The following is a 144179-nucleotide window of genomic DNA, read 5'->3' as shown; positions in this document are numbered from 1 at the left end:
CAATTTGAGAAGAGAAAAGAACCTGGAAGAAGCAAAGAAGATTACCATTGAAAACGATCCAAGTCTTCCAGAGCCGAAATGTGTAAGTGTGACCTGTATTGTCACAAACACGGCAAACTTATTTCTGTGTCTGAAGGCCCTGCCGCGAGGTTTGTTCCTTTGCATTGTCAGTCTTTCCTTTCCTTTATTTAGAAGAAGGAATAGAGAAAAATAATGTTTTAGAGTTTTGCGACTGGTGGTTCTTTTGGGGTTCGTTTTCTCTTTATTTTTAAATATTTTTATTAATTTCAGAGATGAAAGGAGAGGGAGAGAGATAGAAACTTCAATGATGAGAGGGAATTATTGATCGGCTGACTCCTGCAAGCCCCGCATTGGGAATCAAGCCCACAACCTGGGCATGTGCCCTGACCAGGAATCGGAACTGTGACCTCCTGGGTCATAGGTTGCTGCTCAACGATTGAGCCATGCCAGTCAGAGAGGATTTTTTAAATAACTAAGTTTTGTGATTTTATGAAATTGGATTTCTTCTCTATTCTTTCTAGAACAGAATGCTGGCCTATGAGTTGGGCATAGGCCAGCATAGTTCTGATCGCTGATGAACTGCCATATTTTCTCTGTTTTTTTAGTGAGGAAGCTGTTTTCTTGGTTGTATTCACCATCCCTCTTACTCATTGTCTCTATTCTCCTTCATCCCCCAAACAAAAAGCTAGCTAGCCTTTGTTAACTTCTACCTCCCAGAATGTCTGGAGGGACTGTGAGGTCAGAGAAAGGGCTCAGTGTAGATTTGGGTTTTTGCTATTGTGAGTTCATTTACTCGCCAATTTTCTGTAGCCATAGCTAAAATTCTGGGTATTTCTCACAGTTGGCTTTGCACTAAGAGAAAGAAGACTCAGGTGTTTTTTTAACTACTAAGTATAGTGAAATTTTCTGGTTCTAGCCTGCAGTAGAATTACTAATCTGTAGTTTTGCACCATTTTTGAAATTTTAACACTTTACTGTCATCTATCTAATATTTGTGAAAAATTGATATGTGATAAATGACAGTTAGTGAAATGTTTATTTTAATTTGACAGGTGAAGATTCATGCATTAGAAGAATATAGAGGCCAAAGAGTTAAAGTGTTTGGCTGGGTCCACAGGCTGCGGAGGCAAGGTAAATGGCATAGCTTTCTTTTTCTCTCTTTTCTTTTAAATATACCTGGTCTTAGATGAAGAGTAATATAAAACATTTACTTGGAAATATTTTGATTTTTGGATGCTAGCTTTTTAAAGGAGATAATGACATATCCTAAATTTGTTCTTATTCAATATGACTATTAAAAGTTAAAAAAAAATTTAAATGCTATTTAACTGTAAGCAGTCACAGTGATCAGAAGGTGTCCAATAAATATTTGTGTAGTTGAACTTAGTTTTTTAATGAAAAGCAGGAAGTAGAGAGCCAAATCTGAAACTGATGGTAGTACTCATGACACTTATGATTAGTATATTTGCATTCTATCAATACTTCTCCTTGATACTTTGCTTTTGCTTTCTCTTTTTATTACTTTATTACTTGTGTTTTATTATAAGTGGTTATCAAATCCTTCCTAAAAAGAAATGGGACAATTGAGCCGGGTGGCTCAATTGGCTGAGCGTCATCCTGAAACCAGGTTTCGGGTCGATTTCTGATCAGCACATTCCTAGTCCGAGCGCATAGAAGAGGCAACCGATCAATGTTCTCACATCGATGCTTTTCTCTCTTTTTCTCTTCTAACAACATATCCTTAGGTGAAGATTCATTTAAAAAGGGAGAGACGTAAATAAGGAAAAAATGATTCTCTACCACATTCTTTCTGCACCTCGCACAGAGTGCAGGGTCAGTTGGGCATTATTGGGGCATCGGTGGCTAATAGGACTAATCCCTCATCTCATGTTGCTTACTGTCTGCCTTCCCATGGTCCCGTGGGTCATGAGGATCACATCTGATTTGAAAGTACAATTAAGAAGATAACATGCTTTACAAACACTGAGTAGTGATAGAACCAGTGACACTTCAGAGAAGGGCAGCCCCTGGGAGGTCTGGACTTTCAATACATTTCTCTTTCTCACTTTCAGGAAAGAACTTAATGTTTCTGGTGTTGCGGGATGGTACAGGGTATCTTCAGTGTGTCTTGTCAGATGATTTGGTAAATATTTTCTCTTGTGGCTAAAATTTTAATTTTTTCAGTAGCTTCCTTTATTGTTAGTTTTTGGAATTTTAACTATTATTATGGAAAACATTTATTTGTTGTGGAAAAACTGGTTGTTTGTCTTGTTGTCCTGTGGAATTCCTCTGAATTTGGTCAATTATATAAGCTAGATGTTAAGTCTACTCATATATCCACATGTATAATTTATATATGTATTGTATATGTAGATATATAGATATTTGGCACCACTATTTCATGGGCAGAGCTCTTCCAATCGCATATTGTGAAACACATAATGTCTGGTTGGTGTTGTGTGTGTGTGTGTGTGTGTTTGAATTATGGACTCAGGTGTTGATAGCCTAGTCCCTCCTTCCATTATAAAGTTCCCCATCACTTTTCTCCTAATGATTTTAACAAGTATTGGTTATATTGTTAACCAATAGCTCATATTGACTCTGTATTATTTTAACAGTCTGAATTCCAATAAAAATGAATTTTTCAAATATTTTTAAGAGATGTGGGCTAGTGTCATTTATGCCTATGAATGTATGTAAAGTATCTATTTACATAAATGTGTATATTTATATAGAGATAAGTCTTTTATAAAAATAGCTATCCTTTACTAATATTAAAAATTGATGTCCATCTTATTTTACTAGTTTGGACCAGATAATTTGTTTATAAATAATTACCTTTGCTTTCTATACATTAGGATATTTTAATGTAAATGTGAATAACTAAGTTTGAACTTGGTCTTTTTATAGTGCCAGTGTTACAATGGAGTAGTCTTGTCCACTGAGAGTAGTGTTGCAGTGTACGGAATGCTGAATCTTACTCCAAAGGGCAAGCAGGTGAGTGGCTCGACTTTCTCACTGGGTGAATTAGCTGTTTGTTTTCCAATTTGTACTTTTGGTATTTGACATATAAATACACAAATATGATGCAGTTGCTAAATTTAGTATGCCTTTTCCTTTTCCAGTAAAATCCTACTATACAGCTCGTAAGATGTGGCAAACTCAGGGATTTCCAACCTTATAGGATTCCTGAATAATCCTCATAGGTCAAAATGTAGCCACTTTGCTGTGAGTGTGTGAATAACTTTTCAGCGAGGCGGAAATAAAAACTTCATCCAAGAAATTTCAGGGAAGAACAGTAATCTAAATCTGAAAATTTCTGGATTGAATTTGAGAGCATCTTAAAAAAGTTAAATATAATTGATATGCAAAAAGATGTTTGTTTCCTAGCCAACAGGCACAGTTATATTTATTTGTTAGTAATTATTGTTCAAATAACTACTGCAGTTATATTCCTTGGCTGGTAAAGAAAACAAAGGTGACATACTAACCACCAGAGGGAGCCCTTAGAGTCTACCTAATAGACTAGAAATACTGATAAAAGAGAGTCAGAGCTCTTGTAAAAGAAGAACCTGTATTTAGAGTGAATATCTTACCCACGTTCCTTGGATTTTCCCTGGAATTAATTGGAAATGGAATGATTGTTGTGATGTTACTTGCTGTGTTTGGCATGGAGAAAATTATGTATTCCTTAATTGGTGGCTTCTAAAATGAATTGTTTTTAATGGAATTATCAGGGAGAATTTGAACTTTTACTAAATATATGTTCCAGGGAGAAAGAGCTTGTAGTAAAATTTTTACATCTAAAGAGTTTTTCAGCCGAAACCGGTTTGGCTGAGTGGATAGAGCGTTGGCTTGCAGATTGAAAGGTCCCAGGTTCGATTCCGGTCAAGGGCATGTACCTTGGTTGCGGGCACCTCCCCGAGGTGGGGTGTGCAGGAGGCAGCTGATCGATGTTTCTCTCTCATCGATGTTTCTAACTCTTTATCCCTTTCCCTTTCTCTCTGTAAAAAAATCAATAAAATATATTTTAAAAATATATATATTTTTAAAAAGTTTTTCAAAGTGCGTATTGTGTTACTTTCAATTATTGGTAAAGGCTAAAAAGATATACCAAAATGTTAATAGTTAGTAGTTACTCCAAGTTGTGGAATTGTAGTTTTATTTTTTACTTTGTGCTTTCTAATTTTTAAGAAATTTGTATGTGAATTAACTCTGAAAGGAATATTAAATATATCAGTATAAAATTGAATTATTGGGTCAGTTAGAAGGGTAGACTAATAATGATGAGATTTTTAGAAATATCAGCTTACCAAAAAATTTTGTAACCAAGTAAAAACTCAAAGTTTTTGTTGTACAACAGCCAGTAAGTTGAGTGAGAAGGAATTGGGGTAAGGAAAGCAACTTTATTCAGAAGCCAGCAAGCAGAGGAGAAAGCAGACTAGCAGTTAGATGCTCTATCAACTAGGGCTCCTATAAATTTTTTTTATAAACTTTTTTTTTTTTTTTTACATACTTTCCTTATCCGGGGAAGTCGTGGCAGCAGGGAGGTTGTTTCAGTAATGCCTAGGCTACCAGTTGGATCCTTGAATGATGAGCATATCTGTGTGCAGGACTAAGCAGGAGACTAACCCATATGTCATGGGACTTGGCATGTTCGAGCAATGTGGAGTCAGAAAGATTATTTGAATCTATTACATTTTGACATAAGTTAAAATCTTTACTACTACTGTAAATTTTTTGTTTCATTCTCCTTCCCTTTCATCCCTCCCCTCTTTTTTTAAAAATGTAGGCTCCTGGGGGCCATGAGCTGAGTTGTGACTTCTGGGAACTGATCGGCTTGGCCCCTGCTGGAGGAGCTGATAACTTGATCAACGAAGAGTCTGACGTTGATGTCCAGCTCAACAACAGACACATGATGATCCGAGGAGAAAACATGTCCAAAATCCTGAAAGCACGCTCCATGGTCACCAGGTGCTTTAGAGATCACTTCTTTGATAGGGGGTACTGTGAAGTAAGTGTGCACTCATCTTTTGCAAATAATACCTTTGGCCATTCTTCAGCTTGAATAGAGGTGCTCACAGTAGGCTTTCTTTACTCTATTTGAACAGGTTACTCCTCCAACATTAGTGCAAACTCAAGTAGAAGGTGGTGCTACACTCTTCAAGCTTGACTATTTTGGAGAAGAGGCATTTCTGACTCAGTCCTCTCAGTTGTACCTGGAGACCTGCATTCCAGCTCTGGGAGATGTTTTTTGTATTGCACAGTCATACAGGGCAGAACAATCCAGAACAAGAAGGCACCTGGCTGAGTATGAATTGACTTTTTATTTTTATTTTTAAAAATGTAAAACTAATTGTTTAGAAAAGCAACTTTTATGTAGTCAAACGATGCCTATGTAAATGTGTTGGTTTATTAAGAATATATATGAAGAGCAGTTGAATAAATTAATTGAAACCATGTAAGAAGTTTTGCCTCTTAGACCATAGCTAGCTAAGGCCTTCCTTTTACTTAGCCTTGATCCTTTATGTGTTAAGGAATAAACAAAAATTCATTATTTAAAGGAGAAAGGTAGATGTGTGCTAAAGCTAATTTGCAGAGTTAGCAAGGTTGGAATTTTACTTTTCTGGACAATTTCCCAATGTTAAAATCCTTGTATGAGAAATTTAGTAGAAACGAAGAGCAGCTCTGAGCTAGTGTCTCGTTCTGCAGATACACTCACGTGGAGGCAGAGTGTCCTTTCCTGACCTTTGAGGAGCTCCTGAATCGGTTGGAGGACTTGGTTTGTGACGTGGTAGATAGAGTCTTGAAATCACCCGCAGCAAGCATAGTGTATGACCTCAACCCGGTAGGTCTAGTGTTTTATGGAAATACGAAATTACGATTTCTGAAAGGCAATGTTGTTTTCACCTTCAGTGTTTATATTAAATGGGTTGGCAAGCTTTGAAATAAGTGACTAATAATTGCCATTTTTCCACGCTACTTCAAAAGGCAAGTAACCAAGAATGTGTAATCAGCTTCAAACATAAATGTACATACACAAAGAAGAGATAAGATCATCTGTGCCTTTGTTTTTGTTAGGGACACATTAACTGGCCTATGTAATAAGCAACATAGTTGGTGCTCAGTGACCTGCATTTCAGTAAAAGTGGAATCGCTTTTGGAAATAACAACAAAAAATTATTCCCTGAACCATTGGAATAATGAGTTTGCTGGAGTTAGTTCATACTAACTAGTTCAAACTAAATGAGTTTGCTGGAGTTAGTATTACCACAAAGATCCCAGTTTTACTGAAATGGATATAACCACCAGTAGTCAGTTCCATTCACCTCCCTCTCAATCAGAGCCCTGCAGAATGTTTGAAACCTCTTTTATCTAATGCTTTTTTGACATCCTCTCAGGGGAGTACTTTAAAAGTGGAAGCATTTAAATTTATTTTTATATTCATGCATTAAAAAAATAATTGTCAGTAATTTCGTAACATTTTAACTTAGGAGGAAGTTCATATGTCTTTGTTTTTAGGAATGTCCACATTGATTTTTAGTCTGAAATAATATTTTACAATGGTACTAAGTAGTTTTTCTTAAAATGGAAATTTTAGTGTTAATGGTTTCTTTATGTACACTGTATTTTTCCTTCTGTAGAACTTCAAGCCCCCCAAAAGGCCTTTCAAACGGATGAACTATTCAGATGCTATTGTGTGGCTCAAAGAACACAATATAAAGAAAGAAGATGGAACTTTCTATGAATTTGGAGAGGTATGTATTTCTCTGTAATCGTTTAAAAGGTGGCAGTGTGCTTAATGGATTGCTACTTCTGCTTAATTAACCAGAGGTACAGGAGGCACCTGCTTGCCATCAAATCAATGGTAACTGAACCTTCTAGGATAGCTGAGGGTTCATTGACTTAAGAGATTTAGGGTAAGCCTTAGAACAGTGCCTTACTGTAAAATTCAACAAATATTAGCAAGTTTTTCACCTTCACACCTCATCCGTTGCCTCTTTTCTCTTCTTCCACGGTCAGTCATAAGCTTGGTTGTAATTCTCTAGGCTGGCAGGATGCTTCAGAAAGTTGTAAACTGTAAAATTACGTGCAGAATGTTAGCATGTGTATACATTTGTTTTGTTTGTCTGGAGAAAGTATCTGGCTTTGCAAAAAGGATCCCTCCCCTCAAAACAGTAAATCAAAATTTCTTCGTGTGAAGAGGATTCAAAGAAGAAAATAGCCGCTAGTTAAAATGCAAAACCAAGAGAAGCCTTGATACAGAAGGTGGCCTGGGGCCCCAGGTAAACTGAGTGGATATCTATTTGGGGTGTAGATTATTTGTTAAATTTTTTTATTTATTGATTTGAGAGAGGGAGACATCAATTTGTTGTTCCACTTACTTATCAATTCATTGGTTGAATCTTGTATGTGCCCTGATTGGGGATTGAACCGCAACTTTGGCATATTAGATAGCACTCTAACCAACTAAGCTGCCAGGATGGGGTTATAAATTGTTAACATGATTCTCAGCCCTCTTCCCTGTGCATTTACCCATTCCTTGCATAATATTTGCAAATCCTACTGTTCTACAGACGAAATGTAACTACTGCTAGCTAGAGGTTTGTTTTGTTTTTAGAAGGAATTTACAGAGAGGACAAACAGTAGACTTGACCAAGTAAATTACTCAATTTTTACTGGGACAGGAGTTTTCATTGGAATTTATCTGTGGTTTACTGAAGAATGTTTGAGAGAGAACAGATTCATCATCATCTAACTAATCTCTGCTAACTATTCCAGGTGTGGTTACACTTAAAATTTGACATTGGCTATTAGTCTTATGACAGTGTCTTACTATCATTGAAGGTACACAGATTTATTACTATAGGAAAGAAGTGCAGATACAAGGAGAGTTTAAAGATTATTGTTTTTTGTTTGTTTTTATTGACTTCAGAGAGGAAAGGAGAGGGAGAAAGAGGATAGGAATATCAATGATGAGAGAGAATCATTGATTGGCTGCCTCCTGCACACCCCACACTGGGGATCAAGCCCACAATCTGGGCCGGTTCCCTGACCAGGAATCAAATGTGACTTCCAATTCATGTGTTGACGCTTAACCACTGGGCCACTCCAGCCAGGCAAAAGAATGTTGTTATTACTAACATACACTGTGTGTATATCTGTGATGTTCTGGAGCATTCACTGATTATCATATATCTTATGGTATGAAATAGACCATGTCTGCTTCAGAGCTAAATAAAACTAGCCATTGAGAAAAATGACTGAACAATATCTAGTCACACTGATAATGACTTGGGTGGGCTTGTTTGTTTGTTTGTTTTGGGGGGGTTCATTCCTCAAGTAGCATGGCATGTGAGATATATTGTAGAAGGATGAAGATCATTTAATAGTTAATAACTGGGTTTTTTAAATATATTTATTTGTTTTTTAAAGAAATTGTTCCTTACTTTGTGTGTCTGGGTGATGGTGAGTATGTATTCTTGTGTTGCATTAAGAAGAGGAAGGGTAGCTACTGGGTGAAAGAGCTGCTTCTTGTCTTGTGCATTTAGAGCTGTAAATGTTAATAAAGTCTTGTTCATCCTCAGGATATCCCAGAAGCTCCTGAGAGACTGATGACGGACACCATTAATGAGCCCATCTTGCTGTGTCGATTTCCTGTGGAGATCAAGTCCTTCTATATGCAGCGCTGTCCTGAGGATTCCCGCCTCACCGAATCTGTCAGTTGTGATTCGAATAGTATTAATTTTCCTTTTTAAGGGGGTGGAGACTGTTTTGGGGATAATATACAGCTCATGGCAAATACTTCATTATAAATCTAAAATGAATAAGTTTATTTTTGTTCTCTAATGAATTTACTTGGTTAACTTACAGAATTTGAATATTTGCATTTTGCATGATCATAGTACTCCTTTAGCTATAGGAGCTTAATTGTGATTTTCCTGTTTTTATAAAATAATATATTTTTATTGATTTCAGAGAAGAATGGAGAGGAAAAAAGAGATAGAAACATCAATGATGAGAGAGAATCATTGATCGGCTGCCTCCTGCACACCCTTTACTGGGGATCGAACCCACAACCTGGGCATGTGCCCTTGACCAGAATTGAACACGGGACCCTTCAGTCCACAGGCCAACACTATTCACTGAGCCAAACTGGCAAAGGCTTTATTGTGATTTTCATTTAAAATATAGAGCAATGTCATGACTGATAGCCTGTTGTAACCTCATTTGATTTACTTGTTGTTAAAGGTCGACGTGTTGATGCCCAATGTTGGCGAGATCGTGGGAGGCTCCATGCGTATCTGGGATAGTGAAGAAATGCTGGCAGGTTATAAAAGGGAAGGAATTGACCCAACACCTTATTACTGGTACACAGATCAGGTAGAAACAACTTTTTCAATACTTCTTACATTTTTTTTTATTGTGATAGTTTTGTATAAATTGAAATTTAAAAGGTGACGATTCAGGATGGAACTTTGGTATTTAAAGAGCTGTATTCAGTTTCATGATTATAATTATGTATCATGTGAATAGTGCTAGTTTTGTAAAACTCCCCCCCCCAAATAAAAAACAAAAAAACAAAACACAACATTAGGCTTTGGCTAATAATATGTTAACTTCATTTGAAACCCTATTTAACTGCTGGCCTTGCTCATCGCTGCTGAGTATTTAAACATTTGTCAATGGATCCAACCAAATATCTAGAGCTATCTTTCAGTTTCTTCTTATAACCAAGGACATTGACTTAGTTTTAAAGTTTGAAATCTCTTCTTTCCAAGGTAGCACTTAATCCCTGGTTTATTTTTCATATCAAATTATTTCTCCACATTTGTTCCATGAAAATATTTACATTAAGGGTTGAATTCTTAACCACAATAAGCTAACTCATTTCACAGTAGATAACCATGTTAGGAAAAACTGTAAACTAAGCATATTCTTCTCTCTCTCTTTTTTTTTTTTAAAACAGAGAAAATATGGCACCTGTCCTCATGGAGGCTATGGCTTGGGCTTGGAACGATTCTTGACCTGGATTCTGAACAGGTATCACATCCGAGACGTGTGCTTATACCCTCGCTTTGTCCAGCGCTGCAAGCCATAACCGGTGCCTCCTGCAGCACGAAGGCCAGCACACGGTTCCTGAGAGCAACAGACTGCCTCGTCCAAAAGAACAAAAAGCCAAGATCTTCCCTTTTTTACCCTATGGGGATGTGTCTGGTTCTGTTTTCTCCTTTTGTTTTTTTGTTTTTCTGTGTTCTATTCCTGCTACCACAGAAAGCAATCCAAAACACTGGAACCTAAAATAACATTGATGTTTCCATTTTAAGAAAAAAGATCCATTACAAAATTTGGGAGAAATACGTGGCATGTAACTCTGCTATTATGAATATATTTCAGCATTTTATGTAATTATAGGTTATAATCTTTGCACATAAATACCACATATATTATTAAATAAGTTTTAATTGTGGTCTAAGACATTCCAATTACTTAAACTTTCTGTCCTTTTAATTATAACTGAAATTCTTTAATTTGTATCATTTTATTGTATCAATTGGTTAAACATCTTGGGAAGATTGACACTATCATGTAAAAATTTGCTAGTATTAGAACAGAGTACAATTTAACAGTAGATGCTGGAATCAAATGAATAGCCTCTTGTATCATTAATCTTTTCTAAATCCGTGTAGCTGCTTGTAATTCTGAGGTATGCAGATTGATATGGAAGAACTTGTAAAAATGGAACTGTCTTAATTGGAAGAGCAAAAATTTTTTTTCAATGCTTCAGTGAACAGCATCCTTCCTAGTATTATTAATTTAAATTAAAGGCAGACTGGTCTTCCCTCTTTCCCGGTATTTCCTAAATAACTAAGAATAAGTTCCCAAAGAATTTGCACATAAAATCTTAACTAACAGCTGTTAGCTGACTGAGTCATCCCCAGATCTCATCTGTACTCACTCTCAGCGGGCTTTTGGAATGGCTTTGTTTCAGATTTGGTTAATTTCTCTCCCAAAATGCATGTCATGTATTCTCAGGTTGTATTCTAGCAGTCAATAAATGGACACATGTAAAAACTCTTTGCTGGCTTCATTTTTTTTTAAGCTGAACATTTCTGTCTCACATTAGTTAATATGTTTGCATTTTTTATCTTTTATTTTTCATGTGTGTATAATTTTATTATATCAAGTTACATATTACTAAATTTAGTAGGTATTACTAACATTTGCAGGAATGAAAAGGAATGATTTTTATAAATTAGATGCAGGTCCTAGCTACATCTTTTTGTTATTTTTTTGTGCATTATTTTTGAACACATTAAATATTCTATTCTGCAATAAGTGAAATGACAAGGAAATGGGGCATTTGTAGTGTATTTGGCCTATATTATTAAATAAAAAATACTTGTAAAAATGTGAATGATTGGATTCAAGTAGGCAATTCATTTGATCACAATTTAGGTGGAGGGGTTAGATTCAATTATCCTAAACTTTAATTGTGTAAATTAATTGATAATTGTAAATACTGAGGGAGAGGCCTGGGGTTAGATGGGGTAGGAAGTCAAGGTCATGGTGACATCAGGCCCGGTGAGCAGTAAACCTCACAGTGTGGGCTTTCGTTCCCTTCACTGTGATGGTGGTCCAGGTGTCACAACTCCCACATCCTTGCTGAGTGTCTAGCACACACACCTTGGTTCTGAGCCCCTGCTCTCATGGCACTCTCACTGGGCTTTTATTTCTCAACTAGAGGTCCGGTGCACAAATTCAGGCAGGGGTGAGGCCCTCAGCCTGGGCAGCCCAGCCAGGTTCAGGGCCGACAGAAGGGAGACCACAGGCAGAGGTTGGCTGTGGAGTGCACTGACCACCAGGAGCCAGCTCTTGCATTGAGTATCTGCTCCCTGGTGGTCAGTGGATGACATAGCGACCAGTCTTTCAGTGGCTTAGGCTTTTGTATATACTAGTATAGATTCTGCTCCCTGAAGCCTGATGTGGCCCTTTAAGTTGAGGTCACTCAAAACCCTCTCCACCTTTGGTGCTTATGTAGCAGACTTGCTCCAAGTTTCAGAGACAGACAGGAGGCTGATACTGTAGCAATTCAAGTGACAAGTATTCACTTACCCTCTGCAGTGTCCTGCAGCCATGGGCTACATCCCAGTTTTCTCCATGTTGGTTTTTTCTGTTTGTTTGGGTCTCTGTTCTTCTTGTGAAAGGATTTCTTCTGATGTCAGGAGGTGCTTGGTTATCTGCTGAGAATTCCAAATAGGAGATTGAAGTGCACAAAGTGTGTGGGTAAGAGATGTGTACCTCTTTCCAGCGAGCTGCCTGGGCCATTTAGTCAGGGAGGCCCCACCCGATATCAATGTCCTTAGGTCGTGGCTGTTTGGGTTCCAGACTCACCCCAGTTTCTGTGGGGAAAAGGAGAAAGGGCTGGGTCCCTGCACCTTCTGGAAGTCCAGTTCTTTTCAATGGTTCTCTGCTCTGAACTGTGCCTGGGATCTTCAGCCTAGAGCCCTCTGTTTCCTCTCCAGGAAGCAAACCTCCAGGCTGCTGCTGGGTAGGTGAGGGCAGTTACCCACTGCAGTGGGGAAACCTAGGTAATCTGCTGCTTTAACAGGCTTTCATTCCATCTCATTCTAGCATCTCTCATCCCCACTTCCAGAGGTGCCTGGTGCTGCCAACCATGAACCATGTATTGATTCTGTCATGTAAATCTGGATGGCTCTTGTCTTAGGATGGCCAGCTTAGCATTCAGTTTTCTTGTGTCTGCTAAATCATGAACTATTTGACCACCTCCCAGCTTCCAAAATTATGTTGCTATGGTTCCCTTTTCTCTCCCCCCTGCCCCAATCATTTTAAGTTTGAGGTTGAAAACACCAATGACAACAACAACCCTCTGTTTACATTTATGTCGGGTCTGGGGGAGGGAGTGAAGTTATATCCATGTTTTGGAATCCCTGTATTTGAAGACAAATGGAAAGGGAGTGGACATAAGCAAAAAGGGGGGAAAGTGCAATTATTATCAATTGGGAAGGACAAATTAGTGAGGGGAGTGATGACTTCTCTGGAAACTGTTTTGTAAAAGAATGCATGCATGCTCAGTTTTCTATAGATGACCCCTCAAACTTCCTGTTGAATAGCTTACCTGTTCTTCCTGCAACATAAAACACTCAGGTAAAGCAGTAGCTGGATTTGCTCATTGGATAGAACATTGGTCAGTGGACTGAAGGGTCTCAGGTTCAATTCAGGGGTACATGCCCAGGTTGCAGGCTTGATTCTTGGTTGGGGGCTTGCAGGAGGCAGCTAATCGATTATTCTCTCTCATCAATTCTTTCTCTCTCTCTCTCTCTCTCTCTCTCTCTCTCTCTCTCTCTCTCTCTCTCTCTCTCTTTCTCTCTCTCTGAAATCAATAAAAATATATTTATAAATAAAGAAATAAAAATAAAACAGGTAAAAACAAAACAGTATAAAAACAACAGACTTCAGAGGTGCATGGCCCTGTTGATACCTTGATTTTGGACTTCACAACTGGAAGACAATAATTTCTGTTGTTTTAAGCCTTCTGGTTTGTGGTCCCTAGCAGCCCTAGGAAACGAATTCAAGTCTCAAGTGTGTACCCACACTTGGTTCCTTCACTTGCAGAGCCCTTCCACAGAGAGTTTACCTCACTCCCTACAGGTCCTGCTCAAATCCCACCTTTGCAGAGGCTACATCCTACTATGCCACTGCAACTAGCAGTTCCTGCCTCTCTCCACTCCTTGGCCTCTTTTATTTTTATTTGTGGTTCCTTAGCCATACCTGATATTATGTTGTACTAGATGCCTAGCACACGAAATTGTGCGAGACCTAGTCCTGCTGCGCTGGTGGGACCCCAGACCTGCCCTGTGCAAGCCGTGGGCCCTGCCTCCGCCACACAAGCTGTAAGCCCCACGTGAGCCCCACTGGCCCTGCGCAAGCCCTACCAGCCCTGCCTTACTGCACTAGCCTCAAGTCCCAGCCCGCGAGAGGTGCTCCACGCACCTCTTGGTGACTGGTTGTTTAGTTGTTCTGCCATTTTGGAGTTCTGCCACAGGCCTTAGATGATACAGATAACTTTTGTTTATTGTCTGCCTGGCCTTCTAGAATGTCAGTGTCATGAAAGTCTAATTCAGCCCAGCCGATGTGGCTCAGTGGTTGAATGTCAACCTTTGACTAGGAGGTCACAGATCAATTCCTGGTCAAGGGCACATGCCCGGGTTTCAGGCTGGATCTCCAGTGTAGGGTGTGCAGGAGGCAGCCTATCAATGATTCTCTTGGTATATCATTGATGTTTCTACCTCTTCTCACTCTCTGAAATGAATAAAAATAAAAATAAAGAAAGAAAGTCTAATTCATGGCTGTAGGTTCAGTGCCTGCCAACACAGGTAGGCACATATAGGTAAGCTCTCCACACACACTGTATTTGTTTCGTAAATGAACTAACTACTTGACAGTCTGGTTTACTTTTTGCACTTTATATATATATATATATATATATATATATATATATATATATATATATATATAACCAACATGTATGTCTATTTATTTATTATTTATTTATTATTTATTAATAAATTATTAATATTTATTATTTCTTTCAGAGAAGAAGAAAGAGGGAGAGAGAGATGGAAACATCAATGATGAGAGAGAACCACTGACTGGCTGCCTCCTGCGCCCCCCATTGGGGATCAAGGCCCCAACCTAGGCATGTGCCCCTCACCGGAATCGAACCTGGGACCCTCCAGTTCGCAGGCTGGTACTTTCTCCACTGAGCCAAACCAGCTAGGGCTACTTTTTGCTTTTTTATAGCCTTTACATTGCTTTGCTCATAGTAGACTCTCAGTAAATGTGCGCAGATGCACCAAAAAGCCCATCACCACTAGTGGGCATAAGGTTCTGTAGGGTTAAGGGAGGAGTAAAATGTGTAACACATTGGTCTGGTCAGGTGGCCTCTTTGCTATAAAACAATTGTGGGGACAATCGATCAGAATTCCCCGAGTAATCATTTGTTTGCCGCACACAGCCACTGTTTCTCTTGCATTGAACATCACCCCCACTTGCTCTATTTTTCTGATTAAGGAAACAGAATTGAGTAATCTAAACGTAGTTTGTGTAGCTCCGAGGTGCCAATCATGGCACATAATGAATTAGGTGATTCCTCTCACCCCCCTTCCCTGAAGCATTGAGCTGAATCCAACAAATTCATTTCATTCAGGCCCACGGGCTGAACTGGGAGTGCTGTCTGTGGCAGGACAGTGCTTTCCGCACTAATTAAGTCACCAGCTCAGACAGCCTCCACGGGGTGGGAGTGCCGCTTATCTGAGTTGTTCCAGAGACTGCCTTTGGCCCTCTGTTTGCGAAGGGAAGTGGTGTATAATTTTGTTACAAATAGGTAAGCCAGGAAAAAAAAATGCTCTTATGTAACATAAATATGTAAATAAAATGTACACACACACACATATAAATCTCATATAATTTTGTAAATGTTTTTAGTCTTTCAAGGGCCTTCCTTTCTAGTTTTCTTAGTAAACCCATATTTAGAATTCACAATTTCAGGATAAAGGGCTGTTTTCTAATCAGTTTTGAAAAGAGCCAATATAAAGCACATTTCATGTGCTCTCCTTTCATAGAAACATAAAGAAGTACTCGTTGCAAAGCTGTTATATTTGATATTTGTAAGAAATAAATCATAGGTTAGAAATACCAATTGTTACGGTGCTTTCTCTAGGGGAAAAATAATGAAGTTCTACTTCCACTTATAACTTCTGAGTCCTTATATGCACACCGGGTTTTATTTCCTTATTTAGAATTTCTCAATATGTACTCTGTGTAGGACTTCTCTCTTTGCATAATGATTCATACACATTTTGATTGTATCAGTACTTCCTTATAACATTTATTTCCAATTACAGTTTACATTCAATATTATTTTGTATTGGTTTCAGGTGTACAGCATAGTGGTCAGGTCAGACAATCATATACTTTACAAAGTGTCCTCACCAATCATATACTTTACAAAGTATACCACTACCCACTTGGTATATTTCCTAATATATTTTTATTGATTCAGGAGAGGGAGAGAGAGAGAGATAGAAACATCAATGATGAGAGGGAATCATTGATTGGCTGCCTCATGCATGCCCTACACCGGGGATTGAGCCCACAACCTGGCATGTGCCCTGACCAGAAATCAAACTGTGACCTCCCTGTTCACAGGCCACCTCTCAACCACTGGGCCACACCAGCTGGGTTATTACAATATTATTGATTATATTTCCTATGTTGTACTTTATATGGCCATCAACCAGGAGGTTTTACACATGAGGAATTTTGACTGGGCTTTTTATTTAAGTCAGTAAAAATGAAAATGAAAGTGAATAAAATGTATGAAATGGTGCAAATTTATTTTTTAATGTTATTATGTTGATATATTTAATAAAGTATGTTTCTGAGCTCTCTCCTTTCTGGCAGACAGATACAAAGTTAGCCCCTCCCAACTGTTTATGATGTGAGATGTGACACCTTCATGCCTTGTCACTAATCACCAGCATTTGCCTGGGAGGGGCCAGAAGACCCTGGTTATCAGCTCCTGGCAGGAGGGGCGCAGCACTGGATGGAGGGGCGGCTTATCCAGACTCCCAGAGGTGGTTGAGAAGGGCCCATGTAGCTCAGACATCTGAAACCCGTTGCCTTTTCCAGTTCTCTGGCGTTGTCTACAGTTTTTTTCCAGCACAGCATTTCAAAATGTAGAGTCTTTTTGTGTAGTTTATTTAAAAGAAATAGAATTAGGGTTTAGATAGAGAAGTATATTATCTATAAATATCACCTCTGTAAAGGGCAAATTAAACTAACGTTTGTTATGAGAGTAGAGCTAGCAAAATGTATATATAGGAAAGCAGTTGATACTTGGAAGAATTTTTACTGTCTGCTTTTCAAGAAATATCTCTTGCTTGGATTTGAAGATCATGTAGATAATAGGAAAGGCAATCTTTGGAATGAGATGTTTTACCCTGGGCTAACTTCAATAATAAACTAAGAGAGTGGTCGGCAAACTCTTTAGTCAACAGAGCCAAATATCAACAGTACAATGATTGAAATTTCTTTTGAGAGCCAAATTTTTTAAACTGAAACTTCTTCTAAAGCCACTTCTTCAAAATAGACTTGCCCAGGCTGTGGTATTTTGTGGAAGAGCCACAGTCAAGGGGCCAAAAAGCTGCATGTAGCTCGCAAGCCGCAGTTTGCCGACCATGGAACTAAACCAATCAAGAGCACTTGTTTTAACTACAGGGAATTAGTTTCAACCCACTCTAGACTTTATCTTGTGGAATGTTCCATGTGGCTTGCCCCCTTACCTTGCCCACATGCTATCCAGGACTTGTCTGACCTATTTCAAATTACATTAGCCTTCCCTCCCCCTTCTCCCTATGTCGCTTACTTTTTCTTTCTAATGCTCATCATCACCCAAAATAGTAATTATTATTATTATTATTATTATTTTGCCTCTCCCCTAAATCCCATGTAAATCCCTTGTCTGTTCTGCTCACTGCTGTTTACTCAGTGTACATAGTAAGTGCTCAATAATCGTTCAGTGAATGAATGAATGAATGATTGATGCCTGAGACCTTTCTGTTTTAAGGGTTGTTCTACACGAAGGGCTGAACATCTGGGCACGGTTAGGGGTCGGAGGTGTGGGAATAGAGGAATGAATGGCTGGAAATGAGGGAGGTTCCTGTACTCCCTGCGCAAGCTATTCCTCTAAGAACTGCATTTGCCTTCCTGGCTTTCACTTTTCCTAATGTTTTCATGTTAGCAGCGTAATCTTGAAATTGAATAATTAAATAATTAAACAATTCCTTTTCCTATTCTGAAAACGAAGCAAAACAAAACCACGTCGGCACAGTGGTGCTGTCACTGGGCAAGCAAACTGGAGAAGTGAGACAGAGCATCCTGACACCTGTGTAGCAGTGATGGAAATAACTAGGAAGTCCTTGGCTGTGGCTGTGGCTCCTGCCTTAGTCAGGCTGGCACGTACAACCAGGGCCTTCGTCCAGGACCCCCGGGAATCCAGGGGGACTGCAGTGCACGGACCCGTGGTGGAGGCGGGGCGTGGAGGGGGGCCCCACGAGCGCAGCCCTGAGCCTGGGGGCGGGGCTGGTCATGGAGAGGCGTGGCCATAGAGGGGCGTGGCTTATCTTGCCCCGCCCCCAACGCCGGGCGGCGAAGGTGGCGGCGCGCCTCGGGGACGCGGGGTATACACGAGCGGGACCCGGTGCGGGCGGCGGAGGGGCGCGCTGGGCTCGGTGCGGGGGCCCCGCTGAGCGCGCCGCCGCGGCAGGAATCCAGGGCCCGCAGAGGCCGCCCCGGGCATGCTCTCGCTCCGCCTAAACATGGCTGCGGCCTTGCGAACCGCGGGCGCTCTGCTCCGCGATCGAAGTAAGTGGGGCTGCCTGGGCAGCAGCCGGCGCCGGGGTCCCTGCGGCGGTGGGAACCGCGGGCAGCTCCCGACTCCCGCCCCCCTGCCCGGGGGCTTCCGGGAGCCGCAGGAAGCTGCCCGGGCGGGGCGGGGGGCAGAGAAGGGGCTGGGAGGGACCCTCCCCTGGCAGGGTCCAGAGGGTGCCCGGGTAGGGGACCTGGGAGGCTGTGGGGAGGGAGCATGTGGTCCCACCGGTCAGCTGGGTGACTGTCGGTAACGGCAGACCCTTGTAACTTTCAGCAGTTATTTACTCATTTATTTTCTTTTTAAGAATCCTCACCAATGATCTTAGAGAGAGTGGAGAGAAACATGACATGATCTTAGAGAAAAACTTGACAGATTGCCTCCTGACATGCACCCCCCTGGGATTGAACCTGCAACCAGGGCATGTGCCCTGACCCCAGAATCCAACTGGGTGACCTTTTGGTGTTCGGAGGAATCTCAACCAACTGAGCCACACTGGCCAGGCCCATAGTCTTAGCTCTTATCTGCAGGGTCAGAATGACCACAGTGACAGTATGGTTGTGAGGATTACTGTGGGACGTATGTTAAGGGCCTGCCATAGGGAGGACTGTACTGAAGGCATTGCCCATCCCGCTCAAAAGACTAGGCAGTCTAGAAATAGATGACACAGTTTAACTTGAGGATCTTAGGGTTTGCAAAGAGGAAACACAGGCAATATTCAGAATGTTCCAAAGGAGAAAGAAAAGTTTGAGAATTTTATAGCAGGAAGTACATGTTTGAAAAGCATTCAGCCCTAGCTGGTTTGGCTCATTAAGAGCGTCAGCCTGCTGACTGAAGGGTCCCGGGTTCGATTCTAGTCAAGGCCACATTACCCGGATTGCAGGCTTGATCCCCAGTAGAGGGTGTGCAGGAGGTAGATAATCCATGATCCTCTCTTATCACTGATGTTTCTATCTTGCCCTTTCCCTTCCTCTCTGAAATCAATAAAAAAACATTAAAAAAAAAAAAATCAGTCCTGCGTTCTTAGCCATTAGGTTGGCTCAAGATGGTAATCTTCCAGATGCCCAGTGCTGTGAATAATGGGACATTTTCTTCTTGAGATCGTTAAGATGGTTCACTGAAGGTTTGATTTATGTCCAGACATTGATGTGCATCCAGGTACTGACGAAGGACTGGAAAGGTCAGAAATTTAAGTTCCCAGGCTGGTTAAGGCAAGAATAGAATTGTTTCCTTATGCCTCAGCTTACTTTCTTTCAATAATTTAGCAACTTGACCATAGTGACTCCATTTTATTTCTTCATTCTATTCTTCAACATCATCATCATCATCATGGTGTCTACTCTTGGCTTCTCTCCCTGGTGATGGAAGGAAAATGTGCCCACTGCTTCTCTGCACTAGCCCCTGGCATCACCCGGTGCTCACTGGTCCTTGGCAGCAGGACCCACTAGCCTGGGCTAGTGTTTTCTAGAGATATTTGGAAAACAAATATGACCCATTGACAACGCCACAATTTCTTTCTTTCTTTCTTTCTTTCTTTCTTTCTTTCTTTCTTTCTTTCTTTTAATGATCATTATTATTTCTAAAAATATATTTTATTGATTTTTACAGAGAGGGAGAGGATAGAGAGTTAGAAACATCTATCAGCTGCCTCTTGCACACCCCCTACAGGAAATGTGCCCGCAACCAAGGTACATGCCCTTGACTGGAATCGAACCTGGGACCCTTCAGTCCTCAGGCAGAAGCTCTATCCACTGAGCCAAACCAGTTAGGACAACGCCACACATTTCTGATGCAAACCCTTTGAATATGGGTTGTGTCTACAGGATGAACTGATGGGACTCTGGGTCAGACACACTTGGTTGGGGCACAAGTTCTGCACCATTTTTTTTTTTTTTTAAATTATTGATTTTTTACAAAGAGGAAGAGAGAGGGATAGAGAGTTAGAAACATCGATGAGAGAGAATCATCTATCAGCTGCCTCTTGCACACTTCCTACTGGGGATGTGCCCACAACCAAGGTACATGCCCTTGACCAGAATCCAACCCAGGACCTTTCAGTCCGCAGGCCGACGCTCTATCCACTGAGCCAAACCGGTTTTGGCAGTTCTGCACCATTCTTAACTGTGACCCCATGAGCAAGACACTGAGCCTGGCCTGAACTTTAGTAAGCATGAAATGAGTAAGGTAGTACCTCATGGCTTGCCATGAAGATCAGCTGGATACACACTATCCTAGCACACAATATATACATGGAGATCCTCAAAATGTTCATTATGTCAAAGTCTGCCACATACTAAGATGCTTACTTAATGCATCTGAACCGTGACTGGACTCAGCTGACTTATTTTTCTAAGAAACTTCCTAATTGGTCAGTCTGGTGTCTACTGAGAGGGAATGGAGAGAATCCACCCTGAATCTCCATATCTTATTCCAGGTGCCTTTGTTAGGAAAATAATAAGAACCCAGATGTACAATGAGGATCAGGTCACTAGGGGCACTGGGTGACAAAAGGCATGATCATTGAAGAAGAGGAAGCACAGTGGCAGGAATGGGGCTGAAAGAAGTATCAGGGTGGAAAATTTGACATCTATAATAGTTGTATTACAGACTCTGAGGTTAAGATGTAGTTATAATACTGTCATTAACTTGTTTGATATGAAGGGATTAACATTTTCTGGATTAGAAAAAATTGAGTAGTATTTCTGAAAATGAATTCTGAAAGTAAGAGTGGAAAAGAAAAGTTTTACGTTCTGTTTTTAGCATGTGGCTCTGGTTTCATGGTATGTTGTTTCGCTTAAAGTCCTAGAACCTATTGATGTGGGCAAGTGAGGATTTACTGCATTCTTCCCTCTTGCTTAGCCACATGCAGTGTGCCTGGTACGGTTGTTGGGGCTGGTCAGAGAATGCTTTGTTCCCCTAATCTTATTAACAGCTCTGCACGATTGACCTTATCACCATTTTACAGACAGGGAAAGTGAGATGTGGAGTAACTCTCTGAGTTGCCCAAGCACTGCCCTGCAGCTTGTTGGACCTATCAGGGGTTTCTGCTCAGATCTCTCTGGCTCCCGCACTCATACTCTCTATACACACAGTGCTGCCTGTGCCTTTGGCTTGCTCTTCAGCTGTGGGCTGAGTATATTCAGAGGCCTCAGTTGGCTCTTCGAATGATCACTTTAAACTCCTTTCGCTAGATGAACACTCATCTTTTAGTAGGAGACACTCTTGGTTTCTCTAGAACCTTTAGATCATTAGGGGAGAGGTGTGTTTTAGAGAAGTCTTTGAGAGGTGGGTATATGAACTCTTAAGTCCTGAGCAGACAGGATCCATGATTAGTAACACCCTCCTTCTCTGAGAATTTGTTCTACCATAGAGAAGAGAATTCTGTAAGTAGAGGGCATTGCAATAGCCTGGGAGCTCCAATAGCTCCCAGCTCCTAAGTTGTTCTAGTTGGAGGCTCTTGTCTCACCCTGTCCCTTTTTAAGGTTCACAGGAGAAAGTTTTATTTTATTACCAGCAGGCATATTATGGGATGCCAAAGTTCTGTTCTCATACTCCATGGAATCTGATAAAATCTCGTTCATATGAGGAATTGCAGACATTGTGGCATGATTGAGAATCTGGCTAAATCTCATCATGCAGTTCAGAATTCAGCGTGTCTAAAATAAGGAGATGTGGGTTGATTTGAGACTTCATTTGAGCAGCATTGAACTGCTTTGTGTCAACTGTTGCACTTCCACTTTGAGTTAGTAAGGATTATTGAACACAACTCATGTAATTGGCTCTGCTGGGAACGGTCACAATCCGGATAGCTGGTTCTCTCCGTAGCCTGAAGATACCATTCTCCTGTATTTTATAGACATTCTGGGTGATAAAAATCATCAGGTGTAGTCCCTACGCTCGAGACACTTACAGATGAGACTAACGCCAGCATTCATCATATGTAGCAGACCCCTTGCAGAACGCTTCACTGAGCTTATCTGCTATACTTCTCACAAGGATCCCTGTAGCAATGGCATCATTTTACACCCAGGGAAAGTAAGGCTCGGAAATGTAACCCGGCCCTCGTCACATTACTAAAAAGAGGCAGAACTGGATTCAGAGTCAGATCTGCTGGTCTCCAGCCCAAGTTCCTCACCAGGACACCTATGACTCATAAGTAGGAGGAGGAAGGAGACTGGTCTCAAGCTGGTTTCAAATGTGTTGGTTTAAGAATATGAAAGGGAGGTCACGTGTCCAGTGTGGGACTACAGTTGAGTTTGGCCCAGGGATTCCTCAATTCAGGTAGGTAATCCAAGCCCACCACTAATTCTTGTGGAGCCCAGGGCAGGAGTACAAATGGGGAGTCGGATATGTGGGACAGCAAGCTAACAAATGTGCCAAATATTCTATTTTTCTACACTGATAAATAGACCTTTATAACAACTCCCGAACTCTTCTGAGTTCCTGCAGAAATGCGGAGGCTTTGGGAGACATGCCACTGGCCTGCAGGCCTCCCTGCTCCTCCCACTGCTGGCTCCCGTGTGTACACATGTGTGGACTTTCCAGTTTGTATGTTCAGGCTCCTTTCTTGCCCCTGCAAACAGCCACCCCATGGGTACCTGGCAGCATGCTTACATTGATTGCATGATCAGCTCTCCGGAGGATGGACCTAGGAAAGGGACCTGGGCAGAGCCTGGAAGTGGGTGTGGGGCTTTGGGGGTATGGGATTCCGGGGTTGTGGGAATGTGGTGTTTGGACTCGGGGGGTCAATTAATCATTGGCCATACAAACAACGTACCCCATGAAGTGGGGTACAGCAGGGAGAGTGCCAGAATGGGGCCTCTAAAGCGAGGTCCCCCTTGTCAGGGTCCAAGGGCAATGTGGGGCCCTCGGCACTGGTGCTTTATTGGAGAAGGCTTGTGGGCAGACATGAGATCTGTGCAACGTGTGGAAAACTGGCCCAGCTTCCACTTCTTAAGTCAGTGTCTCTTACCCTCTCCTGCAGGCTCCTCAGCTTTCATAGGAGCAGCGTGCTGCCACCAGTAACTTTTAGGAGGTGCGGTGATTCTCATGAGGGATCCTATCAAATCTGCGGCCAAGGCAGGGAGGGGAGGTGTGTGGTTTCTAAAAAGGCTCCCTACAAGTCCTGATAAGCCATCCTGGGGGGCACCCCCAATCCCCCTGGAGACGCCTTAAGTGCCTTCACCCTCCTGCAGAGGAATAAGAAGGGGGGGGGGGGAGGTCACCCCTGCTATTACATCTCTTTAAATTTTAAATCTAGGAATTGTGCCCCGAGGACCACTTCAAAAGAAATTACTTTCCAGCTGGATTTCATGTTCCACTTTAATTTTGTCACAGTGGCGCCTGGCAGCTCAAGGGCCCGACAGCCATGGAGGTGCCAATCAGATGCAGCAGCTGCAGCAGTAGCCAGCACAGAAACAGCCCGAAGTGCCAGAAGCCCAAAGCCTCAAGTTCAACCGGGGAAGAGGTATGAGTCTAATTTTAGGTACTAATAAGGATTTCTCTTTACTGATGCAAACACCAGGAGATACAAGCAAGCTCCCCAGGAAAAAAGATGCTGGGAGAACCCAGCATATAAGGAGTGGGATGTTATATTCTTGACTTCCTTTCAATAGCTGTCAAGTTATTTAACAGATTTCACACACCCCCTTAGGTCTTTAAAAAAAATGTTTTTTACAAATTTTAAATCATTAATTAATTTATTTTTCAGTTTTGTTGAATGAAAAAAACCCACAGGCCTTTTTTTTTTTAAAGGACACAGAGTTGAGTACAAGCAGTCTGCAAATCATGTAGGAATTTTGTTCTGAAATATGTCACATAACACAAATCATATGTATGCTGGAAATGTATTTATGAACCTAACATAGTTATACCTATGAAATGTATGTCCTGTTCAGGGTAAAGAAAAACTAATCTGCCAAGAATTTCTGTAGTGAGGGCTACCGTTGTTTTTCATCGGTTAACAGAGTGAACATAATTGTAAGTGATGTAATATGGTTTATAATTTATTAAGGAAATAAAGTACATGTTTCATACCTCACCTCTGCCATTTGCGGACGGACGTCAGTAGGCATAGCATTGTTGCTGGGTATCCTCTTTCATAACAGAAACCACAGCTGTTCTCAAGTTTTATTTTGGTGCAGACTATAAAGACAATTATTTAAATGAGTACATAGATAGACTACTGCATTTGAACCCTCAGCACAGTGGAAGCAAGTAGTGTGAACTTTATATTTAAACCCTTGATCTTTCTGGTAGACCTGATATTCGATGAAAATTATACAGCTGTGAAAATATAATAGTCTTTTTTGTGTTTTTATTATTTTTCTTTTTGTTTTAGATTTTTAAAATTGATTTTTTTAAGGAGAGGGAGAGAGCTAAATATCAATAGGCTGCCTCCTGTATGCCCCCTACTGGGGATTGAGAATGCAACCCAGGTATGGACCCTGACCAGGAACTGAACCAGCAACCTTTTGGTGCACAGGATGATGCCCAACCAACTAAACCACGCCAGGCAGGGCGCGTTTGTTATTTTTCTTTGTGTGACCAGGGATACATTGAGTGCTAAGTAAACTGAGATTTGTAGAGGAGAGAGCATTAGGCGTGGGGTCCCAAATCATCTCCTTTCAATTCTCTGGTTTCCTAAAAGTGTGAGTCTGGTGAGGAAGCATAGCTGCTCTCCGTTCTGGTGTGCTGAGCAGGGTCCCATTTTGCCTGGCCACCCATGGTCCCTCTTCTCACCTCAGCCATTTGGTGAGAAATTATTTCATTATTGTGTTATTTCAGTGGCAAAAGTCAACAATATAACTGGCCTTAATATGAATTTATTAACATTTAACAAAAATATAAAAAAATAGAAATTCTATTAAATAACTTTACATCTCATTTATGCAAAAGAAATGGGTTCATTTTAGGAACTACATACAGACAGGTAAAAAAAAAATTAGCAGTAATATCACCATCAGTATTTTGTCTCTATATCTGTGTCTATTAATATTCACTTAGTATATATTTATAAAAATGTGACAATACTGTACATATTATTTTTTATAACTTCCTCCTTTCATTTATTCAATTTAAAAAAAATATATATTTCCCTATTGATCTCAGAGAGGAAGAGAGAAGGAGAGAGAGATAGAAACATCAATAATGAGAGATAACCATTGATCAGCTCCCTCCTGCACGCCCCCTATTGGGGATCAAGCCCATAACCCAGGCATATGCCCTTGGCCAGAATTGAACCTCGGACCCTTCAGACCACAGGCTGACACTTTATCCACTGAGCCAAGCCAGTTAGGGCTCTTCTTTTTATTTAACAATATGTCACCATGTAAATATAAATATTCTACATTATTTTAATAATATAGAGTTTTAAATAACAGTTTATATATCCGGTCCCATATTATGGGGCCTGTAGATTATTTTTAATTTTTAGATATTGGAAATGATGAAGTAATGAGTGTCTTTCTGTGAAGGCATTGTGCTGCTTAGTACTTAGGCTAGACTAGGCTAGACAATCCTAGACTAACACTCTACTAGACCAAGAGTCAGCAACCTTACTTGTAAGGGGCTAGATGGTAAATGTTTTAGGCTTTGTGGGCCATTTGGTTCCTTCTGCTGCTATTCAACTCTGTTGTTGTCATGTGAGAGCAGTCATAGATAATATGTAAATAAATGAACTGCATTCCAATAAAACTTTATTTAAGAAACAAAGGGGCGGGATGGAGAGGTTGCAGATTTGCCACACCCTGTCCTAGAGGCAGCATGGACCTTCAGGCCAGTCACATCTTGTGGGTTGACTACATATAGTAGGGTAGAATTCTGTTTATTAATTGATGGGCTAAGTTTCTGTGATGTACCATTAATAGTTCAAAGGAAAACCCTCATATTTTGAGAGTCTCAGAATATGAAAATGGCAAAATGTTGATACCTTTTCAAGTGAGAAATTTTAAATATATTTTGCTCCATACATTTTTACATTCAAACAAAGGGAACTTGGCTATTCAGTTCTTGGTCTCAAATGTGCTCTGACTGGAGGGGCGAAGAGACAGAGGCCCTTGACTAAAGCTTTGTACATCACATTCTGGAAAAGGGGTGTGGGGCCAGGGCTTACTAATGCACCATTCGTTATGCACAACGCAGTTTTGAATTAAGTGCATGTGTATTAGGTATTTTCAAATCATGTGCATCTCTTTCATGTGTAAGATCAACACACTTTGCAAAACATGGGTTTGCAGGGCAGGGTAACATCCCATTTAAAGCCACTCTCGTTCTGAGCTCAGGTGTAGATGAAAAACAGTTCTAAATCCCATTTGTACATTGATACCCTCCATGGCTTAGGTAAGTCGCTTAGCCTAGGGTTTCTTTAACCACTAATCTGTTAACTGGCAGCAATCCATGGAAAAATGCACTTAATTTATTGTGAGTCACAGATTTTGAAAGTGAAAGACAGAATCCCAGGAGAACACTGGTGGTCTAAGTAGAAAGATTAGGGGAATATTACAGTTTCACAATATAATGAAGCTGGAATTTTCAGGTATTAAGAAATGAAAACTAAGCACGTTTGTTAATTCGTTGAGAGGACTTCTAGTCAGAGGGGGTGGGAAAGTTATAGAATAATGATGTCTTCAGTGTAGTTGTGTGGTTTAATAAGAAGGAAATTAAACTCCCTTGCTCTAATACAGTGGTCCCGTCCAAGGGTTCAGGTATACTTGGTTGTTATAGCCGGGGTGAGAGTTGGGGGAGGGGGTGGGAGGGTAGTGTTGTTGCCATCTACTTAGTAGAGGCCAGGGATGCACAAAACACCCTCCACAACCAAGTGTTATCCAGCCCAAAATGTCAGTAGTGCCAAGGTGAGAGAAGACGAGGAGGTGAAAAGTGAATTTAGAGAATCTTTATAAATGGGTCTAAATAGGAAAATCCCTGTCTCCATTATGATGCATCGTTTTCCTTTTCCCAGGAATTGGTTCTGATTTTGAAAATTCAGGCTGTGAATTTAGATTTCCACCTCATTCACCTAGAGTATGCTTGATCAAGAAAACAGTTTCCATCTGTATACATGTGACACACTCTACTGTCCACCATTGCCAAATGGTGTTAACTGTTGTTTAGCAGATGCAAATGAAATGTCATCATGATATCATTAGCTTCAGAGCACATCAAGGCCAGGCTTCCAAACGAGAGCCCTCTCAGCAGCACTGGCTTAGTCACCGTGGTCGCTAGCAGTGGTCCTGATGTAGGAGATGGAGACGGTGTTTTAGGTAACCTAAGACTTAATTATTTCTCAGCTGCTTTATCAGGAGTGACTGGAGAGTGCGTCTCTACAATGGAATAATAGTCAGCCATGAAAAGGAAAGAGGTACTGGTGAATGCTACAACATAGATGAATCGTGAACATTTTATGCAAAGTGAAAGAAGCCAGACACAAAAGGCCTCATATTATATGATTCTGTTCCTATGAAATATCCTAAATAGACAAACCCATAGACCCGGAGAGTAGATTAGTGGGAGTGGCTCTAATGGGTCCAAGGCTTTTTTGAGGGGTGGTGATGAAATGTTCAGGAATTAGGTACTTGTGATAGTCACATAACTTTGTGAATATATTAAAAGCCACTGAATTGTTCCCGTATAAAATGGTAAATCTTGTAGAATGTAAATTATATCTAAGTTTTTTAAATGAGACAATAGGAATGGGACATACACTCCTGTGTTTCCTTTGTTTACCCACTTGCAGACCCTCTTACTGTCATCACATAGCTCTCCATTCCTGGGGACACACAGGCCTCCAGGTCATGGTCCTGCCTCAGGCCCTGACTCATAGTTTCCAGTCTCTGTCATGGTCTCTGGAGGCTTCCAGAAGCCTCTGGAAGCACGGGGCCCTGTTCGGGCTCCACCCTGCCCCTGCAGGTTTTCAGACTGTGTAGGCTCCAGGCTTGCTCTGGATTTTAGAAGTTTGCATCTTGCATAGGTCTTTTGTGGTTTTGATTTCTCAGTACTGCTTGATTTAAAACTCTTTTTATATATGTTCTTATTGATTTCAGAGAGAGGAAGGGAGAGGGATAGAGAGCTAGAAACATCGATGAGAGAGAAACATCGATCAGCTGCCTCCTGCACATCCCCCACCAGGGATGTGCCCACAACCAACGTACATGCCCTCCGACCGGAATCGAACCTGGGATCCCGCAGACCGACGCTCTATCCACTGAGCCAAACTGATTTCGGCAGGTCTGCAGCTTTTTACCTTGGCATCGAACAGATTAGATGAGAGTTTGTTAGCTGAGCTAAGATTCCTCCGTGGAGGGAAATAAGTGTACACATCATCCACTGCATCTTCTCTTGCACAGGAAACCAAAGACTGGAATACTGATGCTGAACATGGGGGGCCCTGAAACCCTCGCAGATGTTCACGACTTCCTCCTGAGGCTGTTCTTGGACCGAGACCTAATGACGCTTCCTATTCAAAAGTAAGCTCCCCGGGAACACCTTTCCTTAGTCATAGCGTGTCCCGTGCATTTTACTTTACATACATCTCGGCTCTGTAGTCTCAAAAAGTAAACGTTTTTAATGCGTGTCAGGTAGTGGCTAGAGCAGCAGCACGATTTTCTATTAGATTTGAGAAGGATGCGATATTGCAGGAGAGAGACAGCAGGTCAGTGAGTGTTCTTGAGCCTGTCTCGCCCAGAGCTCTAGAGAGCAGGTGTCTGACACAGCTGAGGCCCCGTTAGGGATCTGTAGAGATGGGTTTGTTCTTGGTAGCGAGCAGCTGGTTATTCATTGGTGCTGCGGGTATAAAATGTATACATGTGTACAGTAAAAATGCCAGTGGTATAAGGGTGTTTACAGTAAAAGGCAGGGGTCCCTTTTACCTTGGACTCCGGCCTCCCAGTGGGCCACCCTGGAGGTGAGCACTGTTACATCCTGAAATAGTCCATGCATATCCAAGCAGATGTGTGTATACACATATATACCCCCCTTTTCTTTTCACAGATGGGAATGTAATTATGTATATTATTAGGCACGTGACTGTTTTTTCCCTTCAAATTTAATGTGTCTTGGAGATTGTTCCCTAACAGATTATATAGACCTGGTTCATTTTTTTTTCATGAATGTAAAGAATTGTCTAGGCCCTCATTCATTTAGCCAGTGCCTCACGGAGAGACATTTAGGTTGTTTACACCGTTATGAACAACATTCTTATGCATACACCTTTGCTCACAAATGCAAGTATATCTATAGGATTAATATGCATTGTCTTACATTGAGAGGGATATGTCAGAAAATGCATGTTAATTCTGTCTTACACATCACAGTCCTTGCTAGGGAGTGTTAAGATCGTAGCGAGCACACGTGCAGGGTCTCTGCCCACTTGTTTGGAGCCTGAATCTTCAGGATGCTAGAACAACTGAAGCACCTCAAACTATCTTATGAGGTGGCTGCTCCTATGAGAGCGTCCAGTTCTCTCCGTAATCTAGGCCGAGAGAGCTGGCCCTTGTCAGCGACTTCCAGCTCCCGTTTTCAAAGGCTTGACCTCCTTAGACTCCTTTTAAAATTCTGCTTATCTTTTTCTTGTTGAGTAGAAAATGTTTCTGAGTGGCTAAGGTCTAATGGAATTCACTCGCCTTCACGTTAAATGATTTAGTAGGCTGGCTCCAATCATCGCCAAACGTCGAACCCCCAAAATCCAGGAGCAGTACCGCAGGATTGGCGGTGGGTCCCCCATCAAGATGTGGACCGCCAAACAAGGAGAAGGCATGGTGAAGCTGCTGGACAAGATGTCCCCACACACAGGTAGCGTGTTTCTTTATTGAGCATCTCACTGGCAGTTAGGAAATTCAAAGCACTACTGCATGCCACGTGCAGTCTGCGTCCCCGCACCTCTCGCTTTGTCGGGGCTCCTGTGTGAGGCACGGTCACTTAGTTCTCCAGGTCTTTTCCCTTGTCCTCGGCTGTATGCCCTTTCCTGTTACTTCCTTATGTGGCAAGTTAAAAAGCGAAGGATTTGGGACATTCGTTCCATAAGGTAGTCTGAGGTGCGCATTAAGTTGAGCTAGATTATAAGGAAGAGGCGATACACACTGACTCAGCCAAGGCCCTGTTAAAGGTCTGCAGAGATGGGTTTGAATAAAAGACGCACGTGTCATTGCTCTGGGAAGAAAGCTTGAGGCTGCTGTGACTGCCTTTTCTTCCTGTGTGGATAGCTAATTATTGAGTCAACACGGAGAGCCAAGTTAGCTCGCTGTCGCTGCAGCCAGGAGCCGAAGCAGCTCTCAGCAGCTGGTGTCAGCTCTCGGCAGTACCATCATCGTGAGGCATCTGTGCGCCTCGTCAGACGTGGCTCTGACAAGAGGATCGTGCCTGGCTGGTGGCTCAGTTGGTTGGAGCATCATCCCCATGCACTGAAAGGTGGCAGGGACAATTCCGGGTCAGTGCACATACCTTTCCCTCTCTCTCTCTCTCTCTCTCTCTTCCCTCCCTCCCTCCCTCTCTCTTCCTTCCCTCCCTTTCTCTCCCCCTCCTTCTCTCCCTCCCTCTCTCCCTCCCTTCCTCTCTTCTTCCCTCTTTCCTTCCCTCCCTCTAAAATAAATTAAAAATAAATAAATATAAACAAAAGGAGGACCACGCACCTCTGGCAACTGTCCTCTGAAAACCTCTAACGGAATAATAATGTACAGAATGAAACACTACTCAAATGAACTATAAGTACCATATTTAATCCCACTTAAGACGCCATTGACTGTAGGATATACCATTGTGTTTATGTAATACTGAGACACACAAAACGACTCTGCCAGCTGTCCAGGAGTAGGGAGGGGGAGGAGCCTTATCTGTTCTTCCCAGGATGTTTCACTCTCTCTCACTTCAAAATGCAGCCACCACCCTGCCTTTATCTGTGAGGGCAGCCTCTCCCCCTCTCGAGTCTGCAGTTTTGAACAACTCCACACCCTAAGCATTTAGGCTGCAATGTTTCCCCGGTGGAGAGGACGCGCAGCATCAGGGATCTTTCTATGCCAATCTGATGGTAGTATGTCTCAATATGGGTTAGAAAGCCAGTGCCACTTCCACGGCACCTCAGGTCGCCAGGCGTGCCTTAAACATGGACTTGACGACACTGTGGAGGCTGGCAGTTTTAGGACGAGCCACATAACCTTTGAGCAATCAGTCATCTGGCGTTTGCTTACAGGTTCATGTCCTCGGTGTGTTTTTAGTCCCAGTTCACCGTATTTTATGCAAGAGGACATAAGATGGGTGGCTTAGAAGGACAGACAGCTGAACACAGTTTCGTTTATACATTTATACCCTTTCTCTTCCTGAGGTCCCCAACCAGCGAATATCAAGTCAGACCCTCCTTCCCATGCACAGACTTGCTTCCCTGTTTATTCTGCACCCATCCTTGGTAACATGCTCCATTGATCCAGGGTTTCTTGGGTCACATTATTGAGGAGTATTTATAATGTGTTTATTTTCTCCTTCAAGGTAACCTAAATGTTTCTTATGTGGCAATTTAGTGTCATTATTTTTTTAAATCCTCACCCAGGGATATTTTCCCATTGATTTTTAGAGAGAATGGAAGGGAGAGGGAGAGACACACACAGAGAGAAATATTGATAGCAATGTGAGAGAATACATTGATTGGTTGCCTCCCCTCCTGCCCCCACCAGGGCTTGGAGCTTCCAACTAAGGTAAGTGCTCTTGACCGGAATTGAACTCGGGACCCTTCCATCTGCAAGTCGATCGATGCTCAAACCACTGAGTCAAATGGGTTAGGGCTAGTATCATATTCTTAGTTTTAGCCCCTGCTATTGGTTGAAAAGTAACATTATCTTGGGTTTATTTATTACTACTTAATGTTAATGTTGTGTATTCTCATATTATCCCTGAGCGCAAGCTAGGTGTAATCCTATGAAAAGACAGGGAAATAAATCTGGGTAACTTTAGGAAATTCTGAATTACATGATTTATAAATGCCTAAGAATTGTGTGGTTGTTGATGCTTTTAAAATGTAGGAAAAAAAGGCTTAGGAGGACAAGGGAACATTTAGAAGAGGGAGCTGGTAAAGCTGTGGAGGAAGGAACACAAAGATGTGGCTGATGTGGGCCCTTCGGTGCTTAGGTGCCAAGAACAATGATTTGAAATCCCATTTGGTACTTCCAATGTAAGCATAGTTGTTGGGTGTTTTTCCTGTATTAATACCGAAGGATCATTTCAGTCATTTGTTATCAGTGAACTTGTATTGAGGATCCCAAAGCTTTTATATAATCTGGGTGACCTTGGGCCTGAGGGGTGGGGGCAGAGGAGGACGGAACATGGGCTCTGGGATGGGCAGAGATGGTAAAATTTCAGCTTGAGCATCTGCTGGGTGTGACTTTGGGCAGGTTCATTGACCTTGGAGAGTCTGTTTCCCTATTTGAATGGTGGGGTTCTAACCAGAGGGAAGAAAAAAAGCAAAGTGTCTGGTACTTGAGAGGAGGTTCTTAGTTCTTTTCTCTCTTCTCTCAAGTCTCTCATCTCAGTAAAGAGAATGAGGCACAGGTTTTTCATAGGGAGGGAGGAGAGAGAGAGAGTGAGTGGGAGAGAGAGAGAGAGGAAAAAGGAGGAGGGGGAGGAGGAGAGGGAGAGGGGAGAAAGAGAGAAACATTGACTGATTGCCTTCCCCTGACTGGGAGTCAAAATGGCACCTTTCGATACTCAACCAACTGAGCCACAACAGTGGGCAAGCCTTGAGTTTTAAAAACCTTTGTGCTAAGAAAAGATGTGTGTATATTTGGGGAGAGGTTGGTCCCAGTCAAGAGTGATTAAAAGTCCATGTTCTAGCTGAAGACTGGATAAGATCCAAGGAATATTCTAAACTCTCTCCCCCCTCCCCCCTCCCCCCGCCATTTATCAGCACCACAGGAAATTAGCTCAACTGTTCTTTGTTCTGGACATTGCATTACGTTTGGCGACTCGGAGGAATCTATATAAAGATTAATACTTTCTCCTTTCCACATATGCTTCCTAATAGCCCCTCACAAATACTATATTGGATTCCGGTACGTCCACCCGTTAACAGAAGAAGCAATTGAAGAGATGGAGAGAGATGGACTTGAAAGGGCTATTGCTTTCACACAGTACCCACAGTACAGCTGTTCCACCACAGGTAAGGGCTTCTTACAGTGGGAGGGTGGACAGGGCCCTGGCAGAAAGAGCCAGGAACCTGAGTGTGGAAGGAAAGGATAAATCCTTCGTGATTTGAATGGCAAATCCAGCCTGTCTGCTTTAAACTCGAGAGTTCAGGTCAGTCCATTTGAAATCTCATGGTTCATCTGTCCCTTGAGTTATTGGCCAATCGGCACAGAATTACAAATGGCGGTGGAAGGCGGTGGCTGCTAGTGTTCAATGCTTTAATGCAGCGATTTCAACCAGGGCGCCGCAAGAATTTTTAAAACACGCAGTATCTGACTATTTAGTCAAGGGCACTGACCTCTTTTCCCTGAGATTGTAAAAAAAAAAAGACAACAGCCTACACAACAGTAGCAGCCTGGTATGAATGAATCAAAATTATATCTTTTTCTTGTCAGATTGGCAACATATATATATATATTTTTAGTGTGCTGCAGAATTTTAGTAATTAGTTTATATGTGCCACGAGGTGAAAAAGGTTGAAAATCACTGGTATAATAGATCAGGATTAAGCACTTTCTATTATTTGTATAATAAACTGATAGTTATAGATACCCTAATAGTCTTATGAATATAGCAAAGGTGATCACTGTTTACATTTTAGAAACCCATAGAATATTGGGAACAATGTTATTTTTTGTTGTTATTGTTATGCTTCAGTTATGGGGGTTGGTTACTGGTTAAATCAAAGCCCAATTTGAGGTTTCCTCTGCAAATTTAGGATTCTAGATTCATGTCATTTCCTGTGTTTAACAGGAGCAGGAAAGCAATCTGCCAATGCCTGTCTCCTCAGTTGTGGGTGAAGCTTTTGCTGTCACCGACACATACCTTTGTTTGTATTCTGTTTCAAGGATCGGAGTCAGCACACTTTTACTCCCAAACTGCTTTTGGCTATCAGTGTCTGTTATTTTATTACTCAGGAGAAGCAGAAGGCCGCTGGCAGACCTGCTGTGGTTAGGCGCCTATGAAAACACTTGAGCTCTCAGACATCCTCTGCAGTCGGCACTGTGATTTCCTTTGGAAATCTACCTCTCCAACTCCAGCATGTCCGGTGATATGTTACTGGGGAAGGAATCAGATTTTATAAATACCTAAGCCATACTTTTTGGGGTTTTTTTTTTGGCCTTATTTTAAAAATATATCTCAACATGTAAATGCTCTAAAAATTAGACAACTTAAGAAGATAGTTACTTATATGATGAAGGATCGACTGTGGGTTTCATTACATGACTGGCTCTGTTCGTGTGTTTAAAACACCCAGGGCTGTGCAGTTTTTCTCCAGTCTAGCTCATGTACACACTTCTTCACTTCAGAGATGTGAGAGCCTTCGGGAAGCACATTCATTCTTTGAAATCACTGGAGTGTCTTTTTCTATTGCATCCTGTAGACATACATTGTGGCAGAGCCAGTATATTCTGTATATCCATCACAAGTGATTTTTTTTAGTTATACGTTCCTCCTAATTACTACTTCTGGTAGTTCATGGAATGGTTCTGAGTGACCTAGGGCAACTTATGTGGCTTCCAGAACCTGGAATAGACTCAGCTTGGATTCTCCTGGTTCATTGTATTCTACTCAACAACGTGAACTCATTTTATTTTTTAAAGTTGAGTCTTAGCCTAAGAAAACTAGCATTATAAGTTGGGAACCTAACAGATGAATAGTTCTCATAGTCAGAGAAACCAGTGGATTGGTGTTGGGAAGCATGAAATGTTTTGGAGCTTTTGCTCTACATTCAGATTGAGGAAGAGTCCTTGTGTTAGGATCAGTTTCATAGGATTAAGGCTTGGCCCCAGTTTCAGCTCCCCTAGGCCAGGATAAAATTGTACTGGGGCGGTACCATTTACCTCCTGTTAAATTTTCATAATTTCCCCATCTCTTCCTTAGAAGTATATGTTTTGTTAGATTCACAAGATAAGGTTTTGATACCCATTTAACTTATTCTAGGGGATGATGATAATGTTGTAAAAGCAGATAAAAATATAGAGCGCTCATTGAAACCTCAATAAGCTGCTGTTTTTATCAACAAGCCGTTAAAAAGGATGGTTATAAAGCTTTTATTATAATGTGGGAAATACTCTTCTCATAAAAAATGCCCCAAATACTCAGGACACAAAATTGCATACATATTAAAATTACAACTTTGTAAAACAAGATAGCTAAAAAGAAATATAACTGGAAAGAACTATGCTCGCATAAAACAACGATGTATTAATAAAATGGGAATAATGGCTGGCTTCTTTCCTTCTCTCCCACCCCCTACATTTGCTGTAATGGAGTTGATTACCTTCACGGTGGGAAAATAACCTCGACATGCTTTTAATTGTAAAACTTGGTCGCTGCAAATAATGACCACTAATATTTCATAAATCCATTGCCATCACTAGAAATGACCTCAATAATCTCTGAAAGGCCGTTGAAATGGATTGCTTTTTAGTGATCTTCATTTGCAGGACAGTGAAGTCTGAATGCATTTTAGAGCATTGGGATGATTGTGGTTGGACTGACTCAGTATAGAAGAGGTTGCCAATTTTGAACTTATCATTACTGCCTATATTAGTCTTATTATTTTATCTTCACTGTAGTCAATAGGCACCTACTAAATGGCCCCTGCCTATTTCAGGTAGCAGCTTGAATGCCATTTACAGATACTATAATCAAGTGGGAAAGAAGCCCATGATGAAGTGGAGCACAATCGACAGGTGGCCCACGCATCCCCTCCTCATTCAGGTAAGCCAGAGCCTACCAGCACCCCAGCACCCCAGCTTCTGTGTGGCCAGTTTTTTTTACAGGTGTCTGTCCCTCTGAGCCTCATGGTTCTCTTACTTACATTGTATGCTGGGGATTAAAAAAAGGATTATTGTGACAAGAGAAAATACTTTCAAAGATTAAAGGTTAGACTCTTTTCTTCCTTCAGGTTAATACTGTTAGTCACAAACCATAGCAGAATTACATTTTGAGTTTGGCGTTTCCCAGTGACCAGAAGAACATCAAAGATTACACAAGGTGTTTCTGCTAATGTACATTCATAGACTGAATGGCGGACAAATAAGCCCTCTGTGTTCTGAATCCTTTAAAATATCAAAAATTTTAAAACCTAAAGGTAATATATCTACATGTTCTCAGACATGAAAAGAAATTTAACATTTCAATCAAGAAAGTTTTATATGTTAGAAATTTCAAAATTCTTCTATGCCATTTGTATTTATAATATTTATATTAATAGATGACATTAGGAGAACAGTGAAAAGTACAATTCTAAAGTCAATGGGTTTTTAAAAATTTATTTTATTTTTCAGTTACAATTTACATTCAGTATAATTTTGTTTTAGTTTCAGGTGTGCAGCATAGAGATTAGATAGCCATATCCTTTACACAGTGGTCCCCCAATGTTTCCAGTACCCACCTGGCACCGTACATAATTATTATATTAGCATTGACTGTATTCCCTATACAGCATTGCCAACCTTTTGGACTTCACGGACCACCAGTTGGCTACCGCTGCCCTACACTGCACTTTATATCCCTTAGATTATTTTGTGACTAACAATTTGTACTTCTTAATCCCCTCACCTTTTTCAGCCAGGTCCCCAACCCTCCTCTTCTCTGGCAACCATCAGTCTGTTCTCCTTATCTATGAGTCTGTATCTGTTTTGTTTGTTTATTTTGTTCTTTAGGTTCCACATATAAATGAAATTATACAGTATTTATTTTTCTTTGACTTATTTCACTTAGCATAGTACTAAGTCCACCCATGCTGTCGCAAATGGTAAAATAGCTTTAGCTTTCATTCATTCATTTTAATATCCTTTTTTGCCCTCTGAATACAAGAGCATTGCTATAAATGCCCTATATCACACAGATATAGTTTTGTTCTGCCAGAGGAAGTTTCTGCTTTTCAGATAGTTGAAGTAGGAGAAAAATTAAGTGATTTAGATTTCACCCAGTTTATGTTTCATTCCTTGGACATTCTCTGACTGGCAAAATACCAACTTAACATCTTTTTTAAAAGTCTGAAAACATTTTAAACTCTGTAACCGCTAGATGGTGCTAGACATCATTAAAAGCAGGCCAGCTTGTTTCCTCAGGTTTGTAGAAGTCACGGGTTAACCCTTAGGTTGAAATTAGGTTTCAAGTAAAAAGTGAACAGAAGGCACCTTCCTGGAAATGGGTGTGGTTTGCTTCTGCGCCCCTGTCAGTACCATCGGAGCCCCAGCGAGCTGCAGCTCTTGCTCTCTGAGGCCTGGACTGGAAATGAGGGGTGTTTCAGGTCAGCACTGACATGTGGTAGGGAACTGCGGGGTCTGCACAGCATCTGCCTGCCCTGATCCAGTGAGTAATTAGATTTGCATTAAAATTCAGCCATTTGAAAAGGGGGGAAGCAGAAAGATGGAAAGGTCTCTTAACTGAGGAAGTCCCCGTTCACAAAATGAAAGGGGATCTCAGAGGCATTTATCTGCCCCCTGGATGCTGTGATTGAAGGCTCTGAGAGCCGCCTGCCTCTTTCATTCTGCTGAGGGATTGCGTGGAGAAAATACCGCAGATGGATTCTAGATGATTTAAGTAGCACTTGGACTTGCCCACGGCTCCTCAGTTTTGACGGTGGCTTAGGGCCTGTTGTAAGCCGGAACAAATTGTGTTTGTACTCACAGGTTTGCAAGATGAGAAAAGGAAAAAATATTAAACTTCTTTGGAAACAAAAAAATTGACACGTAGATTTTATTCTTAATATGATGTAATTACATGAGAAACAGAAATAACACACAGACCCAAACCTAGACCCTAACCTAAAACTATAGTTAAAAACTGAAACTAAAAATTTTAAATCAACATTCCCACTTATTACAGGCAGTAATTACATAAAATGGTCATTTTAGTGCCGTTACCCAGCTGTCGGAATAATTGGAGTAAGTGGATGTTCTGGGTTCCTACGTGAACTTCGCAGTGAGCCTCCTCACCTAGGCTTTTGTCCAGAAGTAATCCTTTGTGAGCATCCTTAGTTTCCAAACACTGCAAAGACTACCGGGAAATCCCTTTTTTGTCTGCATCTACTCCTATCACATCCTATAAGTCAATTATACATTTGAAAAGGGAACTAACTCTCTAGGTGCCATTTTGTGCCTTGGAGCATTTATTTACCAATTTTTGAGGGTTCTGTAAAGATGAACAATATCTCAGTGTTTATTGAGGAATAATTTGCTCATCCTAAATTGGTATATATCCACATACCAATGAGTATAAATTTACTTGGTTCTGGTAAATTGTCCTTTATAATGGTTTAAAACCTTTTTATTTGTTGGGCCAGAAGGGGTCAATTGGAGGAAAAAGGGGGCATATGTAATACTTTCAACAATAAAAATTTAAAACAACAATAAAAAAAACACACCTTTTTATTTGGAAATAATTTCAAACATGCAGAAAAGTCTACTGTTTACCTAGATTCACATAGTATTAATATAAACATTTATCTCTGTATATATATATATTTATACATAATTTTTCCCCTGAACCTTTTGAGAATAAGTTTTACACATATTCATATCTAAAATCACTCTATAGATAAATAGCAGGAAGATTTTCTTCTATAACCATGATACAGTATTCAGTTTCAGTAAATTTAACATTGATTAATTTATCTAACCCATGTTTATATTAAAATTTTGTCAATTGGCCCGTTAATGTCCTTTGTAGCATTTGCTTTATAAGTGAAATGACAAAGAATGATTAAAGTGTAAGATGAAAGAAAGCCTCCTCAGATCTGGTATTTCAGCACCTATTGATGTGAGTCGGAAAGTGCCAACTAGACGAAGGGAATTAACTGGTCTGGTCGGCAGAGGTTTGGGGGAGGAGGCGGGCCTGCGTTCTAGCCCAAGTTCCGCAGATGTGACTGAATGGGCCCCCACGCCTGTGCATCTTTCCGCCCTCTGTGGATTTAATGGGAGTTTTACAACCTCTCATCTGTTGTTGTGAAGGTTGTTATGAAGATTGACTCAGTGAGGATATTGGGCTCAGAAGGAAAAGGTCATAAAAATAGATGATATTTTCTTATTCCTCTACTATTTCTGTCTAATGCATTTTAATGCAATATGCCTGAAAGCCAAACTAAGGAGATTCAGAAAGACCCTGTAAGCTGTTTTCCTGCTAACCGAGCAAATGAGAGGTCTTAAAACAACTTCTCCTTCCCATCTGTGTTTCCTTTCCATCTGGAAGTGTGCCCCGCTCCTCCCGGGGGACAGCAGATCCAGAGCGTTCATTTTCAGTGAGCCATTAGCGAGCGTTAGAAGTTTCCCATCAAATTCCCCAAGCCCCTGAACCCGTTAGGAGCCATTTTGATGATGAACCAAAGCAAGAGAGACCGTACTGTTTGCAATTTTTCAAAAAGAGAGTTCCGGGTTTTGAGGGTTGCTCCGACATTTTTGGTGTGGCTCTCATTTTAAAAATACTGTTTTTCCCTTCCACCTCTTTCTTCCCACTTGCTCCTGACCCTCCTTTCCCGGCACTCCCGCAGTGCTTCGCAGACCACATTCGGAAGGAGCTGGACTGTTTTCCACCGGAGAAGAGAAGCGAGGTGGTCATTCTTTTTTCCGCCCACTCACTGCCAATGTCTGTAAGTAAGAACATTTTGTCGGATGACCTCGTGGTAGAGGATTTCTCAGTAACATGGACCCAGTTTCTACAGTGTCCTGAATTCTAAAATCTCAGGCATAATGTGGTGCTCATTTAACTTGATTCACTCCTTGAGACCTAATAATGATTCATTCCGATTATAATATTTATAATTTATAATACTGTGTAAAAATCATAACCACCTGAAGATATAGTCACATATAAGGATTTTTAACAAGTGGCACAATAGACTGCTCTGACCTGCCTGATGTTTTGGCGGCTTGACTATTGGCCCTCTATTCAGATGGGGGCTCTCAATCTCTCTCTTTTGTCCTCAAGGCTTGACAGGGGTTTTCTGAATTCCAGGAAGCGAGTACAGATTGTTGCTGTTTTTTTTTTTTTTTTTTAAATATATATTTTATTGATTTTTTTACAGAGAGGAAGAGAGAGGGATAGAGAATCAGAAACATCGATGAGAGAGAATCACCAATCAGCTGCCTCCTGCACACTCCCCACTGGGGATGCACCACAACCACGGTACATGCTCTTGACCGGAATCGAACTTGGGACCCTTCAGTCAACAGGCGGATGCTCTATCCACTGAGCCAAACTGGTCTCGGCAAGTTGTTGCTGTTTTATAGTCCTCACCTGAGGATATGTTTTTGTTTTTGTTTTTAAAATTGATTTTAGAGATAGAGAAAGTGGAGGGGGGAGAAGGAGAGAGAGAGAGAGAGAGAGAGAGAGAGAGAGAGAGAGAGAGAGACAGACATTGGTTGCCTCCCATATGTGCCCACACTGGGAATTGAAGTGGAAACTTTTTGGTGTAAGGGACGACACTCCAACCAAATGAGCCACCCTGCTGGGCACGATTGCAGTTTAGACTAAGGACCACGCTTGGGCATAGGAACAAGGATGATCCAGCAGGTGTGCCGTCTTAATACACGGAAGTGCTTGGAATAAGCAGCCAGTTTCATCAGCTTAGAACTAGCATCCTGTCCTACAGACATTGCTTCCAAAGCTGGAAAGGTGGATAATTTCATCTTCTTGGGTGTTATCAAGGTTTTAATTCCAGGGCTAATGGCTTTAATGAGAGGCTGGGCCACTCTTCTAATTGGCCTTTACTGCCACCTTGTGGGCACCAGGGTGGAGCCCCGAGCCCTTTGCAGTTTGTTCCTCTCCTACATCTCAGCTAAGCAGTTGCCCTTTCAGCAGTATGTGGCCCTGGAGATCCATTTCTCTCCTCTGGAAGCCTGCCTGTTTCATTCGAACAGGTTCCTAGTCTCCTTTTCTGGCATTATGCAAATCTTCTTCACGTGTCCATCTTCTTTCTCCACCCTCATCCTGTTTGTAACTGTCCTGGTGTGATGAGGCCACGTCTGAAGTGCCAGAAGGAAGGCACTTGAACTGGGGAAGGAAGAAACACATTTTTACACATGAACGTTTCCAGGTGCTGCCTTCTGTTCTCTCACCCTCGGCCCCACTTCTCTTCCCCCGCCAGGTCTGGGCGTGCTGCTCCCAGGTTTTTTTTGTTTTTGTTTTTTTTGTTTTTGTTTTTTTTTTTTGCTTCCCAGGGTCCTGTGTGGGACTGAGGAATGCCATGAAGTTATGAGGATAAGAAAAGGGTGGGGGGAGCGAGGGCTTGCCGAGGAAGAAAATGGATGTAGCAGGCCATTCTTACCCCTACATTCCCTCCCCCCCCTTCATGGCTTTTAAAAATACTTATTATTTGAAAATATTTTTTGCAAAAATAGTGCCATATCCCCTTCACGTGGCTGCACCTGAGGTTGATGCCTCACATAACCGTGAACCATGGGCAGCACTGCTAACCGAAGGCCAGGCTCCCCTTGGGGTTCACCGCTTTTTCACCAGGTCCTTTCTCTGGTCCCGACGGAACCCAGGACCCCTCCTCATATTCAGTTGTCCTGTCTCCTCGTGTCCTCCCATCTGTCTTTGTCTTTCATGACCTTGATAGTTGTGAAGAGTGATTTTGTAGAACGTCAGCTGTTATGTAGCATGCTCTCCTGTTTGGGTGTGTCTGGTCTTTCTTCATGATTACCCTGAGGTTGTGCCTTGGAGGGAAGAATTCCCCAGGGGTGACCTGTCCTCCTCAGAGCATCATCTCGGGGTATGTAATGACACGTGTGCCTTACTGCTGGTGTTATGATGGTTGGTCCTTCGTCACAGGTGGATTGTCCATGGGGTAGTTATTCTTCTCCTTTTTGTAATTAAAAATATCTTAGGGAAGAGTCTTTGAGACTACCCAAGTGTCTTATTTATCATATTTTTGCCCTTTAACTTAACATCCATCACTGGATTTTTTTGCCTGTAGCAATTATTTCTGTGCTTTTCTGATGGTGACTTTGTATTTCCCTCTTTTCTTCTACATTTATCTTTTTAATGGTTTTTAAACTAGTTTATAGTAGATCATAAAATAGTTCATCAGTATTTCATGTCAACAGTATTTTATTGAGAACCTACTATATTTTAGGCACTGTTCTATCCACTGTTACAGAATCTGGGAATGTACAAAATAGACATAATTCTTTGCCCCCAGAGAGTGGAGAAAACAAATAAACATAATACATAAGAAAATATTGTAGTATATTAGAAGGTAATAAGTGTTACACTGAGGAGAAGTACAGCAAGGTAAGCGTGTTAGGGAGTCAGCATGAAACTAAATAATAAATCAGTAAAAATACAATTTTATTAAACACTTTCAAGGTATTAAGCTGTTCTATCAGAAGTGTTTATCAGACATTCGCCGTGCACAAAGCATTTGTCTATATTCCATTGTTGTAGGAAGAGGAATTGGAATAGGTCAAAGAAGAAGAAGAAGAAGATGGAGAAGGAGAAGGAGGGGGAAAGAGAAGGGGAAGGGCAAGAGAAGGAAGAAGAAGGTGCTGGTCATATCCTTCAGGACTTTGGAATCTGAGCCCATGTGCTGCTGCTTTCGTCTCTCTTATTCCACTGGCGTTTACCTCTGTTCTTTCTCTGAACCCCATAAACTCAGTTCTATATGCTGTACACACAGTCTTCTTTTAATTCCTTTCCAAAGTCAGCCACGCCAGTGACTACCAAGATAGAAGTCTCATCCCATATTGACTCCTCCTTCCCAGCTCTGTCATTCATTCCCCTGTTTCAGATGGGGGCACAGATAGACCCATCCTCCATTGTTATACATTGTCAGTTTCCCATGGATAACATGGGACATAGAATTTGACATTTTCTTAGGGTCCTTAGAGATGATTGGCCTTTGGCCAATGAAGAAGTGGATCCAAGGAAATTTGACCATTGAGCTCAGATTGCTTTGTCATTAGTGCAGAAGACAGAGGGGAGGACTCTGGTCCAGGGATTACCTCCTTCAACTGCACAGTCCAGGCTCTTGGAACCCTTCACAAGATTGACTGAACACCCATGTGTCTCTGCTGCAGGTGGTCAACAGAGGGGACCCCTATCCTCAGGAGGTGGGCGCCACTGTCCAGAAAGTCATGGAGAAGCTGGGTTACTCCAACCCCTACCGGCTGGTTTGGCAATCCAAGGTGAGTGGCTTCCACACATTGTGGGCTGTCAGCTCTTTTGAGGACACCTATCTTAGGACTTAGTTATGAAACGGTTAGAGTTGGCTCTTTCATACGCACAGGCTAGGTGTAACCTGATTGCTTGCCGTGGGCAGAAAGAACTCTGCCTGCCAGTCTGATGGGAGGGGAAATGGAATGACTAGCTGAGTTCCATTGACTTACTGTATTATTCCTAGTTGTAGTGACAGAACTGGTATTTATAGCCTGTCATTTCTAGAAGGATTCAAGCTTCAATATGGAAATACCAAAACCCAGTAAAGCAGGTGTAAAGCATGGCCCGTGCTCCCAAGGAAGGTGTGCCCGGAGCAGTGCTGGGCCCGACAGTGGGAGAAGTGGGGCCACTGGGCATGCATCCTCCTTTCTCCTAGGTTGGTCCGATGCCCTGGCTGGGTCCTCAGACAGACGAGACCATCAGAGGGCTTTGCGAGCGGGGCTGGAAGAACATCCTCCTGGTCCCCATCGCGTTTACCAGCGATCACATTGAAACTCTGTATGAACTGGACATCGAGTACTCTCAGGTTCTAGCTAATGAGGTAATGCTGCCGTCTGCCCTATTAATCCCACCACGATGGGCTTTAAAGGGAAACACTCTGTCGGGATCTAATTGTGTAATTCAAAAATATTGCGTGGCATATGTGTTTGCAGGTCCTCGGTCCTCCTTGTTCTGAATAATACTTAATCTGAGTAAGAAATCTGACCACATCAAGTCAGTCCCGCTTCCATGGTGGGGAAGCACTTTTGTGCCATTCTGAATTGGGCCCATTGTGGGCATGGTCACTGTGTTTAATTTGGGTAGTGTGCTACTTGAAAGTAATAAACACTACATTTCCTTAAGAAAAAATAATTGTACTTCTCACCAGTCTGGAGGAAAAAGATTTTATTGTTATATAATTCCTTTTCTTCACTTAATAGTGTCCCTCGGGTTTCTGAGGCATCGAGGAGTCATTGTCATTTAGGAAAAGAGCATGTCATTTTCTCGACCACTTTTTTTTTAATGCACTTAATTAGCTGTTTACTCCTGTGTTGTTATCAATCTGATTATTGAAATTACAAATACCATGCTTCGTGTCTTGTAATGGAAGATGGATGTGAATTGTTGTTCAGAGTGGAGAAAAACTGTGGCTCTCCATCTCACGGCTCCTGAAGGTCGGCCTGAAACCTGAGTCCAATTGATAGCATTGTTTCTGTGGGGATTGTGGAGGCGCTAGGACCAAGAAGCCCTCCCCCGTCTTCTGCTAGAACTCCTGTCCCTGGTCATCCAGAGTGATTGATGGAGGCCTGGCCTCGGAGGATCCTTCTCCCTCTCTGGGACAGGGTGGCAGGTGCAGGGCCGGGTGGAGAGTGGGTTGGAGGCGAGCTTCAGCGAGTACCCAACCCCACAGGTTTTTGTGTGCACGCAGGCCATCAATCAAGCGCTGATGAAGTTAGAGGGTGCCTAAATTACGTGTCAGTAGTTCTGATAAAGAATTTATGGGGAAGTTGTAATTGGCTAAAATGAGGTTTCAGGGCTGTCCATGGATCTCATTTAATGATGCCTTCCGTATCCCACCATGACCTAGGCTAACTGTGGGCTCACTGAGAAGACTTTAAGTGCAGTGTGTACTTTTTTGTTTGCATTGAATGATAATTCACATTCATTCATTTTAGTAAACACATCTTACTAATCCATGGATTATTAGTGACTAATAAATTAGTCCATGTGGAGAATAAAGAAAACCATCTAGCTACAATTTATTATTTTGATGAGAAGATACTCTGTTTAAAGCAATTAACTTTTCTTTAAAAAGTAGTTTGAATGTTTTCCTCAAATAGAAATAACTTCACTGCTTTTTAATAATAAAAATAATAGAGCTCAGACAGTTGAGAGAAGTAAAACATTGAGAATAGAACTCACTCAGAATCCTACCCTTCAGGCATAATATGTTAATGCTTTGGTAAAAATGAGACCCCTTTTTCCTCTATGTGTGTATGTATTTTACACGTTTAACAAAATGGCATTTTATTCCTAATATTTTGTAGCCTTTTTTTTCTTAAAAATATATTATGGACCTTATTAATAAATAATTATATCTAAGTAATAATTTTTAACAAATTCTTAATTAGTATACATTAAAGGTGTTTCTGATTTTTTACTGTCATATACTGCTCTGTGATAAACATTTCCTTTTTTATTTTCCCCATTTTTCTGAGGGTCCATTCCTAGAAATGGAATCTAAATGTTGACATATTTTACTTCATTTCCCTACAGAAATGTGTCCTTCAATGCTCCCATCAGCAGTGTCTAACACTTGGCCACCTCCGGTTACCCTGCTGATGCTGACTTCTCCATGAAGTTTTAGACTGCAGTCTCTTGTTGAGAACTGTGTGTTTACTGAACCTCAGCATTTCCCCAGACCAGTCTTCTGATGTTAATGCTGACTGAAAAGATAAAGCACCTGAAAAGCCATCAGCATTTTGGAAAGGGAAAGAGAAGATCCTAACTACCTGAATAAATAATAATGAGATATTTCTCACTTATTTGGGGGATAATTAACTAGATATTTTTGGAAAGGAGAGCAAGGAAGATACTAAAACAATGCTCAGATTTTTATTTTAGATTTTTAAAATGTCAAGGTATATTTAAAATCCCAACTCTAAATTGGATCCCACCTAGGTTCCATATACATTAAATTAATTTACCTCTTTTGACACTTGGAATCAAAACAGGTATAAAAATGTACTTATATCAACATTCTGCTTACGTAGAGTCTATAAAGATGTGCATTAGAAAGATACAATAAAACAAAAAGAGTGGTAAGCAGACTTAAATTATTTGGGAATTCTATCAAATACACCCTCAAAAATGGTTTGGAAACAAAGCACCTATTGGTAGGTACTGGGTAGGGGGAGAAGTAGAAATTGAAGAGCCATTTTATGATAATGGTTGAAAATCAGCATATGGCTTGGTCCTGTGAATGTTTCATTTCTGAGCAATGTTAGAATTCTTTTGAAGTAAGACTTTGAATTGTGTGTGTGTGTGCACGTGTGTGTGTTCTGTAGCAGTCGGTTTCTTAAAAAAAAAAAAAAAAAAAAAAGCACAAGGAAAATAAAACGTGTATGTGTTTTTCCTCCCTTTTCTCATTTGATTCAGTGTGGAGTTGAAAACATCAGAAGATCCGAGTCTCTTAATGGAAATCCATTGTTCTCTGAGGTATCTCTGGACTTACAACCCTTTTAGTAGAACATATCGGAGAGTAATCCTCTGAGAAACTCGCTCAGAATATTGGTTTTTCTCACATATTAGAACATTTTGAGGTCCAATTAATTACAAAAGTAAAATTGAAATCCTTATCCTCTCACTCCCTTTTCCTTTAGAGAGCCCCCATTTTCTGACTTCTATCCACCTACCACTGTCTGATTTAAAATCTGCCTTTCAGAGACCGACGAGGTTAAGCGGGCGGGGTAAGAGGATTTCACTCTCCAAAGTCTCTTTTTTAAGTTTTCTCCAAGCTGAGGATGCTCGGGAGAGAAAGATATTGTAGGATGTGATTCAAAGGGTTCATCATTCAGATTAAAGGAAACCCCAAGCCACAGTGATTATCAGAACAGATGGGAGAGGAAATGCATGGGTGGGGGAGACAGCAGACTTTTTGTTCTGATGAATCTTTGCCTCTTGTCACCCGCCTTGCAGGCCCTGGCCGATTTGGTGCACTCACACATCCAATCAAACGAGCTGTGCTCCAAGCAGCTGGTTCTGAGCTGCCCGCTCTGCGTAAATCCTGTCTGCAGGGAGACTAAATCCTTCTTCACCAACCAGCAGCTGTGACACCCGCCGGAGGACCCTGTGGGATTAGGCAGATGCCAACCTGCAGATACCTCCCACTCGGAGGAGGCGGCGGAGGACGCATTTAGAGACTGAGGAAGGAAGTCACGTTAGAACACGGACAGCCTTGGGGCACACATGGTGTGATTTCTTGAGGAATGACTCTGAAATCCTTATTGAGGGTTTTCTTCTTTATATGCCAATGCAGTAAACACATATTAGTAAACAAAGTTTCTCATTTGGAACGGCCACTGTGCTACTTAAACCCTGAATTTTAAAAATTTATCTTATGAGATGCACACATATTTTAAATATAGATTTTGGTTTTTATTGCCCCCAAAAACCTGTAAGGGGACGGAGAGTCCTGGCAGTGTGAATGAGGTCTGCTTACAGATCTTCTGCATAGAGTTTTTTTTTTTTTTTTTTTTTTTTTTTTTTTTTTTTTTTTTTAAGTGAACATAGTTGAACAATGCAATATAATTTGGGGAAAAAAAATGTTACCTAATCTTTCCTAGGCCATGGGTTACAGAATGCTGGTGAGGCTGGTGAGGGCTGCTTTTGCCAGTGCTGTGACCTTTCCTGGTCATTTGGTTCTAGTGTATGAACCTCACTTTCTTCACCATCAAACCAAATCAAGGCAGATTCCGCAGGCACACAAGACTAATAAGCGTGTAAAAATCCAGCCTTGGTCATCGGTGCCTGGGGGAGATCTGTGCCACGGGAGAGGGGGCTCCTGCTGCCTCTTGTCTCCGAGGACTCGATGCCGGGAAATGCTGATGATGCCATTCACTGTTCAAGCTCCTCCCAGGACCTGGGGACCTTTCCTTCAATCATCTTTGTCTTGGCTGACTATATTTGAAGAATTATTTTTATAAAGTTAACTGTGTTTTGTAACCTTGAATTTTCTTAATTTACGATTTTAATTACAACATTATATTACATGCAATAGGAAATTTGAAAAGTAGAGAAAAGAAAAATAACCACTCTAATGCAACAGCTAGTACTTCATATTATCTTTCATGTCATTCTTTTCCTGTGGGTGTTTTTAAGGCCACTGTAACCTTGAATTTGAGTGAAAAGTTCTAAAAATGTAGAAATAATATAGGATCAGAGTCTGATCTGTACTTGGGTTTGAATGGATTAAAAAAAAGTCTCTGATAGATCCGTAATGAATTGGTAATGATTACTTTGTCTTTCTTCAGTGTCCTAAAACTTTGTTCTTCAAAAGAGCATTGCTTTGATTTTGTAAAAATTCTGTTCCTGAAGTGGAAGTATTAATGGAGTCATAGATCTTCTATATTCAGGATTTACTATATTAATCAATATTATGACATTATTAAGGTTTTAACCAGTTTGATTCATGCTCTCTGTGAAATCAAAACTAATCCAAATTAGTTAACAATCAAAATTATCGAATCGGGACTTACTTTGTAATGCTTGTACTCTCTTGTTCATAGTTGGCTCACACTGATAGTGGCTCTGAAATTTAGGTAGCATCTATCTATTTTTTCAAGTTGGTTTTGCTATTCATAGATTGTGTTTTCAGATAAAGTACAAAGTAGTTCTTTAGAATTTTCCTCATCTGTTTCCATCAGCTTTTTGGGGAGTAGGTTCAAAGCAGACTTTGAGTGGCTGTCCCACATAAATTGAATTCTCTGGGTTAGTATCCTGGTGCTGAAGGCAGGTTATACTTGTGGCCATTCTCCCCACTTCAGGAAATTTCCTGAGGGCTTACCTCACTTGGACTGCTTTAGAGTCAAATATATTATTATAGGGATGTTATAGAAAATTCCAATTCAAGAGCTCTTGAGAGGGTACCCGAGTCCCCTCATTTGTTAAGGAAGCTTCCAAATTACCCTTTAGCTGTCTGGAGTAATATCACTGATTCTGAGTTGGGTTCTGACTGGCCTTTGTAGGAAGAGGCTAAGAGGGATTTATTGAGATAACTGTCCATGGCATTAGTTTTTCTAAGAAGTGTTACCTCTGACTTATTAACCAAAGATGGGTAAGGGTCATACGTGAGGGTAGCATTTTGAAAGGTCATATGTGAGGGTAGCAATTATTCTTTTTATAAAAATATGTATTTTTATTGATTCCAGAGAGGAAGGAAGGAGAGAGAGAGAGAGATAGAAATAGAAACATCACGATGAGAGAGAATCATTGATTGGCTGCCTCCTGCACACCCCACACTGGGAATTGAGCCCGCTACCCCGGCATGTGCCCTTGACTGCAATCAAACCCAGGGACCCTTCAGTCCGCAGGCCAATGCTCTATCCACTGACCCAAACTGGCTAAGGCGCAATTGTTCTTTTTAGAGCTTATAATAGGCTTTGAGACTTATTATCCTATTTGTCAACTTTGAAATAAAAATGTTTGTCCTGGTAATTAGCCATGCATGGTTGGCAGTTTCTTCAAGCTGCACTTAGGTGCAGACCTGGCTTTAATTGATGAACCAACTTGCACAGAAAACTTGCAGGAGCTGTGATGATGAGGCAGTTTAGTTTGCCAGGGTTACGGAAGGCCCAGCCATGTGTACAGCACAGAAAGAAGCAATCTTCTGAAGAACATGCAGTCTGGAACTACTTACCTTTTTAAAATTGAAAGAAATGTCAACACTCAAAACTTGCTTCATATCAGGAGAAATGAAACTTGTTAAAAAAGCCCTTTAAAGGTTGTATAGTGATATGGTATGCTGACTGAATAGTCAAAATCCAGGACTTTTCCCTGGAATACACATCCTTATATTTCCAAGTAATCCCATGCACAGGGAGCAACTTTCCTTTAGCATTCTGATACATCTTTCCTTATGGCTGAAATTACTCAGACAATGATGGCTACGTAGGTATGCAGAGAATGGACTTTTTGCTCCACGATGCCCAAACTAAGCCTGTCAGAGGTGCATTTTATTAGTAATCCTAAGTTCATGTCATTTACCTGTTTAGCTGCTCTATAAAAATAGGTATTTTTCCCTTGAAAATACACTGACTTGGTGAGATGAGTCTCAGAATGAAGTCATTGCATCCCACCACTCTCAGCTAACCTATTCTCATCAATTGGGTATTTAATTCAAGAAACCCTAACTTAAGGCATGCAAGAGAGTGTTTGCTCAATTTGATGCCACTGTGTTTATCTAAAACATGCTGTTACACCAGGAGGGTGAGCCCACACCACTGAGTAGGGCAGCAGGAAGACCACACCTTCCTGAGCGTAGGTAAGCACATGGGTCCTATTCTTAATACTCTGAAGATCTCCAGGATTCTTTATGCCGATCCCTCCGTATCCGCCCAGGGCCAGGTACCCATTTCCCAGTACACCACTGCTTGTCCATGGGGATGGATGGGGTAGGAGTAAGGGGACAACTTGTGTATCTGTAGCTGGAGGGAAGAGTTTAGAGCTGACTTTAAGGAAAAAACATCTGTGTGTGAGCACGTGTGTGTGTGTCTTTGAGCTCTTTGCCTTGCCTGAAAGACCCCTCTTTTGGAATCCTGATGGTGGCATTAGAAACAGGTTTCCCAACATTAAGTGGAAACTGGAAATCCATTAAGGTGTTACAATCTGGAAAAGAAAATTCTGAGTCGGCCCTAAAATTAGTGCTCTACATTAGTCATTCAGCGTCTCAGTCTAACATGGGCAATCCCCAGAGAAGGGCAAAAGCTAATCATTTCTTTGATGGTTTATAACAATTTTAAATTAAAACATTTTGTCAAGGTCGTGCCCTATAAAGGCTTTGCAAATATTATTCAAAGGAATTCCATTCTTAGTACCCACTAATTGAGATCCCTGTGGTACCAAACTGGCAGTGGGTACCAGTGGGCGCTTGAGAAATGAGTTGATGCTGCCAGTGTTCGCTGAATGGCACTTAGGCAATGAGAGTACCAGGTGGGGCCGACCCTCTGTGGGGTCCCCGCGCCCCTGTGTGAGGTGATTGGCCGTGCTTTGGGAAGTGGGAGCCCGCTGGAGAACACAGCCTTAACGTTGTAGGGCCCAGCAGAGGAAGAACTGCTGTTGTTTTCACTGTGGGAATCGGATTAAGCCTTTCTACAGGGAAAAGGAAGTGGAAAACAAATGCACCCTGTGATAATCAGTTTCTTACAATAAATATGCTTTGATAGTGCTGGCTTAGTTGTTTTTAGCTGAAATCATTAGCTTCTATTTTTAGTATAACAACTACTTGCTAAATTAGTCTACAGTAAGCTATTAAGATGGATGTTGGAATTAAAAACATTTTTGGAAAAAAGCCTGGTTTGGGCCTTTATTAAGAGCCCTTGGGCAGGAACGGGGTCCTGTGTCAGCTGCTTGAATGCTGTCTCTGACCTTCAGGCATTTGGTCTTAGCAGCCTGCCCCTGAAACGGAAGCCCACAGGCAAACTTCTCTCCTTCCAGTCCACCCACTGGGTTGAAGTAATACTTTCCTAACATGTTGAGAATGAATATCCCTACCTGGTTTGGCTTGGAGGCAACCAATTGATGTGTCTCTCTCATATCGATGTTTCTCTCTGTCTATCTCTCCCCCTCCCTTCCACTCTCTCTAAAAATCAATGGAAACATATTCTCGAGTGAGGATTAACAAAACACACACAAAAACAAAACAAAACAAAACAAAACAAAAAAACCACACATACACACACACACACACACCAAAATAAATTAATTTTTAAAAGAAATAATATATTTTACCCTGAGAATTCATAAAGTATTCTGTATTTCTATCTTTTCCTCATTTAAAAAAATATATAAATATGACACAATAGGCTACACAAACCTACAAGCAAGGATGTGCTAGATCATGAGAATCAATTTTTAAAATTCTGGTTGTGAAACAGCATTCATTAAAAATTCTATAACTTGCAATTAAATTGCATTAAAAACAAAGGTAACATAAATTTCACCACTTTGCAATTACTTTACTATACCTTATCATCTTTACTGTAGAGGTTACATATTTCTATTGGACTTACATGATGGAAATATATATATATATGAAAGGCTAATATGCAAAATGTTCCCTCTGGAGTTTGACCAGGAGACTGGGAGTTAGATCACTCCCTATGATGTGCACTGACCACCAGGGGGCAGCATGGAATGACGGAAGGCTCTGATCAGCCCTGATCGCTGGCCAGGCCTAGGGAACCCTACCTGTGCATGAATTTTGTGCATTGGGCCTCTAGTACTATATAATGATCAGATTCTGTGCCTCTTTCCAACTTTAGTGACATCACATTGGTGGCTTGAAATTGGCTGTTATATTGTGGAATTCAGCAAATACTACAAATGAGTACTTGATTGCTTTGTTGATTATCTAGACTTAAGAAAGTGATAGAAAAAATGTTAATAATGCAGATTGAATGTTGTGTCTATAGCCATTACATTGTGAATAGCACTAAAATTAGAACCTTCCATTATTTGAAAACTACTATTATCTGACTTATCCAAACTGAAGTTTCCGCATACAAAGATGTTATTTTACGTTTGCATTATCATTAATGCAAACATTAATATTAAACGTTCATGTCAGTACTACATGGTTGACCAGTTACAACCATAGGTTGGCTACAGATTTGTTGGCCATAAAAGTCAACAAAAGCATTCTTTGAGAATCCAGTGACTACATGGAATTCATAGTAAAGAGCATTGTGCTTTATTATTACTTGTGAATTGCGTTTCTAACCTCTCTTATAGGTAAAATTTATAGCAAACATACGCCCACACATACATGCATGGTGATTTTTTTCAGAGAGCTGGTTGGCGACCATTTCCCAGCACACCACTGCCTTACCGGGACCTTTTCTGGGATGATGGGAAATGATGTATGTGGACCGCACACTGGTATTGTTCTCCAGATTCATAATAGAGAGAGGGGCAGCTCTCTATACATCACTGTCTATTTAGAGTGGAAGCTAACTCACAGTGACTAGATATTATAATCTTCTTAGTAAGATTCCAATCGTCTTCAACAAAATCCCATGGGCCTGCTGCACTGACAGAATCCCTGAGAAGAACCCTCAGATGGCCAAGGTCTGAGGAGCAGGTATCCTCCCACTTCTCATCTCACCGGGCCGTAGATACTGTCAGCAAAGGCCCAGACTCATAGGGACACGAGTCTCTCCCTCTGACCATCGGCTTGGTTCTCTGGTCTCACAGGGGTGGTTTCTTCCATCCGTGCCTCCTGTGGGCCAGACCTTATGACACCCGTGACAGCCAGAGAGACTGAGGTGGAGCACAGCACCCAGAGCAGCCCAGCAGGCTGCGGGGTGTCCTCACTGAACCCCCGGCCTACTCAGGCCAGTGTCAGCATCCTACTCTCCCCACTGCTCTGGCTTCATGGTTCCTATTGTTCCTGAGCAGAGCGATCTTTTCCCTGGGCTGGGCTCTGCAGGCAAGAAGTTTTTTTATTTGTGTCTTTCTCATGTCGAGTTGTGGGCAGAAAGAAAACAACACAACCCCAAACTGCGTCGAACAGTGAATTCCAACCTCTTCCTCTGCCTCAGAACGGGACCAAAACAGAGGAGGCTCCTCTCTGCTGCCACTTCCTGCACCCCCACTTGGCTGCCTCTAGTACTGCTGCGCTGCTTTCTTCCGATTGCAGTCCCAGGTTATCCTTTGCCTCAATCCTTTGATCCTCAGGAGCCAGGGAAATCTTCAGGGCTTTTATGCTGATCCCTCCATATTCCCCCAGGGCCAGGTACCCAGCGGAGCCTGCCTCACCTGCCTAAGAGCTGCGTGTCTCTCCCGCCTCTGGCTGCCGCTGAGTGACTCAAGGTAGCACTTCCAGGGTGTGTGGCAGCGCAGGTAGCGTCACTTCTCAAAATAACTGAGCTGGACTTCCCCAGACCAAGGAGACAGGCTGCACCGTGCTCCTGCCTGTTATTTCCATCCGAGTTAGCACCATCTGGACCCGATTATCTCCTGATCACGTTTCACTCTCAGCTGAGTCATCCTCGAGCCAGTGCAGGTGGAGCAGAGGTGGCCCAGGGAGCCTCTGGAGGTGAGTCAGGGAGCCTCTGGGGTGGCCCACAGGCTGGGAGGCAGAGCAGTAGCAAACCAGCCGCCTCCCCCAGGGGTCAGTCTCAGGGCCAAGGCCCTGGAGTTGTCTGACGCGGACATGGCACCCACTCGGCAGACACGCTTGCTCTAATCCTGGTTTGGGCCCATCAAGTTTGGAAAGCAAAGCACCAGATGGTCTTTCTTTGGCTCTGAGGAAACATTTAAGTGGCCACAAGGAGGGTGAAGAGTAGGCAAATTGTCAAGGTGTGTAAATATTGAAAGTTTTCTGTGTAATAGGTTATCCTTTTCAAACAACATTCACATCCTGCCTTAGTCTATGCAGGCTTAGTCCTGCTTGAAGCAGGGGTCTGGGGAGATGGACCCTCATTTCAATATATGGATTTCTGTACCTGAGAGGATGCAGTGGTGTGCTGGTAGCTATGTAACAACTGGCTCTCTGAGGGGGAAAGGACCCTGATTTATAGCGTCTGCCGATTTCCATGGTATAAACTATAAAGACTCTCATCACGGCAGATCCCAAGCTACCATGGTGTGTCACTGATGGCAGAGCTGGAAAGAGACGCCAAGAGTTGGCTTTCTGGAACCAGTACAAGCAGCTCCATCACACGCCTGGCTCTTATGCCAGAGACTTTGCTTGCCATGTATCCTTGAATGTTCCCTCCCCCAGTTCCTGTCCTGAGCAGAATCCTGGAGAACCTAAGCACTCATGGGGGTGGGGAAAGCCAAAGAAAGAGCGAGGCCGATTGCTTTCAGAACCTCCAGTGCAGCAACGGGAGCTGCAATCAGTGGACAGAGAGAGCTGGGAGCCGGTGTCTGTGGCCTGCCCTTCTGCAGAGAGGCCTGCTGCAGGGGAGGGGGCGGGCCCTCTGGGTTCTTTGTACCATCCTTTCTAATTACTTTTGTATATTTGAAGATCTCCAGGATTCTGAAACCTCTGCTCTGTCCACCTGAAAAGGTTGCTAAGGGGATAAGCTAAGACAGTGCATAAAACCATATTTTAGACAGAAAGGGCTTTGTATCTGTGATGGGCTTTTTAAGCTAATTAACATCTAGGACTATTTGGACATAGTACCTATGTCAAAATTTAAAAAAAATATTTGTCTCATAACAAATTATAAAAAATTAGAAAGTGAGACAAATGGATATAAGGGAAAAATCACCCATAATCTTATGATGCCCATAATCATCCATAATCTTATAATTGTGATGATGCTTATCTCACATATTTTGTGCATGTGCATAACATACTCTGAATTTATAAAAATATTCATATCACGCCCTGGCTGGTTTGGCTCAATGGGTGCTTTGAGTGCTTAGGTTCTCCAGGATTCTGCTCAGAACAGGAACTGGGGAGGAACATTCGAGAAGTTAAGCTTACTGCAAGGTCCCAGGTTCAGTTCCGATCAAGGCACATGCCTTGGTTGCAGGCTCAGTCCCCAGTAGGGGCCGTGCAGGAGGCGGCTGGTCAATGATTATCTCTCAATCTCTCATCATTGAGGTTTCTATCTCTCTTTCCCTCATCCTTCCTCTCTGAAATCAATAAAAAAATATCCATATGGTTCCTATCCTTAATACTATGTATTGCTTGCTGAATATCTCATTAGCATATTTGTCAATATGTTTTCTTTTACAGCATAGCTTTAAATGGCTGCACAATATTATATTTTATGGAGATGTAATTTGTTTACTCCTTTTGATTATTGGAACTTTCTATTATTTTCATTTTTTGCTTATATTCGATAACCATCCTTGTAGACATAAAAAATAAAATAAAAATCTTTAAATAGCCCAGCTGGTGTGGCTCAATGGTTAACCATTGACACATAAACCAGGAGATCATAGCTTGATTCTTGGCCAGGGCACATGCCTGGGTTGAGGGACAGATTCCCAGTAGGTTATATTCAGGAGGCAGCTGATTAATCATTCTTTCTCATTCTCCCCATCTTTAATGTTTCTCTCTCTCTCTCTCCCTACCTCTCTCTGAAATCAGTAAAAAAATATTTTAAAAAAATCTTTGAACTTGTCTTTCATCATTTCCATAGGAAACATTTTCAGAAGTGGATTTTCTGGATCAAAGGATATTTTTGCAGATTAAAAAAAAAGGGATTATATGAGATCACATGCATAATTCATGTAGTACAGTGCTTCTCTCTCTCTCTCTCTCTCTCTCTCTCTCTCTCTCTCTCTCTCTCTTTCTCTTGAAGGTGCAGTATTACTTGTGTTATTCACTTGGTTGGCAGACTATTGCTATACTGTTCTCAGCGGTGACTTTATTCGAGGTGCTGGAACTTTATGTGTTGCTTTTTCGGGGGAGTATTCAGAAGCAAGTACGGTGGCAGAATAGATGTTATAGAAGTTCAGGGCTCTCACAGAGCCTCTAGGAACCAGGGATCAATTCTCCGGTCCTGCCTTTTATGTTCCTTGTGGCTGTTTACTTTTGGTCACTTGCCCTGAGTGGGTCATGGGTAGAAGGAGGAGAGCCAGACTACAAAGCTGTCAATCCCGATTCATCAATAACTTTGCAGAGTTTGAATGTTGGGAGAAAGCTGTGTTTCAGGTGAAAACAGCCTGGGGGATTATGTATGGATTTCACTTACCCTTTATGGGTCTGCAGGTACCTGAGCACTTACTTACCTGTGTGTCCCCCATGTTCCCCTGCCCCTGTGTGGCTCTGAGCCGGCTCCAGAGGGCAGAGCAGTCCATCAGAGCCAGGCAGGCCTCCAGCTCAGGTGACCACTGCATTTGCACAATTGTCCCTTTAAGAAAGGTCAGCGGGGTATGTGTTTCTTCCCGCTTCTATGCTCCTGAAGGTTTTCATGTCCCCAGTAATCCACTGCAGGCCTGGGCGAAGGCCAAGTTGCCCATCAATATTTTAAAGTAGTGGTGTTATAAAATTTATGGAAGACGCACAAAGGACAATTCCCTGAAGTGACGAGCCCGCTGAGAAGGGATATTGGCTAAAAGAAGATTTCCCGCTTTGAAACAGTGTGAGCTCAAGCACCAAGCTGGGGAGACCCTTTGTGTGCACGGGCTCGGAGCTCAGCGGAGAGGTGATCCAACCTGGTTTCAAATCCCACCTACAATTGTTAATTTATTTGGTTATCTATTAACAGTCTCCTGGCAGCTTACTTTTATGTTTAAAATTAAGTGCTTGATTGATTATTTTCTAGGACAGTGATGGGATGTTGTTCTCTACTTAAGCCAATCCATTAGTGGGCTCTCATTACTTCCTTTCTCGGTTCATTGTGCGTGTGCTCGCCTGTGGGCACCCACATGTGTGCCCCTGAAGGCGGGGGCAGTTGGAGGCTGGAGGAAAGGAGTCTTTATTCTGAAAGTGGAGGAAAGTTGGGCTTTTATATATATAGTCCTGAAACTACATTTCTGCAAGAATTTCCCATTGTGTCCAAGGAGAGGTGGTTAATTCTCGGCACCATCCAAGCAGCGTCCCAGAGAATTTTTATTATGGTGATTTCATTTTGTAAAAAAATCTTAGTATAAGCTTTTATTTTTTTTAAAAAACATCTACTCCCCTTTTATGTGCTTTGGAGGTATCTTCAAATATTTTCATTATTTCCAAGATTTGCTTCTGAGGATTGAGAGTCTATTTTTTTTAATTGGGCTTATTAAATATTGAATGGATACAAACAATAATGTATATAAGGAAGAGAGAGCCTCCTATCTCTTGGGCTTGGGCTAGTTTTTCATTGTGCTGGTTGCTTTTTGGTCCCTCAGCCCTTGGCTTGTCTAGGTGTGTCCTGAGGTGGCTTGATGTCCCAGGCAGTTCACTCCTGGCGACCAGGAGCAGGGCTCCTCGGAGCAGCACAAACAAAGCAGGATCTGACCTGTGCTCTCCCTGGAAAAGGTTGGGAAAGACTGGGACACAGAGTCTAGGATGACAATCAAAAGAATATCTGTGTCCATGGCACAAAGCTTAAGAAGCAGACTCTCATGCCTTTGTTAACCTGCCTTCACTTGTGGTAGGTGGCCTTCCAATTTATAAACCAGAGAGTAGGTTTAGGGAAGGATGGCTCAGTCCATCAGTAGTGAAGTGAGGAGGAGCATTTGGACATGTTATTGTCCCAGAGCCATCTTGTAAGGAGGGCCAGCTCCTCTGTCCTTCGTCTTATAACCCGAAGGCTCAACAGGCAATGTGTACCATGGACCATGTGCCATATAAGAGGCATGTTTCTAAACATTGCCATGGAAACAGAAGTTTTGTAAGTCTAATGACACTTAACACACATTTGGGAGGGATGGGGACCAAAAGGAAACCTTCACTGAAGGTAAGAGCCCTTCTTTCACACAGTCCCACCCTGCACATTTGTCAATCCTGATTTTTTACTTCAAGCTAGAACACGCCTGGTTTCATTTACTAAGAGAAAGAAATGGGATCTCTTAGGCAAAAGGAAGATGGAATAAGAGCCCCCAAAAATATCCCTGGAAGCTTGATTACAATGGTAAAGAGCATGAAGATGGCGGGTTGAGGTCTGGGCTGGGGGTTGGTGCTAACTTTCCAGGTGGCCTTTATGCTTTCATCCTTGCCAGAAGTGTGGAGGTTTCAGTTTCACAGGACCTACCACTTTGGCCTCAGGCAACAGGGTAGGTGATGTGGCAGACAGATGGGCCGGCTCCCTCTGAACCCACACCATCCCAAAGGAACATGACTCCTCATTCCACCAGGTTTTGGTTTCTTAGGGCTGCTGGAACAAATCACCCCCCACCGGGTGGCTAAAAAATAAAGGAAATGTATCATTTCGCAATTCTGGAGGCCAGAAGTCCAATGTCAAGGTGTTGGCAGGGCCATGTTCCCTCTGAAGGTTCTAGGAGTGGATCTCCCTACCACTTCCAGCTTCAGGTGACTCCAGAAGTGGCAACATCACTTGTGGAAGCATCACTCTCATCTCCTTCATCAGGTGGGCTTTTCTGCATCTATGTCTTCTCCTCTTCTATCTCTTATTAGGACACTTGTCATTGGATTTAGGGCCCTCCCAGAAAATCCATGATGAGCTCACCTTGAGATTCTTTAAAAAAAAACAAAACATTTTGTTGATTTTTTATTTTTAACAGAGAGGAAGGAAGAAGGATAGAGAGCTAGAAACATTGATGAGAGAGAAACATCAATCAGTTGCCTCTTGCACACCTTCCACTGGTGATATGCCTGCAACCAAGGTACATGCCCTTGACTGGAATCGAACCTGGGACCTTTCATTCCGCAGGCCGATGCTCTATCCACTGAGCCAAACTGGTTAAGGCTCACCTTGAGATTCTTAATTATGTCTACAAAGACCCTTTTCCCAAAAATAGGTCACTGGGAGTTATGATGTGGATATATTGGGGGGGGGGGGGGGGAGACCATCCAACCCTCACACAACTCTTTTTTCCTTTCCCTGGAAACCATTCCACACACCCCTCAGGGTCTAGTAGGCTCGCACCTTCCGCTTATGAGGTAGCACTGCATGGTCAGAGCATGGACATGGGTCTCAGGTCTGAGGTGGTGGTTCTAAGCACAGGCCTGGAATCCGACAGAACCTGGAGCCAATCCTGGCTCCCAATGTACCACTTGTGACATTAGGAGGGTGGCATCTACCAACAACTTATTGTAAAGATGAATTGACATGACAAGTAAAAAGCAAATGCTCTGTACCAGGACAGTCACTGAGTGTGTAGCCATTATTATGGCTGGGAATGCAGAAACTTGGGCCTCTGTCCTGACCAGTTCTAACCAGCCATGTGACCTCTGCTGGTGCCACCGCTCTGAGCATCTTGGGATGTATAAAGAGGCACTGATTTCACAAACTGACTCCCAGCCCTTTCAGCCACGGTGGCCTTGTACCCTCAACCTGGTGGAAACTGTGTAGGACACTCTGAGGCTGTGCCAACTCTCACTTAAAAAAAATATATTTTATTGATTTTATACAGAGAGGAAGGGAGAGGGATAGAGTCAGAAACATTGATGAGAGAGAAACATCGACCAGCTGCCTCCTGCACGCCCCCTATGGGGGATGTGCCCACAACCAATGTACATGCTCTTGACCGGAATCGAACCTGGGACCTTCCAGTCCGCAGACCGATGCTCTATCCACTGAGCCAAACCGGTTTTGGCTCACTTTTTTTTTTTTTTTAATACTCACCTGAGGATATGTTTTTATAGATTTGAAAGAGAAAGAAAGGGAGAGTGAGCGAGAAACATCAATGTGAGAGAAAAACACTGATTGGCTGACTCCTGCATGCCCCTTCCTGGGGATTGAGCCGGCAACCCTGGCAAGTGCCTTGACCCAGAATTGAACTGGTGACCTTTTGGTGCATGGCCAACTGAGCCACACTGGCCAGGGCACTTACATGTGTTTTTGTTTGTTTGTTTGTTTTAAGAAATAATACTTAAACATAAAAAGAAATTTAAAAAAAGAATTAAAACTTCAATAGTCATGAAAATTGGGAGCATCTCTTACCCAGCTCCCTAACAATTTGAATAGCATTTCTAATTAATTCAGAAATTAGTCTGTCCTCTGCCCGGGGGCATGTGTGCCAGGTATTAAGGACCGTTGAGGGACAATCTGTGCAGTATGGGAGGTGACATCTGTTCTGCAGAATGTGACCTGCTTTGTGGGGCCAACCTTTCCTAGCTGACAAGTCCTCATCTTTTTTCTCAGCTGCCTGCTCCACAGACTGTCAGCCTGCCTCTGAGGACGGTTCTTGTGGCCACAGAGAAAGCACATGGGCTTTGACGGGCCTCAGTATCTGTCTGTCGTAGCTCCCAGGGAAACCTTTGGAGAGGAAAATGCTTGATTTTCAAATGATGGCGTGGTATTGACCAGTGTGTGTGTAAGTGTGTGTGCTTGTGTGCGGACAGGCGCTGGGGGGAGGAGGGGAGGAAACCAATGTATAAATCACATCTTGCAAATCCTTCCATTCTGAGCCGATTGTAAACTCATCTATGTGCTTTCCTCGAGCTCTGATTTATGTGTTGGGATCACCGGGTGTGTGTCCCTTCTTCTGGCCGTAAGTTTGGATTTAGCAGGGTGCTCCATAAAAATGTTTGATGATTTGCATGCTCCCGGCTGATTGAGTTGCATTCTTTATATGACCATTTTTAGATGGATTGTCTCTGTGGGCCTCTATCCTTTTGTTTCCTGAGGTTCAGAGGTTACATCAAAAACCTCCCTGCCTGCTGCCTGATGTGACCTTTGAACTCCAAAGGGCACAAGATCACGAGGCCATAAAATCAGGCACACACACTAAAGGTGTCATTCTGATTGTTCTCTGTGGACAGGAGTTTAGAGCTTGATCACATGATTCAGGGGAGAGGACATCCCAAGAGAGCAAAAAGCAGGGGACATCATGCATCTGAATCTCCATCCATAGCCAGAAGAATATTAAAAAGCCTGGGGGTGGGGCGGAACATCGGCATTCTGCAAATTGCTAAAAACGTCAGCTGTATTTTTCTGCAGCCATTTCTGGTAGGACGGGCCTGGGAATGTCAAGCATGCCACATCTGGAGACCGGTTAGGTGGAAGATGCTGTTTTTTTTTTTTTTTTTTTTATGGTGTCACCCCAATCAGGTTCATTTTGCTGTGTTTTGCCCACCCTGCCGGGCAGGGAGGCGGCAGGAAGTTGTCGGGAACAGGGCTAGCTGCTAGCACACGCTGTTCAAACTCTCAGGAAGGACAGCAGCCCAGATGAAATGTGAGAGCCGGGGGCTGGCGCAGCTTGGAAGGAAGAGCTCTAGATTAGCTGTTGGGTTTTTAAAAGGGGAAGAAGCCCTGGCTCAGTGTCAAACCTCCCAAGAGTATGTGATTAGAAAGGGGAAAAATCTATTTGGAATAATGATAAAGGTCTCCTCGGTGGCTGGCTAGCATTTCAGGGCAAACCAAAACAAACATGCTGGGGACACGCAGCCGCCAAGCCCTGCAGGGCCCAGGTTGAAAAGGGAAGGCGCAGGCTCCGGATCCTTGACACCAAATAAATTATCCAGAATATTCAAAAACCATAAATGAGCTTCTAGTGATTCACACAGAGGTTTCCAAGGTCTTTCAAAAATGCATGTGAGGAGCATTTGCACTCCCCAGAGGCAGGGAAATTGCTCCACAGCAGCAGAAAGGAGTGGAGCCCAGCGGAAAGCCTACGGCTGCAAATAAGCTGCCATCGTGGAGAAAAGCCCATGGAAGGGATCAGGAGGAGGGGGAGGGGCCGCCCTTGGAGAGAGGTCGGCATTGCACTGAGAGGGAACCCAGCCCATGACCAAGGGGACCGGAGATGTCTGTCCCCAGATGTTACCTTACGCCCAAACCTATAGGAGGAAAGGGATGTTTTTAAAGAAGTGGGTGTGTAGAAATCTGAGCTCCCCCCAAGGTCAAGGAAAGGGGACACTCCCGACCTGAAAGCCCTCCTGGAGGCAATGGGTTTGAAGGTTGTAAAGGGCCAGGCAGATATTTGAGAATTTGAGACTAAAAACTTGAGAGTTGACTGTAGCTAAGGAATGAGAGGCCCAGGTAGAGACGGGGAGAGGGAGAGGGAGGGGCTGGGGACAGCCAGAGGGTAGTAACTCTCACAAGGATGGCTGGTTCTTCTCAAGCTGGGGAGTGATGAGATAGATCAGAGGAAGGACGTTTTCTCGGGAATGACTAAGTTTTCTTTTATTTTTCTTTTTTTTAAAATACATTTTATTCCTTTTTCACAGAAAGGAAGGGAGAGGGATAGATAGCTAGAAACATCGATGAGAAAGAATCATCGACCAGCTGCCTCCTACACAACCCCTTCCGGGGATGTGCCCACAACCAATGTACATGCCCTTGACTGGAATTGAACCTGGGACCTTTCAGTCTGCAGACCAACCCTCTATCCACTGAGCTGAACTGGTTTCAGCAGGAATGACTAGGTTTTATACTTGCTCCAGGGCCTGGACATGTAGGGATTCGTTCCCCAGAAATGCTGAGCAACCGAAGCAAAACTTTTGTCTGTCGCTACCTGTTAGAGCAGCTATGTTGAAGGAAATGCAGGTTTCAACTGTGAATTGACTGGGGAGTTCAAGTGCTTGACCTGCAGGGTCTTTGAAAGGTGGCACCTGCCCAGGAGAGAGCCCAGGTCTTCTGTCTTCTCTGATCTCCTGCTTGTCTCCTGACACCTGCTCTAGGAGAGGTCAGAGGGTCTGTCTGGGTCCTTGAGCTTTCTTGGATTTGGATCAGGAACAATTTAAGCCCATGAATTTCTCTGGTTCTCTTGATGGGAGAGAAGTCACCCTGTTGGGGAAGGAGACAAATCCCAAGGCTGGAGGACAGTAATGAACAGGGTACAATGTAGACTGAGGAGGGCTGCTGAGAGCATGTTGGAGAGAGCCCTGAGGACACCTGGTGGGGCCGGTTTGGCTCAGTGGGAAGGGGAAGATGCTCCTTCAAGCCCCCACGCTGCTGGTAACCCTGGTCTGTGGGCCTGGGGGGGGGGTCTGCCTGCCTTTTCCACCTGTTTGAAGCCACCTTTTCTAAGTTAAACCCCCCACCTCCAGGAAGTCTTCCTGGTCCAGATTTTTCCTTTGTGGTCATGTGGTGTACCATTTGTTCAGCATTTATTTTACTTGGTTTTCAGTTGTCAATCAAACAGCCTGCTCATGTGTATCTGTATTTCTATGTGTATATGTAGTATATACGTACGTCAACATCTGAACCCTTCCACGGCTTGACTTGAGACTCCTCCAGAGCAGAAACTTCATCTTTCCTGTCATTCATCCCCCTCTAAAAGTATGTCTTGGTTAATTGATGTATTGACTTCTTGGGCCCAGCACACATCTTCCCTTGATGGACATTCATTTTATTAGAAGCTCAGTGGGAGAGCGAGGATTAAAAATCTTCCCAGTTCCCTACTGCAATGCTCCATGAGTCCAGGGAATGTAGAATAGCCACATGAATGGCAGCAGAGTCCTATGTCACTTCCACACAGTGGCACTCTCAGAGGGCCTATGGACAAGAGTTCGGTTCTGATGGGAAACACAGGCTCTGACACCTGGACGCCACCCTGAGAGATTCTGGTGTAAGTGGTCCAAGCTGTGACCCTGGCATAAGTATCTCTTACAAGCTCCTCAGATGGCTCTATTGTGCAGCCAGAGTTTGAGATCACTGGCCTATATGATGAAGTAAGACTGCCTCCTGACTCCTGGGTTTATCTGTTACACTTGCACGGATCAGCAGTCTCTGAATCTCAATTTCAATTAGTGGGAGAGGACATTTGATTGGCTAAGCTTGGGACCAGGTGTCCACTTTGGTCCAATTAGCCACGGCTTGGGAAGAGGGAGCAGGGGCTAGCAATGTCATGAACTATAAACCTGGCTATTGCTACTCCTTTCAGTTTGGGGTATAATTCCCAAGAGTGGGAGCTGGGCAGATCCCCAAAGGTGACTGGTACAACTCCTTGTGCCATTATGGTATCAAACTCTACTTCAATGGTTTGTTTTGAGGTCTGTGAGCTCTTTAAGGGCAGAGACTGTCATTTTGCGAGACCCCCCTATATCAATCATATTTTATGATCCTAACATCTTGGAGCTTTGCAGACCTAGGAATTTACTGCCCCTCCCAGGGTTAGCTAATTCCTGGAGATAATAAACATCTTCTTTGCAAGCCTGATTTTGATATGTAAACTAACCGATCCATACAACCCATCTCTTTTCTTTCATCAGGCTCCAGCAGCCCAGGACATTTTCCTCCTGCCCCCAACTCCCCAAGGGCCAGGTACTACCACCCTGAGAGCCCAGAGGCTGCTGAAGTGCTACCAACTATCCAATCCCAAGCTGTTTACTCCACCTCTCCCATCCCTTCCTGTGAAATCAGCAATGCAGACTTTGTCCACACTTTCCCCTCCTTCCTTCTACCTCCTGACTGAGCCTAGCGCTTTCCCATGTGGCCCCGCAAGGTACAGAATGGTGTGCCCCTCCTCTTAGGAACTGTACGTAACAAACTGTCTTTTCTTATACTAATCGTGCAGAACACTTTAGGAATCATTTTTAGCCCCAGAAGTTTCCCTTGTATCCCTTCTAAGTCAGAGATAACCACTATATAGGTTTTAGATGTTCTTGAACTTCTTATAAATGGGACTCTTTATATCTGGCTTCTTACACTCCTCATTACGTCTCTGAGATTCACCCATGTTGCTACATGTATCTGTAGCTTGTTCTTTTTCATTGCTGTGTAGTATTCCATCACATCAAGACAGACCCTCCAGGACCTGCTGATGGGGTACAGCTAACTGTCTTTTCAGTGCCAGCCACCTCCTGCTCTGTTTGTTGGTCTTACCATATTAGCAGAATCATTTAAAGCACCCCAGCACCTGGCACAGTGCCAATAGCATAGAAGGCAGATGATAAATATTTGCTGAATAAGTTGAATAAATGGATGCATGGATGGATGGATAGATGGATGGATGGATGGATGGATGAGAAGACCCTTGAGCATGTAATGGGGGCCTGGGTGTGACGTTCTATGCCTGATCTGGCCTTGGCTGATGGATGCCTGGGTTACTTCTCCCAAGTTCCCTCCTCAGTCATAAGAAGAACCACAGGCAATTACAGTGGAATGACAGAAGGGAGGGGCCAGATGACTCCCTGAGAAATAGCAATGAGAATGAAGTCCCAGGGCAGAAGGAAAGGAATGGTAGTGTCTGTAGGTAGAAATGAAGCATTAGCATGCTGTGACATTTATGCCACTGAGCTAGGCCTTTCTCTCCTCTTCTCCTCACATTCTCTTTCTGGGACAAAATGTGCCTTGCACTTGGGAACTATTGTCCCTTCTGGTCAAAACTGGGGAAACTGACAAACTCCATCTTGGTTCATTAGGCCCCTCAATGAATGATGGGAAATGGAGGGAAATCGTGGAGCACCCTTAATGAACTCAAGAACTCCGGTGATGGATGGATGGAAGCGAACATTAATCTATTCTTACTCACGGCAATGATGTCATTTATAACCAACCGTGAACATCACCAGAAGCCAACCTGGAGACAGAGCAGTGATAATGGGGGTGAGGCTGCCCAGGGACTAATGTTAACCAGATTTCAGAGTCCTGACAGTCAGTCCTGCTATGAGTTCATTTAAATGCTCTGTTTAGCTCTCGAATTAAAACAAGACAGGGCTAAAACTTTAATCAATTTAATTCAGCCACCACACTCAGGTACGAGCAAAGAATGAAATGAAGGTCACAGGAGAAGACCAGCCGAGGGAAGCTGACAGTCTGTGCAGACGAATGAGGCTGTGCCAAATGGCCTCTGAGACAAAAAGGAGGCCGAGGCCGGCAGTTCATTTAGAACCGGAGTGGCAATCTGTTGCTAGCGGGGGCCAGATTCCTGATCCCTGTTTTTCTAGAGCATGGAGGGGTGTGTGTGTGTGTGTGTGTGTGTGTGTGTGTGTGTGTTCACCTACCCACATGGAAAAATAGGTAAGAAGCTTCTGGAAAAAAAAACTCCTGTTCTATGTTTAGTTAATTACAGACTTATTTATGTTAACTAGCAACTCATTTCCATGGAAGCTTAATTCATATTTTGATGTACATGGCACTTCTTCTCATAATCGTATTGCTTTAGTTTGAATTCCTGAGCTCAAGGAAGGGTTGGGGAGGGCAGGGAGGGATTGTAAGCAGCCAATGAGGGAAAAGCAGGGGAAAAGGGGATGCCAGGATCTAAAGACCTCCTAGTCCTCTGGACTTTGCTCAGCACCTGCATGTACCTTCCACAAGATACAGAGAGAATGACTGTCTTCTGTGTGCTTAGGAGAGGCCCTGAGCAGGGAGAGGACAGTGTGCAAAGAGACCTGGTGGTGGGGAGCCAGGAGGATGCTGTGGAGACTTTGGGGGTCATCAGTCACATCTGATGAGACTGCAGCCCAGATATCCCCCCACCCCCCACTCCGTGACACCCCATCCTCCTTGCTTTGGCCTATCTTACTCTGGGAAAGGAGAAGAGAGGCCCTAGTGAGGTAAGGCTGCCTTTGTCCTGTCTGCCCAGGTAGCTCGAATGTGCTACCTCTCACTTCACGTCTCCCACCATCTCTCTCTCTCTTCTCCGTCTCTTACTTCCCCTGCTCTTACCACACTGGCCTCCTTGCAGATCTGTATATCCAAGACACACTCTGTCTCGGGACCTTTGCACTGTCTGTTCTCACTTCCTAGAATGCTCTAAGCACAAATATGCTCATGGTACCCTTTCCACTTCATTGTTTAGATGGCATAATTTCAGAGAGGGCACCCCTGACACCTTATTTTAAAAAAATTATCATCCAGCCTTAGCTGGTTTGACCAGTGGATAGAGCATTGGCCTGCAGACTGAAGGGTCCTGGGTTCAATTCCAGTCAAGGGCACATGACTGGGTTGCAGGCTCAATCCCCAATAGGGGATGTGCAGGAGGCATCCGATCAATGATTCTCTTTCATCAATGATATATCTATCTCTCCCTCTCTGAAATCAATAAAAATATATTAATAAATAAATAAATAATAGAAAATCACCATCCATTATTCTCTGTCCTGTTTTGTCTTCAGAGCACTTAGGTGACATTACATATATGCCTCTCACATATGCATAATATATATTTGTTTATTTTTTCATTTATTGTCTATTTTCCCTGTTTAGGATGTCAGCCCCATGGGAATTGGTTGATTTGTATTCCCGGTGCTCAGAACAGAGCCCTTGCATGAACACTTCCTGAGGAGTGAGCGAATCCACGCTGCCCTTTGCACCTTGCTGCTCAGGCACCTGTGCAGCCCCGGGGACTTGGCTTCGATCTGCCCCTCCAGGCTTCTGTGACACACTTCTGCCTGCGGAACCTGCCATTTAAGCCCTCTGTTCCTTCTCTACTTCTTCGCCCCCTCAGCCCAGAGAAACTTTATCTAGCCTGGGGCAGAGCTGTCTGGCTCTGACTGATCACGTATTCTTCCAAATCTATTATTTATGCCTCCACCGTATGCCCTGAGTCCTTCAGGCCTGCGGCTTCTTACACTCAGAAGTCAGGATTTGAAACACAGAACACTTTCTTCACCCTTAAAACTGTAGTCCCATTGTGAGTTTCCAAAAGCCTATTTTGTAACGTAGATGTGAAAGCATGATTCCTGTTATTGCAGTTTGCTGCGTCCTCACTTCCTTCATGCAGGATGCGTGGCTGTCCCTGTGGCCATCTGGCTGTGAGGGCAGGCCAAAGAGTAAAGACGGAGGGAGGTTGGCAAAGCAAGATATTCTCTGCCACATACTCTACAGTAGAGGCACTCCCATTAGTTATTGTCAGTATAAATGACCTCAGTAAAACCCATTCAAAAGCACCTTCTAATTGGCACCACATAATTAACAAACATAACAAAAAACCCAGTGTTGCTGGGATGTAGGTAAACATGATGCATTGCGGATGCTGCTCTCATCTGTTCCAATATTTCTAGAGAGAATAGTCTGGCAACAATATAATAAGAGCTATGAAATAGTTAATCCCCTGGTAATGCATTGGTAATGCCCCCGGTAATCCCCTCTGGGGAATATATTCAATGGTGTAAGCCAGTAGGAGCAAATGAAAAACCATAATTTGTTCAAAGATAATCATAGTGTTATTTAGCAACAGTGATAATACCCAAGACAGGAAAGTGGATAAGAAGAGTATAATCTGTTAAGATGATGGGGCAGGGTAAATCTTTAGGGTTCAGGGTAAGATAATGGTTTTGTAAAACACCACCAAGCCTGAGTGACTTATCAGAGTAAAAATTCATTTCTTGCCCACATCACAATCTAATGTGAGTCAGTTGGGGAAAAGAGTTTTTCTACTCCTTACAGTCATTCATGGATTCAGGCTCCTGCCATGTAATGGCTCTGCTATTTCTTCTCTGAATCTGATAGGCAGGTGAGGAAACAGAGGGATAACAAGATACTGCAAGGGAGAGTTCATGAACTAGGTTTTGAGGTCTGGAGGCAACATTACATCTACCCACATTCTAGTGGCCAGAATTTAGTCATCTGGTAACTTTGAACTGCAATGGAGTCTGGGAAATGTAGTCTCACTATGTGCCAGGGTGAAAGGGCAACAGGGTTTGGTGAACACACAGCAGTCAATGACTGCCACATCATTAAAGTGACATGCATGCGGATACATAGGAATTTAAATATTAAATAATGTTAAACAGAAAAAGCAGAACAAAAGTCTAATTAGGACTAATCACTAGTAACTATGTAATTATAATTACACCCAGTGGCCAGACTATTATGATCTCTGAAGGCATAATAATCTGGCCACTCAGTGTACTTCTCTTGAGTACCTCATTTATTTGATATCAAAGATACTATAAATCATGCACCTGATCAGTTTTCCCCTTTGCACTGGCTGATAGGAAGTGCAGGGCAAATAGGTGGTTGATCTCCAGCAAAAGTCTAGAATACGTTTGGTACCCATTTGGGATACAAATACACTGAGTGGCCCGATTATTATGCATTCAGAGATCATAATAATCTGGCCACTCAATGTATACTAGAGGCCCAGTGCATGAAATTTGTGCATGGGTATGGTCCCCAGGTCTGGCATGCAATGAGGGTCATCTTCTCCAGCTGCCCACAGCTGGCCCCACCCTCTGCCACCACCCACCTCCAGTTCCCTGTTTGCCATGAGGAAGGGACCAAGAGGTTGGCTGTTTCTGCCCGCTCGCTGGCCCTGGCCCCGTATCGGGTGCCCATCAGGCAATCAAAGCTTGCCAGCTGGGGAAAGGGACAAAGAGGTGTTCAGTGTGCCTCATAGTGACTGGTCCAGTGGTCCTTCTGGTCGTTCTGTCATTAGGGTCAATTTGCATATTACCCTTTTATTATATAAGACTAGAGGCCCAATGCACTAAATTCGTGCAAGAGTAGGCCTTCTTGCCCCCAGCTGCCAGTACCAGCTTTCATCTGGCACCTGGGACCCAGATTTCCCTCCAGCTGCCAGCAGGCACCCAGGCCCCGGGCTTTTCTCTGGCTGCTGGCAGACACTTGGGACCTGGGCTTCCCTTGCAGTCCCAGCTTCGTCCAGAAGGAAGTCCGAAGTCCGGAAGGATGTCCAGTCTAATTAGCATATTGTGCTTTTATTATTATAGATATATTCACCAACTTAGAATGGATGTTAGTGTACTGTGGGCTTTGTCAACTTGTGTGGGGTCTTTTTTCCTCCTGTGATGTGAAAAGTTGATAGGGTGGAAAGAAAAGTGGATATGGAATCATGTGACCAGAAGTTGAGTGTCATTATGATGTCTACCTTTTCGAGACTTTTTCATGAAAAACACAGAGGCCTTTCTCAATTATTTTTTTATGATTCCAAAATAAGTCTCATTCATTGTAGACAATTAGAAATATATTTTTAAAGTGTGTAATCATTTTTCAAATCATTTTTAAAAGTGGTAACCTCTTTGACATTGCTTTCCAATCTTTTTTTCTAAGCTTGTAATTATATATTTGAGATTACATACTATATACTGTTTTTTAGTACACTTAACACTATCTCATAAATATTTCCTCTTGCCACTAAAATTATTCAAACATGTTCATATTTTTATAATATTCCATTTTATAGATTTGCCACTCCTTAAACCACTCTCCTATTGTGGCACATTACTTTCATATTTTACTGGTATAAATTACTCTCTAAGAAATGTGTTTTCTATACATTTAAGCCCACATTTCTGATTGCTTTTTAGGATAGAATCCTTTAAGTGGAATTACCAGGTCAGAAAAAATTACTATTTTCAAGGTTCTTGATGCACATTGCCAAAAGGCCTTCCAGAAAGGTCATATAATTTATATTCCTCTCTCACTTCACCTCTGTAGCATCTGGAACTATCAGTCTTTCCAATTATTTCCAATCTGATAAGCAAGAAGCTGCATCTGTGACTTTGTTTTTCATTTCTTTGATTATTTTTTGTGGCTGAATAGCTTTTCTTATACGTATTGGTCAAGCATTTGTATTTTCTCTTTTGTAAATTGTCTCTTCATAACCTTTACCCATTTTTCTATTTCTTTTTCTTATTGATTTCTATGGATGCCTGATATAGTAAGAATATTAACCTTTTCTCTGTCATGTATGTGACTAATATTTTCCCAGTTTATTGTTTGCTTTTACTTCTTTTATCTAGACATTTAAAATATTTGTGTGATATATTCTATTAGTCTTTGTATGCATGACTTTCTGCAGTTTTTTTTTTATGCTTGGAGAACTCTTTCATTGTGGGGATGAGAAAAATAAATATTTACCAATATTTTCTTATAATTAAAAAATAATTTAGGGTATTATAATTTTATTTTTAATTAATTAATTAATTTTTAGAGAGAGAGAGGAGAGAGATAGGGAGAGGGAAAAATCAATCTATTGGTTGCCTTCTGAATATATCCTGGCTGGAGACTGAACCTGAAACCTAGGTATGTGCACTGACTGGGAATCAACCAGCAACCTTTGGGTGCATAGGACAATGTTCAACCCACTGAGCAACACCAACCAGGGTGAGGGTATTATAATTTTAACATGTCTGGCATTTGTTTTATTTATTATTTATTATTTTTTTAATTTATTTTAATATATTTTATTGATTTTTTTATAGAGAGGAAGGGAGAGAGATAGAGAGCTAGAAACGTCAATGAGAGAGAAACAATGACCAGCTGCCTCTTGCACACCCCCAATCGGGGATGTGCCCGCAACCAATGTACATGCCTTTGACTGGAACTGAACCCGGGACCTTTCAGTCCACAGACCAATGCTCTACCACAGGTTTTGGCCTGGCATTTGTTTTATGATGTTAAATGAGGATTGAGATGTTTTCCACCACCAAGAGAGCCAATTTTTCTAAAATTACATTTGCATAATTGTTTTCTCACTGACTTGTAGTACCTCCTTTATTAGCTACAAAGCCCTTAGAGAAGTGCAGATTTTAGAACCAGTGAAGAGGAAATAATAATCTGTAACTCAGCACCCACAGTTGTCATGAAAATTAAGTGAGATAATCTATGTGAATGGTTTCTCAAATTCTAAATTATTCTACAAATGCTTTGATGGCTAATAAAACTTAGAAAGAGGAAGAAAAGATAAAATAGTCACCAAAACACCATTTTCCTAAAGAAAATGTACATGACGACGAACACTCAACTATTGATTCCCTCGGGTTGAGCCACCCCGAAGGTTCTAGATCCCCTTTTCCTAACTTTGTCTCTTTGCTTGTACTCACATTTTGCCAAAGCTGAGGAGGAGAAAAGACAGACTTTGTTTTACACATGTCTTATAAAGATGAGGAGGGAATATTTTGGGGGGTTGGAGGTGGGGGTGGGAAGTAGGAGATTACAGTATAAGACAATTAAAACAAAACTACATTCAGGCACTGTCTAAATATTTCAGTTCTCTTTCATTTCCTGTCCCCCGTATCTCAGAAGAGAGCTATCTGAATCCAGCAGTTCAGTTAACTGAGCAGGGATTTATTGAGGTTCTGCCATGGGCACTTCACTAGGTCTTGGTGAAAGAGACACTGAAATGAAACAGAGTTTCATGTTCAAGGGGGAAAAGACTGTAACCCCCCAAAAAGTCAAGTGGATGGAGGTCATAGAAGAGCTGGTGGGGGTCACAAGTGCTCCTGGTGATGGGAAATAGGCAACCAAAGACCAATGAGTCTGCACCCCCTTTGTGGGGTGTGTGACAAGTTTAGAAAGGCAGATGAAGCGACGGCAGCCGTAGGCAGGTTCAGAATGCAGAGAAAGATGACCTGGAGCCAAGGTTAGGTCTATTCTCCATTTCCGGAGGGAGAATAGGCACATGGGAGGGGAGGCAGCGGCAAGCCAGGCACCAATGCTGGCCTGGAGGGTGTGGAAATGGGTAGATTTGTTTGTCAGTCCTAGAAAGCTATTTCCCATGAGCAGAACGTTGGGGATGGGAATGGGTTTGTGGGGAGAAGGCTGGAAGAAAAGAAGGAGGAGTAATGGAGTCATGGCTGGACATTAAAAAAAAAAAAAAAAAAAAATATATATATATATATATATATATTATTGATTTTTTACAGAGAGGAAGGGAGAGGGATAGAAAGTTAAAAACATCGATGAGAGAGAAACATGGATCAGCTGCCCCCTGCACACCCCCCACTGGTGATGTGCCTGCAACCAAGGTACATGTCCTTGACCGGAACTGAACCTGGGACCCTTCAGTCTGCAGGCTGACGCTCTATCCATTGAGCCAAACTGGTTTCGGCATGTCTGGACATTTTGGTGGCATTTTATTTCACCATAGAATTTCCAAAAGATTACATGCTCCCAATATTTAATCAGCTCTGGGCTGGCATACTCCTAAGGAGCTTGATCTTTGATTTCCTGGAATTTTTGACAGAGCCTCATGAATGGAAAACTACTTGCCCTCTTCCTTTCCGTATGGATTTGGCCATGTCTGTTCCTGAAGATCAACCTTCCTGTGTTCCCAGCCTTCCTGCTTTCCTGACGCTTTTCCTTTCAATTCAAAACCAAACAAAGTCATAGCTCTTGGTATTCAGAAAGCTGTGAGTCTAGACAGGAGATTATTAAGTGGGATTTTTTTTTTTCCATGGAATACAATGGCGAGAGAGCTAATATCCAGTCCACATGGCCCTGGGTAATTTTTTTCTGTCATCTTTAAGGATGATGAACAATGTGTGAATTTGGCCCACAATCGAGGCCTAATTACGGCTCTCCAGTGAGGTGCTGCATTTTGGAGGAAGTCTTAAAAGAGCACTTAAGCAGCGATGCTTCTGAGCACAGGAGCCACTGAGGGTTCGGAGGGAGCTCTGACTCCGGCCGGGGAGCAGCTCCTCCCACGCTGCTCCCACAAGCACTTTTATCACCAAGTTATTAGACCATTATGGTCTACGATGGTCTTTTACCGCCTTTGATTTTTTTTTTTCCTGTTGTCAGACAGGAGGAAAATGATGTGTAATCTGATCCAAAATGCTCTTGTTTGTTTTCATCTGCTGTTTTAAGATATGATGGCTTCCTGCCATTACCCTTCTCTGGCAGGGGCCGAGGGCTCCTTGGAGACAGGGGGAGCCTGGATCGTGCCAGGCACTTTGGGGCTTTGAGGCAGACTGTGGGCATGTGCATCTCTATCAGGTGGGGACTCAGAGCTGGAGTGGACCCTGGAGGTCACCGGAAAGAGGCTCTAACAAAATTCAGAGGAAGAGATGGTGGGAAATGTTATAAGATAAATTCCTCCTCTATCAAAGAGGATGAAAATGACTCGATATCGTGTTTCCCTGAAAATAAGACATCCCCTGAAAATAAGCAACTTTGGAAGAAAAAATTAATATAAGACACTGTCTTATTTTTGGGGAAACAGGGTATTGCCCACTGCTGGTAAACCAAGACAGTGAGAGCTACGCATATTGTTTACAGCGATGGTAGTAACTGATCTGAAGAATAAAAACAAAAAGGTTAAACGGGGTTTCCTCTAAAGTGGGGGAGGTAAAATGGAGAGTTTTACTTTTCACTTCATCCTAGTCTACAGGGTGTCCCCAAAAATGTATAACACGTTTTGAATGATTATAAAGCCAGTGTTTATTAACGTGTAGTTCATTTTCAAAATTTAAAGGAATCTACAGAGATGAATGTGTATACATTTTTGGGGGACACCCTGTTTACATTTTTTAACTATATGCTGACCAGGGATCTAACCCGAAGCCTTTTGATGTATAAGGTGACACTCCAACCAACTGAGCTAACTGAAAATGTCTTTATAGAAAAATTGGTGTTAATGATAGTGTAAAGAAAGCCCTGATTAAAGAATTGTTTTCCCTGCTGGTGCCATTTGCTAACGTGGGTCTTTAGCTAATGCTGTATCTACTTGTCCTTTGGGGGTCCCTCCTCTGTGGCTGAGTTCCCGTTCTTTACGTTGACACTCTCCATCATTCTAAATCAACGTGTGCACTTAACAGTGCTATTTAAGCCTTAATAAATATTGTATCAACATTAGTGTGTGTGTGTGGGGGGGGGGGTATGGAGAGACATGGGAGCTCACGAGGGAGGGACTCATCTTGTCAGGGCCATTGTGTATATATTTGTCAAAGAGATGGACACAGAGAGGAAGCAAATTTTCACTGAGCCTTTGGAAACCTTGGTGGAGAAACATACAGCATCCTTATACATTTCCCCGGGAATGGGAGACATGTCGATGGATCGCTGGGATGTCTGGGGTTTATGGTTCTGGCTCCCAATAAATCTGCCTTAACCTGTCTCTTCCATTTGGTTTGCAGCCCCTGAATGTCCTCAGCAGCATGGTCCTTTAGAAGCCAACGTGTCTGAGCAGGTCTGCCACAGAGGGTTTGTGGCAAGAAGTAAAGTCCCTGCCTTTCTGCTCTACCAGAAGCTAGCTCTCCCTGACTCAAACCTGAGGCTCAGGGCTCCACTTTCCAATGAAACAGTGTTCACACCAGCTTTCTGCTCCCAGCAGTCCTCAGGAACAATGTGCTGCTAACACTTGGCTGGTTCCTCACTGCACTTCTCTTGCTTTGTTGTGGGGCTTCGGGCTTTCCTTTCTCCTGAGCCTGACTCTTCTCATTCTTATTGATTCCATTTGTCCCTAAATCTCATGTCCCACTGTGTGCAAGATAAGATGCTGGTGACAAAAAGAAAAAAAACAATAAGATTCAGCCCTTGTTTCCAAGGAGCTCCCAGGGCAGTGAGGAAGGTGGAGAGTTGTGGGGTAGGTCTCAGGCCAGTAGGAACCCAGGGCAACACGGAAGTACACAGCTGAGACCACCCCAATCCAGACATGTGTCTTAAAAGGTAAGTGGGAGTTCATCAGCCAAAGAAAGGAATTTGAGAAAGAAGGCAGAGTTTCCATTAAGGGCTGAGGGGAAAAAAAGAAAAAAAAAAAAAAAAAAAAAAAAAAAATATATATATATATATATATATATATATATATATATATATATATATATATATATATATTGATAGAGCTTTTAGGTAGGGACTTTCTAAGATTAGGCTCTAGGGTGGGAGCCTGGATGATAAGAGGTGAGGCTGAGTCCACACCTTGAATGTATCCCTTACGTTTGGGTGGTGCTTCAACATGTCCTGAAGCTGTCCACTGGGTGAGCTGGCTCTAGGGCCTTTTGGGAGGTATGGGCCAAGATTTAGCCATTGCCTATGTTCTGCCTAGGGCTACCCGGCACGAGCTACAAAATGATCTGCAGATAGGTACTATTAGGGATGGGCTTGGAGGTGCCCAGGTGAAACCAAGATGTGGAACCACAACTGCCTGCCACTAGTGCTGGATTGGCCATTTGGTGAGAGGTATGGGGCACACTGAGGCCAGATGCTTGTTTGAGAGATTTTAGGAAAGCCTGAAGCACAAGCCAAGACAGGCCATTCCTATGGAAAAGCCACTGAAAACAGCTTGGGTGGGCCTGCAAGTTGCATGGGGGCAGGGTCACAGGGAGTCAGCAGGGCAGGAGAACAGTGATAGCCAGGTTGATAGAGATTCAGATATGGCACCAGCCTGCTGGCTCTATAGGCGAAGGGTTCAGAAAAGGAGCAATGGCCTCTGCCAGCACTTTTGTATGAGAGAAAGCTGCCCCTCTAGGTCTCATCCGGATGACAGACAATTCAGTTTTTCCTCATATATCCCTGGTACCCACTGAGATGCTGCTCAGTGAAGGATCTCAGAAGAAGTGAGTTGTGCGGGCCCTTTAAGAGGAGCTGCCTGGTCCAGCTAGAGTGGCTCGGTGGGCTGAGCATCATTGTCCTGTGCACTGAAAGGCTGTCAGGGCACATACTAGGGTTGCGGGTTTGATCCCTTGGTCAGGGCACATGTGGAAGTCAATTGATCAATGTTTCTCTCTGTCTTTCCCTCTTTCTAAGCATGTCTTTGGGTGAGGATTTAATAATACAAAACAAAACAAATAACAATAAAAAGGAATACCTGGTACTCTAGCAGCCCTTTATCTTACTCAGCCTTAACCCCTGGTGCTATTTACAGCCAGAAGTTATGTGGACTTGTCTTCCTAGCACTGGAACCCTAGGCTGGGGGACCTGGTGTAGGGTGGTGACTCCTTGCCTCTCAGAAGGGATCTCTGCAGCTGAGATATCCCTCCCTATTTTTATCTGTTCTTCATCTCCACCCCTCCTACCAGTCTCATGCGACTTCTTTTTTAAATCCTAGTTGTAGGATTTTCATTTAGCTAAATTTCAGTTCTATATGATGGTTGTTCTGTAGTTTAGTTGTAATTTTGATATGAGAATAGATATCATTTTTTATTGTAGTTTGAAGTAATTCTGAGTTGAATCTGCTGAACATGGTGAGTGATGAAAGAAAGCTGAAAGAGTGAAAACAACCACAACAACTAAGTTGAAGCAGAGAAGTTCGCTTTATTTTGTGGTGGTTAAAACCAGTCCTAGAATGAGCCTTACAAAAGATCCAAACACATTCGGACCTTCACTGTAGTGTTGAAATGAGTGTTTTTCCCTCTCAAGTTGATCACTCTGGATATGTGCATGTGATATTGTGCTTCATAAAAAGTACTAGTATGTACAGTGCTTGGTCTTCTTCTCCTATGACAGAGCTCCATGGAATTTCCTGAGTTATGAGAGCTGACCGAGGTGACTGTGCTGAGGTGACTTTTGGAAAGCACATAAGAATGACGTTAGTTGTCAGGAGAACCTGCCAGGTGATTGATTAGAGGGTGAGAACTTTCCTTTCCATCCCCTGGGAGGAGAAAAGGGTAGGGTTCAATCACCAGCGGTTAGTGATTTAAGCAATCAGGCCTGTGTGAAGAAGCCTTTGGGAAAACCCACAAGGAGAGGCACCTGAGAGCTTCTGGGTAGTGGACTCATGGAGTTTAGGGAGAGCCGCACACTTGGAGAAGGTGCAGAAGCTCTGCACTCCTTGCCTTCTGCATCTCTTCCATATGGCTGTTCCCGAGCCCAGTAAGTAAAATGTTTCTCTAAACTTGGTGAGCCGCTGTAGCAAATTAATTGAATCTAAGGAGGAGGCTGGAATCCTCACATCTATAGCTGGTCAGTCAGAAGTGGGGTGAGGGCAGTCTTGTAGGACTGAAAGGACTGAACCCTTAACCTGTGGAATCTGATGCTATCTTGAGTTAAATTGTAGGACACCTCAGTGGTGTCTGAGAATTGTTTGTCCTTGGATGTGTGAAGGAAACTCCCTCACTCCCCTCTCCCTCACACACACACACACACACACACACACACACACACACACACACACTGGAATTTGGGTGTAGAATCCCATTAGTATGCCCTAGAATATTTATTTAAAACACAGTCACATTACTTGATAACGTTATTTAATCGTATTATGTATGGGCTTTGACTCCCAATTGAGCTTCTGAAGAAAGTGGCTTGTCTTAACAACAGGAAAGTTCTAGGAGGGGGTATGTTTTATACTAAATTTCGAATCATTGAACGCAGTCATTGAGATTCAATGCAGTGTGCCAGCTCGTTCCAAAGTGGTCTGCTAAAAATGCAAACTGCCTGCTGTCTCCAATAACTTCAGCCGAGTAAAAATAAGCCCTAGAGAGGAAAATAAAACTACTTTTCCCCTAAAACTTCACACAGGGAGTAGGCAAAACTTCCCAAATTTCTGGGTAATAATTAGCATTTCCAAAATGGAGTTTGATTCAGAATGTGAGAAGCCAAAGGTGCCTGTGAAAATAATGGGGCCACTGGGAAGCACAGGTTGCCTTAATCAGGCTTGAGGGAGAGGCTAGAAGTACAAAGCTAATCCCTCCTCTGGCTGAACAGAAACACTAGAGGCAGAATCTATTTCACTTTCTATAGGTTGAAAGCACAGAGATAGGTAACTTTGAAAGTTATCAGGAAATGACCGGTAAATGGATTTAAAAAACATTGTTTTTGCTAACACACCTTCCTTGACTTCTTTCCTGCCTTGAAGGGAGTTTGGTGTCTCCATCCCATCCTTCCTGTACACCCTGGGTATTGTTTTGCAAGCCCAGCTACTCATTAGCTTGTGATGGTACCCTGGCTTGGGAGGGCAGGCCAGGATGGGGCTCAGCATGAGGGCCTGGGGGACCTGTGGGAAGAACCCAAAAACACAAGGAAAGGCCAACAAAGATGAACTTCATCTGCCTCAGGATTTTGCTGAGGGCCTGCTCTGCACACACGTGTGTGAATGAGAATGTGTGCATATATATATTATTGAATGGATGACTTTATTTTTTTGTTGGTTTGATTTTTTTCTGGGTTGGGGATTAAAGCATATTTAGGGGGTGCTGTATTGCTGTATTAAACCGCTGTGTGGTCTGGGGAATCCCAAATAATTGGCTGGCAGTTCCATGAAGTTCCATGCCGATGACCTGGATGGAGTTCTCCAAGAGTGAAAGGAAGATTTGGAAATGTGAGCAAGCTCTGAGTAGCCATAAACCACAGGATCACAACTGCAAACCCATTTTGTGAAGATGCTGGAGCTTTCTACCTTAACCCCTCTCTCTCTCTGCTTAGAAATCAGGACTTGCTGTTGAAAGAACACAAGCTCTGCCATTAACTGAAGGAAACTACACAAATGAATCAGGCTGCCTAGTGTGGGACCTGTGGCAAGTTACTTGACTTCTCTAACCCTCAGTTCCTTCCTTTGTAAGTATAGAACTTGGGAAAACAAGATGATATAAACCATGTAAAGTGTTTAGCATAATGTCTAAAGCATAGTACATAGTCATATAGAAATGTTGTGATGAGATGGGTATGAAAAAGATGATTTAATTTCAAAGCACTTGTACACTTTTCCAAAAATCAACTTACTTAGCCAAGTAATAAACTCTTATTTTACAATAAAAAAGAAGATGATTTAAAGTCTTAGCCTTATTCAATGGGAATAAGAATAATTCCTGACAACAGAGGAAACTCAGATGAAAAAAATGAATGAAAAGTATTTTTAAAAATACAAAATATTGTTATTTATTTAAAAATTAACATACTCTCCAATCTTCTCTGACATGGGATATAGATAAAACTCCAACATATTTTTATTGATTTCAGAGAGGAAGAGAGAGGGGAAAAGAGATAGAAACATCAATGATAGTAGAGAATCATTGGTCAGCTGCCTCCTCCATGCCCCTCCCCTACTTAGCGATCAAGCCAAAAACCCGGGCATGTGTCCTGACTGGGAAACAAACTGTGACCTTCTGGTTCATAGGTCAATGCTCAACCACTGAGCCAAACCAACTGGGCTAACATGGACTTTTGTTGTAATGATTGTGACTTATTTTAGAGGATCTTAGCACAGATCGTTCAGTGTAACGTGTGTTCGGTTGTTCAAGCTTCACTCTTGGGTCAGCAAGTTGTCCTAACCAAGGGTGTGTTGGTCTATCTGGAGTGTGTTTAGTGCTCCCAACAGGACAGAGACCTCAGACTGCATTGAGCTTACACAGTACATAGTTTGCACAGTATTTTTGTGCCTGAACTGGGAAACAGAATCTGTTATTTCACTTCCTTTAAAATAAGTAGGTTGCTTCTACCCATCTCAAAGCCTTTGGGTGGCTATTATTAACTACTGTAAAGAACCTAAATGTTGCATATGACCTCACACTTAGTTCATGACGATTTTTATGAATAGTCTTTTCAGGGCAAAATAAGCAAGTTTATTTTCCTACTAGTTACACCTCTATTGTCAAGGCTAATTGTTGAGTAATGCCTTATGACTTGGTATTCACAGATAGGCATTGCCACAAGTGCCATGAAATGGCTCTCTCCCTTGCAATAAGCACTTTAAGGTACTTTCAGGTGTGCTTTGAAGCTGCTGATTCTGAGTTTAAATCCTGATTCTGCTACTGTGTTACCTAGGGCAAGTTACTTAACCTCTCTGAGCCTCAGACTTTTAAAAATTTATTTATTAAATGTATTGGGGAAACATTGATTAATAACAATATATGAGTTCCAGGTATGCAATTTTATAATATGACGTCTATTGTGTGAGGATTAACAACAACAAAAAAGCTCTTTGGGTGAATCTAATGTATATTCAGAACTGAAAACCACTATCTAGATAAAGGCACTTAGTACTTCCTGGACTGAATTATAGGTGGGTCTTTCACTAAGTGAAAGACCCACCTATAATTTACCTAATAGAACTCTTTTGAAGCTCGGGGATAGTTACGTTTAAAGCAAATAAAAGAATTCTTTAGCTGAAATTGGTTTGGCTGGAGCGTCGGTCTGCAGACTGAAAGGTCCCAGGAAGCTCGGGGATAGTTACGTTTAAAGCAAATAAAAGAATTCTTTAGCTGAAATTGGTTTGGCTGGAGCGTCGGTCTGCAGACTGAAAGGTCCCAGACTGAAAGGGCATGTATTATACATTGGTTGCGGGCATATCCCCAGTAGGGGGTGTGCAAGAGGCAACTGGTCAATGTTTCTCATCGACGTTTCTAGCTCTCTATCTCTCTCCCTTCCTCTCTGTAAAAAATCAATAAAATATATTTTTTAAAAGAATTCTTTAGTGCATTATCTTAGAGAAAATAATAATCCAAAATGTGACCTATACTAAAAATATCTCCAAAATATTTTTTTTAATATATTTTATTGATTTTTCACAGAGAGGAAGAGAGAGATAGAGAGTTAGAAACATCGATGAGAGAGAATCATCGATCAGCTGCCTCTTGCACACCCCCTACTGGGGATGTTCCCCGCAACCAAGGTACATGCCCTTGCCTGGAATCGAACCCGGGACCTTTCAGTCCGCAGGCCGACACTCTACCACTGAGCCAAACCGGTCCCGGCTCCAAAATATTTTTTGACAAAAAAATGGAAGGCACTTTAGATATAACTTATCCCAACCTAATCTTGTTGGAGAGACTGAAGCCCAGCGAGCTCAATGACTTACTCAAAGCCATATAACTAACGTGTGGCACAGCTTAGATTTCATGGGAGGCCCCAAATTTGTTTGTTTTTATTGATTACTCCATATGGTGGCAATAATGTGATCCTCTTTTTGCTTTAGCACATGTGAGCTCATTTGAAATCTGTGCAAGGATAACTTTAGGATAAGTTAACTAAAGTTTTGATGGATTAAGAAAAAGGCAGTCTTACGGGGACATCCTTAACCATTTGTGATTGTTAATATGAATGAGAGATTTGATTATAAAATCTGCCTTGCATCCTGGCAGAGGTAAGAGGTTGCAGTTCTACCAAGCAGACAACTTCCCTGTCCTTTAAGGAACCACAGTGGGATATAGTAGGGGCGGGGGGGGGGGGGGGTGGGGGGCGGGATGGGAGTGAAGATGCTATTCCTTTCCATGAAAAGAGAAAAAAGCCGACTGAGCCATGGTCAATGAATGAAAGCAGTTTATTTGACATTAATTGCAGAATTTACAGCACTACCATTTAATGATAGGAAGAAGAATAGAAAGAATCCAGTGTAAGCAGTGTTGCAGACAAACCATTAGGGGGGAATTAAGTAAATTGAAAATGCAATTAACATTCAAAGACATGTTCCCCAAAACTGGGAGCTTATCAAGGGGTAAGGAGCCCCCCCGCTAATGGTATGGGATCCTCATCCCCAGCAGGATTTCAGGGCAGCCACTGAACATATACCTTGCTGACCATCCCTGGGAAGTCTTTCAGCACAGTCTGACTTAACATGTCTGAGATGGGGCAAAATCTAGGTCATTCTATGCTTTGGAAATTTAGCTCAGGGTGAAAAGAAACTAAGATTGTGGACGAACTAGGGTTTTCTTTTTCAAAACAGAAGCGAATGGCAATTTGAGGGGCGTGTTTTCCTGATTTTAAACATGAGAGGTGATGTCAAAGAGATTGACTAAAAAGTGAAAGTTGAAGTCCCTCCCCTGTCTGATTTTCTTGGAAATAACATATGTAACAGCCAGGAACTGGGACCAGAGCTGTGCATGTGACTCTGATCTCTTGTCCCCTTGGAATCTGGATAGAGACCCAGGGAAAGGAGCTGGATTTTTACTATTGGGCTGGGTTTCTGGAAGAACTGACCTAGAAGCCATGTGGTGGAGCATGGGCTGTCACAGGGGAGGATAACTACCCTGTAGCCATTTTCCTGGGGCTTAAACGCTCTCTTCTTTCTATTTTAAACTTTAAACAGAGCTGGGGCAAATTCTCTTCTTTCCTTCTTCCTCCTTTCCCTCATTTTAGTCCTCTTTAAAATTATAAAGTTACCACTGGATTGGAAGCAAGGATTCAAGCCCCACAGGCCAGCATGTGAAATAAAAAGGACTGACTCAATCTGGAGAACAACAATCAGTGAAAGAAAGATGTTCTCCCTTTGGTGGGAGGATGGTTTCTCTAGCAAGAATTCATTGACCAAGAAAGAATGTACAGTTCCCGTACTAAGAAAAGGTTAACATGGGAAGAAAGATCAGAAGAGGAAGGATGGAAAAATAAAAAAGGCCAGGCTCTTTCTTTCCAGTCCAAAAACACAGCTTCTTTGAGAAACGCAAAGGGTAAAGAAGAGAACTAACTGAAATGTTGGTCAACCCTGAAATACCTTTGCCCGTGAAATTCTTTGGCATCCTAGCCCAGGGAGAAGAGACTGGAATGCTCTAGGATTGGGGGTGGGGGTGGGGAGAGAATAAGATTTGGTGATTGGAAATATGAATTGAAAAAGAAACTAGAACCAAGATTATGCCTGTTGCCCTGGATGGTGTTCTCAGTGGTTAGAGCTTTGGTCTGTGGGCCAAAGGGTCCAGGTTTAATTCTGGGTCAAGGGCATGTGCCTGGGTTACAGGCTTAATCCCTGGCCTAGGTCAGAGGATGTGCAGGAGGCAGCTAATTGATGTGTCTCTTTCACATCTATCACATCTATGCCTCTCTCTCTCTCTCTCTCTCTTTTCCCCTCCTTTCCACTCTCTCTAGAAATCAATGGAAAAAATATCCTTGGGTAAGGATTAACAACAACAACAAAAGATTATGCCTGTTACAATCTCAGTCTCTGCCTGCCAAGCTTAGATGTTATCATTTTGTCAGTACAGAGGTTGTCTTCTTATTTCAGAAATTCCAATTTGCCAGATGTCATATAGCCTTTCATGATAAGAAGTTTGCTGGTACTATTTAGACTTTTGTTACACAAAATGACATAGTAAAGAAAGGAAATAATTTAGCTTCAAGGAAGTATCTGTTAATGATACAATTACTCAGCTAACAGTCTTTGAATACTTAACCTTTCTCACCAGGTTCCCTGTCATAATCTGAAAATAAAATAAAACAAAACAAAACTCCCCTCTGCCCTAGCTGGTTTGGCTCAGTGGGGAGAGCAGACCAAAGGGTCCTGAGTTTGATTCTGATCAAGGACACATAACTTGGTTGCAGGCTCCTCCCTGGCTTGGGCCTTGGTTGGGGTTCATCCAGAAGGCAACCAATTGATGTGTTTCTCTCACATCAATATTTCTCTTTGTCTTTCCCTTCCTCTTCCATTCTAAAAATCAATGGAAAATTAGCCTCAGGTGAGGATTAAAACAAATGAAAAAACAAACAAATAAAAACTCCCCTGAATAGAAACTTAAGCTAAATGCCAAATTGAGACAAAGCAAAGAAAATGGGAAGAAATCATGAACTCTATAGCTTTTTGAAGAGGTCTTTCAGGCAGCGATAATGTAGGCATTGACGGGCCATTTTCTTGGTTCAGTAGCTGAGGTTCAGCCTGTCTCCTAAGAAAGATCCACAGCATGAGCAGTATGCATGGCCCCTGAGAGAGTGGCAGTGAGGTCTCCTTTTCCTTCTTGTGTTTCCCCAATCAAAGACCTGGGACTAGCTAAGATGTAAATTAGAAAAAAAAAAAAAATCACAGAAAAACCCATCCATGCCTTTCTTTGTTTTCCAAACAATCCTCTGCACAAATTATAGATGAAATAGCTAAGCCAGAATGCACAGGAAGTGTGATGGGGGTTGGTTTGGAAGAGCCCCCTGGACTGTGGGGATTGGACCCTTTACAGTAGTTAAGTGGGGAGGAAGACACCTTCAGCGATGGCACAGGTGAAGCCAACAGTTGGCTGCCCTCACCTTGGCTGGTGGAGCCCAGCCTGGTGGAAGGTGCCTGCCTGCTGCGCCACCAAAGACTGAGGATTACTACTTTCTCTTCCTGCCTTTTCTGTAAGAATTGGGGCCTGCCTGCATGCTGGCATGTGCTCAAGGCCAAGGGATTCCGGAGACGTGCTGGGGCGAAGAGGGAGTAAGGTTGGAAAGTTTGGGCCCAGCTCTCTTTAAAGCTGATAGTTATGGAGAACTCCTCCTAGGGACAGCACCGACCTTCTAGCCCATGACCTTCCATTTTTCAGGCCGGGCCCACATTCCCACCATGAGAGCAGGAGCGAAATCCAGGCCACACTGAGGTAATCCCACAGTTCTGTGTCTCCAAGGAAAAGGACACCCACGGGCACAAAGCATTGAGTAAAAACCCTTTAATAACAAAATAACATTCACGATGTAGCTACTTCAGTTGTCTGGAAAACTCAGCTTACACTTGATTCAACATATCACTTTCCACAAAGTCTAAAAAAAAAAAAAAAAAAAGACATAGGATGGCATAACAAAATATACCTCGAGTTTCATATGACAGGACTTCTTGGCAAATCCTAGTGGACCAGACCCGTGCGTTGCTTATAATAAAAAGGGCAGGGCACCTTCATGCCTCAGACATTCCTCTGTTTACTTTGGATGGAAAATGCATTTGAACCTTGTAGATACTACAATACCTGCATCAAGAGGAATTGTTTGTGGGTTTGTGAGTGTGAAAACTTCACTGAAACAAATATTCGATTTGGTTTATTGCGGAAGAACACAAAGTTTTCTGAAAGATTAAACACGATTACAATCATTAACTGTCTTACAAAAGCCAACTTAAAATTCTTGTATCCATTCCCATCTTTGGCAGGTTAATAAGGGGAAAATATAAAAAAAAAAAAGACTACTATTACAAAGCTTTCATTATCACCATCTATCTACTTTATAAGGCAAAAAAAAGTTTGTGTTATTAATGAAAATGAATTCCCAGTGTTGTCTCATTGACAGGAAATATGAATGCTCTACTGTTGGTGGTTTCCAATGTTTTGCATAGCAGGCTGCTGCTTTCCCAACTCTGGGCTGCACTCTCCTATGCAAAGTGTGCTTGGCAGTTGATTTGGCTTTATGTCAACATTTTGGTTTGGAAAATAGGTATGAAACTGGAGAGTGGGTCTCAGAACCGAAATATAAGAAAGAACAACTTTTCATTTGCAAATGAAAAATACTTTTTGAGATCTCGAGCCTCAGATAACTAGGGAGTTTAAAGCAAGATAGTTTTCTGAAACAGGAATTCAAAACTTCTTCCACTTCCCATTTAGGATAGATGTCGTATTATTGGGCAGGAAAGAGCAAGTTACAGTCCTCTCCAACTCTGGGGAAGAAGAACCACGATGTGGCTGCACAGGTGATGCTGTAGGGAATGGTCATCTATTTTTGCCCAAATCACTGGACTAGTTGGTGGAGTTATCCAGGAGAATGGACAAAACAATAAAAAGCCATAGAATAATGATTTATACAGATGTCATTTGAATTTCTATTGGGCATTTGACCTGACAACAAAATACTAGAAGAAACCAAGCATAATCCAAGTGGTCACTCCCAAACAGGGTCAGGAGAGGTGAGAGCTGGATGGATTCACATCTCCATGCACATGGCTAGTTAGGTCTGAGGTCATGAACATAAAGCCAAAATGATGCCCTTTTGTGGAGACTGAAGATGCAGAGTTGAGTTGTTTTCAATGCTTGTTTCCAAACCCCTCTTGCACAGCATGAGACAGCTGTGTCACAAGGATCCCGGTTGTGGACAACAAGTTGGCTAACTCAAACTTGGAATGACCGTTCTCATAACATTTGAACCCAGTTCAACCAACTCATTTTGAAATCCCAACAGATGTGAAGGTATTTTCAAGGTGAGACATCTCCCATGGAAACCAATATTACCACTGCCTGAGGCTGAACTGTGTACATTTTCACAGTTTAATGTATACACAACTGTTCCACAACCGCTAACAAACGATTGGCGCCCATGCATAAATAAAGTCCATTGAACCAAAGGGGAAGGACGATCTAGTTCAAAATGAAATGTTGCTATTAAGACCACAATGCATCACACTGCTAAGTTTTTAGCCTCATGCATAAACTTATAGCACACTGATTGGCAGTTGCTAATTATAATACTACACTGTTAACACAGAACAATTAATTGTTCAGACCAAGTAGCACAAATGTAGAAAATAATAATTTTTTTTTCAACAGAGCAAATGAACACAGATTGTTTCTTCAGCAAAATATGAAACTGTAAACTTTGGGCTCATTCTGCAACTTTCCCCAATCAAGAATAAATAAAACCCAAAGGGGGGGGAAAAAAGAACATACATTTTTTTAAGCGCACCTTTTCGTCTATTACAAAAGCACAACCTAAAACATATAAAGCTTTTTTTTTTCCTTTTTTCTTTTTTTAAATCACAGTTACCAAAAAGAAACAGTGAATATTTATTACATACGCTATAATAACATTACTCTAAACACTATTATCTATGAGGTATATCTGAGAAAATTCGGTAAGGAATTGCGCGGTCTGCATTGCCAACATGCCCAGGGTTCATATTAAAGCTTTGGAACCATGAAGAACTAGAAAAGGGAGAAGGACAGGGAGCAGAAGGAAGAGACAGAGAGAACCTTTGGTATTATAAATCTTGTTCTTTGCAGGGTTGCGTTGCAAAGCACCACAGTACAATAAGCCCACCAATTTACTGTATGGAGGCCCAGTTGAAGCTGAGGTATTCACAGGAAGGATTAAAAAAAGCACAGAGAGGTCCAGACTGGCTAAATCGTTGCTTTGGTTCAAGCAAGGCACTCGTCCCGTGGTTATGTCACACTTTGCAAGTGAAGCATGAGGCTGAGGGGAGATTGCTGAGGAGGGGTCTGCCAATTGGGGATGTTTTCTGTGTTCAGGCTGCCATCGCTCCCTCTAGGTTCCCTCTTGCAGGGGAGGTGGTCTTTGCTTAGAGGGGAGCACTCTGCTGCTGAATGCTCAGATCTCTGGTGGGCCTCCCGGGTGTTTTGAGACTTCTGTTGCCAGTAGGAATTGGGGAAGAAAACCAATGCAACGTCCTGTTTGAAAGGAAGGCCCTACAAGCCTGCCATGTAGAGGGGAAGGTGGACCTTTCAGCTTGTCTGGACTGGAGGGAACTTTCGCAAATCAGTCTGGTGCTTGGAAACCATAGGAAGGGGATAAGTGAGTCTCCTAAATGTGGTCATCTGTCTTCTAAATTCCTCTACTAGCTACTCTTGGTCGAGGCATGCGCTGATTGATCTTTTTCTTTCTTAGCTTCTTTGTGTACATGGTCCCTTTAAAAGCTCAAAGATAGCTACATCTCTATGTGAAATGCAAAATACTAGTGCTCAATAAAGAGCTGTACAGATGACAGGTGGGTCTTTGCATTTGTCTCAGACCCATTTGGTCAGAAGCTGAGAATGATTCATTGGCCAACATGCAAGTCACTCTAATGAATGGACCTTAAGAGTGACTGAATCATGTAATGGAAAAATAAAAAATAAAAGAGACTAATTTTATAAGTAAGAAGGGAAGAGAGAAGCAAATTAAAGTAATCATTTCTTAACTTGCTTGTCTATTCCTCTGAAATTTTGGGTCATCTGTCATTTACAATAAATAATCCTTGACATAGGCTTAATGTTCTCTCACTAGAAATGAAATGTAAACACACACCTACAATTCCAGAGGAAAAGGCAAAAGCTGACTAGTAAATGTCACCTGTACAAATGGTAATCAAATTCCTTTTCTCTGATACCAACCTAAAATATCCATAATAATTAAACTCAATTGGCCACGAACAAACTCTCTCTTCCCATTGAATGAAAGTGTATGGATAGCACACTTTGTAATGGGAAACTTCAATCGTGATCACATCGGATCAATGTGTGCTTCCAAGGCAAAAACCTCTCGATGGGCCCTCATATTTCAAGGCTGGCCACTTTTGTAGCAACTGACCATATGTGACTTCCTACCGAGGTTCTAACTAGACAAACACTGAAATGCCTCTGACTATTTTTACCCACTGAAATGTTAAGTGATAAGCCCGGGGCCTACTCCTTGCTAAAGGATTGCCACCCTGCTCTTTGCCAAGTGTGGCCTGTCTCCTGCAGGGGAAGCGCGGAGCACTGGAGCAGGAGGCCTTTGCCTCTGTGTAGTGTTAACTCCTCCAGGCCTCCGGGGGAAGGGGAGTGCTGACTAAATGATTTCTAAGCTCCCTTCTAGCTCTACTGTTGAGTGGTTAGAGTTTCTATGGTCCAGTAATTGGAAATCTTGACCGTTTTAGCTCCATAGTAAGGACAAGGTCATGGCTAGGATTGAAGGCCACTTCCAACCAGACTTCTTCACCCATGTGGCACTGGAATTTAAGGAATCCAATTACAGCAGCAACTGAATTTGCATCCTGAACATGTGTTAGGGATGGGGGACAAACGAGAGAAACACAGAAAATATCCCTTCTCAAATTAGCAGCCGCCGTCGCACAGGTAATTCTTTCTTTGGGGTATCTGAGCTGTGGCTGTACATACCATACATCAGAGAGAATAGTTAAAATTGTAAAAGAGCACAAGCAAAATGCAGACCGCACAGAGAAAGAAATCTTTGGTATCTTTGGTGTCTCAACACGATTAAAATTACAAATGGAAAAAGTCAGTGAGGTAGCCTTCTTTGGTTCTCACTAGAAATAGAAAGTTTTTCCTTTTTTTTTTTCTTTTTTCTGCTTTTTTTTTTTTTCCTTTTCTGTTTTGTTGTTTTACACACACACATAGTTCATTCTTGGAAGCAGCTAGTGTAAGGGTTTCTCTCTTTTTGCAGTTACGATTTTTTAAAATGTATTTTTCCAGTTTCTGTATAGAAGCCCCGAAATCCAGGCTGGTGAAGCAGGGTCTCGGCTTATGTTTTCTGAATGCACAGGTTCAAGTTGAATAGTCATTGCTTGTCCACAGACTTTGCTCTGTTGTTCTGACCGCAAACAAACTATAGTGCTCTCTGTTGTTTTAAATAAAAAATATAAACTATACAGTGCACCTTTCACAGGTGCTGAATAAGTTAAATAAATAAGTTACATTAGGAAGGCTCTGCGGGCCCCAATAACTCAAAGGTGAAGTTTGCCTGGTACCAGCTGAGGCTGCGAACTTAAATTAAATAATTTAATAATTGTTATTTAAACTATTTTCAAAGTTAATTCAAGAAGGAAACATACCTCAATTTATCTTTCTTTCTTTTTTTCTTTTTTTTCCTGTAACCTGTACTTTTCCCTGTCTGTAACAGAATTTCACTGCTTTATAAAGCAAACTAACCTTCAAGAGATTGGTCTAGATTTTGATAAATAAGCACAAGGAGTAAAATCAAGCTAAGGAAGGATGATTAAATAATTACCCACATCCTATACATTTCTGTACTAGAAACTAATTAAATAAATTAATTACATAGCTGGTTGGGTCATAACCCAATGAGACAAGAAAAAAAAAATGTTTCTTTTGACTGTCTTCATTTTTTGATGGACAACATTTATTAACCTCTTTCAATAGTGTAAATGAAAGTAAAGCAGGAAATGATAACCTCTAAAATTTATGCTCAGAAAGACCATTTAGATGTGACAAGCATGAAAAAATAATCACCACTTCCCCCCCTCTAGCTAGCGCGGCCCCCTCAATACCACGTCACCATTGTCTCAACCCTGGGAACCAGAGTCCACTTTTTCCCTACTAGTTTGCGCTTTCTTTTGCTATTTTTTTTTCCTTTGTTTCATTCTTTTTGCCCCTTTTCAGGTCTTTGGATTTAGCTTTAGTTATGAGAGATCCAGAATAAAGCTATTCAACCGAAGTAATCAAGCATATGTATCATTCTTACACAGATGATTAAAGAACATCCAAGGTTTCTTGAAAGTTGAGTTTATCTTGGATGTGCCCAAATGAAGGTAATTCCAGGTGCACACAAGGAAGATGTTTCTCCCCCTGAACTTGAGTTCTACATGTTACAATAAAGAATGAAAACCATGTACATTGTAGATGTACTACATACATGTTAAATGATCATTTAAAATGTATTTATTGTAACAGATGAAAGTAGATGTGTATGGCGATGTCTGTGCGCAGGTATCTGTGCACAGTCTAGACACGCATAGGTAATGTGTGTGGCTATAAGGACATCATGAGAATACATGTAGAAAGATGTATGTAAACCTGTATACATCCAAGCTGACAGACTGTGTGAGCTTGAGGCAGACTTATCTGGCCAGGTTTATGCTATTTGAAATGTCTGCTGCTAACAATGGGGCAGAGTGGAAGACTTCCATGGGATGACCAAACTCGTGGCAATGTGTTTTTTCCTATGCACGTTACCTGACTAAAAAGGTATTGCCTGGCTAATTCCAGTCGGCAAACTCAAACACCGATAAGGAAAGCTCGGGCTCCAGTTTTAACTTGCCCAAGACTGTCGGGGTCATTTTGGTATCTGAGAACAATGAGTATTTCCGGTCCTGTGGGATTCAATTGCCCATCAGTCTCTTTTATAAGATTTGTGTCTACCTATGTGAAGCCCTATTTTATTTTAATAATTATTTTTGTATTTTATAGAGCATTCTGAGACTTCCTAAAACAAATTAAACAAACCCTCCCTTTCTCCTGTCCCTGGAAAGAAAAACATCAAGGGTAGAAAATTGGCATTGGGACATCCACATTTACAGCCAATTCATGAACTTGTGAGATCTTTACAAATTCAGGTGCCCTTTTTTCCTTTGGTAAGGACTTTGTAACCTTGATAAGCAGGATCTCCTGCTCTTTTACAGGTGACTTAGTCTTAGTGAAAGATACAAAATTATTAAGCTAGTCAGTCTCACAGGTAAACATTAGAAAGCTATAGGCACCAGCTCTCTCCCTTCTTCATCTACCATTTCCCCATTCATTCCTCACGGTTAGGCTAACAAGTCCAAATCATACAACATCAGCAGCAACAACAACAAAAAGTCAGCTCTGATCTCTTAGGAATTGTGATAATTATGTTCCCACTACTTGGGTCTGGGTTTTGGTATAAACTGGGACCATATGAATCATCTCTTTTTCTCTATTTGTTAATAGAGTTTATTACTCTTTAATAACACTGGAACCCAGCCTGTTCTTTTTATACTTTTAAAAACTTCTACTATACAACTTCCTGAAAATCCAAGTTCACTGCAAATCCAACTTCCTGGAAATCCAAAGGGTACTGTTGTGACACTATGTAATTCTACCAATATTTTCAAAAGTGGGGAAGTGTCCTTCCCTCCCTATCCAGGTGGTAATGATTTTTAAAAATCTGTTCAATTTTAATTTATTGGCATTAATAGGTGGGTGCCCAGCATAGATAAGGTAAAATGATTGATTGTTTAAAATGTATTTATATTTGGCTTTGAAATACATTGTTTGACTTACAAACATGCATGTATATATGTGTGTATCAGATTTGCCTTCCTAATTTTATTTTACTTTAGCTATGAATGAAAATTAGCTTGCATTTTCTTAGTCCATAATTGCCAAGATCCTGCAGGAAAAGAGATACTACAGAGCCACTGCTCTCATCTTTCCAAAGAAAGCATCAGGCTGGGTCCTTCCTGACTCATTCTCGCTGGTACCTATAAATGGTACAGCCTACACACTATTTTACATTTTGGAAAAGCCCTTATTGTTGGGGTTGAGTTTTTATTATTGTTGCTGCTTTCCTTCAAAAAATATTGGCTCTTAATAAAAATTTCCTGGAATGAAAGAATTATATTCCCGGAACCAAAATCACATTGAAAACAAAAGTAAAGAATAAAGAGAAGTATTTTTCCACTCAATAGCCTTTGGATTTCTGGTGCCTCAAGACTGTGAATTTTGGTTCAGGACTGTCCCTTCACACTGTTTCTCCCATTGCTGATGGCTGAGACATGCCTGGAATTTTATTTATTTATTTATTTATTTATTTATTTATTTATTTATTTATTTAGATTGAAGAAATGGACCCTAAACTATAACATGACCAAACAATTATTTTTTCCCTGAAATTATTAATTTAAAAGTAAGATTTAAAAATGCTTGAGGAAACTCATGGGTCAAATTCCATTACCTTTCAATTTTTTCCTTTTCAGATTTTTAACAAATTGAAATTTGGTAGGATTTACAATTTTGATACATAAATATATGATACACACATGTATTCATGTATGTACATAAATGATTTTTAAAACACACATTCCTCTCTAGTATGACATTATCTGGTGAGATGTTTATGAAAAGTCCTTGGAGGGGAGTTCTTGGTTTTTTACATTATGACCTCTTGCTCAGGTCACCAGGAACACAGAAGGTGTATGTGGCTACCCCTCATTTGGGCCAGTGTGGCAATCTCAGGCCACAAAGGCAGCCTCTTTTGGATTAGACATCTTCCAATGAAGCCAGAGACTGAAATGCTGAGATTTAGAGTACCAAAGAATCACTAATCAAACCAAGCAGGCCTGGCTGCTCAATCTACTCTTGATAGAACAACCATTTTCACTGGCCACAAGTCACGAGGAATCATTTGGAAATATGCACGTTGAAATTCATTTTTATCAACCAATATGGAATGTTCCCCTGCTGAAATAATGCTCTTTTTTGGTCATTTGACAAACGAGACATGGAGTATGAGCAAGAGACAAAGAGACATGGAAAAGTCAAGGAACAGCCCTAGGAAGGGTGAATGACAGAAGTCCGGGAGAGTCGCAGCTCCATGGCTGCTGACACTGAGAAGGGAGACCCACATGGTGAAGGTGAGAGTGGGACAAGGCAAGGGACTATGGGGCTCCCAGGGGCAGGACCCTGCTTTGTATTTTCTCTCCAGGACTGAGACCCACCCCCACCCCAACAACACCACCGCCTTACCCCAGAGCCAGGTGGTTATACGCAGGCTTGTCTATGCAATTTGGTAATTACCACCCTGAGGAAACCTGATGAACCCACTGCAATGGGAGGTGCTTCCCCTTTAAGAAGTCCCTTTAGTAGATCTACTCACAAGGAGGATCTAGCACACCTGGACCGGGAAGCTCCTGGAGAACAGATTTCTGGGCTGGCCTCATCTCCGTAACTGGTGGGAATGGACCATGGAGTCTTCCCTGAAGATGAGCACCCCACTGGCCCTGGCCTAGTTCTGGGGTGGGACGGGGGATGGGCCTCACCACCTTGATCACCGTTGAGGCATAGATTAGCGATGACTCCAAATACAAATAAAACTCATTTTCACTATGGATCCATTTATCAACAGCTTATCAAGGTGGCCCTTGACTTTCAACCTTTCCCAGGGTTTTCACAGAAATGTGAATACTCCAAGTCACCCATAGTGATAAATGAACTCTGGGATGGCATGAGAAATGAGCAAAATTCTGAACAGAACACTTAATCAGTGAAACACTGGACAAAAACAAGACATGAATTTGGGCAGCAATAATTTTTGGGGTTATCACCAATGTCAAGTTGAATCTATATATGTGTTCATATATTATATATATATATATTGATATATCTTTCTTTAGAAATGCAACTTTACAGCTGATTTTTAAAAAGCTAATAGAAAAGTAGAAACTGGCAATTATTTTTACATGTTTCCCCCCACCCCCAAATGAAGCCCTGTTAGGATGTAGCAATCAAATGAGGCTGTCAATTCCTCTATAAACTCTTTGGTTCTGTGGCTTGGGCGAGGATGTGTCACCAAGACCCCTAACCCTGACCCTCACTCCCCTCCCCTCCCCTGATGATAAGACTGAACAAAGAAGGAACCTTAAGTCTAAGGGATTAGCAAAGAACATTCAAATGACACTACCATTCCCCACGCTCCGAAGAGCAGAGAGAAGAGAGTCGTTCACTATGCCAACATTTTAAACTTGGAGTCCATGGAACCTTTTGAGAGATTCCATATTGGGGTAGAAAGCCATAAAACAAAATGAAAGGGAAACAATAAAATCAAATAAATGACCCTTTCCTTTCGTTGCTCAGAAACAAAATTGATTACCTTTATACAGATCAATGGTACTATTAGTATGTTAGCCAGGCAAGAGGAGATAATGAACTGAAACAAAAGGTGTGAGAAATCCTCATCTTTGGTATTGTAGCTGTTGAGGTTTCTGTTGCTCTGTTCCGTGTTCTTTTGAAAAAACTGCATAGGCACAAATTAAAGACAATCTTCAACTTTAAGATTACCGCGTGAGTTGTCAAATGAAGCAGCAGCCACTGAGGCGTTTTCCTTCCATTCTTGTCTCAACCCTTTCTTTAAAATCTGCTTCCAAAAAATGTCCCAAGAGGTCTGTTTGAACACAGTGTGTCTCACTGTATTTTTTATTTTTTTTTCTGGCGTGCTTCCTTCTTCTTGGTGGTGATTTTCATTGATTTACATATTTACTTATTCACCTTAATGGGACAGTTTTGTTTGTTGCAGAAGTAGGTGCAGAAAAAGTTTCTTTGGTTTCGATTAAGTAATTCATAAAAAAAAGTCAGTCTCAAGTGTCTGTAAAGAATCATTGCAGCGTTTGGCTTGCTTTGAACACCCCCATGGTGCCCACCTGGGGCCATTCACTGGTAAATATGCACATCGTGACCTTCGCAATCTCCCAGAGTTCTGTGGGCGCTCTCCTGCTTGCTGTTGGAAGGTGACAGCCACTCCCCGGGTGGCTTGGCTGATGTCCTTGGCATAGCCTGTCTGCTCAGCCTGATGGTGAGCCAAATGCAAGAGCTAAATGCCATTCGGAGTTGCAGAGGCTTTCTGATTTCTAAAAGTAATCACAGTATTTTTAGGCTAGAAAATGGCAAGTAACAAATGTCTTTGGTTTGCAGTATTCTGCTTCTTTGGTGTGCTGTGTTTTCTCCAGTTTTATTCAGCTGTTTTTCTAGGACAACTTAATAATGGAAGAGGTTTAGGACTAGATGCATAACATGTATGGCGATTTGAATTACTATTTTTTTCTTGTTAGAAAACACTGAAAACATCCCTACCAATGGGATGGACGAGAGAACAACCCAAATCTGAAAGAGTGAGAATGTGTTACGTGGTGGTCAAAATGCACAATAGGAGGAACCAGGTGACTAACAACCAAGAAGGATACATTAATGATCTAAAAAAATCTAGATCTTTTAAAATGCTGCATTTGCTCCGTGTACCATAACAGTTAAATTGGCCTCCTGAGTGTGCGTCTGCATTATGTACAAACAGAATTTGTAGCAAACTGCAAAATGTGCTTGAAGCCTTATTCTCAATGATTCCCTAATGACTTCACAATCAGCGTCTTGAAAATCCAGAGGTGGTGAATCCAAAACCTTCCTTTCTTCTCTGTTTGTATTTGTTGTGCTTGATACTTTGAGCTCAAGTGAACTGATTTGTTGTTTTGATGGATCCAAGACCATATTAGATTTCCAGGAGGTAAAGAAAAGAAAATTATAAACTGGACCAACGTAAAGCTTTCAAAACCATTCAGTGAAAAGATGCCTGAGTTGGAAAAACAGGTCCTTGGGTTTGTTTGTTTTTAACTTCATATTTAATACTTGTGCTCAGTAATTATCATATCCGATTTTTTTTAATTTTTTTTTTTTTATGTTATGGCTGTGAACTTTGGTGTATGTTGTGTGATGTGGCTAAGCACTTGGAAAGCAAATGAGGTCATTCTGGTTGCTAGAGTCTTCTCTTAAAGTAGCATCTTGGGAGCCCAAACTCAGGTGGAGTTCCCACAGTTACTCGTGAGAACTCTGGCTGCAAGAGGTTGACAGGACCCCAAGTGGGGCTGTTGACATTTTCAGCAATCCCGAGCTTGGCTGACACTACACTGAAATGAACTTGCTCCAAGAAGGCCCCATTTGGGTTTCTGAGATGCTCAGCATGCTCAGAGGACAAAGTCCGGATCAAGGAGGTTAATTTTCAGCTTGCACTCGGGCTCCATCGCCATTAAAAACAAAACAAAAAAGGACACCTGGCCTATGATTACAGCTAGAAGTTTCTTTTTGAGAGAATTGTGCTTTCAAATCACCAGTGAAGGGCCCCAGCTAAGAATCCAGTGTCTTTTTCCTTTGTGTTTTCTTTTGGTATGTGTTTTCCTCATTGGGAGGCAACTTGTGCCCAACTGAGAGTCCTTCCATCAGGCTTTGGTACAGGTGCTGGGGGTGGCCGAGGAGCCCCCGGTGCTCAGGTCGTCCTGCCACTTCTCCAGGCTGCGGCGCCGGGCGTTCATGAAGAAGTTGCTGACAGTGGTGAGCTCCAGGCCCAGCTGCTGGGAAATGGTGATCTGCATCTCTTTCGACGGGCGCTTGTTCTCCTTGAAGATGGCGAAGAGTGTTCGGCGTTGGAGGTCAGTGAACACCAGGCGGGATTTCTTCTGGGAATTGTTCCTGTCTTTGTTTGGTTCTTGCTCTTTGCGTTTGCATGCTGGAAGGGGAAAGAGAGGAAGGAGAGAGTCAGTCCTGGCTCCCGAGAAGGTGATCTATTGAAAACATCGACAAAGTCAGACCAGGGGATGTAAACTGTTAAACTTTATTGTCTAAATTGCCCAGCTGTCAATAACCAGCCTTCCCAGTTCCTCTCAGGGTGACAGAAGGCATCAGTCAGTATGAGGAGGGGGAAAGAAGACAGAGGGGCTGTTTTCCAGTCTGGTTTGGAACTAGTTGCTTTTTCTACCTCGAATTCACCCCCCACACACACACACGCACACACACTTACACACACACACGCGCGCACACACGTTTCCACCGAAAAGCCTGTTCTTCTGGGAGGTCTGGACTTCTCAGACCAGGCTCCCCTGGAACTCAGAAAAGGCTGAAACAGGGGACAGGTTTCCCAGTAAAGATTCCTTCTTTGTTTATCCCTGTGAGGACCTTACATTTTTGTTGAATGATGCATGTTTGCCATAATCTCATTCTCACATGTACTCTCTCTCATCTAATCTCATCTCTTTGACAGCACAGGAATCACCTGGGAAACTCTCAAATGCAGACTCTTAACGCAGGCAGCCTGGGCCAGGTCCTGAGCATCTGCATTTCTAACAAGCTCCCAGGTGATGCTGCTGGTCCTCATGCCTCAGTTTGAGGACCAAGCCTCTACCTGATTTCTAAAATCTCAGAGAAGCACCTTGAAGGAATGGAAAGTTCCAAATCTGGGCTCCTTCATGGGACCTGGGCAAATTCCTTAACCCCTCAGTGCCTGTCTTCCTGACCTGAATGATGGAAATAATGATGCCCACCTCTATAGAGGCCTACGTGAGTAACATTACGTGAATGCTCCCTCCCCATCTTCCCTCTCACTGGAGTAACCCAGCAATCCCGAGGAAGATAAGCAGGCAGAATTGTTTTCATCTTAAAACAAAATAAATGGAGACCCAAGGGTAAGGAATTGACCTGAGATCAGATTACAAATTTGCTGCAGACCCAGTGCAAGAATCCAGTTCTTCAGTGTCTCCATCTTTCTCTACAGAAATGGCCCCCGTGCTCTGGGCATGAGGCTTGGGGGATCCCACTGTGTGGGGTTCTGGAACCTGTACTCTTACATACCTCCTCGGGCCCCTGAGAGACATGGGAGCCAGTGTGCTTGAGCACATTGCCACCTCAGGTCCCCAGACTATTGTTCCTGCCCAACCTTCTGGGACAGCTGGTGCCAAGCCATCATCTGTGGGATTCTGAGGAAGCCCCCTGATAACCAACTCTGGGCAGGTATCTTCTTCTATAAACATTGGCTGAGACCCTCTGTCAATTCATGCTCCTTTGAATTAACAAAACAGCCTTCAGTTTTCATACTAATACTGACCATTCTGCAGATAATGCTTTATTTGTGCTTTTAATAGAGTGTTTAGACAGTGTTGGCAGCTTCACATTGCCCAATCAGTGGTAATATTTGAAGATTACATATGGAGTATCTGAAGATCACACACACACACACACACACACACACACACACACACACACTCACATATCAAACTTAACAGAAAATGTTAAAGGCTTACTACAGCAAACTGCAGAGAAAGAACAGAGCAATAGATCCATGTATGCCTTCCCAAGAGCTGCCCAAAGCCACCGGATGCCAGGCAGTAGCCTGTGGTCTGCAAATGTACCAGTCTGAGAGCTAAAAAATAATGAGGCAGTAGGTATATAACCTGCCCAGTTCTTACCTCTGACAATGCCATTCACAATTCCTCTTTATATTTTTTATGCTACAAGTTACTTATTTTTCCACGTTTCAAAGAGCCAGGTTGCCCACCACTTCTGACAGTTCCAGAAATAACAAACACTAACAGTATTCATCCCATGATTCTTGCCCACAAAAGCAGTTGGTCAAGGACTGAAGGAAAATAAAAATAGGAGAGCTTTCCTGGTGCAATTCCGTCCTATGCATCTGTCCTGGGGAACAGAAGTTGTTTATCTCTGTCCACCTTCTCTCCCTGCTAAGTGCGTGCTCCCACCCCATGGAAGATTTGATGGACAGAGACATGAGCTCTCTCAGGCCCCAGAACTATTTTTTTCAGTTGTGAACTCAAGGCTGACAAAGATGACCACTTTAAGGTGGATAATGATGAAGAGGGGTGCCGATTATCTTTCTGAGTGACCAGCTTAGGGGCTGGTGCAAAGGATGAGCTGCACATTGCTGAAGCAGAGGCGATGGATTGTGAAGGCAGTCCACTGACAGTTAACACTGGCCTCTGGAAATGTCTGGACAGCTCACGGTTTCCTTTGGTGGCTTTGAATAACACCCCCTGTGGTCTTATGGCTGCAGTGTGGTTCAGGGGCTGTGCATCTTTGTGGACAGCACTTAGTAGCTGTAAAGGAAGATGCAGAGTCAGAAGATGAAGAGGAAGATGTAAAACGCCTAAGTATATCCAGAATGTGTTCTGCCCTTGAAAGTGCTGGCAAAGTTTCACAAAAAAAGTTGCTGCTAATGAAGAAGATGATGTGGAGGAAAATGAAGAAGAAAAAGCTGGAGAAAAACCTCCAGTAGAGGAATTTGCACAAGATACTCCAGCCAAACACAAAGATCAAACCAGAATGGAAAGACTCAAAACCATCAACACCAAGATCAAACAGTCAAAAATCTTAAAAACAAACAAACAAACAAACAACAACAACAACAACAAAAAACAGCAAAGAACAAACAAACTCCTAAAACACTGAAAGCACCTAGTTCTATAGAAGACATTAAAGCAAAAATACAAAGCAAGTATAGGAACAATACATTGAATAATCCTGGCACTACTGGTAAATTAAGCCCAAAGATGGGGAAAGAGGAAAAAGAGAGATAAATATAGTCCATGCTGAGCATCATCAACAGTCCAGACGGAAGTCTTCTATTTTAATCTCAATGCCTTTTCCTGATTTACCACCCACCCATGCCCCCTTCCAGGCTAAAAGCAATCTCACCTTAATCTCCTAAAGCACTTTTCTTCTGACTGCTGTGATTCAGTGAACTTCTTTTCCTACTCGTTCATTTGCCTCACCTCTTTGACCATGTTTTAAACACCTTTGTTTCTCCCTAGCTGCTCAGAAAATACTTGAATGAATAAAAAAATACACCAAAATATAAACAATAATAATAAAAAAAAAACAGGCCACAGTGGCTCAGTTGGTTGAGCATTATTCTGTGCACTGAAAGGTTGCCTGCCTGTTTGACTCCTGGTCAGGGCACATGCCTGGATTGTGGGCTCCATCCCCAGTAGGGAGCGTGCAGGATGCAGGCAATCAATGTTTCACTCTCACATTAATTTTCTCCCTTTCCTTTCCTCTCTCTAAAAATAAAAAAATATTAAAAAAACAAAAACAAAAACATTATACTTTACAGTCAAATGCCCACTTCTAAAGAGTTAGGAAAATCCCAAGGAGCTCCCAAAATCCAGGAATGTGCATTAAAAACCCAACAGAGGGTGGGTGCTCTGCATTGGTATGGGTGGGTTCATCACTGCCAGGTTCCAGCTACTCCAGGAAGGCTCTGCCACTAGAAAGCATGAGGCCACTTGGGTCTACCTCTCCTCCCTCTTATAGGATAAAATCAGAAGGGCACGTATAGGTTGATACTTAATATTACATGATGGTGAGGAGGGGTTGTGGATGCTGAGAGCCCTCAGCTACCTCCCCTACTCTCCACAGGTAGTGGTCTCTATGTGGGCCATGGAGGTTTGAGAGCTCATTTCTATTTTAAAGACTAGGAGAAACCATTTGTTTATCTACAATGAAACTCTCTACCCAAGCTACAGTGGCTTCTCTGTTCTCCCAGCCCCGCCTCTTTGGGCAGAAATAGCATCAGCACAGATGGGGAATGCTGGCTGTTTCCTGTGGACCAGGACCTGGGACAGGCAGGTAGATATGCACAGGTAGAGGCATCCGTGGTTAACAACCAAGGGTCAGTTGGTTACTGCTTGAGGAATCCAGGTCCAGGTCATGGATAGACACATTTTTCAAACTATTGGGTTCCCAGGGTGAAATAAGGGGGAACCCCCTCCCTCAAGATCTTGAGAAGCCAACTTGCTTCTTCCCTCCTGGCCACCATGCTCTTCTCCCTCGGAGGGTCAGAAATAGGATAAAGACGGTGTGTCTTCAAGGACGTGCCACTCCCTGTAGCTGATCTTTCCGAACAAGGAAAGACACTAGTGGCCTCCAGCAGTGACCTTTCTCCTGCCTCCCGATGGGCCCCTACATGGTCAGGCTGCTCCTGGGCATCCTCAGGAATCCAGCTGTCCTCAAGCACCCAGAGTAAATAGCCACAGCTCTGTCCAGCACCTGTATATGGGCAGCATGAAGATGTGTGGTTGGGCATGAGGCAAAGTTATAAAGCCAGAGAGACTCACTTCAGAAGAGGGTTGGCTTGATTTGGAGAGGCAAGGTGGTGAGGGACATCCCTGGGGAAGGAGGCGAATGTTTAGGAGGCCTCAAAACGTGATGTACTTTGCTTTCCTTGAACTTGCAGGTGGGGAGAAGCCCAGATGCCGACCACAGAGGTTAGTAACCAGCCTGTCAGAAAAGTCTGCTTTCCCCCCACCACTAATTTTCAGTCCTATGACAAAGGTCTTTTGGTATTTGCATGCTGAGGGTTGCTGGAAGCCAAGGCATCTTTTTGTGGGGAGGGGAGAGCAGAGTGGTAGGAAGAAGCAAAGAGGGCTATTCAGTTTCCCCTTTGGTCTTTCCTGGAAGGGCTTCTGTCTGTTCTTCAGTTCTCTCTCTCTCTCTCTCTCTCTCTCTCTCTCTCTCTCTCTCTCTCTCTCTCTCTCTCTCTGTGTGTGTGTGTGTGTGTGTGTGTGTGTGTGTGTGTGTGTGTGTGTTGGGTAAGGGAGACAGTATCTGATTGGTTCTGTGAGGCAGATGCAGGCTGGGGGTTGTCCTGAAACCACACTTCATGTTACACCTGGTGCCCCAGTGCTGTGGCCAGAGAGATGCCCAGGGGGAAGGCGAGGTCAGTGTCCCTGGAAAGGAGGGGAATCCCTCTCCACCAGCAAAACAGATGTCAGGTGGAATGATCAGCCCTGGGCATGGGATTCAGGCAGAGAAAGAGCTATATTGGAGTTGTTTTCAAGACCCATGGAAGACCTGCTGCTCTCAGCCCTAGACCCCTGACACCTACTGGCTGGTACTGATCAGGTTGGTTGAAGGCTAACCCTTGCTAGACTGTCTGCCCCCTGCCCCAGGGGAACTGATTTAGTTCTCTGTAGTCTTTCTGCTCCTTAGCATGAATAAGAAGAAGCTTGGAGAGGAGGGAGCAGAGGGAACTGAGGCTTACAGGAAGCAGGTGTTCCCAAGAGGACAAGCAGCCCTGAGGAGGGAACTGGGGCAGACTAATTGCAAAATTGGCCCAAATTCTTCCCTCCTAAGAACTATCCCCCTGCAGTGTGACTGCAGCTCCTCCCAGCACAAGGGGGAGTTTGTTCACATTTCCTGTGGATCTGGGCTGGCCTGATGATTTGCTTTGGTCCACTCAATGTGGCAGATGTGAGTATAGAAGTTCTAGCCCAGGTCTCAGAAAGCAATGTGCTTTGTTCACACTCTGGGGATGCTGTCTGGCCAGCAGGAGACAAGCTCAGGCCAGCGTGGGTCAGTGGTCCCAGCAGCTGACTGCAGGCACAGGAGCGAGTCCAGCTAAGACCACCTCAGCAAGGTCTGGATTGACAGAGTCGGCCAGCTGATCCATAGACTCCTGAGCAAGAATAAATGTTCATGGCTATATGCCACTGGTTTTGTGGTTCTGTGTAATGTAGCATTATTGTGGCCACAGAAAACTGATAGAGAAGCCAAGAACAACCTTTGCTTTCTGCCCAGCGGGTGGGTCAAATGTAAGTTAACAAGCCTCAGTCAGACATTGAGGCCTATTGCAAATTCCACGTTAGCCACTTATCAGCTGCATGACCTTGAGCCTCAGTTTCCTCATCCATAAAATGAGGATACTAATGCTCACACTCTGGACATTAAGAAGCTAGCTATAATGCTCGGTATATAATAGGCACTCAGTAAATGTAAATATCCCTTCATAGAAAAAGGAGAAAGATGAGGCTAGGAATTCATAATTAGAAATGAATTCCCAATACTTCCTCAATGGTAAACTGTCCAGAGGGTTAACGGAAAAGAAAAGGTTAAAGATTTTTGTTTTCATTGTAAGGTTGTCTCACAGCCAATTCCCAGCCTTATGAAAAGGTAAGACTGTGATGCGTTTTCACATACATGTCAGAGATCCTAATAGGCTTTGGATCACTGGCATTTCTAAACATCACTAATTTATGTCCAAATACAGTCTACATATGATGGGTATTGTTAGCCCCTCATAAATAATGCACAAGTGCTCTATCCTCCTTGCATTCAGTAAATACTTTCCCTGAATAGTTCAATGTGATCTTGCCATGGAGCAGGGGAATGAAGGGGAAGGAAGTCATCGGGGTGTGCATTTGTCAGCGCTGACACTCAGCCTCCCAGTATATGGCTTTGGAAACTCTGCCTAACGAGTCTCATTTCTACTTTTCAGCCTGAGATCCTGAAGGTGCCCTTTAACAAGAGCTAGTGTGAAGGTGGAGAGTGACCCTCTCCAGCAAGGAGGGCACACACACACAGGCTGGTATTGTATTGAAAAAATGAATTACAAAGTAAGTTCTCATGTGTACATCCAGCCTTATTCCAAGAAACCTGTAGGATTTTGAGAAAAAAAAGAAGAGAAACCAACTCCTTGGACTTGCCTGCTCTGAATAGGTGGCCCTTTGGTACCGATAGAATACCGAGCCCTTCCTCTGGAACAAATTTGCATGTTCAAGAGCTTTAAAAAAAAAAATAGCAGGATCCCTTGCATTCAAATAGGGAGACAAAAAGAGTTACACACTGTTATAGTACACTAGAGGCCCGGTGCACAGATTCATGCACAGCTGGGGTCCCTCAGCCTGGCCTGCACCCTCTCGCGTCCAGGAACCCTTGGGGGATGTCAGAGAACTGGTTTCAGCCAGATCCCCGCAGGCCAAGCTGAAGGACACCACTCATGCACAAATCTGTGCACGGGGCCTCTAGTATGAATATAAGATCTTTGGTTAATCTTATCCTGCCCTTTCCCCTCCCCCCTTCACTCTGAGATTCATCAGTCTGTTCCTGTTTCCATGCCTATGGTTTCCATTCCTGTATTGAGTGTCTGCACCCTTGTGGTCAGTGTGTGTCATAGCTACTGGGTGAATGGTTAAACTGTTGGATGGTCACTTAGGCTTTTATATATAAAGATATTCACTGTTCAGGAAGCCACTGATGCTGATATATCTTAGCGATACAGAGGTGGGTGTTGGTCCACTGCTACAGGGGACATGGAGAGGAGAGTTCTGACACGAGACTTGGGACTCAGGCTCTAAGCATGTTCATCGGCCACTGAGGGCCAGAGGGTAACAGGAACACTGATCCCCCATTGGGGAGGTAGAATTCTCGATGAAAGCAAAAGGGCTGCAAGGGACACGATTTTTTCAACTCATGATTTGATTACCTTGTGTTCTCTAAAATGTAGAAGCTATAAATAGTTCTCAGATGCTTTGCAGTTTTCCCTGCTTCTCTGTGATTTCCTGAGATTATTGTCAAAGCCACCTTGGTCCAGACTACCACGGAGACAGTACTGTGATCTTGGCTCCTGAGAACTAAACTTGAACTTCACTCTCCTTCTCCAACTGACCCTGGCCTGAGCCTGATGGGAAACTTAATGGCTTTGTCTCCAGGTTGGGAGCTGGCATTCCTCATGGACCAGATGCCAATCCACTCAGCCACTGTAGCCAGCACCATCCAGACCAACAACTATTAGGGAGACCAAGGACAGAGACAGGGAAGACACACCACACAAATGGACTTGGAGCCATCCTTGGTGGTTGGGTTTCATCCCTCTTATTGCTCCCTAATGACTCTGAGTGCAGCCAAAGTCCTGGCCAGACAAACCTCTATGCCATTTGGCAAATTATCCTGGACATGTGGAGGGCACTCAGGTTGAACAACCTCCAAGCCAGCGAGAGAGCTACTGCCGGACTTCTTAGAGCAAACATTGCCGGTAAGGGGGTAGGAGGAGGGATGCGGGAGCTGGAGGGAGAGAGGAGAAAGAGAAAAGGAGAAGGCACAAGAGAGCAGGGGCACTTGTTCTGGGATAGTGGAAAGGAGTCATGTCCCAAGTGCAGAGATGGCAGAAGCCCAGTGGGCTTGGTTTATTATGCTCCCAGCAGCCTCCAATGCCCGAAGCCACATCTTGGCTTCATTCTGACCTGGGGCAAATTTCTGCCTATGTGAGTTCCCCTGCAGCACCCTCTTCCTCTCACAAGGATGATCAATAATAAACTTCTGCTGTCTCTTCACCCCCACCTTCCACTGCCTTCACTCGGGTTTTGGGAGGATCATAAGCAGGTTGGTCAAGACAAGTGTTACAGCAACTCCCCAGTGTGCATTTATTATCAAATGAAAGTCAGCCACTATTCTCAGTTTTGGTGCCTCAAAGGGGAAAGCAAGTTTTATTTCCTTCCCTATTTTTACCTTCACTGCAAAGCCATTGAAGGGAGCTCAGGAAATGGGGGTCCTTGGATGTCTGCCAATTTGCTTATACAGAGGTAGGCTTGGAAAAGGCCTAGGGTGGCCACAGAAAGCGCATTTCCCGGCAAAGGGCACTAGGCCTCTGCATCTCATGTTGCCTGAGCTCCTCCAGGGGTCCCTTCCCAGGAGGTTCTGCTGAGCACTGGAGCTTGCATGCCCAGCACCGATGTGCCTTCTACTTTGGCTTCCCTTTCAGGGGAAACTCTCAGAGAAAAAGGGGAGCCCCAAGGAACTGGTTTCTAATAGCTGATATTCCAGGCCAGCTGGTAAAAAAAGAAGAAAAGAGGTAACACGATTTCCCAAACACTGCCCACAGGTAGTCAGTGGCAAGCCCTGAGAACCCAAATACCCTCATCTCTAATCCATTGGGGCTTTTACTCCCCACTTGACCATTAGAATAAATCTCTCGGGGCTCTAAGTCTGAATTCACAACTCCTGGTAGTCTATTCTGCCTATGCGGAAGCCTGGCAAAGGGACACCTTTTGTTCTGCCACAAAACTGCATTCCTGCAAGCCTCCCAGGAAGTCCTGAATTGATAAAAACAAACTAATTCTGGATAGGAACATCTGGCTTAAAATGGCTAAAACAGCCTGGTGCAGCCTCTCCTCACCTCCCACTAAAATCATCTCAAAGACCTAGAACAGCAATTTTCAACCAGTGTGCCACAATAATTTTTAAAAAAGGATATAGGATATGCCTTTATGTTAAAACAGATTTTTAATATTGATTCTTAGAGAGAGGGGGAAGGAGATGTAGAGATAAAAACACTGATGTAATAGTGAAACATTGATTGGCTGCCTCCTGCACACCCCCTACTGAAATTGAACTGGCAACCTTTTGCCCAACAAAAGGGTTGATGCCCAACCAACTGAGCAACACTGGCCAGGGCACCATTTGACCATTCAACTGTTCGGCTGGTAGCTGTGATACGCACTGACCACCTGGGGCAGATGCTCAATGCACAGGCATGGAAAACATGGAATAGACTGATGAATCTCAGAGGGAAGGGGGCATGGAGGAGGGTGGGAAGAGATTAACCAAAGATCTTTTATGCATTTTAGAGGCCCGGTGCATGCATTTGTACACTGGTGGGTTCCTTCAGCCTTGCCTGCAGGGATCAGACCAAAATGTGCAGTCCCGCATCCCCCAACGGGTCCTGGATTGCGAGAGGGTGCAAGCTAGGCCAAGGGACCCCACCGGTGCATGAATCTGTGCACCAGCCCCCTGTATGCATATAAGTTATTTGATTAATCTCTTCCTACTCACCCACCCCTTCCTTCCTTCTGTGATGGGGTCTTTCTAGGAAATATTAGGACCTAAGGAAACATGAAAAATAATGGAAAACAGAAAAAGAGACCATCATCTGAAATAAGAAGAAATTCATCTGAAAATATCCTACAGAAACTTAAAGAACATTTTAGCAGGGGTCCTCAAACTTTTTAAAGTGGGGGCCAGATCACGAGAGCTGGAGGGCCGGACTATATGAACTACTAATTCCTACTGTAACACCTCGGCTGCGCTCACTGCCCAAAAAACCTGGCGGGCCGGATCAGACTCCTCTGCGGGCCGCATGTGGCCCGCGGGCCGTAGTTTGAAGACCCCTGTTTTAGAGAGTCATTTGGTATCTCCACATGATGCAAAAAGAGATGACTTCTATGAATAGGAATAGAAAATGAGAAGAAAACAGAACTCTCTAAGTAACAGTATGTAATAAAAATGGTAAGATAAGAGATAGATTAAGAAATTTTCAGGAAAACAAGGAATAAACAACACTGGAGGACATTAAGAACAAAACTGACAGCCGAAACCGGTTTGGCTCAGTGGTAGAGCGTCGGTCTGCGAACTGAAGGGTCCCGGGTTCGATTCTGGTCAAGGGCATGTACCCGGTTGCAGGCACATCCCCGGTAGGGGGTGTGCAAGAGACAGCTGGTCGATGTTACTCTCTCATCGATGTTTCTAGCTCTCTATCTCTCTCCCTTCCTCTCTGTAAAAAAATCAATAAAATATATTTAAAAAAAAAAAAAGAACAAAACTGACAATGCATGGGTAATGCTAGAATTTATGCAGTTTAGGTGGTTGTCCTCTGGGAAGGTAGTTTCAGTTATATAATGACTCAAAAGTATATCTATATACTTTTATGAAAAGAAAAATAACTGAAGACAATCTCCAGCTCACCTGGAATATAATTAAAATTAAAAACTCAAGACTGTGATGTTGTCTGAAAGAAGCATTGGCCAACAGCCCCATGTGACTGGGCTCATCCCAAACATCCACAGGAGTCTCATTACACTAACAACACTTAAAAAAACAAAATGACAGCCATCCTAACAAATGTGAGGTGATAATTTCATTGCAGTTTTATTTATTTTTTTAAAATTTATTTGGCTGATGTTAGTAAGATCATATAAGTTTTAAGTGTACAATTCTATAATACATGATCTGTATATTGCAATGTATATTCCCTACCCGAAGTCAAATCATCTCCCATCATCATATATTTGGCCCCCTTTACCTTTTACCACCCATCACCCCTTTCCCTCTGGTAACCACCATACTATTGTCTGTGTCTATGAGTTGCAGTTTTATATCATACGTATGAGTGAAATAATATGGTTCTTAGCTTTTTCTGACCAACTTATTTCACTTAGCATAATATTCTCAAGGTCCATCCATGATATTAGAAATGGCAGTATTTCATCTTTTCTTATGGCTGAGCAGTAATCCATAGTGTGTATGTACCACATCTTCTTTGTCTAGTCAACTATTGACATTTTGGTTTTATATATATATATATATATATATATATATATATATATATATATATATATATATATATATACACACACACACACACACACACACACACACACACACACACACATACATACTACTATATATATAAAACTTTCTTTTTCATAAACCTAATGGTAACCACACACGTAAAACCCCCAAAACAGACACATAACTTAAAAAAAAAGAGGAAACAGAAGGAAAAAGTATGGAATACAACCAAACAAAAATGCCATAAACACAAAAGGAAAAAACAACAACAATGGAGGCACAGAGCTATCAGAAAGCAACAATGGCTATAGAAAATCCTCATACATCAGTAATTATCCTACATTTAAATGGACTAAATTTATCAGTAAAAAGGCAGCAGATTGGATAAAAAAACAAAACCCAACCATATGCTGCCTTCAGGAGACACTTTGTCTAAGTTGCAAAGACAAAGATAGATTCAAAGTGAAAGGGTGGAAAACGATTCTTCAAGAAGATAGCATCCACAGAAAGGCAGGTATAGCCATACTTATAACTGACAAAATAGATTTCAAGATAGCAAAGGTAACAAGAGACAAAGATGGGCATCCTAATATATAAAGAGCCAGGGTTCATAACATCCAAAACAACTGAGCGGATGACCAAACGCCAGGCTGCGTGCGCAGCAGGCTCGGGTGGGCGGGGACTGGCAAGCAGGCTGAACTGCTGACCTCTCTGTCTCTCCTGGGTCATGGATGCTGCAGCAACTTAGCACAAACTGCCGCTTCCAAGGCAGGTGTGATGCGATTGGTCAGGGGGCCCCACCATCGCCCCATGATCACCCCGCAGAGGAAGGCCCAGGCTGGTGATAGTGGGTGGGGCCTCCCTCTGTGGGGCAATCAGTCTCTGGGCTCTCGGACTGTGAAAGGGCACAGACTGGGCTGAAGGACACCCTCCCAAGTGCATGAATTTCATGCACCAGGCCTCTAGTTTTATAATAATAAAGGGAACACTATATCAAGAAGTGCTGAAATATATAAAACAACTACTAACAGAACTAAAGTGAGAAACTGACAAAAATACAATCATAGTAGGGAACCTAAATATTCCATTGGCAGCTCTAGATAGATCATCCAAACAGAAAATCAATAAACATTGGCCTTAATGACACATTAGACCAAATGGACATAATTAACATTCACAGAGCCTTTTATCCCAGAACATCAGATCATACATTCTTCTCCATGCACAAGCAACATTCTCAAGGATAGACCATAAGTTGGGTTGCAAAACAAGCCTCGACAAATTTAAGAAAGACTGAAGTCATACCAAGTATATTCTCTGACCACAGTGCTTTGAAATTAGAAATCAACTGCGAAAAAGAAGTAAAGAAACCCATAAATATGTGGAAATTAAACAACATACTACTAAAAAGTGACTTGGTCAAAGAAAAGCAAGATGAGATAAAAAGATATAGAGAGGCAAATGAGAGTGACAATACAACATATCAAAACTTCTGAGTTGGGCCAGCATAGCCCAGTGGTTGAGTGTTGAGCTATGAACCAGGAGGTCAGGGTTCGATTCTGGGTCAGGGTACATGCCCAGGTTGCCAGTTCAATTCCCAATGTGGGGCATATGTAGGCAGCCAATCAATGATGTTTCTCTCTCTCTCTCTCTAATCACTGATGCTTCTCTCTCTCTCTCTCTCTCTCTCTCTCTCTCTCTCTCTCTCTCTCTCCCTCCCTCCCTCCCTCTCCCTCTTTGAAATAAGTAAAAATATATTAAAACAACACCCCCCCCCAAAAAAAAAACATCATATTTGTATGGAATCACAAAAGACCCTGAATAGCCAAAGCAATCCTGAGAAAAAAGAATGAAGCTAGAGGTATTAGACTTTTGATTTCAAATTACACTACAGAGCAATGATAATCAAAACAGTATAGTATTGCAGAAAAACAGATACACAGACCAATGGAATACAATTGAGAGCCCAGAAATAAAACCACATGTATATAGGCAAATAATTTTTGACAAGAATCCAAAAACACAATGGAGAAAATAAAGCCTCTTCAATAAATAATGCTGGGAAAATTGGAAAGCTGAAACTAGATTACAGTTTGTCTGCATGTATAAAAATTAATTCAAAATGGATCAAAAACCTAAATATAAGATATGGAACAATAAATTACATAGAAGAATACATAGGTACTAAAGTTATGGAACTTGGTCTTAGAGAAGATGTTATGAATTTGACCCCAAAGGCAAAAATAAATGAATAGGACTATATTAAACTGAAAAGCTTCTGCACAGCAAAAGAAACCATTAACAACAACAAAAAGCAATCAACTAAATGGAAGATATTTTCAAACAACAGCTCTAACAAGGGGTTAATATCTAAAATACATAAAGATCTCATACAACTCAACACCAAACAAACAACAATCCAATTTAAAAATGGGCAGAGGATAATTCTCCAAGAAGACATATAAATGGCAAACAGATATATGAAAAGATGTTCAACTTCATTAGCTGTTAGGGAAATGCAAATCTACACTACAGTGAGATACCATGTCACACCTGTTAGAATAGATATTATCAACAAGACGAGTAGGTAAGTGTTGGATAGGATGTGGAGAAAAAAGAGCCCTCATTCACTGCTGGTGGGAATGTAAACTGGCACAGCCATTATGGAAAACTGGATGGTGGTTCAACAGCACCTCTGTGGAAACACTACACCAATGAATCTGCAGGAAAACAGAAGCACCCATGCCTCCTTTTGCCACAGGATCTCAATTATGTTTAAAAACAAATAACTCACGTTTTTCATCATTATCTGAATAACATAGTTTGAAAAGAAAAAGACTTCTGGAAAAATATATCCCTCTTGCAAAGTTGAATACCAGATTCACAAATCCAGTTCAACAGATGAAAAACAAAAACCAATTATGTCAAAAAACAAAACAAAACAAAATCTAGAAATAAATATTTCAAAGTGTTAAGTTTCAGGTGAGGCCTGACAGGATCATTATTACTTAATCCTATATAATAAAAGGCTAATATGCCAATCGACCAAATGGCGGAATGACCAGTCGCTATGATGCACACTGACCACCAGGAGGCGGATGCTCAACACAGAAGCTGACCCCTGGTGGTCAGTGTGCTCCCATAAGGGGAGGCAACACTCAGTCAGAAGCCGCGTTCATCACTGGCAAGTGCAGCTGCGGTGGCAGGAGCCTCTCCAACCTCTTTAGCAGTGCTAAGGATGTCTGTCTGTCAGCTTAGGCTTGCTCCTCCTGTACATCCCCTGAGGGCTCCTGGACTGTGAGAGATCACAGACGAGGCTGAGGGATCCCCCTTAGTGCACTGGGCCTATAGTCTATACTAATAAAAGGGTAATATGCTAATTAGACCAGCCATCTTCCAGACATCTGACTTCCTTCTGGACAAAGCCATGGTGGTGAGGCCTGAGACAGAGGCAGTTAGGGGTGATCAGGCCAGCAGGGGAGAGCAGTTAGGGGTGAGATCAAGCTGGCAGGGGGTTAGGAGTGACCAGGATGGCAGGGGAAGGCAGTTGGGGGGACCATGTTGGCAGGAGAGGACAGTTGAAGACAAACTGGCCTGCAGGAGAGACAATTGGGAGTGACCAGACCGACAGGGGAGGGCCATTGGGGGTGACCAGGCCAGCAGGGGTGGGCAGTTAGGGGCATTAGGCAGGAAGGCAGGTGAGTGGTTAGGAGTCAGTGGTCCTGGATTCAAAGAGGGATGTCGAACTGCCAGTTTAGACCCAATCCCACAGGGGTCACAGACATCCCCCAAGGGGTCCCGGAATGGAGAGGGTGCAAGACGGGCTGAGTGAACCCTCTCCCCCCCATGCACAAATTTTGTGCACTGGGCCTCTAGTATTAAAATAAGAAAAAACAAAAAGTGAAATTTTAAAAGAAATAAAAGTAATTGATAAAATGACAAAAGCTGACATGAGCTGAATGCTCATTACTTGATAGGCACTGTTCTAAGTATATTAACTCATTTACTTTTTACAATCAACCTATGAAGTGGTTTATAATTAATGTTACTGAGTCACAGAGGATTAAGCAAATTACTTAAGTGTACATGGTAAGTAAATAAAGCTGGGATTCACACTCAGATAGTTTGATTCCAGACTTCTTGAACCTAGTAACAACCCTCATCATTATAAGTTAACTAGAGGCTAGTGCATGAAATTTGTGCACGGAGGGGGGTTCCTCAGCCCAGCCTGCACCTTCTCCAATCTGGGATGACTGGCTCCTAACCACTCACCTGCCTGCCTTCCTGCCTGATCACCCTTAGCCCCTCTGTCTGTCTGCCTGACCACCCATAACCCCTCTGACTGCTGGCCTGATTGCCCCTACCTTGCCCCTCTGCTGGCCTGATTGCCCCTAACCTCTCTGCCTGCCTGCCTGATCACCCTTAACTGCCTCTGTCTGCTTGCCTCATCGCTCCTAACTGCCCTCCCCTGCCGGCCTGATCTCACCCCCAACTGCCCTTCCCTGCCAGCCTGGTCACCCCCAACTGCCCCCCCCTCCCGGCATGATTGCCCCTAACTGCCTGTGCCTCAGCCCCGACCACCATGGCTTTGTCCGGAAGAAAGTCGAATGTCTGGAAGATGGCTGGTTGAACCGGTCTAATTAGCATGTTACCCTTTTATTAGTATAGATTATATAGGATAGAATTGCTTAAATGGGGGTGGGGTAGCCTTGTTCAGTAGAAGGAGATGCTCTTGGCAGACAAAAATCCCTATATATGGACTGATAGCCAGCCATATGCACTATACTGCCAAACTGGTCATTAAAAAATTGAATCACTTTCTTACATCTTATACCAAACAGCTGTTGCCCTTAAAACCCCTTCTCAGCCCCCACTTTAGGTTCTACCTGTGCAGTTCACCCAGAATAAGTTCTGATTGGTAGGTTTCTATTTCAGTCAGCGTCAAAAGCTCTGCCTCCTAGGCAGCCATTGGCTCCTTGCTGTTCACCCAGATTTGGTTCTGATTGGTCAGTTTTTATGCCAGTCAGCGTCACAAGCTCTGCCTCCTAGGCTGCCATTGGCTTTTCACAATTCACCCAGATTTTATTCTGATTGGTCAAAAGCTCATGAAGAAAGTGTGTTTGGTTCTAATTGGTTGGTTTCTATGCCAGTCAGCATCTCCAGCCCTATCTCCAGGCCTGATCATAGAGGCAGGACTTATCAGCAGCTGCCCCAGGCTGCTGGCAAGCGAGCTGAACTCCTGACCTCTGGGAGAGAAAGAGAGAGGCTTGCTTGCTTCTGATCACTCTGCTTCTCTCTCCGGCCTTCCCAGCAGCTGCTGCCATTCCTGATCAGCCCCGCCTCTCTCTCTCTCTCTCCAAGAGGTCAGCAGTTCAGCCCCCACACCTGCTATATGCACAGCCAGGCATTTGGCCAAGCCTTTGGTCATTTTGGATGTTACAACCCTGGCTCTTTATATATGTATAGATATGAAATTTTAACCTAGAAAACCCAAGAGCCTCAATACTCAAATTGTTAGAACTAATTAGAAAGTTCAGTAAAGTGGTCAGTTACAAGGTGAACATACAAAAATTAATATAGATTGTGTATACATAGAAAATATAAGATAATATACAGGCTAACTATTAGAATTAATATAAGAATTTAGCAAGATTTCTAGATCCACCCTAGATGGTTTGGCTAAATGGATAGAGCGTCAGCCTGAAGACTGAAGGGTCCCAGGTTCAATTCCAGACAAGGGCACTTACCTCAATTGCAGGCTTGATTCCCCACCCTGATTGGGGTGCATGTGGAAGGCAACCAATCTATGTGCCTCTTTCACATTGATGTTTCTCTCTGTGTGTGTCTCTCCCTCTCCTTTCCACTCTCTATCAAAAAAAAAAAAAAAAAAAAAATTCAATGGAAAAATATCCTCGGATGAGGATTAACCAAACAACAACAAACAAAAAGAATTCTAGTCCCAATAGCAGTAGACAAAAATAACTTGTATTTCTATCTAACGAGACAAACAGAAAATGAAAAAGATATTGTTTTTAATAGGATCAAAAATCAAGTATATAGAAATAAATATAAAAATATGTATGCAAGATTTTGACAGAGAAAACTATAAACTTTGTTAGAGAACCTAATAAATGCCTAAATCAAAGGATAAAATGACTCAATATTATAAAAAGTTTAAATCTCTCAATATTGATCTATAGATCATATCAAATCTCTGACCAAAATCCCAGAAGATTTATCTCCTTCCCTCCCTTTCTTCTTTCTTTCCTTTTAGTTTTGGGGATTTGACAAACTGATTTAAAATCTATGTAAGAATGCAAAGAAGAAAAATCAAAAAAATCAAAAATCAAAGAATAGACAAGCTATTCTTGGTGATGAACAACAAGATGGGAGGACTGGCTGTATCTATCAACCATCAAGACCTCCAATAAGACTATGATGGTGTAGTACTGGGACAAGAATATACAATAGACCAGTGGAACGGACCAGAAAGTCTATAAACAGATCTATACACATATGGCCACTTGATTCTGTGACAACATTGGTACTGCAGAACATGAAGAAAGTGTGTTACTTTCAATAATGGAGCTAGAGTAACTGGACAGGCATTAGGTGGGGCTCAATTCTTGACCCTTACTTCATGTCATACACAAAAAATAAGTTCTGCAAGGATCACAGACATTAGTGTGAACGGCAAAACAATAAAGCTATTAGAAAATAATATAGAGTAATATCTTCATAATCACAGAAAATATGTCTTTTAAAAAATGTTTTATTGATTTTTTTTAAAGAAAGAAGAGGGGAGAGGAAGAGAGGGAGAAACATTGACTGACTGCCTCCCATATGCACCCTGTCTGGGGATCAAACTGGCAACCTTTTGGTGCATGGCATGATACTCAACCATCTGAGCCATGCCAGCCAGGGTAGGAAAGATTTTATAAGACTGAAAAAGCAAAAATATAAAGGAGAAAGATTCATATATTAGAGCACATTAAAATCAAGAACTTCTATATATCAAAAGACATGAATAAGAGAGTAAAGGGAAGGGGGAGTAAAAGGAGAGCCATGAATATTTGCAACACATATGGTTGACAAAGTGCCTGAGTCCACAATACATAAAAAATCTTGGAAATAAATAAGAAAAAGTCAGACATCCTAATATGAAAACAGGCATGCTTGAATGGGCACTTCACAGAAGAAATCCACACTTCCAATCCTTTATAATAAAGAGGTAATATGCAAATTGACCCTCACACCCTTACAAAGATGGCCACCCCCACATCGTCACAAGATGGCTGTCCCCATATTGTCACAAGATGTCTGGCAGGGGAGGGCATTTGGGGGCGACCAAGCCTGCAGGGGAGGACAGTTGGGGGCAATCAGGCTGACAGGGGAGGGTATTTGGGGGTGATCGGGCTGGCAGGGGAGCAGTTAGGGGGTGATCAGACTGGCAGGCAGAAGCTGGTTAGGGGCAATCAGGCACGCAGCAGGTAGTGGTTAGGAGCCAGCAGTCCTGGATTGTGAGAGGATGTCCAACTGCCAGTTTAGGCCCAATCCTGAATTTCATTCACTGGGCCAATAGTAATTATATAAAAATGATGCTCAAAGTTATTAGTAATCTTGGAATTACAAATTCAAAACATTACACATCCACCAAACTTCTAGTAAGTCTCTCAATACCAAGTGCTGGCAAAGAAATAAGGACTCTCTCCTAGACTGCCAGTTGGAATGGAAATTGGTACAACAGGTTAGACAACTGTTTGGCAATATCAAGGTTGGATATATGTACGCCCCATGACCCAGAAGTTCTCTCCTAGATAGACTGACTTGTTGCAGATGCTGTCGTGTATTGGCCTTCACCTGTTCCAGCTGGCAGCACCTTCAGCTCCTTACCTAAGGGCTTCCTCTGGCTGCCAGACCCTGCTCTGTCCATATTCAGGGCAGGCCAGAGGGGATGGGGAACCTCCCAAGACTTCCCCAACCAGTGGGGGATGAGAGCTGCCAGATAAATAACCCAACATTCTTGTTTTCCAGGCAGAAGAATTCAGAAAGGTATTTCATGAACACAAACAGGAACACTTGGTAGGATTAAGCTCTAATTTCCTATGGTGGAAATGTAATTGATGAAGCAATTATTATTGGATTTCTTCTCATTCTGTCTTATCTCTCTACTCCTTTACCAATGCTTTTTGGGATCACCTTTCAAATAAACTACCTGTACTTGAATTCTTAAGAAATATATGCTTATGTACATTCAAACACATGTTCAAGAATGTTCAGAGCAGTTGTTTGTAAACAAAACTAGAAGAAATCAAAGTGCCCATCAATAGGAAAATGCGTAAACTGTGGCATATTAACTTAATGTAATACTACATAGCTATGAAAAAGAGGGAATCACTACTACATGCAACAACATGAAGAGAAAAAGAAAAGCCAGACACAAAGATATACAAACCCAGTGTGAGACCATTTATATCAAGTTAAAAAACAGATAAAATGAAACTAGTGGTTAGGGGTACATACTTCCGTGTTAAAAACTTTGAAACAAAGCCAAAAGGTTATCATAAAAGGTAGGTTTCTGCTTACTTCTATGGTTGAGGGCGGGTTTTTTTTTTATAAGAAAGGGAATAGGGGGACTTCTAGAGTGCTGGCAATATTCAATTTGCTTCACGAGCATGAATTAAGTAATCCATTTATGTTTCATGCACTCCCCATAAATGTGTTTTATTTTACAATAATATGTTTTTAAAAGCTTTTCTTTCCTTTCTGGGGATATAAAGGTATTTTTCTATTTCCAAAGTTTTTAAAATTAAGCCTGTATGACAATCTTTTTACAAAATTGTGATAAAATACACATAACAAGATTTACCATCTTAACCATGTTTAAGTGTATAGTTCGGTAGTGTCAAATATATTCACATTGTTGTGCAACCAATCTCCAGAATTTTTTCATCTTGTGATACAGGTAACTCTATACCCATTGAACAACTCTCCCTTCTCCCTCTCCCTGGGCCCCTGGCAACCACCATTCTACTTTCTGTTTTTATGAATTGGAGTACTCTAGATTCCTCATGTAAGTAAAATCACACAGGATATGCATGTATTTTTTGTGACTGGCTTATTTCACTTAGCATAATGTCCTTAAGATTCATTCATGTTATGGCATGTGTCAGAATTTCCCTCCTTTAAAGGCTGAATAATATCCTAGTTGATATATATATCACATTTCATTTATTCATCCATTGATGAACACTTGGGTTGCTTCTACTTTTGACTATTGTGAATAATGCTGCTCTGGACATGGGTGTACAAATTTCTCCTTGAGATCCTGCTTTCAGTGATTTAGAATATATACCCAGAAATGGTATTGCTGGATCATATGGTAATTCTTTTAAAAAAAAAAAAAAAAAAAGATTTTGAGGAACTGCCATATTCTTATAGCGGCAGCACCATTTCCCATTCCAGTTTCTTTACACCAAACATGGCATTCTCTGTGTTTTTTGAAAAACAAAAACAAAATAAACCCAAACAGGTGTGAGGTCAAATACAATTTTAATGAAAAGAATGGGCGTTAGAATTCTGAGAGAGAACCAGGCTTCTAGAATCTAGGCAGCACATGGCCACACATTTGCCAAAACCAAAGAGAATTTGCTTGCCTTATTTTTTTCCAGGTACAAGTCTCAGGACAGTTTCTCTTGGCATTATCCTGTCTGTAAATAGGTTCCAGAAGAGGTTAAAATGATGTTCAGCTGCCACCCAGAAGCTCCGTCTTTCTCTTTAAAAAACGCTCCTTCCCCTCTCCCCTCTGCAGCCCTGGCCCCCTCCAGAGGCCAGTCCACACTGCAGACTTCCCACTCTCCCTGCATCAAAGGGCAGGGACAGGGTGCAGCTGTAACCAGACCTGGAGAGCACCCAGGGTGCACCTGTGGATCAGAACTAATGGCATTAGGCCATCATTCAGGGAATAGAGCAGCAATTACCCCTTGGATGCTTTCTCCAAGATGACCACATGCAGAACACCAAGAGGGGAGAGAGTAATGAATCACCAAGTGAATTAACTGGAAGCCGCTCTAATTAGTGTTATAATTTTTCATGAAAACACTAATGAATATGAAATAATGTGGCCATGAAACCACTAGGACAATTAATCCTTGGGAGTAATTTGGGGTCAGGAAAGGATTCTAGAGGCTGTTTAAATTGACTTGCATGTTGAAAATTTAGGCTTTAAAGTTTTATATTAGCAAATAACTAGAAGCCCAGTGCACGAAATTTCATGCACTGTGCAGGGGAATGTCCCTAAGCCTGGCCTGCACCCTCTGGCAGTACGGGACCCCCCAGGGGATGTCCGGTCATCTGCTCACTGCTCCTTACCGCTCAACTCACTGCTCCTTAGTGTTGCCATAGAGATGGGAGAAGCTCCCACCACCACCGTTGCACTCACTAGTTGTGACCCCAGCTTCTGGCTGAGCAGTGCTCCCTCTGTGGGAGCACACTGACCACCAGGTGGTAGGGGCGCATCATAGAGACCTGTTGTTCCGCTATTTAGTCAATTTGCATATCAGGCTTTTATTATATAGGAATTACTACTTCAGGAAAAGCAACAGTGGGGATGCTTGTGGCCTTCCTTTCTTCCTTCCGACTTTCCTTCCTTCCTTTTTCCCTTCCTTCCTTCCCTCCTTTATCCTTTTTTCTTTCTTTCCTCCTTACCTCCCTTATTATTTTTTTTTTAATGTTATTGACTTTTTTTAGGGAGAGAGGAAGGGAGAGGGAGAGAAAGAGTAAAACATCGATGTGAGAGAAAAACATCAATCAGATGCCTCCCATATGTGCCTCACCTGGGACCAAACCAGCAACCTGGACATGTTCCCTGACAGGGAATCAAACGGGCAACCTTTTGGTGCACGGGATAACATTCAACAAACTGAGTCACACCGACCAGGGCCCTTCCTTCCTTCTTAAGACTCCTGGCTTTGGCAATAAAGTCCATGGTGTGAACCAGGAACCCTTAAGGGAGTTAAATGAGGACCCATGTGAAAGCATAATGAATGGATTTGGGAATGTGATAAAGAGGCAGGGTATAAAGCAGAGGTCTTCAAACTACGGCCCTCGGGCCACATGCAGCCCCCAGGGGAGTCTGATCCTGCCCGCCAGGTTTTTTGGGCAGTGAGTGCAACCAAGGTGTTACAGTAGGGATTAGTAGTTCATATAGTCCGGCCCTCCAGCTCTCTGAGGGACCGTGATCTGGCCCTCACTTTAAAAAGTTTGAAGACCCCTGGTATAAAGGTATCAAAGCCAGGAAAGATGCTACAGAGGAAATCATTCTCAGCACTTTTAGCCTCATGACCCCCTGGATATCTGAAAAAATGACTGCTTGGTGGAAGGGGTGATCCTGATGGAAAAATAAAAATGAGTTGAGACTTGCTGGCTGAGCTGCAATGTTTACATGTGAAATTATAAAATTCTGTCAAATGTGGGGCTTGTGCTCAACATGTACCATGCTTGAAAAATGGGCTCTATCCCAACATAACTCACTAAGGATTCAGTCGGGATCTACTGTGTGCACAGAAGGCTTTGTGTTCTAAGCACCAGCTTAGTAAAATGCCTGTGATGGTTAGGAAAGTTTTAAAAGGACACAGGGTTGGGGAGTGGGGTGGTGGTGGGAGTCAATAGTACTGCTGTGTGTTTGACCAGTTTGGAAGGATCATATCCAGGAAGCAATCTGGAGTCTGGCAATCTCTCTTAACACAAATTCCACCAGTGAAAATGATGCTGGAGAGCAGATCTGTCCATGAGGAACAGGGTGTCATTTGTAGTATGGAGGAAATAAGAGGTAAATGTGTTAGGTGCAGTGCTAAGTACTTGTGGTGTCTCATTTAATCTGCATACCAACTACATGATGTGAAATATCAGCCTTATCTCCGTTCTACAGAGGAGGCAACCAAAGCGCTCTGAAGTTAACCACTTGCCTGAGGTCTCCTAGCTAGCTAGGAAGTGGTGCAGTGGGACACAAATTGGATCTATCACTGAAGCACATGCTCTCAATGACAACATCCACACACATGCCCCACCCCCTGCCCAGGGAGAGTGGAAGACAGAGGGAAAGACAGAGAGAAACATCAATATGAGAGAAACACATCAATTGGTTGCCTTCTGCATGAGCCTCAACCAAGGCCCAGGCAAAGGAGGACTCTGCAACCAAGGCATGTGCTCTTGACCAAACACAAACCCAGGGCCCTCTGTCCGCAGGCCGATGCTCTATCCACTGAGTCAAACAGGCTATAGCCCAAGCAATTCTCTTAACATAAAAACTATGGGAGAGTTGGTGACTCAGGCTGAATCCTTGCTTATGTACAGAGAAGTTACAAAAGATAATATTAATAATAATAAACAGCTAAATTAGCAAACATTTACAATGTTGTTCTAAGCATCTAAATGCATTAGGTCAGTGGCGGCAAACTCATTAGTCAACAAAGTCAAATATCAACAGTACAATGATTGAAATTTCTTTTGAGAGTCAAATTTTTTTAAACTTCTTCTAATGCCACTTCTTCAAAATAGACTTGCCCAGGTCGTGGTATTTTATGGAAGAGCCATACTCAAGGGGCCAAAGAGCCACATGTGGCTTGCGAGCTGCAGTTTGCCAATCACAGCATTAGTTCATTTAAGCTCATTTAAGGTACACTTTCTGATGTACTTACCATTTGAGGCACAGAAATTGCTATGGAGTGAATTTTTATGACCCCAAGATTGATATGCTGATATCCTAACCCCCAAAGGTGATGGTTTTGGTTGGTGGGGCCTTTGGGAAGTGCTTAAATAACATGGATGGGACCTTTATGAACAAAAATAGCACTTTAAGAAAGAGGCTCCAGGAAGCTCCCTAACTCCTTCTGCCATGTGAGCTTTCAATGAGAAGTCTACAACCTGGAAGGGGCCCTCACCTGACCATAATGGCACCCTGATCTTGGATTTCCAGCCTCAAGAACTGTGAGCAATGCATTTCTGTTGTTTCCAAGCCTCTGAGTTTGTGCTATTTTGTTATAGCAGAACTAAGATAGTAATAAAGATAAACTCTGAAGACCTTAAAAATTCTACTGATTTCTGAAATGTTTAAAGACTAATTAACAATGCAACAAAATTAGATCTTTGGGACTATTTTTTTTTTAAATAGTAAAGCAGTGTTTATGGAATGCCCTCTCCAGTTACAGCTTTATCACCCTGGGTTCACTTGTCCTTGAATTTGATGGAATGGCTGTCTCTAGGAAAGCTGGGATAAAAGAGGAGGAGGGTCTGTGTTGCTATCCTCTATAGCAGAGTGGGTGGAGCTGAGAGATAAGGACTTTCTCCTGCATCTTGCTTCCAAAGATACAAGACACTGGGAAGCCCACCTCTTCACTGGGGATGAGTCCTCTAACAACTCATCTTATTTGTTTTCAAACTCAGTCTGGAATTCCAGCCTCACAGTTATGCAAATAAGACCTTTGTATCCCCCAAAGGAAGCCTTGAGCTATACTATGAGTTTGTAAACCAAAGTCCTAGGACTCTAGCTAATCCATGAAGGATTACCAACTTTGTTCACAATGCTCAGCATCCAAGTAAATCAGCATGCCAAACAACTGGCACAAAAATTTGAGGACTTTCTAGAATTGCAGGGTAAAGGAGTTCAGGGTCAGCTTGTTATGAATAACAGGGGACTACATCTGTCTACTAAGGGTGTCATTTCGTCATATCCATGGGAAGTGTAAGCACTGTATATTGATTCATAGGATGCCATTTCATATGTACGCAGAACAAATCCAGCTAAACAAAGTTATCTGCCCAATGAAACTCAAAAATATTTCTCAATTTAATTTTCAATAGACTTCAATGTGAAGGAAATTTAATTAGGTAAGTAACATAGAACACAATGAAATGTCCATTAAAATTGCTTCCAAAGGTTTAAAATGTTTTCCTTTTTCATACAATGTGTTTAGAGCAGCTGAGATATCTGTGTTAGTACAATGTCTTGAAAAGTGGGGCAAGGAAATCAATGTGATCACCTCTCTGAATTAAGAATGCACAAATGAAAGCATCTAAGATCCATATAAATCAGCTCAAGTAGCCCTCTGTGTACCAGACCATTAGGGGGCAGGCAGACAAGAAGGACGACACAAATAAACACATTGGCTAGGGGCATACTCACTAATGGAAGGCATATCTTAACACCCGCATTAAGAATCAAGACAAAACTGTCAAGTAGTTTTTAACACTGCTTATGATTTTAAAATCACATGCCCCAGATATAAAACCCAAGGTTAAAAAACAACAACAAATATTAGACACTGTTGGGAGTCACAATGAGTCAATCTTTTGATCTTTTTGATATCGTCTTCTAATTGCTTCTATATTCACTATCGAACCCTGAGCAAAAGGTTCCTTCCCATTGTTTGGAGTTTATCAGCACAGAATAACCGAGATCTGAATTGGATGACTGAGCTTCTGTAGGCAACTGGTGTTGGCTTTTGTACCTTGGATGTTTGGTGGTTATTTCAGTGGGGGGAAAAAGTAGAAAGTTTAAAATGAAGTCTTGTTTTAAAATACATGTAGAGCTACATGTAGTCATCTCTGGGGCTGGTACCACAGGAGAGTGGGGATCGATGGCATGCCATATTTACTGAATGCCAACTACGTTTTAGGCACCGTGCTAGTGCTAAAAAGAAGGAGAAGGAAAGCAAAGCTCAGAGTTCCTGCTCCTATGCGACTGCAGGTTAGGCATGTCCACAAACAGTCATAGGACAAAGAAACACAGCTCCTGTGCAGTTCAGCATAGTTATGTTACTTGTATACAGTATAAAAAAGTAAAGAACGTTGAAATATTTTTACATTTACTTTCTGTTTGTTGCCAAATTTGTTTTCCTATCCTATCCCTACCATAGAAATGGCTTCCTGCAAGAATAAAGGTGCGGCCCTGGCCGGGTGGGTCAGTTGGTTGGAGTGTCACCCAATGCACCAAAAAGATTATGTGTTTGACTCCCTGACAGGGCACATATCTAGGTTGTGGGTTCTGTCCCTGGTTGGAGTGCCTACAGGAGGCAACCTATTGATGTTTCTCCTCACATTGATGTTTCTCCCTCCCTTCCTCTCTCTCTAAAATCAATAATTTAAAACACACACACACACACACACACACACACAACACATATCCTCAGGTGAGGATTTAAAAAAACAACAACAACAGAATAAAGGTGTATCAAAACATGTGATCTGAGTAGACAGAAAAGAATGAAAGCTCCAATTCAATCCTTCTCTTACCCATGTTCTTTAGGTAACCTTGTCGTGCCTTCACACTCTGAGTCTGGGCTCAGCCATGTAACTTGCTATCACCAGTGGAATTTTAAAGTATATTATTGCTTGCACATTCCCCTTTGCCATTGCCATGGTCCCAGGAGAAGATGGGAAATATGTGGAGTAGAGCCACCCACACACATGATCAAGCCAGCTGAACCACAGATGTATTGGCAAGCCCAGCTGGGACCAACCTATATCAGCCGAGTCCCTGCAGATAAGTGAGGAAAAAATGCTTACCCTTACCATTCCACCTTTTGGAATGGTCTGTTACTCAGCCAATGGGTAACTGATACATAGCACATAACAGAAGTTTAATTAAATCTGTACTTTATTTCCTTTCTCTCCTTCTCCCCAACATCCAAAGCCATCTTATCCCTCAGGTCACCACTCTAGGTGAAGGGTTCTGTGGGAAAGTCCTGAAGACAGTTCATCAGCCTATTACCCAACAGCTACTTTATACAAATCATCTCTAATACTTCTAGCTGCTCTTGAAGGTAGATGTATTATTTCTGCTTTATAAAGGAGGAAACTGAGACTCAGAGAGGTTAAGTTAGAGCTAGTAAAGGCAGAGTTAGAAGTAATACTCAAGCCTGTCAGACTCCAAAGCCAAAGATCATTCATTCCACTGATCTACCCAACGGAGGAGGGGGGAAAGGAGTGCTTGATGCCTCCACTCCCTTCAGAGCAGCCAAGGAGAGAGGGATCTGGGTCCTATAGACACTGTTCCCAGGACCTGCTCGAGACTTCCTCTCTTTTGAGCCTGGGGCTCCTTGCCCATTACAGATCAGATGTTCATATCTCAGAGACTCATTCTGAGGCAGAACACAGGGTCCTGAGCTACTGTAGCTTATGATAGAAAAGCCCACTTATCCCTACTGTGATTTTCCTCCCTTTCTCCCCCAATCCAGTCATCTAGCTATTCTCCACCCTGACCTTTAAATATATATATATAATATATATCATATATATAATAAGTATATATGATATATATGATAAATATCAGAAAGAATGAATATATATATCTCAGAAAGAAAGTGAGAGATGGAAACATCAAATGATCAGCTGCCTCCTACATGCCCCACACTGGGGATCGAGCCCGCAACCCGGGTATGTGCCCTTGGCCAGAATCCAGAATCAAACCTGGGACCCTTCAGTCGCAGGCTGATGCTCTATCCACTGAGCCAAACCAGCTAGGGCCCTCCTGCCCTTTTAATTGACTTTCCAGAATCTGCTTATGGAAGCTCAAGTCTGAGGCTCTAGATGGAAAACTGGTCAGGGAGGGGTGAGCTCAGCAGTACTAATTCCTGCTCCCACTTTGAAAGATGACAGAAGAGGAGGCTAGGGCACTGAGCAAAAGAGAATGAAGGAGAGTGTGTGCCCTTTGGTGCCAGCCATGTCCAAGCCATGGTGCCCCAGCCAGAGGAGAGTTCTGCTTTTCAGAGAGGCCTCAGAGCTGCCTCCTGCTCTGGGCAAACCTTCCTGTCTCTGCCTACTTGTCAAAGGAAACTTGGTTGTCTATGCAAGGCACACAAACGATAGTCACTTAAGTCAATTGCTTACTGAGCATCTCTACTGGTAATTATCATGCAGCACAGCAATGCATTCAATTAAAGGCAAGAAGAAAAAGTCTAAAACAAGCATGTCAAACTTGCAGCCACATGCCAGCTGTGAGTTTCACATGCTTGGTCTAGAATGTTTTAAAATTAACACTAAGTTTTAATAGGTATTATACTTGATCTTCATAGTTTGTAAAATGAATGTCAAAGCATTACTGTAAAAAAGATAAAAACATCACAAGGCAATACAGAATTTCCACACAAGACATTTAGCTAATTATTTTAGTTCCAGTTTCTTACTGAAGTTGACATAATAATAAAATCTGTTTTCACTCAATGCCATATAAGTATTGTGAAGGTAAATTAGGATTTATCCACTCAAATCTTTAAAAGCCAGTAAAATCAAAGGTTAAAAAAAAAAGCTACTTATTTTTTTTCTATTCTTTACTACTTAGTTCAGTACTGTGTATGCAAAACTATGTTTAACATCCCTGAAAATTTTTGAACTACTGGGTCACAAGGATCCTAAGTAACTCTTTTATGTACTCATTTGCCAAAAGATAAAGAAATGAAAAAGGAAGAGGGTAAATGTATTAAAAAAAGATGTTGACCTCTGGCTTTTTTCTTTACTTTTTTTTAAAGAATATATTTTTTATTTATTTCAGAGAGGAAGGGAGAGGGAGAGACAGAAACATTAATGATGAGAATCATTGATCAGCTGCTTCCTGCACGCCCCCTACTGGGAATGGAGCTCACAACCTGGGCCTGTGCTCTTTACTGGAATTGAACCTGGGATCCTTCAGTCTGCAGGCTGATGCTCTATCCACTGAGCAAAACTGGCTAGGGTTTTTTTTCTTTACTCTTTACAGGTAAATTTAAATAACATTCTAGGAATTTGTTGTATATCAAGTAATGACCATTTATATGCAAATTTACTTATTATTTTTTAAAAATATTTTTATTGATTTCAGAGAGGAAAGGAGCGGGAGAGAGAGACAGAAATATCCATGATGAGAGAGAATCACTGATCGGCTGCTTCCTGCATGCCCCACTGGGGATCAAGCCTGTAATCTGGGACCCTTCAGCCTGCAGGCCAATGCTCTATCCACTGAGACAAACTGGTGAGGGTTACTATACTTATTATTAAAATGACTTCAAAAGGGAAACCAGTCTCTCTAATTTGCTAAATTGTTCCAATATTTCTATTAAGGAACAAAACATTTATAGACAAGAATATCCCTTTTCAAAAAGGAAAGTGAGAAAATAAGGCCAGACATAAGCACACATACACAAACCATTCCCCCAGAATGACTGGTTTCCGACTTAAGACTCTGTGTACAAGGTGATGTTATTGAAAGAGAGAGGGAATAAAATAAAAGACTTGTATGTGGTGGTAATGGTGAAGGGGGTCAGGAGACAGGAACATGAGATAGTCTGAGTTTGTGAACTTGCGGCAAAGATGTTCAGATGCTGAAGGAAGTAGGGATCTGGAGCTCAGGAGACCTATCAAGGCTGGAGAGAGACTGGCAGTCCTCAGTGTAGAGAGAGAGAGTAAACCAACTGATGAGATTATCCAGGGTGCTCTCACTGAGTGCAAAAATAAAATGACCTGGGCCAGAATGCCGAGCTAGCTGGACAGAGCAAGAGGAGCCCAGAAAGGAGGCTAAGAAGGAGTGATCAGAATGCTAAAAAGAAAAATAAGAGAGTATAGTATTTTATTTTATTTTATTTTATTTTAAAATATATTTTATTGATTTTTTACAGAGAGGAAGAGAGAGGGATAGAGAGTTAGAAACATCGATGCGAGAGAATCATCGATCAGCTGCCTCTTGCACACCCCCTACTGGGGATGTGCCCACAACCAAGGTACATGCCCTTGACCGAAATCGAACCTGGGACCCTTGAGTCTGCAGGCTGACGCTCTATCCACTGAGCCAAACTGGTTTTGGCGAGAGTATAGTATTTTAGAAGTTAGGAGAAGAAAGGGAGAACAAAAGGTGGTCAGCAATGTGTCAAATTCTGTGGAGAGGCCAGATTAAGAACTAAGAAGTGTCCATTGGATTTGGCTACAAAGACCTCAATAGTGACATTAGTAAGAGCAGGTTTAGTAAACAGGTGTGGGTGGAACCAGACTGAAGTGCTGGGCCTGAAACAGAAAGTAAGAAATAGGCACTGAGTTATAGTAACTCTTTCTAGAAGTGAAAGGAAGGAAGAGATAAAGTTAGAACAGGTGTTGGGAGGAACATTAAAAAAAAAAAAAAAAAGATAGATGAGCCTGACAGGCATGGCTCAGTGGTTGAGCATTGACCTATGAACCAGGAGATCAAGGTTCAATTCCTGGTTAGGGCACATGCCCCGGTTGTGGGCTCAATCAATTGATCCCAGTATGGGATGGGAAGGAGGCAGCTGATCAGTGATTCTCTCTCATCATTGATGTTTTTATCTCTCTCTCCCTCTCTCTTACTCTCTGAAATCAATAAAAATATATTTACCAAAACAAAAAAACAAACAAACAAAAACACACAGAAGACACTGGAGCACAAAAATACTGATGGGAAGTATTTTATGAGCACAGAAAAACTTGGAGTCCTAAGAAGGCAGGAGAGGCAGGGGCCCAGAATCAGGTCAAGGAATTGGCCTTTCTTTTTTTTTTTTAATATATTTTTTATTGATTTTTTTTTTTTTTTTACAGAGAGGAAGGGCGAGAGAGAGAGAGAGAGAGAGAGAGAGAGAGAGAGCTAGAAATGTCAATGAGAGAGAAACATTGACCAGCTGCCTCCTACCCCGCCCCCCCCCCCCCCCCCCCACCACAACCAACGTACATGCCCTTGACTGGAATCGAACCTGGGACCTTTCAGTCCGCAGACCAACGCTCTACCACTGAGCCAAACCGGCTTCAGCAAGGGATTGGCCTTTCAATAGGAAGACTGTCTCTTCCTTTACAGACTAATTTTTAGAAAATGATGAGAGGGGTTAGAATTGGGAGTGAATAAAGAATTAACTCTTGTGCCTTGAACATGAACTGAAGTGAACTCATTCACTGAGTTCATCAGGCATACATTAGGAGGCAACTGAATCCAAGATTTTAAAAAACCTTTTAGAATTAGGAATTTATCATACTGTTTCAGAAAAGTAAAAAGTTCTTTCACTTTACATACTTTTTAGTATTTGAAATCAAAGAAGACTATAGGCGAGGTCCTGTTTACATAGCAGTCTTGTCAAAATATTCTTTTAAACCACATTGAGTTCAGTGAAGAGAAATGCATTTAGTACAAGCTTGCAGAGTAGACGGCCTTATTTTTAAATTTAATTTATTGGAGTGACATTGGTTAATAAAATTATATAGGTTTCAGGTGTACAAGTCTGTATAATACATCATCTGTATATTGTATACTGTTATCTGTATCAATGGACTACCTTATTTTTAATAAAATGCAGTGATGCATATGAAAAAAAGACTTTTAAAGAAAGAACTTTGCTAAAAACAAAACAAAACAAAACAAAAAATTTAAAAACAAAACAAAACTTTGCTTACTGTAAAATCCATGTTTTACTGGAAAAGATTTTGATAGTGAAAACTGAAAGATCATATGGCTCAAAACACTGTTTTTATCAGTGTTTACTAAACAGACCTAAAATAAGTTCTTAGATCTATTCAAATATGTTCTCCCAAATAATGTACCTATTCATTTTTAGAGCAAAATTTTAGATATTTAAACACAAAATTATTTTTTCAACATTGAAAAATCAATACTCTACCAGATTAATTTTGGGCTGGATTTTTTTCTTCCTTTCATCCAAGAGCCACATGGAATTTTAAAATGAATTGTCACAGGGAAGAAAATCTCATTTATCATACTTTCTTTTAAAGGGGACACACTTGTCTGCTCCTATGCTCCACCTCCCTTTAGTAATAAATTAGGTTTGAAGTATAAAATTCCTTGAAATAAAGCAAGAGTTTTACATATTAATTAGTTTTGGAAAAGCAAAGGCTATTTTACTAGAAACGCATAAAGATGTGAATTGTCCCCAATCATAGGCCAAAAGGACCCACCTGCCTCTTTTCTCTGGAATAAGAACACAAATAAAGCAGAGCAGCCAGAGTCAGGGGTCAGTGCCTACTGTCAGCTCCCACCCTGGTCAAGGCCATAGCACTCCATTGTGTGGCTTGGGGGCAGTGACTCAACCAGTGGCCCCAAAACAGCTGTGGAGAGATACTTCTTAAAGAGAACCCCATCAAGGATGACTCTCAAGAAATCAAAACCGGTTTCTAGATATTATTTGGAGATAGTGCTGTACCATAGCTGGTTCTTCCTTCAACATTTTGCTGATATAAAGTGAGAGTATTGTTTAATATAATGAAAGCCATGTTTTCAAAAATCAGAAGTAGATGGGGGAGAAAGTATCCATTTGTGTGTGTGTGGGGGGGGGGGGGGGGGGGAGGGGAGAAAGGGCAACCAGACTATAAACCTTGAGAGGAAATCTGAAATCTTATGTTGAGAGCAGTAATCAGTGCCTGAAGAAGGCAGCACATCGTGAAAATAGTTTAATCCCTCCAACCCCCACTCAGAAAAAGGTAATGGTCTTCCTCTTTGTATGGAAAGGTTCCTTTAGCACCTTTTGTTCTGTCTTCACCAATACCTCCTCTCCCTTTGTTATCGCTGACCTCACTCAGAGAACCGGAGCCACAAGAGAAAAATCTGAGGCTCTGTTCAGTCTGGGGTATGAAGGGGGGTACTGAGATCTAGAAAGCTGGAGCTACTGATCAGGGTGCTGCCCGGATTTAACCCCTTAAAGGGCCCATCTCTGGGTCCAGATGAAAACTCACTCAATTTCAGCCTCCAAGCGCATGGCTCTGGGTTCTCCGTGGCGCTGTTCGTGGTGCTGAAGCCTGCGCCCAGGCGTGGAGTACTAAGCAACCCACCGACAGGCGCTAGGCTGCCAGGGGCTCTGGGCCTGATCCATGTGAGTGCCGCCCACAGAGCTACAGCCAGCTCCACAGCTAGGCTCCCTGTCTAGCTCATTGGCTCACTTCTTTGCAATTGCAAAATGCCTGGTTCACTTTTTCTCTTCCCAGGAGATTTTTACAGAGCCCACCTCTGGCTTGCTGCTTTGGCACATCTCTTTCCTGATGTCCTCCCTGCCCATACTAATTCTCTCCTACCCCCTCACTTTCATGCAATATTTTACCTTTTCAGAACACCTTACAGTTGGTATAGCCCTCGCTGGCACCATCAATTGAACCATTTCTCTCACACACATAACCATTCCTCTCCTCTCCCACAGATTTTTTTGCTTTCTCTGACCCTCTTTCTCCAAGCACTTTCCATCTAAGCAGGAGACTATAATCTCAAGGTGCAGACTATTACCCCACACAGCAGAATTGCTGATTTCTCTTTGGCAATGAATGAGAAAAGGCAGAAGTTAGAGTCCTAAATGACCAGGAATAAGTCCCAAAAGAAATGTCTAGGAAAATATAGTTAGTGGTCAGGATGATGAGAAATGGGGTCCCAGATCTAGGAACAAAGTGGATGAAGGGACTTGAGCCTTGTGGGAGGTGCAAGGCTCATTGCAGTGAGAAGACTCCCAGCAGGTGGCACTCTAGATCAAGGTGCTCTGGAGGAAGCCTTAACTGCTGAGTCCACCCCAACCTTCTTTCTGTTAAACAACCCCCCCCCCCCCGCCCCCCAGCCCTGTTTGGAAGTCTGTCTTCCTCTTGATCCAAGCACTTATCCAGACTATATTCCTGCTAAAAAGCAGCGTATGCACAATTCTATTTACTGTAACTCACAGGGATGAAGAGAACATAAATAGAAAAGAAGAGTCAGTGGGAGGATTCTTTTCTGATGTGATTGATGGTACTTAGATCAAAATTGTTTAATCATCAATAACGTGATTCAGCAATTGGGAAATGTGAACAAGTTTTGTAACTGCTTGCTGTGCTCAAAGCCCTGGAGTGGCCACTCGGTTGGGCCAAGTTTGGGGAGGGCAATGCCAGCAGGATGCTCCCTCCCTCCTACCCGGACAGAGCTAGCTGTGCCTACAGCCTGACTGGCCTGACCTTTGGCTTCTGCTGCAGGAGTGCTGTTGGGCTGGGGTTAATGGCACTTTGCAGGGTGCTCCAATTGAGTAAACAAAAAATGTCTTGCCCTGTTCTAATGGAGCACATTATTCTGAGGCCTCAGCCTTCATCCAGGCCCCTGCAGCTGCTCTGCAGGTCAGTGCTACCAATAAAGCAATTAGCCAATGAGAAAACTCTTCTTCCCTGAGGGGGACTCTAGGGTTTTGTTGCAGTTGCTATGCTTTGCTTTGGGGTTTTAAACAGGCAATCCAAGTTGATCTGTGCCTCTTACATCAGACTCCAGGATGAGGGCAGTGAAATTGTGTGTTTGCTGAGTGTGATATTTTAAGGGACTCTAGTTAAACACAGCCTGGAGAGCTCACTGCTTCCTGTTCAATTAACCTGAACCAAAGCTGAACTCTGCCCTTTGAACTCACTCAGCAGATAAATACATTAGCTCACCTAAGGAATCATTAATATTTTTCAATCACATAAAACAAAGATGAATGAATATCTGAACACAACCCAAGAGATAACCAATTAGGAATTTCACCATGTTGGGGGGGGGGGGGCACAAATGGATGTTATTCACAGAACCAAAGGGTCAAGGAAGAAAGGAAATGGATCGTGCCAACAGTTCAGGAAACAAAGAGGACTTTCATTTTCATGTTTGCAAACACGAGCAAGACTGAGCAATACTTAGTAATTCCCATTCCTTCTACACTGCACTGTAGGGAAAGTTGTACCTTACTATTGGCCTAGTCTCTACTCACTTCCATCAGAACACACAACTTCAAGCCCCCTCTCAGTGTCCATGCTCATATACAGAGCCCCCAGCAAATACTGCATTTTCTGAGGACAATTCTATTCCTGATTTGCTACAAATGAACCAAAATAATTTTTGTGGAAGTATTACTGCTTTGAAGTGAACCAGCTTAAATGAACCAAGCTAGTGGATTGATTGAAATAATTTTACAGTGGAAAATGATGTTCCACAGATGTTGCTACTGTAGCATGTAAACAGGTTTTCTTTGGTTGGGAAAAAAAAATGAGATGCTAAACACATCTATTTTGTCTTTATCTCTGCATGTCATCTTAGAAGAATGAGAAAAGCACCCACAATCAAATCATTACACATTTCAGTTTGATTCAATTTCACTTCCCACAATTCTGCCTCCTGACCCCTCCCCTCCTACTCTCTTTTCATTTTTGTCTGGTTTGGAGTGTGGGCTTAATGCCCAGCTATCCTAGATGAGAACACTTAAAGGAATATCACAAGTGCGAAGGGTAAATCTATCGAACGAGGGTCTTTAACTATGTGGTTTCCTTAAAGGGAAAGGTTGGATCAATAGGATCAATATGAAAGGTTTCCCTGGCCCTACATAAAAGGGTAAGGGCTTCTCTTTTCACTGGTTTAACTTTACTCCCTGACAAATGCAAATCAATGGATCTGTGTTTACAACAGATTCCCTAACAGACTCAACTTGGGTAAAGCCCAGAGCCTCGCCCTGGGGGTGGGGAGTCCAAGCCTGATCTAGAGGGATGCTCTAGGGCAGAGCTCCATGCTTAAGGCCCTGGGGATACAGTGGGGAGTGAGCTGGCGTGGCTACCAATCATCCTTAATGAAGGGGCTTGCTGTCCACTGGGATCCAGCTGCTGCTGCCTGTGGCTTCTCCAAACAGGATAGAAAAAATGGAAGACACCCGTTTCTCCAAGCATGTTCACCCAGTGCAAATATACAGCCTAAATTCCTGGGGTCTGGTGAGCTAGTCAACCTTGTTTCCTGCAAAAATAAATGTGGAAGGCTGACAACACAGGAATCTGAAGTGAAATATCTATAATTGGAGCAGCACAAGTATGTGAGCTCCAGAAAGCTCTCCCTGCCCTTTCTTAGGTGGTAACTGGCTCTCTTAGCAATGACAAGGCAAACCACTAAAACCGGATTCTTTTCCCCTTAATTTTCCCTTTCCCTTTAAAAATGTGATGTTTCCCAGAGATTACATGACTTCAAGTCAATAGCAGTAACAGAGAAATTATTTTTCTTCCTGCAGGAGAAAGTATATGTATATTTGATTACATGAGCCAAAGTCCAATGCTGATTAAATTACATTGGAGGTGTGCTTCCAACCCAAACAAAGTCTGCTCTCTACAGAAGAGTAATGGATCTTCAAATGGCGAGAGAGGCATCGAGGTGGAAGGCATAGTCTCCCCTCCCTCTGGGAAAATTTGCATGGGCAGTTTTTCACAACAAATGTCCACAGCTTCTAGGAACCCCACCCCTCAAGTGAGACTCTATCTGCACGCCCTGCAGCCTGCCTCTCTGCATTGCCTATCTACACCTTTTCAGGCATCAGGTGGGCTGAGTTACTCAATCATCTTCCCTACCTCCTCCCTTCCTGTCTGCTCAAAAACCTGTGCAAGGTGTTGCTTTTTTTTTCTTTCTTTCTTTTTCCCTCCTCAGTCTTTATCTTGAGACATGGAAATAAAAAAACCTTTCCCAAAGTCACTGAAGTGGATTAGGGGGGCAGATTGGGTGATGAGGGGTGATGATGCCCCCCTCCCCAGCCCATCTTCAGCAGGCTCTGCCTCTGACAGCATAAATGGCCCCATTGGGCTTCCTCATCATGGTCTCTCCCCACCAGAAAAGCATCCCCCTGGATGGAGTGACTTTCCCCAGGTCAGGAAAAACAAGGGTCTATGAGTGGTCAGGGGTGAACATAATCCAGAGGGTCTTTGATGAAGTTGAATGCCCAGGGTGCCTCAATATTCACTCTTTTCCCCAGGGCCCTTTATCCAGGCAATTATTTCTATTTAATTCCCTCCTCATTTCCCTTCCTTTGGCAGGAACCCAGAAACTAATCTTTCTGCTTCTCCTCTGAGAATTTCATTCCTCCAGGGAGTCTCTCTACATCAGTGATTCTCAACCTTTCTAATGCCGTGGCCCTTTGCTACAGTTCCTCATGTTGTGGTGACCCCCAACCATAAAATTATTTTTGTTGCTACTTCATAACTGTAATTTTGCTACTGTTACTGAATCATAATGTAAATATCTGTGTTTTCCGATGGTCTTAGGCTCTACAGCACTGATTCTCAACCTGTGGGTCTTGACCCACAGGTTGAGAACCGCTAGCACCCTGCGGTTGAGAACCGCTAGCACCATTTAAGACAATCGGAAAACACACATATTTACATTATGATTCATAACAGTAGCAAAATTACAGTTATGAAGGAGCAACGAAAATAATTTTATGGTTGGAGGTCACCACAACATGAGGAACTGTATCAAAGGGTCGCGGCATTAGAAAGGTTGAGAACCACTGCTCTACATGATACCATTTTTCATGAACACAGTGTCTTCCAACACCATCATCAGCCATAGCATGCAGGGCCCAGTACTTTCTTCCTGAGAATTCCTCAAACCTCTTCCTCTAATCTTACTTTAGGAAAGGTTCTAATGGCTAGAAAACCAACAGGTGACCCTAAAATGAAGTTTGGGGTTGAAACAGCAGGAGAAGCTGGTTCTCATTCTCGATCTTTTAAGGTTCAGGCTGGAGGTGGGGAAGGTAAGCCATGAGGGGCAGGTCCCTGTTGCCTCTGTGCAGACCTGGCTCAAGAGGGGAGTGGGGCAGTCTCCTCTTGGAGACACAGAGAATCTGGAAGAATCAGTTTCCCCTCTGTCCCACCCTCACCACTCACCAGGATCCTCACCCTGTTTTGGGATTCTAAGATAGGGGTGGGGGAGTGTCTAAGATCCCACTCTCCAAAATGCCATTCAACCCTCAGAGAAAGGGACTATAGGGGTCCTTATTGTGGGGTTTGTGGGGAGGGGCAATTGTCTTCCTAACCGAAGGAAAGCACCCACCTTCAGTTTCTGTCTCTGACCACTGATCACCTGACCTACTTCACCGTAGTTTTCAGGAGTGGGGTAAGGGCACATCCTGACTGGGAATCAAGAAGCTATATCAAAGCTCCCTTCTCAAACAGATGCTACTGGTGGGAAGATGACCCCCATCAGGGGGGGACAGAAGAAAAATCCATTGATCCTTTGTCACAACTCCAAGCAGAACAATTCTCCCCCACACTCCTTTCCTTCCTCCTTTTTCTCATTCCATTCTTGGAGAAGGAAAGAAAATCCCTTTCCTTCTGGATTGAGACCTTCTCTGAGAGGAAAAGCTTAGCTTTCACCAATTGGAGCTATAATTTAAAAAAGCCAGGACAATTAAGCTCTCGTCTCACCTTCACCATATCTCATCTCTTTCCTTCATTCTAGTCAAATTCACCTTTACTGTTCCTTCTGGGAGAATAACCTAGCGTTTGGCAGGGGAGCCGTAGCAGGGTGTGGGCAGGAAGGCAGAGCTCAGATGTTCTTTCTTTTCTGGTCAGGCCCGGTTACCCAGGGCAAACCTCCCTGCCTGGCTAGAGGAGAGCCCCAGTTCTCCCCTGCTGGAGGGAAGAGGAGGATGCGGCCGGGAGGTCTTCCAGTCTGGTTTTCTTACCTTCCCGCCCTAGCCTGGGTGGGAAACAAGACTCTTCCCAGGTTGGTCTAATTAGCCTGCTGCGGAGCAGACATTTCTGAGGGATGAAGCCCAGGCCTTTGTCATCAGGCTGCATTTAATTGTCCAACTAATGCGTCTGTGTGCAAAGCCTGCGAATGGAGACATTTAATGCGAATGAGGTCTCTCTTTTAATGAGAACAGCAGTCAAGGATGAGAGGGGCCCACGGATCAGGAAGCGGCGGGGTTAGAGAAACTAAGCTTCAGAGAAATGGCCTCCAAGTGCGAGATTTCATTTGGAAAGAATGGCAGAGGCAGCAGCTTTAGAGACATTTCCAACGTAGGGTCTGGTTATTCCGGAATATGGAGGGGGTGCCTGAATTTCCTAGATGGTTTCAATGGAGGAAGGAAGTTGCCCAGGGCCCTGCTGGAGCAGATGTAGGGGTCTGGGGGAGGAGGAGAGGACTCCTCCAGGACAAGGAAGCTGGGAGGCATGGTGCAAAGCCCACACCCAGCCACCTGCAGAGCCAGCGTTGGGAGCGAGAGCACAGAAAACGCAGGAAGCGGTGTGTGCGCGCTGGGGAGCTGGAGAAGCAGGCGGGCAGTCCTGGGGCCAGAGAAAGCCTCGGATATCTGGGGCCGCTCCGGGGAGGAGCTGCGGAAGGACCCGAGAACCCGCCAGGAGCTAGGGAAGCAGCGCGGCGGGGAGCGCCGGGAGCCCGGGCGGGCGAGCGCTCTGCTGGGAACGGCCGGGCTTACTGGAAACGCGCCGGATCAGGTTCCAGATCAATGAAATCTGGGTCCACACGTTTACGTTATTGTTGCCAGCATTAATGCTCTTTTAATCTTCTAAACATTATCAGCATCGATCTCTCTCCATATACACATTTGTTTGAGAAAGTGACATAACCACACAGTGGAAAGCCTGGAATAAAAATAAATGCGCAGCCTCTCTCGTCCCGGGCGCCGGCGGGCCTGGGCTGCGTCTCTGAGCGGCTTCGCTACCCTCCTCGCCTGCCGCCTCCTGGGGCCGCTCCCGTCCGCCGTAATGCGTGTGAGGGAGGTGTTCTACCGGCACTCGGGGTTGACCAAGCAAGGACAGGAGCGAGAGCTTTTCAATTATTAATCCGACCATCCAGCAGGCGAAAATATCGCGTGTTCCCTACCGACCTGGTTGCCTATGGCCACGATCCTGAACTAAACTAGTGAGAGCGGGGCTGAGACGGGCAGGGAGCCTTGGGGTGAGGCGTGTGGAGTGGGGAGAGGTCTGAGAATGAAGGCCCCCCTCGCTCTCCTTGATTTAGGAGGTGCCTGTCGGAGGTGTACCCTAAGACTCCCGCCCCTCTTAGAGGGAGACGGGCACATGGTTGGTGCTCTGCCGGTGGCCCCGGTGGCATCTGGTGGCGCTGGTTAAGTGCCCTCTGCTGCGGGAACAGAGTTGGCTCCAGATTGGCCGCTGGGAGTTGCTGCCCGAAGAGGTCCGGAGTCTGTCCATGTCTCGGACGGAAGGCGGATTCCTAGCCGACCACCGGAGCCTGGGTTACAGCGTATGTTGTCCAGGGCTGCGGGCTCTGCTTTGTCTTCTGGGCGTCGGAGGCAACACTCCTGCCACTGAGGCCCGATTTTCCTGGGTGGGACACCGTCCAGGTTCTTGTCTGGGTTCTCTCCCTCTTTGTTCTTGTTTGTGCCTTGGTTTAGAGGATTTTCCCAGGCAAGTTGGAGAGTGTTGGCTCTCGAACCCGTGGGAGTGTGTCCTCCCAGGCTCCGCCACAATTCATAAAAACTGCCCTGCGGGAGCCAGCAGTGGGAAACCCCTGAAAAGGCCCAGCTGGGGGCAGTTGCTGCCTCTGCCACCCTTTCCAAACGAAATCTCACACTTGGAGGCCATTTCTCTGAAGCCTGGTGCTGGGCAATCTGAGTTTCCTGACGTCTTCTCCCTTCCCTCTTGAAATGCTACCTTGAGCTGTGCACACCGAGGAGGTGGGCAGGGGGAGAGGAAGGACCTGCTTTTGTTGTGACAGGGTGCTTCACCTAAGGGTGAGGTTTGCAGGCAATGGTCCATATCAGACATCTTAATTCTTAACTCCCTCAAACCCCTGTCTGCTTGGGCCTCTGGCAAGACTCCGAGGGGCCCAAAATGAGAAAGAGAAAGAGAATCTAAAAGGAGATAGGTAGGTAGGTAGGTAGGTAGGTAGATAAATAGATAGTGCCAACCTGGTCTGGAGCAAGAGTGGGGGTGGCGGCACCACTTCTAGGCACAGGGCTGGGAGACAAGGCCCAGCAGCCTTGTGGAGCTACTAGAATTGTTTAACCCCTGGAACCGGAGCCCAACAGTGTGGGCCCTCAGCAATGGCCCAGCCCAGTGGGGATTCCAATCGATCGATCGATACTCCTGGCGGTAAAGGCCTCAGCTTTTCTTCTCCATTTGCTCCAGTCCCCTCATGCTCCCGAGTACATAATACCTACTTACCAGCCCAGCTTCTGTGTCAGTGTCTGAAGAGACTGATCTACCAACCCCAAACTGAAAAGCCTTCTATGTAATAATGACCACTCAACATGCTTGTAGTTGCTGATAAAATGACCAGATAAAAAGGCTAAGGCTCTTGTCCCTTTTCAACTTGGGGTAATAAAACAGAGCAAATTTGAATGTTTGAGCGAAGCATTCAGCAGGAATTTCCCACTCTCTGAAGAAGGCAGTTTCAGTGGCAGTTTTGGGGCTCCTCCTAAAAGCCCCAGAGGAGTCATCCTGGGACTTTCGAGTCATCCTGGGACTCTCCGTGGTGGGGTCCCTGCAGAATTGCCATACTTATCCTTCAACCGAGCAAGCTTGGGGTCATTTCAGAGTGCTAACAGTAAAACATGACTTGCCACACTATTTTCAGATACATAGGCAGGAAGGCAGTGCTTTGCTACCCCCCCCCCCTTTCTTCTCTTCTTCTTCTTCTTCTTCTTCTTCTTCTTCTTCTTCTTCTTCTTCTTCTTCTTCTTCTTCTTCTTCTTCTTCTTCCTTCTTCTTCTACTTTTCTTCTAGCTCTGTCCTTTGCTCCATAGGCGTGAGGGGGCGACAGTACTCTGAGATGGGCTGGGATGGAATAGCTGTCATCCAGCCTGTACCCCCCAAAGACCAGCTACCAAGTTCCTGTCCAGGAAGCTAGCACACGCTAGAGCTCTCAGGAGAGAGACTGGGGGGGGGGGGGGGGTGTGTGTGTGTTAAAACAAAAGGGAACAACGCTGTTTATTGAACTTACTGGGAATTGTCAGTAAGCCTCCAATTTGTATCTCACCGCTGTTCTCTATTCACTGCTTAATCTTTGCTAGGAACCAAGAGCAAATCAGAGAAAAATGTAGGAGAGGAGGAAGACTAAGCTAGAGAGAGATAAAGCAGACTTCTAAATCCAAGCAAAAGTACTTGGCGCTCGCGGATTTGAAGAAGCTCTTTGGGGCAAAGCTAGTTTTCTTTTTATCTTCCCAGATCAACATTGCGGGGGCCGTTGGAGGCAAAGGCTGAGGTGATCAGATGGGAAACACCCCCTCCCCAAGCCTGGGTGAAATGCTGTCTGTCACGTCTCCCAGCCCGGTCCGGTATCGGTAGAGTGCCCCCCATAAGGCAGGCTGGGCGGTTCGAGGGAAGCCCGGGACGCCCGAGAGGAAGCCGTGCTTTCCCCTCCGGAAGTTCGTTGTGTGCGGCTGGCTCAGAACCCCCAGAACCGCGTGAGTCCCGCTGTCCCCGCCAGTGGAAATCAACGCCACTACTACTTAATCCCCTGATGGCCCGCGGGCCCGAGAGATCGCTCCGGTCCAAGAGAAGCTGCCCAACCCCGTTTGCAATAGTGTACAGTGTGTCTTCCCCAATGGGGTGCCTGGATCCTTACACCCTATGGGCCCCCCGGGGCTGGTTCCTAAGAACAGCGCGATTGCCACGCGCACCTCGCTGGCTCTGCGCGCACAAAAGCGCGCAACAGCGAGAAAGGCGCAGCCACTGCTGCGTTTTCCTCTCCAGCTCCCGCCGCCCACGCAGGAGGTGTCTGTGCTCCTAGAACAATAGAGGGCTGTACCTCGCGGCTCCGCCACTAGAGGAGGCACAAAGAGCCAAGGCAGCTCCAGAACAATGTAACCAGCGCATCCGCTCGTCCCCTCCCGCCGGTCGCCGGCCCTCCCCGCCACGGCGCGACGCGCACAATCAGCGTCCGCTTAATGCAAAGGCGGAGCCTGTAGCCCGCGGCCAAGATGCATTAACTAACCTGCATCTTAATTTCGCAGCACCTCTTCCCTGAGATCGCCTAACCTCTCTCCCCGAGCCCAGCCAAGCCTTCGCAAATCCCAGCAAACGCTAGGAGCCCGGCAAGGGTTGTTGGCAAGTGAGGCGCGGCGCTCTCCATTCTTAGTTTCTCTTCCTCCCTGCCCCCCCCCGCCCCCCATTCTCCAGGAGGTTAATGTGGCAGTGCACACCCTCATCCTTTCACCCTCTCCTCGCTGTGGACAGTGACACGGAAGCTAGCCCAAGTCGGCTCTTTGGCTCAGAAAGTCCCTGCGCCAACGCCAAGGCCGAAGAAGGGCTCAGGAAGCGCTGTTACAGTCTAGCCACCAGTTCCCGGTGCGGGCAAGGCTGCAACTCCTGCCAATAACCAAAGAAGTTTGCCTTATATAGTAGGTAGGAGAACAGAGAGATCTTTTTCTCTTCTGAAGAGCGAAGCCCCTCAACCGATTCCATACAGAGAGACCAGGCAGCCTGGAAAACTGGAATGTATTGTTTAAGCAAGTGTTCAATGCACAGGGTTTTTGCACAAGGGTAACACCTGGTCTCTGTGAATCCTTCTCTGTGAATCCTGGAAAAAGAGGGCTCCTAGTGAATACCAAGCAGTCCAGCTCACCTCGGAAAGAGAGGGCAACATTGACACATTGAGGGAGGCAAATGAAACGTGTGTGTGTGTGTGTGTAGGGCGGGGGGGGGGGGGGGTGTCGGTAGATCAAAGCTGTAGCCGAGGAGGAAGGAAAAGAAGAAAAACAGAAGAAGGGAGAGCAGAAAGGAGAGGAGGAATAGAGAAAGAGGAGGTGGAACAAGAAATAAAGTCAAGAGCAGGAAGTGTGCAGGGGATAGAACCCAGAGAAGTGCTAGGCGTGCTGACCCGGGGCCACAAGTACCCCGGAGGAGTCCTCTCCCCAGTGGCAGCATCGCTCCAGGTGACTCTCCGGGCTTACCTGCCAGGCGCAAGGCGGACATGCGCTGGAACTCCGGCTCCTGCAGCCACTTCCACATCCTGCGGAAGGTCTCCCTGCCAGACTTGAGTTTACTCCACGGCTTGGGGTTCCGGAGCAGGTCGGAGAGGGTCCCCTGAGACCGGCACAGCACCCTCTGCGCGAAGATGGCCTGCGGAATGCTGTAGCGCTTCAGCTCGGCGGTGATGCGCTGGGCCACCTCTTTGGTGTTGATCTCCTCCAGCTGGCCGGAGGTGGCCACCTGCGAGCCCGACGAGGACGAGGGTGGGCGTTCGCGGCTGGGCGCCAGCACCGGCCCGTGGGACTGAGCGTGCCCCGGGTGGTGCAGGCCGTTGAGGTGCGACATCATGGCCGCGGGCGGGGTGCCCAGGCCCCGGGACAGGTGCTGCTCCCCGCGGGTCAGCATGGCAGTGTGGTGCGCATCGAAGTTGGGGCTGAGCATTTTGTCGTGGCCCGGCGGCCCGTAGTTGGGCAGGCTCTGCTGCGCGTTGTGCAGGCCCCCCAGCCCGTTGCCCAGCGGCGTGGCGCCCAGCGGGGACAGGCTCTGGCTCATGCCCGGCATCTCCTTGTAGGGGCCGTAGAGGTTGTTCATGGCCGGGAGCCCGCGCTCGTCGCGCATGAGGGTGAAGCTGCCGCTGACGTTGCCCGACAGGCGCTGGTGGTGGTGGTGGTGGTGGTGATGGTGGTGCGGGTGGTGGTGGTGCGGGTGCGGGTGGTGGAACTTGTCCGACACGGTGGAGATGGGCGGCAGCGGCTGGAGCGGCGTCAGCGTGGTGTAGGTGTTGCTCATGCCCATGCCGGGCGGGGACGAGTCGCAGGACATGCTCATGGCGTGGTGGAGCGGGATCGAGAGCTCGGGCCGGTAGTCGCCGCCGCCGTCCAGGATCGAGGCCATGCTAGTGACCATGGCCGAGCGCGACGCCGCCGCCGCCGCCGCCGCTGCCGCCGCCGTGCCCAGCTCCTGATGAGCCGCTGGCGGCGGCGGCGGCGGCGGGCCCCGCAGGGAGCCGGCGGCGGCGCCGCGGCCCGCGTGGTGGGGACTGGGGCTGGCCAGCAGCTCCTGCTCATGGCCCGGGCCCCCGCCGCCGCCCCCGCCGCCCCCGCCGCCGCCCCCGCCGCTGCCGCCGCCGGCCGGCCCGCCGTGCAAAGTGCCCAGACTTTCCATTGTCAGCTCCGGGTTCATGGCGCAGCCTTCTAGTTCTTTGGTGAGGCATCGATAGGCGGTGTAGGCAGCCTTCATTCAGTCCATCGGGGCACGGGGGCGGCGGGGGCGGCCGGCGGGCTGGCGGGGCGCGGGTGGCGGAGCTCCGCCGCGGGGAGCAGGGGAGGGCACCGGGCTGCGTGAGTGTGTGCAGGGGGAGCGAGCGTGCGTGCGGTGTGCGCCCCGGGCTGCGGGAGGGCGCGCCCGGGGTGGGTGGGGGCGGGGTGGGGGCGGCGGGGCGTGCGTGCGGGAGAGGAGAGGAGAGGGGGCGGAGAGGGAGGGAGGGAGGGATCACCGAGCCCCGCCGCTCGGGCCGGCGCGCAGCCTAGCCATGTCGTCCCAGCCCGCTCCGGTGCGGACGGCTTCTGTTTGGGTGAGCGGGAGCTGTCCAGAAGGGCTCTGCCGCTGGCCGTGGCAGCCAACCTACCCTCCCGGACCCGGGGCGGGGCGGCAGCCGATGAGCGCCGCAAGCAGCCACTCCGAAGCCGCGGCTGGCCTGGGGGGCGGGCCTCCTGCGCACATCCACCAATGGCTGAGGAGGAGGCGGGGCTGCGCGTTTCAGGTTTGGCTGACGGCTCTGTCTTTTTTTTCTCTCCTCTGCCACTGGCATCAAACGTCAAAGAGAGGGAGGGAGGGAGGGAGGGAAAGAAGGGGTAGAAGAGGAAGAGAGAGGCAAGTGTGTGAGCCGGGAACAGAAATTATGTTAAAGATGCCGAGTTGTGTCTCTCCCCTCTCCCCCCTCAGCAGCTGCGACCTGGGGGGGAAAGGGCCTTGCTTAGGTTCCTTTCGCTTCACCCCAGAGCTTTTCTCCAGCCTAGAAAGCTGGGAGGAAAGGACTCCGCTACTTGCTGGTGTAAAAACAAACACAGGTCTCAGCAAGCCACTTCCCAAGCGTCC

At 43.3% G+C, this 144179-nt stretch overlaps 3 protein-coding genes and 1 pseudogene across 7 annotated transcripts in view; 3 read left to right on the top strand and 1 right to left on the bottom strand.

The window, feature by feature from the left end:
• The window catches only part of NARS1 (asparaginyl-tRNA synthetase 1), a 14717-nt gene extending 3617 nt beyond the window's left edge, over nt 1–11100 (top strand). For all 3 annotated transcript variants that reach the window (XM_084887151.1, XM_084887152.1, XM_084887153.1), the window contains exons 5-15: nt 1–82; nt 1074–1152; nt 2094–2164; nt 2932–3018; nt 4814–5035; nt 5133–5332; nt 5734–5869; nt 6666–6779; nt 8610–8741; nt 9274–9405; nt 9992–11100. The exon at nt 1–82 is cut by the window's left edge and continues 8 nt beyond it. In XM_084887151.1, the coding sequence (XP_084743277.1) occupies nt 1–82; nt 1074–1152; nt 2094–2164; nt 2932–3018; nt 4814–5035; nt 5133–5332; nt 5734–5869; nt 6666–6779; nt 8610–8741; nt 9274–9405; nt 9992–10123 (1387 nt within the window). In that variant the 3' untranslated portion in view covers nt 10124–11100. The remainder of the gene's footprint in view (nt 83–1073; nt 1153–2093; nt 2165–2931; nt 3019–4813; nt 5036–5132; nt 5333–5733; nt 5870–6665; nt 6780–8609; nt 8742–9273; nt 9406–9991) is intronic.
• Nucleotides 11101–18240: 7140 nt separating this feature from the next.
• FECH (ferrochelatase) lies at nt 18241–48789 on the top strand. 2 transcript variants are annotated; one of them, XM_084888802.1, is made up of 11 exons: nt 18241–18471; nt 23813–23942; nt 28819–28938; nt 30114–30262; nt 33477–33611; nt 36258–36364; nt 40143–40241; nt 43672–43779; nt 44187–44351; nt 46949–47008; nt 47489–48789. In XM_084888802.1, exons 1-11 carry the CDS (start codon nt 18405–18407, stop codon nt 47621–47623), a joined length of 1275 nt encoding a protein of 424 aa, XP_084744928.1. In that variant the 5' UTR covers nt 18241–18404; the 3' UTR covers nt 47624–48789. The 2 variants fall into 2 exon arrangements, with proteins under 2 accessions (XP_084744928.1, XP_084744929.1); XM_084888803.1 differs by having other exon boundaries at nt 18257–18471; nt 30117–30262.
• Nucleotides 48790–85961: 37172 nt separating this feature from the next.
• Nucleotides 85962–143321, bottom strand: ONECUT2 (one cut homeobox 2; the record flags this gene model as incomplete). The annotated part of the gene is made up of 2 exons (XM_084887154.1): nt 85962–98025; nt 142064–143321. The coding sequence occupies 2 exons, from the start codon at nt 143319–143321 to the stop codon at nt 97739–97741; spliced, it is 1545 nt and encodes a 514-aa protein (XP_084743280.1). The 3' UTR covers nt 85962–97738.
• On the top strand, nt 100052–100680 carry LOC311624723 (nucleophosmin-like; annotated as a pseudogene). The gene has a single exon. The product of its transcript is annotated as a nucleophosmin-like (transcript).
• Nucleotides 143322–144179: the final 858 nt, after the last annotated feature.

This window comes from Pipistrellus hanaki (assembly GCF_964339955.1).
Source record: "Pipistrellus hanaki genome assembly, chromosome: 6".
In the NCBI taxonomy this organism is placed as follows: domain Eukaryota; kingdom Metazoa; phylum Chordata; class Mammalia; order Chiroptera; family Vespertilionidae; genus Pipistrellus; species Pipistrellus hanaki.
The sequence above is the reverse complement of the archived record's forward strand: the minus strand, read 5'-3'. Positions and strand labels throughout refer to the sequence as shown.

Excerpts from the sequence above, each read along its gene's own strand:
- FECH (XM_084888802.1), top strand. The coding sequence starts at position 18,405 with ATGCTCTCGCTCCGCCTAAACATGGCTGCGGCCTTGCGAACCGCGGGC. Across the intron at positions 43,780-44,186 it reads GGCTGGTTTGGCAATCCAAG|GTTGGTCCGATGCCCTGGCT; the intron begins GTGAGTGGCTTC and ends CCTTTCTCCTAG. Across the intron at positions 47,009-47,488 it reads GAAATCCATTGTTCTCTGAG|GCCCTGGCCGATTTGGTGCA; the intron begins GTATCTCTGGAC and ends CCCGCCTTGCAG.